The sequence below is a fragment of the Acinonyx jubatus genome, chromosome D1 (assembly GCF_027475565.1).
Source record: "Acinonyx jubatus isolate Ajub_Pintada_27869175 chromosome D1, VMU_Ajub_asm_v1.0, whole genome shotgun sequence".
In the NCBI taxonomy this organism is placed as follows: domain Eukaryota; kingdom Metazoa; phylum Chordata; class Mammalia; order Carnivora; family Felidae; genus Acinonyx; species Acinonyx jubatus.
The window spans coordinates 11,941,807-12,085,985 of record NC_069390.1 but is presented as its reverse complement, the minus strand read 5'-3'; the positions used below and the strand labels follow the sequence as shown (position 1 = coordinate 12,085,985).

The following is a 144,179-nucleotide window of genomic DNA, read 5'->3' as shown; positions in this document are numbered from 1 at the left end:
TTTGTTTGTATTCTCCACAGTGCCTTTCCACACGGCAGGGACTTATCACGAAAGACTGTCTGTAAATGATTTATACATGAAATAAGTCCTTTGTTGAAACTTACTAAAATATCAGGTCACTTGTTCTTTCTCAGAGAATTGGGCAGGGAAGGCAAGACTCATGTTCAAATCTTGGCTCCTCTTATGAACAGTAGGCAGGTAAGCTAACTTCTCAAAATTCTTGTGTCCTCAGCTGCAAAACTGAAGCACAAAAATCTACCTGGTGGTGAACAATGAAAGTCAAAGTGTAAAAATGTCTTCTGACACTTCAAAAACTTTATAGAATACAAAGGATGAATAAGTCTGGTAAGACTTGGTTCCCTATGAGTTGAAGCACGTTAAACTGTGGGAATCGGGGTTGTCAACTGTAAAATGAGAGGGTTGGTCTAGGTTATTTTTAAAGACTCTTTGAAGGCTAAAGAGTTATGACTTTGTAATATTAGCTTCAATGGTCAAAGACTCCTAATATTTTAATTTTCCTTTCCCCACACCTAAAACTAAACAAACCATCTAATATACAAAGGGAGCCTCATAGTTAGAATAATGCAATCATGAATCCTTTTCCAAAGGGGTAATGTATCCTGATATAAATAATCATCTTGATTGATGTGTTTTCACTTTCTGTTTTTGGCCACTTCGAGAAGGGAAGTCTTCCTGTGCCTTTACTCTCCTGAGCTACAAGCCTTACTCAGTGCTTCCGCATTCATCAGACCATCCCCGCAGGGAGAGGGTGGGTGTTGTTAATAACCAAATGGGCATTTAGTCTCCGTTTGACGGATTTCCCATGTGGAAGTGAAAAGCTCCCCACAGGAATGTGGATTCTGTAAATTAATGTCTTGCTGGCAACAAGCTGTCTCCTTCTGAGTACCTTCTGGAAATGAATACGCATGTGATATCAGCTTGAAATGTGTGTGATGTGGAATTGGGAGCTTGGAACAAAGGAAATTAGGCAATGGATGGAAATAAAAGCTTGGACTTGGATGGGGCAGAGAGGGAGGGAGCTCAGAAGCCAAAAGCCGAGACTGGGGTTGGGGGGGGTGGTGCACCTGGACGGCTCAGTGGGTTAAGTGTCCAACTTCAGCTCAGGTCATGATCTCACAGTTTGTGGATTTGAGCCCCGTCGGGCTCTGTGCTGAAAGCCTGGAGCCTGCTTCAGATTCTGTATCTCTCTTTCTCTCTGCCCCTCCCCTGCTTGTGCTCTCTCTCTCTCTCAAAAAGAAACATTAAAAAAAAATAAATAAAAGAAGCCAGAAGCGGGGAGCACAGGATAGCCGGGTGACAGCTTGCACAGGAATCTGCTGCATCAAATATGCATTCATCATGCTTGGCACATCCACAGACTTTATCTCATGTCATCTGAACAATTGATCCTGCATGTTGGGTTCAAAGAGATTAAATGACTTTCTTGAGGTCATACACCTGATAAGAAGAGTAAGGATTTTTATCTAGCTCTTGTCCCTAGAACTGGTGTTCCTTTATACCCATCTGCAGTCAACTGTAACTCTAGTTTGGGAAGGCTTCCACAGGCAAGAGAAATATATAGGCATTAGACCTCTCACTCATACTTTTCTGCCTAAATTGAGGTGTGGAAGGACAAAAAACACACCCAGAAATACATCTTACTGGGTACTGTAACAGCTATGATATACAAACCCTAGAATTTGATTTTTCATAGAAGCCTAATGGCCCCTATGGTGAGGAGAGTTCTTGGTTGGGTTGAGGATAGAAAGGGGTTGAGAAGAAAATAAAGGAGAAGAGAAAAAGAAGAAGGGGAAAAGGGAGGTAGAAGAGGAACAGAAAGAAGAGAGGGGCACCTGGGTGGCTCAGTCAGTTAAGTGTCTGACTCTTGGTTTCAGCTCAGTTCATGATCTCACAATTCACGAGTTCAAGCCCTGTGTTGGGCTCCTCGCTGATGGTGCAGAGCCTGCCTGGGATTCTGTCTCTCCTTTTCTCTCTGCCGCACCTCTGCTCTCTGTCTCTTTTAAAAATAAATAAACTTAAAAAAAAAAAGAAAGAAGAGGAAAAGAACCCAATTATATTGATCGAATAGGAAAAGAAGCTGAGCTCAGACCAAAAGGCACTCAGATAACTCCTCCCAGACTCACTTCCCAATCTGGGCACCCTTGAGCTCCGTGACTTCTGTAAGTCACCGAGAAGTGACCACTCCTATGTGAAGTGGATGTTGGCTTCTAAAGACTGTTCTCCTAGGTGTGTTGCTCAGTAGGCCACTCTTCTAGGGGTGGGGGGGGGGTGGGGGGGGTGGGTGGAGGATAGAGGAGGCAGGTCCAGGGAGTCAAGGTCTTGGATCCAGGAGAAGCTCCTGGTCTCTTCAGGTGGCGGTGGCCGTGTGCCAGGGGAAGTTTCTCCTAAAGGTCAACCTCATTTCCAAAACTCCCTCTTTGCTCTTCTCTCCACCAGACCCACGATCGCCTCTCCTCAGTTAGAGGTTGCCCTGCACAGAATGAGTTTGGTAATTTCAAAACGAATTTGGCTTTCTAAGCTCCCTGCTTTAGCCCACCAAGATTTCTGGTTTTCACATTTAAAACAGAAATTATTTTTTCATTGTTTTTGAGATGTTGATATCATGAAATATGTAGTGACTTAGACTAATTGTGGCTATAAACACCACGAAGCCGTTGATATGTGAGAAGTAAAATTAATCACCGCCTCCCACACACACATTTGCTGATACCATCCCGCACACAAAATAAGACCCAAAGGTGGACTTGGGCTGTCCGTCACTGTGCCATTCACATTTAGGAGGTAGGTAAATTTCTACAGGCTTCTTTATTCTTGTAGCAGCTAATTAAAGAACATCAGAATGCAACAGGGATCCAGAGGTGAACTGAATTATTGAAAAAACAGAAGTCAAGAGGGCACAGAAAGCTATTATGTGTATTCATCATAGATTCACCGAATTTAAAGGTGCTAAAAATGCAAGTGTTTAATCCAGAAGACAAATCTCCTCTTTCATAGCCCTTGGGGAAAAAAAATGCTTTTTCCTCCAAACCTTCCACAAGCTTTGGTAATTATGTTAGACAAAGGCCAAGAGCATAGAACAGAGTGCAAACTCTCTCAAGAAAGATATGTTTATTTGGGTTAAAGTTTAAACAGCTTATCTGAAACTGTTACATACAAAGGTGGCTCACTGGGGGTTTTTTGTTTTTTTGTTTTTTTACCAAAGCTGTCCCAACACATTAGCAGAAGGAGACTGAGAATACAATGTGCTCCACCAATGAGTGAACAGGAATGTGTGTGTGGAGTGGGGGGGGAGGGGGGGGGTTGGGTGCGGCTGGAAGGACTGACAGCTGGGGCATCTGACTCTGGGTCCAGTGCCCTGTCCTTTGAGCGAAAACTTTTTCCGAGGCATTATTAAAATTAATAAAAACATCCTTTGTCTGCAGTAGAAGCTTTAACTTTCAAACCCATGGACCAAAGATGAAAAGCATAATGCAGTGCATTTCAAATGATAAATATTCCACAATGAAGATGTGATCCTGACACCAAATTTTAATAGTGAATGGAAATTTCTAATTAAAAATAAGGAAGGGGAAATCCAGTGCATTGAGTTTAGGCTTTGATCTTCTGCTTTGAATCACATCAAGAAACTAGTGCAAGAAGGGTTTAAATGTCCCATGTTGTTATTCACTAAATAGATTATCTCCCCGAGTGAGACATTTTAAAGTGCTGCTTTTGTGGGGCGCTTGGGTGGCTCAGTCGGTTAAGCATCTGACTTCGGCTCAGGTCATCATTTCACGGTTGGTGGGTTCGAGCCCCGAATCGGGCTCTGTGCTGACAGCTCAGAGCCTGGAGCCTGCTTCAGATTCCATGTCTCCCTCTCTCTCTGTTCCTCCCCCACTCGTGCTCTGTCTCCCTCTGTTTCAAAAGTAAATAAACATTAAAAAAATTTTTTTTAAGTGCTGCTTTTGTGATTTCCCCAAGTGGCAGGAGTAACCACTGTTCTTGGAGAAAAAAGAGCTGAAATTTGCCAAACCTCAGAGTTCAATGGCATCTAGGTCTGAGGGAAGGTGTATCCCCCCCAGTTACCTGTCTACTTCCTACTCACACTTAACGACAGAGGATAAAGTTGGTTGCATATTTTCCAGAGAGCATTTTTTACCTCTTTGTTCCTAAGGCTGTAGATCAAGGGGTTCAGCATGGGAATCACCACCGAGTAAAACACAGAAGCAATTTTGTCCGTGTCCATTGACTCACTGGAGCTGGGCTGTAAGTACATGAAGATGATGGTTCCATAGAAGATGGTGACAGCAGTGAGGTGGGAGGCACAGGTAGAGAAGGCTTTCTTCCGTCCTTCCGCAGAACGCATCCTTTGAATGGCGATGTATATGAAGAAGTAAGAGATGAGGATGACCAGGAGGGTGAAGAAGACGTTGAAGCCCACGACACAGAAGACAGCCAAGCTGCTGATGCGAGTGTCAGAACACGAGAGAGTTAAGAGTGGCGGAATGTCGCAGAAGAAATGATTTACTTCGTGAGAGCCACAGAATGAGAGTCTAAAGGTGTTTGCCGTGTGAATGGAAGCATTGAGGAAGCCACAGACATAGGAGCCAGCAGTCAGGAGGGCACACACACCTGCCGTCATGGTGGTGGAGTAATGGAGTGGCCTACACACAGCTGCATGGCGGTCGTAGGCCATGGAGGCCAGGAGGTAGCACTCGACAGTGGCAAAACCCACAAAGAAGAAGAACTGAGCAGCACATCCATTGTGGGTGATGACTTTGCTCCCTGAATGCAGTGCGGCCACCATCTTAGGAACTACCGCTGACGAGTAGCCCAGGTCTACGAAGGAGAGGTTACTGAGGAAAAAATACATTGGAGTGTGGAGGTGGGGGTCTGCGCGGATGATTGCCATCATCCCCCCATTCCCAACCAGAGTGATGAGGTAGATGAATAAAAATACCAGAAGGAGGGGGACCTGAAGATGAGGGTCGTCTGTTAATCCCAAGAGGATGAACTCTGTTGCTTCTGTGCCATTCTCCATAAGGGCCAACTTGAATTTCATCTGGTGATTAAGGAAGAGGCGATGAAAATGAGAAGAAAGGATAGGAGAGAGGATGGGATGGTATAAAACTAGTAAACTGGGGCGCCTGGGTGGCTCAGTCGGTTGAGCGTCCGACTTCAGCTCAGGTCAGGATCTCACGGTCCGTGAGTTCGAGCCCCACGTCGGGCTCTGTGCTGACAGCTCAGAGCCTGGAGCCCGCTTCGGATTCTGTGTCTCCCTCTCTCTCTGCCCCTCCCCCGATCATGCTCTGTCTCTCCCTGTCTCAAAAATAAATAAAAACATTAAAAAAAATTTTTTAAAAATTAAAATAGTAAACTAATATGTGTTGAGAATGGATGAGGTGTCAGGCACATGCAGGACCCTTCCATCGTATGATAGCATTTAATCCTATGAGGTAGGTGCTACTATACCCATTTTACAGAAAGTTAAGGCTAGAAGAGTTTAATATCAACCCAAATAACCCAATTTCAGAATCAAAGGTCACACCTTTATATTTCTGAACCTGAAGTCCCATACACTCAGAGCTTGAATTGTTCTACCTGTTTATATCGTATAAAACAAATTCTGTAACACAGTAACACAGTTTTAAGGTCTTATTTAAAATCTCTTTTTAAAAATAAAAAAGAGTCGGGGCGCCTGGGTGGCTCAGTCGGTTAGGCGGCCGACTTGGGCTCAGGTCATGACTCGCGGTCCGTGAGTTCGAGCCCCGCGTCGGGCTCTGTGCTGACAGCTCGGAGCCTGGAGCCTGTTTCAGATTCTGTGTCTCCCTCTCTCTGACCCTCCCCTGTTCATGCTGTCTCTCCCTGTCTCAAAAATAAATAAAACGTTAAAAAATTTTTTTAAATTAAAAAGAGAACAGTATGAAGTAAAAAGTCTAAATCCCTCATATCTTGACTTCTTATTCCACTCCCAAGAATACAGACGCCATGGAGATTTCTTAACATTGTCTGTGCACATATGATGGAAGTATGGAAGTAATGGAAGTAATCGCAGAAATCAGAATAATGGCTTACTCTATGCCAGGCATTACTCATAGTTAACTCATTTAGTCCTCACACCAAGTCTTTGGGTTTGACCCTGTTATTTTCCTCCTTTTACACAAGGAGAAACTGCCCAATGACAACCCCAGTCCCTCATTTCCCATTTTTCACCTTTATGAACAATGCTCCACGATAGAGCATTTCGCCCTCTTTCTTAGATTAGCTCCAGCTGGCAGTATATCTCATGCTTGGTCTCCCTTTTCTGGCTACTATCTGCTCCTAAAATCCAGTAGCTTTTAGATGGGATTGGACAGCAATAATAATAATGATAGTAACTACCGTCCAAAGTCACAAAACTAGTGAGTGTTGGAAACAGAATGAAAAACCTGGCCTGTCTGATGTTAAGTCCAGAGGCCTTAACTACAACCCTTAGTGTCTTTATGAGTTTATTCTTCCACAGTAATTCAATTGACATTTACGCATTTCCATGGAAATGCAGATGTCTTCACCTCCCTTCAGAAACCTCTGTTATTGATCCGGGTTACAATCAAGTCCTCCAGGTCTCAGCTCTCAGGCTTGATTAGCACACAATTACTTGGGCAGCCACCCAGCTCCACAAGTAGCCGTAAGCCTCTTGAAACCCTTGTCCTCATCGCCTCTGGCCCACCCAGCCTACCAAGGCCCCTTGGCATACATAAATAAATATTTGATGAAAGGAAATCATCAGCAAAGTCTTCGAAGATTTTTCATGCTATCTAACTCCGCAACACACAGCTTGCTGTTCTGTCTAGCTGGACCCATGTTTCCTGCCAGAATATTAGCTCAGACCTGTGCTGTGAACAATGTGCAGAAATAACAGGCAAATGGAGCCGGCAGATCTGGCGAAGGGCTTGTGTCTTGATTCCGGTGCACGGTCTCTTTTTCCTGTTGTTCCCCCTCAGCCTGAACTGTTTCCGGGCTTTCCCTACCCCTGGAAGCCGAGCAGAGGAAGAGCTCAGACAAGGGAGAGAAAGCCAAGTGTGGAAGGAGAGGAAGCGTGAAACGAGGGATGAGGAGGGGAAAACGCCTCAGCTCTGCTTGACCTTGGCTTACCTTGGAAAGTGGCTGCAGTCTTCAGCTTGAGGAGGCTTTATTTTATTTTATTTATTTTAATTTATTTTTTAGTAGAGTTAATACACAATGTTACATTCGTTTCAGGTGTGCCACACAGTGATTCAACAATTCTATGCATTATGCTATGCTCACCACCAGGAGCCTTTTTTCCACCAACAAACAAGGAGACAGCCCAGCCTGTCCTGTTTGGGCGAGTGTTACACATGCCAGTGCTGTGCAGCAGGTGAAATGCTGTTGCACAGGATCCACTCCTTGCTCTGCCGTGTGTCCCCTTTATAAACAATGTTCCAGTGAATACCCCTGCACACGGCTCCTCATGACTTTCTTGTTCTTTAGGATAAATTCTAGAGTTGTATATTTTTCATCTGCTTTTGCTTATTGATGGATTCCCATCCAGTAATGTACCAGCTAACTTTCCAACCAGTAGCACTTTCCACTATATTCATCCAAAAAAATCTGTGATTGTTTTTTTCCTTTTGACTTTTGCCATGGGCTTCCTCTCTAGAATTCAGCGATCATAATATCCTATAATCTAGGATAGGCAATTTCTCGATCTTGTATGTTAAAAACTGAGGTATGTGGTGCCCCCTCGAGATCACACAGTAACTTAATTGCAATATCTATGCAATGCTCCAGAGCAGGATTTCTCAGCCTCAGCGCTATTGACATTATGGGCTGAACAGTTCTTTGGTTGCAGGTGGGAGGAGGGGGCAAGGAGCAGGCTGTCCTGTGAAGTGTAGGATGTTGAGCAGTATCTCTGGCCTCTACCCACTAGATGCCAGTAACACACCCCCTTCCCCGGTTGTGACAACCAACAATGCCTCCAGACACTCCCAAATGTCCCACATGTTCCCTGGGGGGTGGGGGGGCAACACTGTCCCCAGTTGAGAACCAGTCTTCTAGAGTTTATAAAACTCTATTTGTGTTCATGTCTTCATTTAATTACAATTCCTTCAGCCATGTGTATTATACATCTTATAATATATGTTATATAATAAATATATACTATATATAATATACCTATATAATGTTTAATATAACCATATTCATGTACAGGTATATACATGAAGAAACTAAGACTTAGAGACATGAAGTAACTAGTTCAAGGTTGGGAGATCCAGCCAAGTATTGCTCTCGTTGATGGGGGCATGGGGGAGAGCAGGAAGGGAAAACTGCTTACCAAGTACTGTGATCCTTTGACTAACAAGGTATTCCTCTCTCATAAACCAACTTCTGCCCCCAACCCACGAGAGGACAAACAACCTGGAAAAACTCCAAGAATGAAAGGCAGCTGACTCAGTGTGGATGCTGAATTCTGTTCCAAAGCACCTTCTGAAAACGTTTGCTTGATCAATGTCCTTGGTTAGAACCGACCACTCAATTATATCCACCCAAGCTATAGGTATAATTTCTACCAGTTATCACATGTTCCTTATACTGAACTGCCCCAGAATGCCATCTTCATATGTTAGCAATTAATATTCAAGGCATTTTCTATGTTCTCATGATGGACAACTCTTTCCATTCTGCATTGCAGTCACTGTTGACAAATGTGTCTGAATCCGCAGCAGCAAAGAGAAATCTGGAAGCGTCTTTTGCCCAGAGCACTCCCTGAAGGGTTGCAAAGCCTGAATCCAAAGCCCATCGCTGCTCCTGCCATTGTATTTCTCTTACCCAAGCCCTGAAAGGTCTAAAATAAATATCAGAAGGGTCCTTGCAAGAATAAAGACATTTTTAAATATTTGAAGGTAATATAGAATAGACCACTTCATTTAATAAATAATGAATAAGGAAGTGTGCTGAAAACTGAAAAACATTCAAACTTAAAGAATTTTAGGAGCTTAAACCACCAAGATAGATAGTCTGGAAATCAAAGTTTCATCACAATTGTTTCTAAAGGGGTTTGAAGACTCACCCCTGGCCATCACACCCCATTTGGGGAGTTTCAAAGAAGATTCTCAATGGAAAATTACTAGACTGGATTTCATAAAGAAAGAGATAAAGTCTGTCACGGTTTTCTGTATCATTATTCACCGCCTAGACAGGTGCCAGGCACATGGTACAATATTACTTATTTATATTTGTTGAATGAATGAGCAGACTAGAAGCACAACAATTGAGTTAGAATAATAGTTTTTAATGCTTACTAGCTGTGCAACTGGAGGCAAGTCAATTTCCCTCTATCAGTAGAGGATTAAGTAAGATAAGATATGGAAAAATCCAGCCACTCTGTGGTCTGTGGTGGGTGCTCAATACAACCTAATTTATTTCTTTTTCTATTAAGCTATTGGTCGATCATCTGAACATGGCTGCTGGGTTTTATTAACACCAGTTGGTATCAGTATCCTATCTGGCAATGACTATGTCAGTTTCTATTTAAGAAAGGTGAGCCAAAATTACCTATGGGAGGCTCACTGTGTTTCCATTTTTTATGAGATGTGGCAGAGGAGAATGAAGAAAATAGACTTCAGAGTCATGTTTTATACCATTTCTGAGCCCCTTTCTCCTAGACAGACCCATTATTTTTACCCACAGTGTGAAGAACGGTGTTTTGGAAAAGGTCAGGGAAAATATACCTGGTTCCTGGGGAATTATGAGATCTCAATTCAGAACTGCCTTCAACTACCAGACTTTTTGAGTCTGAAAAAGCAAAGCAAAGCTGTTTAGTCCAGGAGAACCTCAGACTTCAAATAGTAAAAGATTTCCTCAGGCTGTGTAGCAAAAGTGTAAAGCCAGTTCGGCTACTTTTATAGTTTGTTTCAGAGCCCAAGTGAGTCATACCAAAGTGGGAGGGGGCTGGGGCCAGCCAGGAAGTGGTAGTCATACAGATTTGGGATCCTCTGGAGGGACATACCCTAAGGTCTCAATCGCAACTCGGGGCTCAGTGTCAAGCAAACAGGCAATCAAAACACCACTTTTTCCCGAGGGAATGAAACATTGAGGGGATACTGAAGAGGTTTTAGGCCCAGGGGGAGCCCCAGTTCTACAAGCACAGGTTAAAATGATCTCAAGTTCCATCAAAAATGTCTTCAAAGGAGATGGAATGTCCAACTGTCCCTCCTCAGCCCACAGATTTCTTACGAGTACTGAGATTTGGCTCTTTCTCTACTAAATGGGGAGAACTTTTTAAATGCCAAATACAGATGATAAACATCAGAATCTCCATTTTCCCTAAACTCAGCTCAGACTGAAGAACCCCAAGTTCCAGGGAGTTTTGGGGATCAAAACACTTTCAGGAAAATTTTTCCCCCAATCGATCTGGTTTCAAATGAGCTTTAACATGGAGCTTATAGAAAGGAGAGAATTCTATTTCAGCCTCTACTGAATTGTCAGATAGTGGGTGCTTCCTATGGTTCAGGCCCTTGTTTAAGTACGTGTATGTTATTTCACTTAAAGTTCACACAACTCTACAAGAAATGTATTACCTTTCCAATGTTATAGATGTGAAAACTTCACTGTATACCTGGCACCTAGATCTTGGCTTCAATAGAAGGAACCAGGGCTCCTTGGAGAAATGATTGGTTTTAGAATGAGAACAGGGGATATAGCAGACAAACACTGAGCATCTTATAGTTCCAGCAAGTGGGGACATGCTTGTCCATCGGACTCAAAGTCCATGTACTTTTACACAACGCTGTACTGCTCCTTTGGGAGTCAATGTGGAAGAGTGAGGATGTTCTCAGAATCTAGAAAAGCGTCCTATTTCTCATAAGGTTTCACAAATGCGTGTTCCAGTAAAGTCGGCTACATGGGTGAAGGCTACTTACTTAATTTTTTTTTCATGCAAATGTTTTCATGGAAAAATTTCCAGTTAGAACAAATTTAGAAATTTTTGATAGAAAAAGAAGTAAGAAGGGGCCAAGTAGGTGGCAAGGTTAGGTCAAATGAGGCCAAGGAGTTTTTGCACCACTCTTGGAATTTCATAGCATCAAATCTCCTGACCCACACACTCAACTCTGAAGACTAGGCATCCTCCACATTATTTTATTTGATCAATACAGCAGCCAAGGGGAAAATGGAGAGAACAAGAGGGAGAGAATAAGAGAGAGAGATGAAAAAAGAAAGAGAAGAGAGAAGAGCAAGAAGAAGAAAGAGGAGAGGAAGAATAAGGAGGCAAATGAGGAGAAGGAGAAGCAGGAGGCAGAAGAGGTGAAGAAGGCAGAGAAGGAGAAGAAGGAGGAGGAGACAGAGAAGTAGGAGGAGGTGAAGGAGGAGGAGGAGGAGGAAGGGGGAAAAGAAGGGGAAGAAGAAAATGAAGAGAATAGGAAGAAGGCAGAGAAAACTTCACCTGTAGGATCAACACTAACTATTGAGACCATCTAGCCAAAACACCTGGCTCTATAAAATAATTTAGTAGTCTCCTTTACCAGTGCTTAATAGTCTAAAAAATTACACAGCTGAAAACAAAGACTATTTACATGGTAAAACGGAATGGTCCCAGGTTGTGATGAGCGAGAATGTGCTGCTTACTGAATGAATAACTCAGATAAATTATGAATATCTGAGTCTCATCAGTTTCTCACAGCACTGAATGTGTCTTCCTCCTTTTCCCCCAAGAAGGCTCTTAATTCCCCGGGGAACACTTCTGCTTTAACTTCTCTGGCTCCTTCAACAGTTGGTCTCCCCATAAGATTAAATAGTGGCTTCCCATTCAAATAGTTACCCCTGGGGGTTTCAGAAAAATGAGGGGCAAGACAGGGGCCAATTCTGACTTGGGGGCTAGTTCAAGCCCAGACAGGGGTGTCTCTATCCATCTTTGAGTTAATGCTGCCACCTTGAGGCCATTTCAAGCTTTTCGTATGATGAGCCATTCCCAGCGGTGCTGACTGGGAAGGAGAGCCAGTCTTCATTAAGTTCATGGAGGAAACATGCTTGGGACTTACAGGCAGAATCCAGAAGCTACTCATCTGTCTAAAAAGTTAATTTCACGGACACATTATATGTCAGCACCTTGTACGAACTAAGAGATCACTGAGTGTTATGGTACCACAAGACACCATAGCACAGAGCACGTGCATGGGTTCAAAGCCCAGCTCTCCTCACCAGTGCCTAGAAGACTCATAAAGCCAGCCTGTCCATTCCTCGCTTTCTCATTACAGGATTGGTGTAAGAATTAATTAAGTTAATGGGTGTAAAGTACTTAGAATACTAAGCACCGTATAAATGTGTGCCATTTTGTAAATATCTAATTTCCTCAAGGAATAAACAGACTCATACAGGTGAAGCGATCTGCCTAAATCCACGCCGCTGATTAGCAGCATAATTGAAACCCATGGCTCTGAGATTCCATGCTTGTTCCTATGCATTGATTTCCCCAGAATTTCCTGAGCTTCTGTTGACTCCTCAGCACCCCCACCCAGGTACTTGCATTCTCTGAGGATGACATCTTCCTCTCCTTTGCTAAGAGCGAGGCCATCTAATGTTAACTCTTCCTCAGCCCATCCAGTCTGCTTCCTCCTTCTTATCTCAGAACTTCCCTCCTCTTTTCTCAGCTTGCCCTTCAGTTCCATTACTGTGGATCCTATCTCGACTTTTGTGAGATCTTACTGTAGGAATTACTGCCCATCCCTTACACCCTCCCTTACTCACTCCTACCCCCATTTGTCCACAAACACACCTAAGTTACCCATCCCTTCTCCCAAAACTCTCAAAAGGTTTTCTCTCACAACCACCCCCCACCCCCTGCACCTGACTCTTGATTTCAGCTCAGGTCATGATCTCAGGGTGGTGAGTTCAAGCCCCTCCTGGGGATCTGCTCTGGCAGAGTGGAGCCTGCTTGGGATTCTCTCTCTGCCCCTCCCCCTGCTTGCACTCTCTCAAAATAAATAAATAAACTTTTTTTTTAAAGGCTTTATCCCACCCCAACACCCTTGTGCTATCCCAGTGCCTCTACCATCAAAATTATCAAGGGCGGTCTACCTCATCTTTCACCCTATCCTCATTCCACTGTGCTGGAGCCTCATCTCTTTCCATCCTACCCCCAACCCCCTTACACTGAAACAATATTCTTTTTTTTTCAAGTTTATTTATTTTGAAAGAGAGCGTGCACACACACCAGCAGGGGAGGGGCAGAGAGGGAGAGAGAATCCCAAGCAGGCTCTGCACGCTCAACACCAAGCTGGACTTGGGGCTCGAACTCATCAACCACCGTGGGAACATGACCTCAGCCCAAGAGATTTAACCGACTGAGCCACCCAGGTGCCTCTGAAACACTGTTCTTCTTCTGCTTCTATTTTTAATGTTTACTTATATTTGAGAGACAGAGAGAGAGACAGAGCATAAGGGAGGGGACGGGGCAGAGAGAGGGAAACACAGAATCCAAAGCAGGCCCCAGGCTCTGAGCTGTCAGCACAGAGCCCGATGTGGGCCTCCAACTCATGAACCGCAAGATCATGACCTGAGCCAAAGTTGGACACTTAACCAACTGAGCCACCCAGGTGCCCCTGAAACACTATTCTTAAAGGTTACTCAAGAGCCAACCTCACAGACACACATCCAGCATAGTCACAGGGGGCCCTCTACTAACAAGGGCCCCATTTGGGAGTTTAATGCTCTGCAGTTTGCATCTTCAGATTATTAATAATTTCCTCTTTGAATCTGTGCTTTGTAGGTAAAATCCAGTGGGACGATGGAGCATGCAGGGGAAGCTTGGAATCTCAGCCCACGCATGGTCATGCCTTCCCCACTGCCTCCCATTCTTCAATCCACCCTGTTCAAAACCCTGATGGCCACTTCCTGCCCACAGGATAATGTGCCTCCTGACGTTCAAAGCAAACTAGACCCAACCAACCTTTCCGGTTTTATTTCCCTTCATCACCACCATGCACTCCCCCTTTTATGCTCATGTACCACAGTGTGTGGCCTCACTAGAGGAGATCCTCGATAGACGAGCTCCTCCCTCCACCTATTTCCCATGCACGCTTTCCCATTTGCCTTACTTCATGCTTTACCCTCCAGCTGGAAGGTCTGGTTTTCTCTCTCTCACTTGTGGATTCCAAGTAAAGCCGTCTCCACCATGACATTTTTCTTGGAGGTTATGGAAAACGTGTGTGTCCTTCCATTGGTGACACTTTTCCAAAGTGCCTTCTCATGTTCAGTTCTGCACATTTTCTGGCTCCTTTTGTTTCTTTTCCCAGAAATTAGTGCAGACGGTCCCCAACTTATGACGGTTCAACTTAATGATTTTTTTACTTTATTATGGTGCCAAAGCAACGTGCGTTCAGTAGAAAGCTTTCCCCGAATTTTAAGTGTTGGTCTTCTCCCAGGCCAGTGACCTGCGGTACAAGCCTCTCTCGTGATGCTGGGAGGGGGCAGTGAGCCACAGCTCCCAGTCAGCCCCACGATCACGAACGCCAATCACTCACTCACCCGCAACCATTCTCTACCCACACAACCATCCGCCTTTCACTGTTAATGCAGAATCCAATAAATTACATAAGATAGGCACCACTTTATTATAAAGTTGGCTTTGTTTGAAAAGATGGGGCCAACTGGGAGCTAATGTCAGTGTCTGAGCACATTTAAGGTAGGTTAGGCTAAGCTGCGATCTTCTGTAGGTTAGGTATATTACATATAATTACTATATTTTCAATTTGGGGTTTATCCAGATGTAACCCCATTGTAAGTCAAGGAAGATCTCTACTTTTGCTTCTCCCACCAGATGTCCCTATGTCTTTCATTACCTTGTCCTCTGCTGCCAAGGAAGAAATCATCCTGTGTAGATAAGCTCATATTAGGATGGAATGTGTGACCCTTCCTAGACTATAAACTCCTTGAGGACAGTGCATGTGTCTTACTCCTCTTAGGCTGCCTCCCAGAAGCTAGAACAGTGCCTGTAGATGGCAAGGGCCTACTGAATTATGTAAATCCTATCTGATTCTCTATTTAGTAAATTGGACGAGGCACAGAGGTCTAAGCACAAAGATGTCACTTGAGGAGCTCACTTAAGGGAAACATCCTTAACTCAGCAGTTGTGGTAGTATTAAAAAAAAAAAAAGGACCATATGCTTCTAATTAGGAATAAATGGAAAATTATTGATTTGTAAGTTTATAAACCTTAGAGGCTTATTTTTTAATGAAAAATAAAAAGAAAGAGTTTAAGTTGAAATGTATCTCCCACCTCTGAAAAGAAAACCAACATCCATCTCCTGTATCACAGCATATTTGCATATATAAACACATAGAAGAGGGGCAATCCTCATTCCTAAGGGTAACATTCTCATCTGGGCTCTTGCCCCCACCTCATCTGTCTCTTACAGAACCTGGTTTATTTAATCAAGTTTTCATCTTAAATCTTCGTATTCCTCTTAATCTTCACCTTAAGCTCCAGCATCCGCATTGCTGTGGCCCTCTTGCTCTCAGCACACAAACATCTAGAAAATACTTCTCTACTCAGGTCACTCCTAGAGCTACCTTTCACGCACCTTTCCTTTCCACAAAACATCTCAGAAGATCTCTGTATTTAAAAATCTCTTATGTATTGCCTCTCTCTCTGTTTTTATCTTACTGTTCCTTCCCTTCCCCTATGTTCATCTGTTTTGTTTCTTAAATCCCACATATAAGCGAGATCATAAGATACTTGTCTTTCTCTGACCGACTTATTTTCCTTAGCATTAGACACCCTAGTTCCATCCACGTTGCTGCAAATGGCAAGATTTCATTCTTTTTGATCACGAAGTAATATTCCATATTCCGTATATGCCACGTCTTCTTTATCCATTTATCAGTTGATGGAAATTTGGGTTCTTTCCCAAATTTGGCTATTGTTGATAGTGCTGCTATAATCATTGGGGTGCATGTGCCCCCTTCAAATCAGCATTTTTGTATCCTTTGGATAAATACTGGAGGGGAGGGGAGTGGAGGGGATGGGCTAAATTGGTAATGGGCATTAAGGAGGGCACTTGTGGGGATGAGCACTGCGTGTTACATGTAAGTGATGAATTAATCACTGGGTTCCACTCCTGAAGTCAAGACTACACAGTACGTTAACAGACTCGAATTTAAATAAATAAATTATTTACTCTAAAAAAGAATCTCTGGGTGCCTGGGTGGCTCGGTCGGTTAAGCATCCGACTTCAGCTCAGGTCATGATCTGGCGGTCCGTGAGTTCGAGCCCCGCGTCGGGCTCTGTGCTGACAGCTCAGAGCCTGGATCCTGTTTCAGATTCTGTGTCTCCCTCTTTCTCTCTCCTCCCTCACTCATGCTCTGTCTCTCTCTTCTCAAAAATAAACGTTAAAAAAATTTTTTTAATAAATAAATAAATAAATAAGAATCTCAAAAGAGATGTTCATGTTGATGGAATGAATGAACAAATGATAAAAAATCAAGTGATGCTGCACGAGGTAACAGAACGAGTGAGCAGTTCTGGGATGGAAACCCACACCCAAAGTCAAGACCCACATCACAAAGCCTTCCCCCGCTCTTGCCTACAACTCAAATACATCAGTCCCAAGTGAAGCATGACTTAGTGTGTTAACTCAAAGAAAATGGGATTACCACACAACAAGCAGAAATCACTATATTCTATAAATGAGTTGGTCAAGACCTCGGAGGTCGACATGAATATCATTTCAAAGGTTGGTCACCAGGATGCAGCCAAGATCTCTCTCCAGAAAATAACATCTCTGATTGCTAATGTGGAAAAGTGAATGGTTGTTTTGGAGAAGAATGAATTTTCATCCCTCAGAGCAGAAAGTGAGAAAATAAAACTGGAATTGCATGTGTTAAAAGAACGATGGCTGAAGCGATCAGAATCTGAATAGGATAGCAAATTTGACGTCAGTCTAGAAAGAAGCAGAGTAAAAGAATTATATTCGTTGAATGAAAGGAAGCTTCTAGAGTGAGGACAGAAATGGTGGCATTTCACGCCAAGCTAGATCAGGCCCCTCATCCAGATAGACAGGATGATAGACCCTGAGGTCACTGGCCTCAAAACCATACTTGAATCACACAAACTTGATAGTATTAAAAATTTAGGTCTGTATTTACATGTGTACCCGTGGCTCTGGAATTTTATCACCTGGGGATGTAATCAAGTGCCTATTGAAAAAAAGAAAAAGAAAAGAAGACCAAAATTTGCCCATCGGTGAGTTTGCAATTAGCTAACAGAGTTTGGTCATCAGAAAGCATGTAGAATTGTATCTTTGCCACTGTGTTCTTTTAAGTAATGTTTTGGGCTGAGTTATGTCCGCATAAAATTCTTTTGTTAAAGCTCTAATCCCCACTGTGTCTGTGTTTGGAGATTCAGTCTTTAAAGAGGTAATTAAGGTTAAATAAGGTCAGAGGGTGGGGAATCCAATCCAGTAGGACTTATAAGAAGAAGAAGAGATAGTAGGGAGGCACGAAGAAAAAAGGCGATGTGAGGACACAGTGAGAAAGTGGCCATCTGATGGCCAAAGAGAGAGGAGGCCTCGGGAGAAACCAAACCTACTGACCCCTTGATCTTGGAGTTCTAGCCCCCAGAACTGTGAGAAAATACATTTCTATTGTTTAAGTCACCCGGTCTGGTGTTTTGTTATGGTAGCCCTAGCAGACCGATACAAGTAATAATGATGATAAGGATTTTCCTGGGAATTTCCCTTGACTGATGATTAGGCCATTGACAGGCAGTGAAAATCATAACATTGGAAGGTTCCTGAGCTTCCTCTCTGTGGCTCTGCTTCCTTAACCCAGGTTAGCTGTTTCCTATCTGTGGCAGGCAGCTAACTGGATGGATTTCCTGTGCCACACTCACTCACTTGTGAGCATTGCTTTGCCAATATGTTGCTGCAAAGGAAGATTATGGGCTCCAATTCAAGCTCTTCTAATCTCCCAGCGTTTTCAGTTCCATCGATTTCATCCTGAGCCTTAAAAAAGATTTCTAAAATCGTACAAAAACAACTAAGAGCCTGCTACAGTTTCACAGTCTCCATGGCAATGTTAGAGACGGAAGCCATGTTGACTTCTTCACATATCTCCCGGACTATTTTGTCAGTGCCTTTTATGTTCGGTTTTGGGAGCCTTACAAAGCCTTTCTCACTTATTATCTTGGTTAATACTCATGGCAAACTCATGTGGGAGGTATTATTACCTACATTAGGCCTATTATGAAACGGGTTTGGAGACGATAAGTGGCTTAACCAAGGTTTACACACTTTGTAAGTGGAAGAATCAACATTTGAACTTTGATTTGTCTGGTGCGAAGGCTGTTCTTGATCCTCTAATCACAAACAGCCTAGGCTACAGCAGTGGACAACTTTCCTGCCCCGGTGCCCTTACTTGTCACTTGAAAATTTACCACCTGGGCCACACTTCTGAGATAGGCTTTACATTGTTGGTGTCGAGCCTAAAAGACAGCGTCCCAGGCAGAGATGAGGCAAACTTTAGTCTGGTACTAGTGTTATCACTAAAATTGAGTGATCTTGGCCTATTCATGTAAATTGATCATTTTTCCCACAGGTAAAGTGGAAATAATAATCATCGTCCACTCTCTTCCTCAATCCCCTCAATCACCCAATAGGTGAAATGCATTAAGCTTCCCAGAGCAGGGAATATTTTAAAGCATTGCAAACAAATGTGTTGCTTCAATGTATTATGATTAGCAGTGACTGGAAGAACTTTCTAATGACTTTTTGCTTATATACTAACCCCTCCATAACTTTCCCCAAGAGATGTTGTGAGTTCCCCAGCCCTACTGTTGGCACTGGCTGCTAGGCACACGCTGATGCTTCCTGAAAGCTTTCAAGCACCTGTGACTTAGACGGAGGGCTTTCTTTGGCCACAGAAGCATGTCCTGCTTGCAAACAGGGCAGGCTAAAGGAGGCAGAGGTGGGGCCGGGGTATTTATTGACTGACATCCCATGTGTCCTCCCATAAATTCCAGACATCCTCAAGAACACTGAGCTCCATCTTCCAACAGAGTAACCTATTCGTCAATGCACACTGAACAGGCCTGCTTCCCTTTGCTATCCCCTTTTTTCCATTCTCCTACCTATACATCCAGAGGTCCCCTCCTAAATAGACTATTGCACACAAATCCTGGTCTCGGGGTCCACTTCTAGCAAAACCCAAGCTCAGAGACACTCCAAGATAAGCAATAGCTTCCCCTGGAGCTGAGTGGCAGACTCCCCACCCCAATCCCCACTGCCTTTCTTGTCCTCACAGAGAGTGTTGTATATCACCTTCTTCTCACCCATCTTTCTTCCTTTGCTGGAAGCTCTGGAAATTTCACCTTGCCTAACTCAAGAGTTCTCTCACATATCTTATCATTTTCTCCCCTCCCACTTTCCCTGCCTTTCAAATTTTTTCAGATTATTTTAGGAAAACCTCTCTCCTTCCAAGCTCCTCACTTCATTTTGAGCCTCTAATATTTCTTAACTCATGTCTGAAAAATGCAAGAGCACCTGGAGCGGGCAAGTCCTATTTTCCAAGTTTCATTGCACATAATGAAACTCATCACCCTCAACCTCCAAAGCACTGAAAGGCGTCCCTAAGATCTTCTCTCAGAATCACTATAAGTGTTTTCTTTCTCTTCCTCGGGCTCTTGTAAACCCAATTTTTTTTCAAGGACCAACTTTCACGATGCAGGTAAATCCAATTGTCTTAAAATTTTCTAAATGTTTTTCTTTGTTTGCAAGTAAAACAGCAAGATTTTTTCTGAAACTATGTTTCCTTACAAATACACAGCATTACAATAACATTAAAGATGTAATAGTTCTCTGTGGATGAGCATTAGATAAAGCAGCACATTTAACATGATTTCCAACACATTTTTGCATCTTAAAGAGTGACAGCACCCTCCTCTCTCTCCTCTCCCTTAGAGATATTGACACATACACCTCAACTTTATTAACAAATTGTTACAGGAACAAAAAGTTTGTATTTTAAGTATATGAGCTATCTACAGGATGCCTCAGACTTAAAATGCAAAGTGTTTCATGGTGCTCTAATGTAAAAAGCATTGGGAATACCAGATTTTTGTCTAGTAGTTTTACTGTGGTAAATAATGGGCCACTGTTGAGTTTATTTGTTCATTCATTTATTATTTCACAATACTTTAAGTCTATAAAGGAGAGAATATGCCTGTTCTTCTTACACAATTCTTCAGTGACAGAATTCCAACTCAAATCAGTTGAAGCAAAAAAAAGAGGTTTTATTTGCTCACATAACTTCTCAGTCTGGGGTGAAGGTGTTAATATTGTAGGATTGAGTGGCTCAAAAAAAGAAGACTCTATCTCTTCATGACTCAGCAATTCTTTCCTCTGTGTTGGCTTCTTTCTCTCAGGCAGGCTCCTCATAAGTGACCATAAAGATATTTCCCAGCAGCAGTGGGTTTTTATTATCCTCACAGCTAGACTCTCAACAAAAGGAGAATACCTTTTTCCCCCACAAAAAATCCAGCAAAGGTCCTGGGGAGAAATCTAATTGGCTTTGCTCGGGTCACATGACTATTCCTGATCCAATCACCTTGGTCCAGGAGAACAAAGCACATTTATTGGTCAGGCCTGAGATGTGTGTCCTCCCAGGGGCTAAAGGTAAAGTCAGCCCCACCTAACCACCTGGACCAAAGATGAGAACAGTGTGGTGCTCCCATTCTATTTCACATTCCCAATTATGTCTAGTCATAGGACATAACTTAGGCTTAATTAAGTTCATTTAAGTTGATATACTTTAAGTCAAGTTCAAAGGAAGTAAAGTCCTCTTTGATTTCTTGGTCTGCTCATGCTGAGCTATAGGAGTTTTTCCATCAACACTTGTGACCTGAGATATCTTCTCAGTGGAAGAAGGGTAGTTATCCCAGGCAAGAATGTTACTCCTAGAATACAGTATTTGTTGAGATTTGGTGATATCCAAAATAGGAGGGAAGAAGGATCTCTCAGCAGGGTGCCAGGAAGTGTGTGCCATTGTCCAGAATCCATGATCTGTGAACCTTAATGCAGTTAGGACATAGCTTCCCACAGGAAATGAATTTAGGTACCGTGGGTTTACCATATCCAGGAAGGAGAAACCTCTTATATACACTGTCTCATTTCTTACAGAATAAATTTGAGACATTGCCGCCTCCTGGCAGTTATAAATTTGCAATAAGGACAACTCAAGCCCCAGCTCTTCTCTGAGATGTCTTTCTTTCTCATCCAGTGGGGCCCAGTGGATTTCCATTTCTCCTTCGACCTCTGGGTTCTCAGCGCTCACCTGATGCCCTGATGGCAGGTTCCATCTAGCAACACTGTTCCCAAGTGTGTAGGGGGTAGGTGGTCACTTTTTCAGCCCCATGTGTTAGTGGCTGCCACTACCGCCCTTAGGAAGGACCAGTTCATGTCCAAGACACTTGCCCCTAAAGAAAACTGTCACTCCTTCTCATCTTTATTTCAGCTGGAAGAGCTCCCTTGATGTTGTTTTTTTAAAAATTCTTTTTTACATTTATTTATTTTTGAGAAACAGAGTGAGACAAAGCATGAGCAGGGGAGGGGCAGAGAGAGAAAGAGACACAGAATCCAAAGCAGGCTCCAGGCTCTGAGCAAGCGGTCAACACAGAGCCCGATGAGGGGCTTGAACCCACGAACTGTGAGATCATAACCTGAGCCAAAGCCGGACGCTCAACCGACTGAGCCACCCAGGCGCCCCTGGAAGAGCTCCCCTTTAAGATCACCAGACTGAGGCTGCTTTTGATGCTTCTTAATGCTGTGTCTGTAGGGGCCCAGTGAAAACCAATGCCTCTGCCCCCTGTTCCTCATGATCCCATCATTCCTGACTGTCCTCTCCTTTGGAATTCTGTTAAGTTCTCAGACATGTTGCTTTGGGCACTAGAAATACCTGCTTGCCTCCCTTCTGTATCACTTGAAAGTCAGAAATGCTTTAATATTTTTGTTTTTGAATGTATAGTCCTACAAATTTGAGATTCATCACCCCCTTCTTACTGGTACCCAGACTTTTAAAGTATTCACATCTCTTCCACACTGCCCTTGTGTTTTTAGTCCTGCCCTTAGCTCTAGGAATGGTCTGGTTTGGCTTAAGCCAAGCTGCATCATCTATTCTTCCAGTAAAAATTACTGAGTAATGACCGAAACTTCTCCAAGTTAGGATGAATCTCAGGACTTTCACTCGCAAAGTCGGAGAAAAGTGCTCTCACTCCCTCTACTGGTCATGACAAAGGGAGCATGTGGCTGGAGGCCATCCTACACAGATTGAAGTAACTGTCGGAACTTGTATGGAAAAATCATTGTTGTTCTCCACTTTGGAGGACTTTATTACTTATTCCAAAGAATAATTGGCCAAACAAATTGAGAAATTTCTCTTTGAGAATAGAGTTCCCAGTCACTCATTCATGTGTGTGTGTGTGTATGTTTGTGTGTGTGTGTGTATGTGTGTATATATATATATATATATACACACACACACATATATATACATATATATATATATACATATATATACATATATATGTATATATATACACATACATATACATGTATATATATACACACACATATATATGTATATATATGTGTGTGTGTGTGTATATATATATATATATATATATATATGGAGAGAGAGAGAGCTTACTGATGGAAAAGCTCTATTCCTCAGATTCTATTTTTTCAAAGCTAGCGGTTACTCACAACCAAGAGTAAACAGATAGGGAATCAGTTTGAGTAATAGTATTTCTCTTGTGTGTGTGTGTTTTTTTAAGGGAAATTTCTTGTGAATGGTTTCCTTGCTGCTAAAACACTGGCCCTGAAGGCAGCATTTCTTCTTGGAGCAAATATGACCACTTATATTCACGATAAGGAGGAAAAAAAAGTGTCCATTTCTCTTTTTTAAATATTTATTTATTTTTGAGAGAGAGAGACAGAGTGTGAGCAGGGGAGGGGCAGAAAGAGAGGCAGACAGAGAATCCAAAGCAGGCTCCAGGCTCTGAGCTGTGAGTGCAGAGCCCGACTTGGGGCTCGAACGCACAAACCACAAGACCATGACCTGAGCTGAAGTTGGACAGCCAACCAACTGAGCCACCCAGGAGCCCCAAAAATGTCCATTTCATAATTGCACCTGGCAAACACTGGATTTTCTCTGACGTTGTTAAATAGCAGATTCTACTGATATCTCAAAATAGCTAATCCTTAAAAAAAAAAAGTGTTAGCACCTGAACATTCTTTCTTAAAGGATAAAACCTCAAGTGCATTTTGTCAAATTGCCAAGGCAACCATGAGCACTGTCATATTGACACCTGCATGTGACATCATAGGGTGCAGACATTATAAAGAAGATGTTTAAAAGGAGAACGAATACTTTGTTTAGTCTGGTACTCAACCAAACAGGGCAGGAGGCCCGATGGCTCCCTGCATGACCTCCCACATAGCATGGATGTGTTGAAGTTCCTATTTTATTAACCGTTACCACTTCCTTTTAATTCTCAAAAAACCCCTGATGATCCATTTCCTCAAAGGAGACAGATCTGATCAAGTTTAACAAGAATCATTCTCTAAGAAGTCGTTTCCCATATTGGTCTAAAGACCCTTAAATTGGTCCTATTTTTTTTTTTAATTTCAATGTTTATTTATTTTTTGAGAGACAGAGACAGAGCATGAGCAGGGGAGGGGCAGAGAGAGAGGGAGACACAGAATCTGAAGCAGGCTCCAGGCTCTGAGCTGTCAGCACAGAGCCAGACATGGGGCTCGAACTCACAGACCGTGAGATCATGACCTGAGGCGAAGTCAGACACTTAACCGACTGAGCCACCCAGGGGCCCCATAAATTGGTCCTATTTTTAAAAATACCTCTGATAAAGGAATTTTCCTCAGTAACTTAAACTCCGGGTTGTTGTTGTTATTGTTGCTGTTTTTTCAAATAATTACACAATTATTTTAAGACCATGGTAAGAAAGACATAGTACAGATCTTATCAATATCTCCTTTGAGGAAGGACTCATTCTGAAGTTTACTTGAAATAGGGCATGAGAAAGTCAGATTTCTTTAAGAGCTGACAAGCTTTTTCACAAATTTACTTATGATAGTTTGCAGAGGAACAAATAACTAAATGGAGATTGTCTTTGGGGCTTGGATTTCCTAATCCAAACTGGAAAATATCTAAGATCCTTCATAGCAACTTCCTTGAGAGAGGAAACAGCTATCTTGTCTTTTTGAGAGAACTGTGAAGTTGAGGAAGATGTTTCATTTAAAAAAAAAAAAGCTTTATTGAGATATAATTGATATAAAAAATGGATGTATTTAATACATACAATTTTATGAGTTTGTAGCAATGCATACATAGGCAAATAAGAATTTTCAAGTGTCTAGTGGAGATCTGTTTTTTCACTTTAGGTAAACAAAGGGAGGGAGAAGCAGGCTCCAGGCTCTGAGCTGTGAGCACAGAGACCAGCTTGGGGCTCGAACCCACAAACCACAAGAACAAAGTGACAAAAACAATTTTAAGGAGCTTTGCCATCTTTTAAGATGATTCAATCACCTCAATGCAAAAACTAAGATGAAATGAATGTTAAGGGCCCAGATTAAGAGAAAACTTAGTGAACAGGAATCCCTCCTTTCAATTTCTTTTGATTAAAACAAAGTGCCTATTGTGTGGAAGTAAACAAGAGATATGATGTGAATTTAATTGCACATAGTACCTAGTATATAACCCAGGAAGCGGAAGTTTATCTCTAAACATGACAGCAAGACATTAAAACTAAAAGCCGTTTTATTTATCAGTGATGTTGGTACTCAAAGTAGTCCAGTTAAAACCGACATCCTCTTGAAAAAGAGAAGTATACTGAAGAGAGATGAAGGGAACTTGGGAGGGGCCTCAGGACTGCTGACAGCAAGGATAATGCAGCGGTCAAAGGAAAATGAGTCCCAGAGGGAAACCAGGGAGGTGTGAAAAGGCCCAGTTATGAGGGCCACAGGAGAGAAGACATGGGCAGGGTCGTCCCCGGGGTGAAAATGGGAGACAACCAGCGGTGAAATAAATGTGTGCATGTGGAAGACGCATCTGCAGAGGCACTAACAGCAGGACCTAGATATAGATCCAAGTACCCGATTTAAAAAAAAAGAAAAAGACTAGAAATCTAAAACCTAAGACTGCAAGCCTAGCCATGTAACATCTAGAAGGTTCTTTCTAGATCTATTTACTTTCTCTCTATGCCCACTGAGAAGAGCGGTAACAACAGAGCACTCTTTGCTCTCCTGGTTTAAACTTTACAGGGCATCTGCAGGGACCGTGGGGTCAGCTGAGATTACAGTGGGAAGAGTTTGTGGAAGCAGGGTTGACAGTAGGTCTTGTCATCCTGCTCCCTGAAGACGCCCTTTGACAACTGTGTCAGGCAGAAAGCACAGACAAAGTGCTCAGGATGGAACTTGTGGCCCATGGCACTGATGCAGCGGCCGGTGATGGGCTGCCCGCACCCGCGGCACAGTGTTCCTTGGCGCTGGTGGTAATGCAGCTCACAGTAGGGACGTCCGTCCAGTTCAAAGAAGGATCCAGCAGAAAAACTGCTGAAGCAGTCCTGGGGTGGGGATGGAGGGGATGAAGAGAAAGAAAAGGGATGCAGATGTCAAGAAACAGAACATCAGCAAAGTGAAACCGCAGCCTTAAAATTCCTGCCGGTTATCTATCTGGTGGATGGAGGCGAGGATATTACCCGCTTGCAAAGCACGCGAGCAAACACGCCCATGGGGGCGCTGTGTTTTGTGCCTCCTTTAGCTTCACATCAAACCCTCACCCCGAGCTGTGAACCCTCTTACCAGCTGGCGTCCTGGCCTCTCAGAGAGGAGGACTCCCGACTTTCCCTAAATCTGACAGGTGAGCGAGTATACAGACCCCACAAACAAAGCATTCCGGGTGCCAGACGGTGTCCATGGCTGAAAGGTAGTTTTCCAACACTGGGCGGTTGCAGCCACCACACTTGGGTGAGAACATGGCTAAGAAATCCTTCCGGCAGTACGGCTTCTTGTCCTTCTCGTGAAAGCCTGGAGGGGCAAAATCAAGGTGCAGGGTGATACCTTCCGCCAAGTGGGAGGCTGAGAAGAAGCCAATGATTTCGGCTTTCTTGAACCCAGTGTCCTCATATTCAAAGCGGGGCCAATAATAGATACTGACCTCAATGGCTCATTATAAGAATACAGGAGATAATGGGGGACGAGTGCGTTAGTGCTATGCCTGGCTTATCCCTAGTAGTTAGTATTAGAGTCTATTCCTCCTCCGTGCCTTTACTACCCAGGACTTGGCATGGCCCATCTCACCTTATGATTCAGCAATCAGCTCAGATACCACCTTATCACAGAGGCCTCTCATCAGCCCATATCCATCACTTCATTTTTTTTAATTTTTAAAATTTTTATTTTAAATGTTTATTCATTTTTTGAGAAAGAGACAGAGCATGAGTGGGGGAGGGGCAGAGAGACAGGGAGACATAGAATCTGAAGCAGGCTCCAGGCTCTGAGCTGTCAGCACAGCTCGAACGTGGGGCTCGAACCCACGAACTGCGAGATCATGACCTGAGCTGAAGTCAGAAGCTTAACTGACTGAGCCACCCAGGCACCCTCACTTCATCTCTTTTAAAAATCATCTTTCTAGTATTTAGCACGATCTGAAACTATCTTTGTGGTCTGTCCTCCATTGTTGGAGCATTAGCTCTGAAATGAGATATCCCTGGTCTTGTCCCATTAAGTCCCTCTAGTACCTAAAACAGGCCCTGAAGAAAAGTGCCTAATATTTAAAAAGAAGGTAATACGAAATAATAACTTCCAAATGGATGCAAGGTTATAGATGTAATAATATAAAGACTTAAGCAAAAATGAGTGGGTTCCTCTTTAAACCAGGAATGAGAAAACTGTGGTAAAAATGGCTCAAATATCAAAAGCAAGTTAAACATCAATAAATTTAGCTCCATTAAAAATACCATATCAATGACTTGTGCATGACCAAAAGTACCATAAGCAAAGCCAACACAGGATAAACTGAAGAAAATGTTTGCCAAATATATCTCAAAAGAATAGGGGGAGGGTGGACGAAAGCAAGTAAGTTAAACAACATTGTGAGGAAGCAGCCAGTCAAATCAAGAACATTTAATAAGACATAGGTTCCAGTTTCTTAAGAAACCAGTGGTATTTAAAAAAGGGAAGAGGGGCGCCTGGGTGGCGCAGTCGGTTAAGCGTCTGACTTCAGCCAGGTCACGATCTCGCGGTCCGTGAGTTCGAGCCCCGCGTCGGGCTCTGTGCTGACAGCTCAGAGCCTGGAGCCTGTTTCCAATTCTGTGTCTCCCTCTCTCTCTGCCCCTTCCCCGTTCATGCTCTGTCTCTCTCTGTCCCAAAAATAAATAAACGTTGAAAAAAAAAATTTAAAAAAAAATAAAATAAAAAAGGGAAGAGAAGATCATTACAGGATTTTTATTCTGAGAGATAAAACCATCAAGTGCAATGCATACACTTTCCTTGGACCCAACTGATTCAAATAAACAAAGTAAATGATGTGTTTTAGAAATCTAACATAAAAGATCTGTACGCTGAAAACTATAGAAACCTTATGAAAGAAATTGAATAAGGCACAAAGAAATGGAAAAACATTCCACGCTCATGTATTGGAAGAATAAATATTGATAAAATGTCTATACTACCCAAGGCAATCTACATGTTCAATGCAATCCCTATCAAAATAACACCAGCATTCTTCACAGAGCTAGAACAAACTATTCTAAAATGTGTAGGTAACCAAAAAAGACCCCAAATAGCCAAAGTAATGTTGAAAAAGAAAACCAAAGCTAGAGGCATCACAATTCTGGACTTTAAGCTGTATTACAAAGTTGTAATCTTCAAGACAGTAAGATACTGGTACTTTTAAAAAAGACTCATAGATTAATGGAACAGAAGTGGACCCACAAATGTATGGCCAACTCATCTTTACGAAGTAGGAAAGGGTATCCAACAGAAAAAAGACAGTCTCTTCAGCCAATGGTGCTGGGAAATCTAGAACAGCAACATGCAGAAGAATGAAACTGGACCACTTTCTTACACCATACACAAAAATAAACTCAGAATGGATGAAAGACCTAAATGTGAGAAAGGAAACCATCAAAATCCTAGGGGAGAAAATGGGCAGCAACCTCTTAGACCTCAGTCACAGCAACTTCTTATGAGACAAGTAACTAGAGGAAAGAGAAACAAAAGCAAAAATGAACTATTGGGATTTCAAGATAAAATCTTCTGCACAGCAAAGGAAACAATCAACAAAACTGAAAGGCAGTGGATGGAATGAGAGAAGATATTTGGAAATAACATGTTGGATAAAGGGTTAATATCCAGAATCTATAAAGAACTTACCAAACTCAACAGCTGAAAAACACATAATCCAGTGAAGAAATGGGCAGAAGACATGAATAGACACTTTTCCAAAGAAGACATCAGATGGCTAACAGACACGTGAAAAGATGCTCAACATTGCTCACCATCAGGGAAATACAAATCAAAATCATAATGGGCTATTACCTCACACCTGTCAGAATGGCTAAAATTAAAAACACAGGAACAACAGATGTTGGCACGGATGTGGAGAAAGGAGAACGCTCTTGCATTATTGGTGGAAATGCAAACTGGTACAGCCACTCTGGAAAATAGTGTGGAGATTCCTCAAAATATTAAAAACAGAACTATCCTACGACCCAGCACTACTGGATATTTATCCAAAGGACACAAAAATGCTGATTCAAGGGGGCACATGCACCCCCATGTTTATAGCAGCGCTATCAACAATAGCTGGATTATGGAAAGAGCCCAAATGCCCATCAACCGATGAATGGATAAAGAAGATGTGTTATATATATGTATGTGTGTGTGTGTGTGTGTGTGTGTGTGTGTGTGTGTGTGTGTGTATCTCCACAATGGAATACTACTCAGCGATCAGAAAGAATGAAATCTTGCCATCTGCAACAACATGGACAGAACTAGAGCGTATTATGCTAAGTGAAATCCGTCAGTCAGAGAAAGACAAATATATGATTTCTCTCATATCTGGAATTTAAGGAACAAAACAGATGATCATAGGGGAAGGGAAGGAAAAATAAGACAAAAACAGAGGGAGAGGCCAACCATAAGAAACTCTTAAATACAGAGAACAAACTGAGGGTTGCTGGAGGGGAGGTGGATGGCGGGGGAGGGGAATGGGCTGAATGGGTGATGGGCATTAAGGAGGGCACTTGTTAGGATGAGCACTGGGTGTTATATATAAGTGATGATTAATCACTAGGCTCTATTCCTGAAGCCAATTCTACACTGTATATTAACTAACTTGAATTTAAATAAATTAATTTAAAAAAAGAAACCTGAGAAATTTAGATATGGGTTTTAAATGATAATGAGGAATTAATAACTTCATCAAGTGTGAAAGTAGTTATGTTAAAAAAAAAAAAAGTCCTCTGTCCTTCTCAGATGCATGCTGAAGTATTTAATGGTGAGGTGACAAGATTTCTACAATTTGCTTTTAAATATTCCAGCAAGAAAATGGGGTAGATGGGTGGGTAGAGGGTAGAGGATTTTAGTTCAGTGAAACACGGACACTTGGTGAAGCCAGGCAGCAAGCAATTTCCATAACAAAAAAATTTAATCAATTTGTTGAAATGTAAGAGCTTTCTCTTTAATACTGGACATTTTCACTGTTGGGCTCATGCTAGAAAACCCTGGGCTTGAGTCTTATACATCCTATGTCTGGATAAAGAAGGATGAGAAACCCAAAGTGATTAATTTTTTTAAACCCCTTAAAATAAGTCCTCCTTGGGGCGTCTGGGTGGCTCAGTCGGTTAAGCGTCCGACTTCAGCTCAGGTCACGATCTCGCAATCTCGCGGTCCGTGAGTCTGAGCCCCGCGTCGGGCTCTGGGCTGATGGCTCAGAGCCTGGAGCCTGCTTCCGATTCTGTGTCTCCCTCTCTCTCTGCTCCTCCCCCGTTCATGCTCTGTCTCTCTCTCTGTCTCAAAAATAAATAAACGTTAAAAAAATTTTTTTTAAATAAATAAATAAAAAATAAAATAAGTCCTCCTCACAAAGAGACAAATAGCACAAGAAGAAACACTTTTAGTAGTAATATATTCAACATTAGTAAGCCATGAAATTCAGAAGAAAAAAGTAAAGTTCTAATTCTTTCTAATTAGTAGTTTAGTTTCTAATTTTAGCTAAGTAGTAAAAACAGTGTTAAGTAAGTCTACCCAATACTGGAAAATACATGGAGTGAGTCACATATTTATATATTCCTGGTGAGAAAGCTAAATGTTAGTATTCTTTTGGGAAAATATTTGGTAATGCGTATCAAGAATTAAAAAAAAAAAAGATATAGATATCTTTCTCCTGGGAATTAATCCATACAAATATTCAAAAGAAGAAAATGTTATGTTTAAAGAAATTCATAGCAGCCTTACTAATACACAAGAGGTAATCTACTATTATGAACATAGTTGTTTACAATATTTGGTACTACAAATAAAGCTTCAATAAACATCTTTAAGCACATAATCTTTTATAATTTGTTTACATAAAGCCTGAATGGAATAATTGATATTATTAAAATTTATTATTATAAAAGTATGAAACCATGTGAGGAAACGCTTAAGTGAAAAAGAAGGAATTTTAGGTACACTTAACTTATGTATGCATAAATATTAACAAATGAAGAAAAATATTAGTTTCTATGTTGCATGAGGTTAACAAGGTAATCGGTTATAAGTGAAGATTTCTGCACTGTCTTTTTACTGTCTTTACATTAAAAAAAGAAAAATATAACAAACTAATTCATCTTCAGGCACCTATTTAAGTAATATGTTCCCTCTGCTTGGAAAATCACCTCCCCAAGATTCCCAGAGGGCTTGGGCCTTCACTTAACTGAGGGGGGGGACCTGCTTAAAAGAGCAACTGACCCAAGTACCCTATCTCAAACAGCACCCTATCACTGTCTGTCCTAACGTGTAAAGTTATAAGTGACTTATAAGTAGAGTTAGTTAGTTAATTAGTTGGCTAGTTTGATTATTGTCTGTCTCTCTCGCTAGAGCACCTGCACCGTGAGGGCAGGAACCGTGTTTTTTGTCACTGTATCCCTAGGACCTAGAACAGTGCCTGACACACACAGGGCAGTGGCTTAATAAATGTTTATTGAATGAGCAGACATGTGAACGATATTACACTACTGACACCATCAGCTCCAGAATATGTGTCATTTAGAGCCTCTCCAGGACTAACTAGATTATGTACAAATAGGTGGACTTTTCTGAAAGGAGCTCTCCTTACCATTTATCAGGAGAGTCTGCCTAAAACGAAGGTGACTGTTGGCAACCCTGTTTATGCAGCACCTGCTTTGTCCTGGTTCCAACCGAAGGCTCTGCCTACGGTACTAATTGAAATTAAAGTCTTCGCAGCAACCCTCCCATCTTACAAGTGAGAAAAGGGAAGCTCAGAGAAATCACATATAACGAACTAGCCAGTAGAGGACCTAAGGTCCAAATCTAGGCCTAACTTCAAAGCCTAACTTCAGTGTCGCACCCCTAGCTGCACCCTAGTCTTGACCTCTGTGTGGGGACTGATAGTATCAGCTGAGCCCAAATATCATAACCCAATAGCTTTGTAAATATGAGGGCTCTACCTGTACTCCCGCCAAAAGAACAGGTAAGCAAAGTACGCAAGGGCATTGAAAAGCGGCCCACCCATGAAACACGGTTGCTAGGAACCCATTTGATTACTAGCAGCCAGATCCAAAAAGGCAGTAGGAGGAGCCAGGGGTTGGGACCCAAATCATGCAACTTCAGTCTTCCTATTATCTCTGGTCACTTTTTGATATCCCTTGCTTTGTTCAGCTATGCTATCTTTGAAGTACGGACAATTGAATGGACTTCTGAGGCCTACAGATCTAAAAATCTAAACTAATAATTTTATAAGCTGTTCTGTGTTCTTCTAAGGCCCTGAGACAGAGAAGAGCTTACTCCCCCCCACCCCCCACTTTGTCAAAGAATGTCTAGGTCTGATCAAGGACAATAGCATGCAGGAAGGCCTACCATTTAAGGAAAACAAACCAGCACCCGCAATCCTTGCTTTTGTGTGGCATGGTATTTGTCAAACTTCAGCATGCATCCAACACCTGGAGAGCTTGTCAATATGCAGATTTGCTTGGCCCTACCCCCCCCACCCCCCCCCCGCCAAAGTTTCTGGTTCAGCAGATCCGGGGTGGGGGCCCAAGAATTTGCAGTGATGCTCCATAAAGCAAGCGACATAAAACTGAACTTGCCTGTAAATGGGTGTTACTTGAGAAAATCGTTAAGACATGCCAACTGACCTAGGAATGACCCTCATCTAGGCATTTGCAGGGTAGCTGGTCTCCAGAATGACACAGCAGGGAAGGAACCGCCTCTGGTGAGTCTCAGGAGAGGAATCAAAAGCAATCAGCCAAAGTTGCTGTGATGCCCCTGCATTTAGTGATCCAATAAACTGAGAAAGTTTCAGCAGCCACTTTCCTGGAGGCTCTCTCTGGGGCCAATTACCTCTGGAGGACGGAGGAGAAACACTAACAATTAAAAGTGTCACAGAGAGAGAGAGAGGTGTCTATACTCTGGTGAGGCTCTTAACCACAGGGGAAATTAGGGAGCACCTGCATGGCCTGGATAATGAACAATTAAAAAAGAAAGACACAGGCACTGAGGACCTGGTCCCCACGGGAGGATGCTAAGGCCTGATAGCTTAGAAAGTTGAGCCTTAAAGAGGAACTTTCTGAACTGAAACAAAAATGCAGATGAATTTAATTTCCCGGAAGGCTCGGTGGTTAAGCTGTCATTATAGAAACTCTGTATGACTATGTGACTCGAGGTGAGGCGGATGCCACCTAATTAACGGACCAACCATATGGCAGGAGACCCATTTGCAGAAAGCAAAAGATAAAAACAAAAATATAAGCTAGGAGGAGCATCTGATTAATAAATGGCCTTCTTTTGTCAGGTGTATCAATAAATGTTTTAAGTGTGGTCTGGTGAGTATATAAGGTCATAAATGGCCCAATCCACCTCATCTGTTAAGAGGGGGCGGGAGTCAAAAACAGTGATTATTAGCTACCCTCATGGTGCTTTCTGGTCATCCTATGGGTAGGATAATTTTCTCTTGGATCTAACTTCTGTCTCTTCTTGAAATATGCCTGTGTTCTATTGTTCTGCTCTCAGGCGACCTCCATATCATAATCTTAAGTTTTTTTAGTATTTATTTTTGAGACAGAGGGAGATAGAGCATGAACAGGGGAGGGGCAGAGAGAGAGAGAGGGAGACACAGAATCCAAAGCAGGCTCCAGGCTCCGAGCTGTCAGCACGGAGCCCAATGTGGGGTTCAAATCCACAAACTGTGGGATCATGACCTGAGCCAAAGTCAGACGCTCAACCGACTGAGCCACCCAGGTGTCCCATCCATATCATAATCATCCATGGGCAGCACTCACTTGCTAACTGTTCTACTCAACTAACTCTAATACCTCTATGGCTACCAGTACAATACAAATTTACCACGACACACTTTCATATGATTCAGATTAAATCTCAATAAAAAAAAAAAAATCCTGCTTAACTAAAGTGCAATCTGGAAACGAAATACCTAATGATTTGTGAAGAGCATTGAACAAGCTTCAGTGAACAAGCAAATTACTACAAAGCACTTTGCTAGTGCATTATGTCAGTGCTACTGTATCTGGGTCTATTGTCAAACAAAGTGAACCTTGTGGGTGCCAAGAAAGTGAAGATATCCAACAGCAGAAGAAGAATCGAGTCTATGTCAAGCGGCAGTTGTGATGATGTAGAAAAAGCATGGAACCTGCAGAAATGGGACCTGAGTTTCAATTCCATCTCTTTGACTCTAGCTGTATAACTTTAAGAAAATTACTTTCCCTCCCGGGGCTCAGTGTTTCCATTTATAATTAGATTACGTGTAGGATAAAAATATTCTTACAAGACTGCAGTGGGGGTTAAATGATTCACAGTTAGGAATATACATAATAACATGCCTGACATTTACGTGAGTCTCTATGTCAGTGAAGGGCAGGATACATGGGACTGTTTTCATTCTCTCTTGAAATACCACCAACATGATAAAGAATGATTTACATTAGAAACACCCATAAGGAATAAGAGAAAAGGAGAGGAGATGCCACAGAGGAGATATCAATACAATTTTGCAAAACTTTAAGTAGGTATAAGAGTGGCAACTAGCTTGGCAGGAAACAAGAAAATGAAGCCTGCGTTTCTGCAAAGGGGAGGTACCAAGGCAATGCAAGCTGGGGTTCCACAGCATCAGAGGGGCTCAGAAAGCGAATGTACAAGATAGTTTTCAAGTCTGGAAACAAGATTGGCTGGAAGTCTGAAGAGCTGTTAGATCAGATCCCCCACCCTGCCACAAAATGTAGTGATTAATTCTGGAAATATCAAACCAGAGAGTGTCAAGCCCTAAAAGACCTAAAATAATAATATACAGGGGTTTCCCAGAAAAATGCCTACAGCATGCTACCTGAGTATCACACAGCTGAGTCCACCAGTCAACAAGTTCTGCTTGTACCACAGAGCTCCCAATTAACCTTTTAGTGTCTCATTCTTAAACAGGAAATGGACAACCAAAGATCAGCAGCATTTGACAAAGACCAGTGTAACAAGATGTAAGGCACAAGCGATGTAATAGATGTCAAATTTCTTTTTCTTTTTAACAGACAGAGCACAAGTGGGGGAGGGGCAGAGAGAGAGAGAGACAGACACACAGACAGACAGAATCTGAAGCAGGCTCCAGGCTCTGAGCCTTCAGTACAGAGCCCGACCCTGGCTCGAACCCACAAACTGTGAGATTACGACCTGAGCCAAAGTCGGATGCTTAACCGACTGAGCCACCCAGGCGCCCCAGTAAGAGATGTCAGATTTCAAAGTGACATTTAGGACATCCCTCAAAGTAGAGAGCCATGGGCTGTTTACACAGTTCTTGAACTCCTCACTCACACTGAGGATCTAAAACAGGTCAAAAGAAAGGAAAACTGAGAGAGGGACTTCTTTGGAAAAAAACTGCTATGGGTGCTTCACCACCACCACCACCAAGAGGGATGAGGTGTGCTTCCAGGTAACCTCAAGTCAAGAGAGAGACTTCGATAGGGCCACTCAGAGAGCCGGATATGTGTCCCCAGCCATCAATGCGATACAGTTGATAGTATTTAACTCACCCCTGGGAAATGTCCACGAGTGAATCTGGCTGAATACAGAGACACAGCTGATAACTAATTGCAAACCCACTGACTGTAAGAAAAACATGCCTGTCCCCCATGGTCTGTGTACAAAAGTGTGAGTGACAGAGACACGTGCAACCACTGTAATCACTTCTAAGAGATCACCAGGAGGGAACAATGAAAACCCTACAGAAATAATCTGTGCGGAATGAGTCCTTCAAGAAATGTACCAAGCAGAAAACAGCTAGCTAAGATACGCGAAGGGTAATCAAGAGTTTGAAATTGAACCTGTACTGAATCCACAAGAGCATCCAAGGGAAAAAAAAAAAAAAAAAAAAAGAAAGTTAGTTAAACATATGCCAGATCCAGAGAGCATGATGCAAATTTATGGCAGTACTAGGAAAATTAGTACTTTCCTCCAGGCTTATCTTCCTCCTCCACTGTTTAAACCGTGGAGGGGTCAGATATCAGCAACAGGGGTGAGGGGGTGGATGCTAAAGGTAGAAAGGACAGAGGAAGGGCTAGAACCCCCTTCCCTGGTCTCCCACAGCTTAAAGAGCCAACCAGGGGACAGTAGTCATCACTTAAAGTTGGATGCTTTAGCTATTACACAGATGGAATTACCCGAGGACTTAGTTGTATGTTTTATGGGGTTTTTTTTCTAATTTTTAAAAGTTTGTTTATTTTTGAGAAAGAGAGAGAGAGAGAGAGCATGGAAGTGGGGGAGGAACAGAGAGGGGAACAGAGGATCCCAAAGCAGGCTCTGTGCTAACAGCAGAGAGCCCGACATGGGGCTCAAACCTAAGAACCATGAAATTATGACCTGAGCCAAAGTCCCACACTTGACTGACCGAGCCACCCAGGCACCCCATGTGTTTTGTGTTTTAAACTGATTTTCTATTTATAACTGTTTATTAAGGGAGTGCCTGGGTGGCTTAGTAGGTTAAGCCTCCAATTCTTGATTTGAGCTCACAGTTCAGGAGTTTGAGCCCCACATTAGGCTCCACTCTGACAGTGCAGAGCCTGCTTAGGATTCTCTCCCTCCCCTGCTTATGCACACATGTGTTCTCTAAATAAATAAATAAATAAATAAATAAATAAATAAATAAATAAATAAATGTTATTTTTCTAATGTTTACCTATTTTTGAAAGAGAGAGAGAATGATTGGGGAAGGGGCAGAGAGAGAGGGAGACAGAGGATCCAAAGCAAGCTTTGCGCTGACAACAGAGAACCTGATGTGGGGCTCAAACTCACGAACTGTGAGACCATGACCTGAGCCGAAGTTGGATGCTTAACCGACTGAGCCACCAAGGTGCCCCAATAAATAAACTTAAAAAAAAAAATAACTGTTCATTAAGAGTCATTGGAAATGACATGGGACTGCCCAAATTTTTATTTAGGAGACAGCTGCATTGTTTTCCCACTGAGGTAATTCTAAAAAGACAGGAAAAAAAACACAAACAAAAGAAAGAAATCTTCTGATTCCATGTGTGAGTCATACTAGTTCAAAACAAACATAAAAAGAAGAAGTCAGGGAAAAAAAATCAAGATAATTCAGAAGAAAGGAGAAAAAGAAAACTTGCAAAGAGAGAAAAACAGATCACACAGTAAGTATCAGGAATAAGAACAGAAGCTTAATAAAGACATCTCAACCATGGAAGCTGGAAGACAGGGAAGCAGTGTGTTGAGAATTCGAGGGGGAAATCCTTTCACCTAGAATTCTATGTCCAGGCAACTCAAGGTAGACCACAGAATAACAGTATTTTCAGATATTCAAGGTCTCAAGAGTTTTACCTCTTACTCCTCCTTTCCTAGGAGCTGTTCCACCAACGTAAAGGCAGTAAAAGACCGGGGATCCAGGAAACAGAGGATCCAACAAAAAAGGTAGTAAAGGAGTAAAAGAAATTCCCAGGATAATGACCCAGAATAAGTGCTTCACAGCAGGCCTGAAGAGGAAGCATTTCAGGCTGCGGTGGGAGGGCAGACGTCCCCAAAGCAAAATGAGTGGAACTGACTGACTACCAGATGTGGCTGACCATTTTGAGAATGATTCCACGACTCTGTCAGATAAATTAGAGCTAGGTACAATGAAAATTGAGCCAGTGAAAAAGAACTCTAAATATTAACTTCAGGGAGAAAACTAATTTATATGAAAAGGATACCATGATAGTAAAACTAATTTTTACCGTGTCTCCAAGTGCTGGGCACTGTTCTAAACACAAAACTGCCACTGCATCTCAAAGTCCTCATAATTACCCTGTGAGGTAATTAGTACTGGGCCCATGATGAAGAAAACGAGATACAGAGTGTTAAATGACTTGAATGATATCATATAGCTAATAAATACCGCAGCCCAGATTCGAACTTGGGCAGTCTGACACTAAAATCTGTGCTCTGCTCCATGGCACCTGGGTGGCTCAGTGGGTTAAGCAGCTGACTTCAGCTCAGGTCATGATCTCAGTTTGTGAGTTCGAGCAGCACATCGAGCTCGCACCGACAGCTCAGAGGCTGGAGCCTTTTTCGGATTCTGTGTCTCCTCTCTCCGCCCCTCCCCCGCCTGCGCGCGCGCTCGCTCTCTCTCAAAAATAAACATTAAAATATAAAAACAGCAGTTTTAAAATCTGTGCTCTGCTCTGACCATAGTTTGCTACAAGGCTTAACAATGAACAATATTTCCATGGTTGTCAATATGTGCACACTGAATACTGGTCTGACCTGTAATTATGACCTGATTTTACATTGAGAGAATGGGGGAGGGGAAGTGTGTTGAGGGTAAGGTGGGATAGTAAATTCTCATCTTCCCCGGTAGAAACTTAATACGTAATGGTTAAAATTAAGGGGAAAAAAAATCAATGTATGGTAATAGAAGTATATTCCTTAAAATACACAAGTACAAAACAGAAGAAAAAAAGCTGAAAACATTTGGAGACGATAACTGGATCTGGGGGTGGAGGAAGGAAAAGCAAGGGATTGATCTTTTTCAGTATTATCCTTAATGTAATATTTGAGCCTTTTTTTTTTCGAGGGGGGTGTGGGGCGCAGGTGAGCAAGGGGCAGAGAAAATCCCAGGATGGGCAGAGGCAGGGGGTGGAGAGAGAGCTAGAGAGAAAGAGAGAGAGAGAAGCGGGGCTCACCCAAAGGGGCGCTTGAGCTCACCTGATGTGTGGGACTGGAACTCACCAACCATGAGATCATGACCTAAGCTGAAGTCAGATACGTAACTAAGCCACGCAGGCACTCCGATATTTGAGGTTTTGCATTAGTATTTCTTTGATTTAAAAACCAATTTAGTGGCGCCTGGGTGGCTCAGTCTGTTAAGCGCCCCACTTCAGCTCATGTCAGGATCTCGGGCTGAGTTCGAGCCCCGCCTGGGGCTCTGTGCTGACAGCTCGGAACCTGGAGCCTGCTTCCGATTCAGTGTCTCTCTCTCTCTGCCCCTCCCCCGCTCACACTCTGTGTCTCTCTCCAAAATAGACAAACATTAAAAAAAAATTTTTAAACCAATTCAAACAAAATTTATAAATGCTGGGGAAAGGCGGGGAAGGACGGCATAGAGGACTGAAACAGGCGCTTGCTGCCAGCGGCCGGAACCACGACGACCACAACCGACCAAGGAAGAGCAATACCTTCCGCCCCGAACACCTCTCCGCAGTGCGAGCAGAAGAAGTGCTCCGGATGCCAGGTCTGGTTCATTGCCGTCAGCACTTTCTGGAAAAGGAACACACACAGACGTCAGAGGGCTGCAACTCTATCACCCACGAGCCCCGGCAGGAGAAGGAGGATGACTCACGTCCAGGATGGGAGCAGCGCAGTAAGCACAGCGCGGGGAGAAAAGGTGGTGGTAGTCCTTGGGGCAGTAGGCCAAGCCACTGCGCTCGAAGAAGGGGCTGCAGCCAATCTCCTCTTTGCAGTGAGCGCAGACGAAGTGCTCCGGGTGCCACGCTTGCCCCAGAGCATGGATCGCCTGGGGAGGAAATGAAGTTGGGCCACCTTGAGACTGCAGCCAGGTGCCCTAGGGTGCCCTAGATTGCACAGCTCTGAACAGCACTTGGCGCACGGTATTTCCTGTAAACGGTGCCCCCCTGGGGTTATGCAACACAGAGGCCTACACCCAGGTCCCACCTACGGGGTCTGTTGCCCCTGCATTATGGAGAGCCAGAGGGTGCCCAGTTTCCTGACCAATCTTGCTGATAAAAGTCTATTAGCTGTTGGTTGCCGCTACACAGCTCCGGAGGGTGGGGGAACCAAAATCGAGCACAGCAGTGACAGACAGGGATGACTACCGTGGCCTGGAAGGGATCCCTGGAAGAGGAAAAGGCCAGATGAAGGTTTTTGTTCCTCTGGTCTGAACACCTCATCTCACGCCCCACACCAAAGCCCTTTGCTGTGGGTTTTGGTGAAGGATGACACAGCAGGAGGCTGCGGCCACGATTTGGAGCTGAGTCAGCGGAAATCATAATCAATCAACTTGAGCGGGAAGTTGGCACAGAGGGAGCAGGGGGAGACTCCCTCCCAGGACAGGCAGGACAGAAAAGTGGTTCAGAGTCACACGTGGCAGGGAGGCTCTCCTGGGCTTCAAATCTTACCTCCTCCTCTTTCTAGACCTTGGACATACATGCCAGTTAACATCCCAGAGCCCTTGTTTCCCTCATCTTTCCAAAGGAACAATAATAGAGTGTCCCTTGAAGGGCTGATGTGACCGGTAAATGAGGAAATACTTGCAAAGTGCTTAACTCAGTGCCCGGAGCACTGTAAGGGATGGGTAGTTATTAACTATTACTAAAATGTCGTAGAATAGAAGGCCATAGAGCAATCTTTGGTGAGGCAGACACAGACATACACACAGACAGATGGCTGTAGGACCAACTTCTTGGCCCATCCCACCTTGCCAGCAATCGGCTTCTGACAGGAAGCACAGTGGCCCTTGGGCACTGTGGCAATTCCAAGGTCCTGCAGGTCCTGCTCCAAACCCCCCAGCATTGAGTCCAGGGAGGCTTTCTGATCCTGCTTGTTTGCTAAGTGCTTCTTGCTGGCATCTGCTTTCGCTGCAACCTGGCACCCAGGAGAGAACCACGAAAAGAATCAGTGTCATGTACATTTCCCTTCCTTGGCATCTTCTGCATGACCTGTAAGCTCACCTCTGCTGACGGATCCTTTCTTCCGTACCTAACCTCCCTCCAAGGCACTGGAAGAGTCAATATTGTAACACCAATAAAAATGCTTTCATCTCCCTTTTATCCTAAACTCCTCAGGCCAGATGAAATAGGAGTAATCATCCTTCATTTGTAAATCTTTTCTGACCGTGGGAAATCGAGTGTACGAAGATGACACTTTTCCTCACTCCTACAATGACCATAGGTCAACAATTAATCATATCTTCTTTTTACCCATTTATTCTGCAATGTTTTTTGAGCACCTAGTTTGTGCTGGTCACAGCCCCAGGCTCTTGGCATAGAGCAATGCCCAAGGCGACCTAGACTCTGCCCACATGGAGTTTATATTCTCTAGGTGATAGACGATACACAATGAAATAAGTATATGATGTAACATCAGGTAGGGATAAGACCCAAGTTCTACACCCACACAGAAGTAACAGAGGGTGGGACAGTGAGAGAGAATTGATTTAGATGAAGGTGATCAGAGAAGACTGTCTAAGGAAGGTGACATTTGCACAGGTATTTCATGATGTACGGAAGGGCCCAGAAATATTGCTATTCATGGGAAAAGCATTCCAGAAGGAAGGAAGGCCCAGAGGAGGAGGAAAGTTAGGGGAAAAGTCAGAAGGTCAGGGGAGCTGGAGTAGAGGGAGTAAGAGTAAGTGTGGCAGCAGAAGACGATGGACAGAGAGGCGAAGATCACGTTGGGCCCTCATGGTAAACTCAGGTTTTATCCCAAGGGTGATGGAGCTTCTGGAGGAGTTCAAGCATGAGAGTGAAAGAATCTGATCTACAGGATCCCCATGGTAGCTGAGGGAGGGATTAAGTGTAGACAAGCAAGAGTGGAGAGGCACCAGCTAGGAAGGAGATTATCGTTAACAGTTCAAACCAGAAAGAATGACTTGGTCCCGTGTTAGGGGAGAAGGTGGTGAGAAGCTGTCATATGAGACTTGCTGATGGATTGGATTTATTTAAGCAAAACCCCAAGGTAGTTATTATAATCCATTCAAAGGAAAAGCCTCAAATTACAAAAAAGATGCCCAGCTCGTCCTTCATCACTCCGTGTCCTGATTCTGTCTCTCTCTACTCCTTTCCGACCGAGCTACTACTACCATCTACCTAATACTTCCTGATCAGGAAACAGGTGCTCTCCCTACGGCCTCCATGGCATCAGATTTGCATGCACTAGACAGACCTTCAAAGCCTCCCATCCGCTGCCCTCACTTTACCTTTCCAATCTCATCTTTCATTAGTCACTAAAAGCCTCCATTGTCTAAGGCCAGCCAGGCTCCCTGCAGTCTCCTGAATATATACGATCTGTTACTGTCTGCCTTTGTATCCTATTTTTACTGCCAGGAATAACTTCACATTATCTCACTAATCCAAAATGCTCATTTCCCTTCAAGAAACTTATCATCTGACAGATTTCCTCTCTCCTCTATTATAGAATGTTACTTAATGTTGAAGAGATTAGTATTCAAAAGGTTAATGTCTAGAAGGCCCAAAAGGGCCATCCCTATTAAGTAGGTAAAAAAACCACAATTGTATATGTATATACATATCCATGCATATATATCTATCCACACCCACGTCTACTTGCTTATATATTCCAGAACACTTCCGAATGAGGATGTAAGAAACGGGCAGAACTGGATGGCTGGGGACATGGCTGAGAGGGAAATAGCTCACTGCAAACTTTTCCATCTTTGACTTTTGTACAACGTGAATGTATGGCCCATTCAAGAAATGAGCAGATATCTTTTATTTTTTAATTTTTTTAATATTAAATTTATTGTCAAATTGGTTTCCATACAACACCCAGTTGAGCAGATATTTTTTAAATGTAAATAAACCATGACACATGCTAAATCAATTAGAAAACACAACATAATTAAAATTCCTAGTGTAGATTTTTTTTTTTTTTGTCCTAGTACTTACAGCGGTACAATGCACTGAGGAATGTACCCAGTTTTGAATGTACCCAGGCATGGCAGAAAATTTGTTTCTGATGTTTATTCATCTGTTCCTGTAATGTGTCAGGAACTGTGCGGGCATTGGGAGTCCAAAGGTGAGCCACAAAGATAAGGTTCCTGACCTCCCCAGTCACACACCTTTTTATATACTGCCTTGTCTTAGTCACTTCATGTGGGCATATCGAAGCTTCCAACCAATTTAGAGTGGCTGGATTCTCTACCTTAAGAATTCTAGATGAGGGGTGTCTGGATGGCTCAGTTGGTTAAGCGTCCAACTCCTTGATTTTGGCTCAGGTCATGATCTCTCGGTTCAGGAGTTCGAGCTCCACGTTGGGCTCTGTGCTGACAGCATGGAGCCTTCTTGGGATTGTCTCCTCTCTCTCTGCCCCTCCCTCCCGCTCATGCTCGCTCACTCTCTCTCTCTTTCAAAAATAAATAAGAATAAAAAGAAAGAAAGAATTCTAGATATTTCCTTTAATAAATTCTTAATTTTTTTTTTAATGTTCATTTACTTTTGAGAAAGAGAGACAGAGTATGAACAGGGGAGGGGCAGAGAGGGAGAGGGAGACAGAATCCGAAGCAGGCTCCGGGCTCTGAGCTGTGAGCACAGAGCCCGACTGCAGGCCTCAGAGTCACAAACTGCAAGATCATGACCTGAGCTGAAGTCTGACACTTAACCAAATGAGCCACCCGGGTGCCCCTTCCCTTAGTAAATTCTTAAAGTCCACTTCTCTGATTTCCATCCCCTGCCAGGCCACATGAGCTCACCACTCACTCTCTACAGGCCAGAAGGAGGTGGCAGATTTTATCAGAGTATGGGGCTCAGGACTCCTCCTCCTCCCTACTTTCAAAGCCACACTCTGATCTCCCTGGCTGTGCCGCAGCTTGCCCTCCGAGGTCCCACTCAGGCGGGTCTCTGAAGGTCCTGTCACATTCCATCCAGCCTCAGATGCCTGCGCCCTCATAGGCTCATGCCCAACTGGAAGGACCTCCTCTCTCATCTGTGTCCAAACTGTTTCCATTCTTCAGAGTCCATCCCACACCCCATCCCCACCTCTGATAAAATCTCCTTGACCTCTCTACCTTCCTAACGTTTGCTGTGTATATTCTGATAACCCATCTGTGTTTTATTCTATAAATGTTGCACAGGCTTATGCTTCCCTTTACCAAGCACATTCCACACCCCTTGAGATCAGAGCCCGTATCATATTATCTTCTGTGCCCAGATAATACATCCCACAAAGTTAAATTCACGGTTGAATTAAATTTAGTCTGGGAAAATGAATGACAACTGAGAGTTCCGAAGGGGGATGCGGAGCTGAGATCCACAGAGAAGCACCCAGGAACTATGCTCACCTGGGTGTGCATGTCACACAGATGGGCCATAAGCTCATCCAGCTGGGCAGCTGCTGAGGTTTTAGGAGGCAGCCGTGCTTTGTTTGGCTCTTGGACCTCACTGTAGGGAGAGGAAAAAAAAAAACAAATCCTAACACATCAACATTCAGATAAATGTTAAGCCACACATAAAATACCAGAAAATGCAATTTTAATTACTAACCCCTTCAGTGTGAGTAAAACTAGAGAGATTATTTAAAAAGTAGGTAGTGGGCTAAAAATCTCAACACGGTCTCCCTGCATTTTGTCTCCGTGTCCTCCTCTGGTCATCTCAAAAGCTGACCATTGTTCTCAAGTCCATGAAGAAATGCTCTGGACATGTAGCTGGCAGGACATTTTCCCCCAACAGTCAGGTGCAAAGCAGCTTCTAAAAACGGCTTGAAGATAATGGCCCAATATATATTTTTTATTATCATAGCATTCTTTTTTAAATTATAAATTATTACACCTTCTCTCACTTACTGTCAGGCGAAAGACAAACACTAAATAAGAATAAAGAGCAAGCATCAGCAAACTAAGGTCCAAGGGCCAAATTTGGCCATGACTGTTCATTTGCACACTGTTGACTGCTGCTTTCTTACACAGTTGGATAGTCCCAACAGAGACCTTGTGGTCCACAAAGCCTAAAATATTTACTGTCCGCCTTTTACAGAAAAAAGATCACTGATCGAGTTTAGACAATGTACATAATATATAATTGGTTTCACATCCATATAATTGGGAGTAAATTATTGATGAATACAATTTGGACCCAAGAAACTGAATACAGTCTATTCAAATACTTGCCAAGTTGTTAGTAAAATTAACTGTGTACAAGAACACAGAATAAGGCTCAATAAATTCTAAGAAGTAAGTAATACAGACCATATTCTTCTATTGCTTTAATAAAAGTACAGATTAATCATAAGAAATCTACCCACCTAAGAAAAAAATAAAACACCTCCAACAATTCTTGTGATGAAGAAAGAAAATAAACTGAATTTTCAACCTATCTAGAAATCGCAACGAAAGCACGTACACACACACACAAACACCCTTCAGAGTCAAAAGCAGTATGTTATCAAAAGGAAAAAATATAGGGACACCTGGGTGCCTCAGTTGGCTGAGCTTCCAACTTTTGATTTCCGTTCAGGTCACGATCCCAGGGTTGTGGGATTGCGCCCCATGTGTGCTCTGTGCTGAGTGTGAAGCCTGCTTGGGATTCTATCTCACTCTCTCTGACCCTCTCCCTCAATCGTGCACTCTCTCTCTCTCTCTCTCTCTCTAAAATAAAATTTAAAATAATTAAAAATAAAAGGAGGGGTGCCTGGGTGGCTCAGTCGGTTGGGCGTCTGACTTCAGCTCAGGGCATGATCTCACGGTTCGTGGGTTCGAGCCCGGTTGTCGGGCTCTGTGCTGACAGCTCGGAGCCTGAAGCCCGCTTCAGATTCTGTGTCTCTCTCTCTCTCTCTTTTGTGCTCTGTCTCTTTCTGTCTCTCAAAAATAAATAAATGTAAAAAAAAATTTTTTTAAGAAATAAAAAGATATAATGGACTGAAGTGCGATATTGAAAAATAAGAAAGACCAGAAACCAATAAACAGAACACCCAACTCAAGAATCTCAAAAAAAAAAAAAAAAAAGAAACCCACCAAAACTAAAATAACTAAACAGAAGGAGTAAAAGCATGAATTACTGAAAAAGAAAACAAACAAAAACTGGGTTTTTTGGAGCACTGTGTAAATTTCCAAGTTCACAGAAAAATATGGAAAATCACCAAATAAGGTCTATAAATATCACAGAAATGCAATACTAGAACCAGACAAAGAGAGAACAGTGTGTGTGTAATGTGTGTATGTGGGATGGGGTGGTGGGGGCAGCTTAATAAAGACAGCAGAAATATGTTTTAAAAACATCCTGGCTAGATAGTGTTATGCCAGTCTTTTAAGCATGGTTCAACATTAGAAAAAGGATTAATGTAATTCATTATACTAAAAAATAGAAAAAGCTTTATAAACATATTGATAGGTGCTGAACCACACAATCCACCACCATTCCTGTTGTTGAAGATGGAGGAAAAGAAGTTTTATAACCTGATAAAATACAAGAAATTTATAGTGAACCTCATATTTAATGGTCAAATACTAAACACATTTCTAATTAAGAGGAGAGGAGGACAAGGATCCTACTATCACTGCTGGTCTGCAATATTATTCCAGATTGCATTACCAAATGCATTCAAAAGTAAAAATAAGAGACTTATATATTGGAAAGAAAAAGGCAAAGCCTTCTCATTCCTATTTTATTTTTTATTAAAAATTTTTTTAATGTTTATTTTTGAGAGAGAAAGAGAGAGAAAGAACATGAGCAAGGGAGGGACAGAGAGAGAGAGACTCAGAATCCGAAGCAGGATCCAGGCTCTAAGCTGTCAGCACAGAGCCTTACATGGGGCTCAAACCCATGAATAGTGAGATCATGACCTGAGCTGAAGTTGGATGCTTAACCAACTGAGCCACCCAGGCACCCGTTTATTTTCTTTTTTAAATAGGTGATATAATCACTTACCTGGAAAATGTAAGATAAATGATTGGACAACTATTAGAATGTATCAAAAATATCAGGATGGTTACTGGGTACAGGAATACGGTGAAATAATTAGTCTCTTTCCTATAGACAGCAGTAGCCAATTTGAGAGTCCGTTGGGGAAAAAGCACATGTTCACAACACCACCAAAAAAACATATAAAATATTAAAGAATAACTCTAACAAGAACTGTGCAAGGCTTCTGTGAAGAAAAAACACTGACAGACATACAAGACATGCATAAGTAATGATGCATAATACGATGTCAGTTTCTCCCATTAAACTACAAATTCAATGTAATTCATAAAGAAATCTTAAGAGAATTATTCAAGTTCATTAATAAGCTGATGCTGAGATTCATGGGCCAGAACACTCAAGATAATTTTGTAAAAAGAGGTGAGGAGGGAAGATGTCTCAATAGATGTGCTGTCCGATAAAGTGACAATAAAATGTGTGTGATGTTGGAAAAGAAACAGATCAGCCAACAAATCAGAGGACTGGAGCAGACACAGCCCAGAAACAGACTCCTGAACCATGAGAACTTTGCATATGGTAATTGTGGCCTTTCAAATCCTCATAAACAAAGTAGTAGACACAAAATGCACGACAGCCTATTTGAAACAATAAATTTAGATCTTTAACAAACTTTGCACGTGAGTAAGTTTTAAATGAGTTAAAGACATAAATACATTTAAACATAAAAGGAGTAAAAGAAAATGGAAGATTTTTTTTATAATTTGGGGTAATGAAGGCTTTCCTAAGAAAGGCATGAAACTGTAAAGTGAAAGCAAAAAAGAAAACAAACATCAACAGAGCTAATTTCAAAAAAAAATTCAACATACATAAATACTTAAAACATAAATAATATTCAAATATTAAAGTCTGCAAATCAGTAAGACAAGCTAATAGAAAAATGAGCTAAAGATTTTTAAAAAAAGCAAGTTTCAGAAAAGGAAATTTGAATGTTTATTACTGTATAAAGATATGCTGATCTAGATCTTTACCATGCAAATTCAACAGTGAGACTCCAGTTTTTATCCCTTAGCCAAAAATTTGAAAGATTAATAATGTGATTGATAACATTCCTCTCTTAAGGAAAAAAGACTGTCTTTTGGGTACAACATGTCCCACTACTGACCTACTTCCGTTTGAGTATTTCACAATAAGAAAAATGGAGGAGGAAGTGGATGTCTCCCCCTCTGAAGAGAAAAGATTTTGTCTTTTAGGTACAACAGGGCCTCCTGCCAGGCATAATTTTTTGTTGTTGTTGTTTTGTTTTTTTCATTGAGGAACAAAAATGGTCAAGTAGACAAGTGCTTGATTCAATCCTTAGAGGCTTCCAAGGAAGCACAGAGAGGCTCAGCCTCAGGACACTTTGGGGTCATGACCCCTTCGTCATTGCTGCCACAGGCGTGTGTCTTGTGTGCAAAAGGCAGCCAGGCTGTCCGCAAATTCTCGGCCCTGTTTCCCAGTGTAGAAGAAATGTAGTTCCTTATGTGGGTCTGTATAATCCTAAAAACCTGTCCACCTCACAGTCGGCACACACTGGTGCTTATCCAAAACACTTCTTACTGGTTTTTAGCAAGACTTCTGGTGCCGTATGGAAAGAGAAACCCTTGTTGTGATACCTTAAGAGTAACTGGATCAACAACATAATGTTCTAAATAAGAGTGGAAAGGTCAAAAGAGTTGGTGATTCCATCACTACAGGAAGTGTGCCTAAAAAGAGAGGAAGCTCAAAATGAGAGCTCCTTTGATGGGTCCCCTCACTTCCTGAAGGTGGTAAAAGGGCTTTGCTGTGTCATGGGCAACAGTTTAATTCGTGAGTTAGAGGTTTTAATAATATACAAATACAAGAGGTGTGGTGTTTGTTTTAAAATGTTTGTTTGTTTGTTTGTTTGAAGAGAGAGAGAGAGCAGGGGAGGGGCAGAAAGAGAGAGGGGATCCCAAGCAGGCTCTGTGCTGTCAAAAGAATACAGATTCCTCACGTGAGGGGCTTCGTTTGCTGGAATCTTCCCCTATTCATTCCTCTGCGATGTTTTTATGATTGGTGTTTCTCCTTCTTCTTACCAAAATTATTTTTGTTCGTGTATACGTTTCTAAATTATCCTTCATATTGCTTTGATATATAACTACAGTAGATATATTACTACATGGCTACACATGCCACTAGTATTGAATACAGTCTCAAGGTTGAAAGCAGCGTTTGGTTCATTTAAGCAAGCCAGAGGAAATGGTGGAAGCAGAATGCAGGCATCTAGTTTCTGAGTCTCACGCTCTGTCCACACCTGCGAGCCTTATCAGCTCCGAGTTATACCAGCCTTAGGGATGTGTACCAGGCTATTGCTTATTTACTAGGCCACCTGGATTTCATATCAGTCTCCCATACCGATCGACACAGCAAGTGTCATTCGGTACTGGGGAAAATGTATCAGTCAAGGCCCACTCGGGAAAATATAAGCACTCTGGGAGTAAGCCAAAGGAATTTAATCCAGAAATTTGATTACACAGGTGATGGGATAACTAAAGAGGCAAACAGAAGATACTGAGGTAACGCAAAAGATTAGCCACAGCAGAAAGCCATTAAGCAAGGGGGTGGGGAGTTACTAAGAGCCAGAGGCCAAGGTACAAGCTGGAATGGAACCACAGTAGACCTGTCTTGCTCCAGCTGAAGCCAGAAAGGACATGTAACTGCTGACCCCAACACTGTGGAGAGAGATTAGGGGAGGAAATACCCTGAATTTCCCTGCCTTTCACCCTCCAGCGAAAGCCAACTGATCCTGGAGCCTGGAAAACCCAGCCTACAGGGGTCAGCGCCCCCAGAATACAGAGCGGAGCAAGAGAAGAGAAAGAAATAGGTCTGAGGGGAAAACGATGTGAGTCTTCTCCATTGGCATGCCATCAATTGATCAAAATGCCAGATACACAGGAAACTGGCTGTTGGTTGGGCTGGTTTTTCTGTTCTATGTTCCTGTTTTCATTAATATTTCTATCGAAGTCTTGGTTTCCTAGATTTTTAAAAAGCAAACATTTACTGAAAGCCTATGTGTGCCAGGCATGGTTTCATTGTTGTTTTGCTTCTTTGGATTTTTTTTTTTTTTTTACAAGAAGGAGGGATAGGGTGGTCTAGGGGGCAACCCACCAGGCAGTCTCCTGGAACTGGAACCAATTGGCAATTCAATTAATATAAATTGGCCTTGGCCTTACTCCCATCCAAGTAGAAAGTGTTCTCAGGTGGGAAGTTACAAAAAGACTTCATAGTAACACAGGTCCTTCCCTTATTTGGCATCATGGGTGTGCACTATTGACCGGCTGCGATTCTAGAACCAAATAAGGTATGGTGTGGTACTCTACCAAGCATGAGCCTTTGCTATCTCGTTTCCCTTTTAATTTGTGAAGTCCTTCAATTTGTTTCCCAGAAAGCTGTCTGATTTTTCAAACTGTGAAGCACTGCCTGAAGAGAGAATGAGAAAAACAGTCTTTTTCATTTTCTCAGACTGTTGATTCTGCTTTGGTCAGTCGACATGGTTTAGTAAGTGGATCTGTTTCAATATGTAATGTTTTTAAAAGGAAATCCACCCCCCCCTCCACCCCCCCCCCCCCCCCGCCCGCCAGCTAAATAAATCTTGAACAACTATAGAAAGAAGAAGTACAGATTCATTAGAAGTATATATTCGTCAGTCTGCTGCGGAGACCCTCTTGTCTCACGTCGACCCTGATCTTAGCTCTGGTTTTGTTGGCGTCTCGCTGAAATTTCTTTAGGTGTTTCCTCTTCCGTGAACTGGAGCGTGATATTTGGAGTAGCCCAGCCGAAACGTGTGGTGACTCGAACGATTTACACCTTTCCAGGTGGTGAAGGAAATAGTGGCTCCCCCCAGCCTGGACGGCCCGTCTAGAAGGCAGGCACCCTAAGAAACTGCCAAGTGAGCTTGGCAGAACTCCACCTCTGCTGAAACACTATGGAAAGGGGAGGAGGGAAGTCGCCGGAGTTCTAATAATGAACGCATGCAAAGCAACTTGTTGTCCAGACCCAGATTGATAAAAATCATCTAATATCTTTAATATTTTAAAGTACTGAATAAAAAACATACCTGTAGATATTGGGCTCCTGGATATGGGTCGTATACACGAGCTGTACCTAAGACATATAAGTGACAGAGAAGAAAGAGCAAACAATGAGTTTCTGCTGGGAGAATGTTGTCACTCATCTGTGCCCAGAATTAGAGGATGTTGTTAGCTTCTAAATAGGACTGATAACTAGCGTATCTCTGAGATTTTCTTTCCCAAGGCAGAGCAAAACCAGCCATCCCACAACAGAAGGCCAAATTCGAAGCAGCCAGCATGTGAACAAGTAACAGCGTCCCCCACCCTGCCCTAACAAGCACTGAAATAGAGAAGTTGATCGTACTCAGATAGGAACCATAAAACCGACGAAAAGAATCAGAGCAATTCCTTTACCTAGACAGGATGTTGTCTAGGGGAAGACTATATCATGGCTAACTCTGACATACAAAAAAATAAAATATGTGTGTCTCTAAAGGGTAGTTGACCAGCAATTCATTTATTTATTGAACAAATACTTATTGGGTGCCTGTCATGTGCCGGGGCCAGGGATGCAGCAATGAAAACAGAAAATGAAATGAACGAACAAAAAATGTCTCCTCTGCCTCTGACATTATGGTGGTGAGAGCAGATAATGAACAAATTAATAAGAAAATAGAATAAATTCAGTAACGTGTAAAACTAATTAGGGGGGAGGGCATGAGAAATGGGAGAAAGATGGCAATGGAAAATATATCTGTCGATCAGGGAAGGACTCACTGAGGAGGTGCCACTTGAGTGAGGACTCACAGAAGGTGAGAGAAGTAAGGAGATTGGGGGGAACCCTGGAGCATCCATGTAACAGAAAGGCGTCCAGGGCAGCACAGTGAACTGGCAAGACAGGGACAGGGAGTAAAAGGGGCCAGATCAAGCAAGTAGGGTGACCATATAATGGTTCAAACTGGGATGTTCTTAAAAGTGAAAGAGGGGTAGGTACCAAAAATAATTAATACTATATAACTTTAAAAATATGTACTTCTTGACTAAAAATTGGGTTTTATTATATTGATGGACCTACAAAATAATTCTTTTTTATTAATGTTTATTCTCGAGAGAGAGAGACAGAGATGGAGTGTGAGTGGGGGAGGGGCAGAGAGAGAGGGAGACGTAGAATCTGAAGCAAGCTCCGGGCTCCGAGCTGTCATCTCAGAGCCCAACGCGGGGCTTGAACTCACGAACTGTGAGGTCATGACCCGAGCCAAAGTCCGACGCTTAACCGACTGAGCCACCCAGGCGCCCCTACAAAATAATTCTCTTGAAAACTTATTTTTGAAATAAAATTGTCTAGGGGTGCCTGGGTGGCTCAGTCAGTTAAGTGTCCAACTTTTGATTTTGGCTCAGCTCCTGATCTCATGGTTCGTGAGTTCAAGCCCTGCGTCAGGCTCTGTGCTCACAGCAAGGAACCTGCTCGGTATTCTCTCTCTCCTTTTTCTCTGCCTCTCTCTCAAAATAAATAAACTTAAAAAAATAAAATTCTCTAGAATGTTTTTAGATGACATAGCTATAAACATTATTTTTTTTATGTTTATTTATTTTGAGAGAGAGCACAAATGGGGGAGGGGCAGAGAGAGAGGGAGAGAGAGAATCCCAAGCAGGCTCAGCCCTGTCAGCACAGAGCCTGATGTGGGGCTCAACCTCACACACCGTGAGATCATGACTTGAGCTGAAATCAAGAGTCAGTCACTCAACTGACTGAGCCACCCAGGCATCTCTAAACATTAAGTTAAAAAAAAAAAAAAAAAAAAAAAAAAAAAAAAGCTTGTATATTGATTATTTGAACATTTTTAAACAGCACAGTAAATAATTTTTCTTGATATAGATTCATATACCTTAATTGGTTACCTAGCCATTGTTGTCTCTAACACTGTGATGTGGAAATTTTTCTGAAAGATGTCTTTTTTTAAAATATGATCTTATTAGGGCACCCAGGTGACTCAATTAAGTGTCCAACTTTTGATTTTGGTTCAGGAGATCATGATCTCAAGGTTTGTGAGTTCAAGCCCTGCATTGGGCTCTGTGCTGACAGCATGGAGCCTGCTTCAGATTCTCTCTTCCTCTCTCTCTGCTCCTCCTCTGCTCTCTCTCTCTCAAAATAAACTAATAAATTTTTTTAAATAAAATATGATCTTATTATTTTCATATCTTTTAGTATTGCAAACTAGTTAAGGAGCTGCATTTTTTATATATGCATTTTATATATAATATACAAATATATTTTGAAGTTATTGATACTTTTAACTGATGCTTCTCTGTAGACCATAATATTGAGAATTAATTGAGAAAATATTCCCACTCTGGATGTTGATGAGCCTATAAGTTCAGGGCAAATTCTGCTAAATGGAGGATACTCTCAAATGTTTCTCATATTAAAATGTATAAATATTTCTGCCCCAGTATTTTCACAGGTGCTGTATTTCTACCTCCATCCAGAGCACCTTTCTTCAATAATATTTTTACAAGACAGAGCTCCTAAGTCGTCTCTGTGATTCTTTTCAACATTTTGCCAAATGTAGATACTGCAAAATCATAGGCCTTCACAATTTCATCCCATTCTGGTGGAGAATATAAATTTATCCAATTAAAATTAGAAACTCCATCAAAGACAAGATTTTTTCCAAAGCACAATTTTCAAATTAGGTAATTAAACCATTTGAGCTCTCATCTGTTAAGTTGTTCAATTCCTCCCCAGCTTTTGTAGAGAGAAATTTGAGCTCCTTCCTCTTTGCAAGCTTTGTTTTATATAATTGCAACTTGCCGAAAGCTTCAAAAGCTGAATTTTCATGCTACATTCACTGAATAATTCGATTAAATATTTCTGACTGATTTTCCACATAATGCAACCTATATTTAAGTTGCTTTACAAAATGTTATTTTCAGAGGCTCAGGCATTTCTAAAATCCGATTGATGACAGGCAATACAGAGAGAAAATGCATGCAGCCATGCTGAAATGTTGCTTCCGTATTCAACATCAGCTTCTGTCACAGAAGTTTTGTAGATGAGTTAGATACATATATACTCTGATGGTGGAAATATATATCTGTAAATTTTGACATTTGCAGTTTCTATTTTGATTGGTAGAATCCTGGAGCTTGGATGAAGTCAGGAATTTTGTGCACATCACAACCAATTCAAGCACATTTCTGCTGCATAGTTTTTTAATATGGAACTTTTTTTTTTTAACGGCAATTCTGTTCTCCATCAAAATTTGTATTCATATGATCACACACGCACAATAACCCACTTTGTCTTCAATGTTGAACTTCCCAACTAAATTTACAATGGCATTAACAATGTCAGATGTTCTGCTTTTGAGGGAAGAATGAATTTCCAAATACTGAATTTTGATCCTTTCAATTAGAGGGGAAAAAAATCAAAGCATTTTGGAATTAACAAATTTTCTGAGGTCTCTGGTGGCACGGATATAAAACTGACATTATTTGACGGTTTGCAAAGGGAGTCAACTCAATCGTCACATTTACTTCAGTTAGAAGCACAAGAAAACTTGAAGCCGATACCAAACAAAACCAGTTTAGAAGCGACACTTGATGCAGATGTAAAGGTGTGCTTCACTGTGACATGTTAGACACGCCTCCTGCAGCTGCACATGCTAAACCATCAGGCACGTTCTTTTTACATGAGCAACTTATGAAGTAGATGCTGATGTTTCTTCCCTATGGCTGTGTCTTCCTGTCTTCTAAGGGGCACTAACATCTCTACTTGCCACCGGGGGTGGACAGGAAATGTTGGCAAATATTTTGTGCAGATTACACATTCATCATCAATTCCTTGAGAAAATTAAACATGTAATTCTGGGTTTGGTTTTGTTGTGAGCCAAATGCTGCTAAAAGCATCTGCTGCAAAAATAAAAGCATTGCCAAATAATAAAACAAATAGCTATGGCTGTACATACACAATTAAGGACAAAGCTGCTTTAATGAGAACATTTAGAATACACTACACTCAGCGGTGAGAATGCTTGGCCTCTATTTCCTGCACGTAATTTGTATGATATTAAGCCACAGTTTCCCATATTTTTTCTGACCCTGAGGAGGGTCCATGCTTCTCATGAGCATGAGTGGTGCTATACAGGGTGACCGGCTGGGGAAAAAGCTTCCAAAGTTCCCCTGCCATCACCTGCAACCAGAGGTGTTAGCTGTCCCTGACGGTGCCTAAGCTTTTAGCTTTAAGAGCCCGCACCCTGCATGTTATCCCTGAAAAGGAGCTTGCCAGTTAGGATGTGTCTGAACAGGATCAGGGAAAGAGAGATGAGTTGTCATTAGCCATCTTTAGGATTCAGCCATAATACAGTTCGAATTCTGTTCACTGAATGTATTTCACATGCTACTAGATGAGGCGTTAGAAGAAGCCAGAAGAACCAAATGGAGGTCTATGAACCCACGCTGGTTTAGTGTAAATACTAATAAGAAAACACTAATAAGAAAACTTCCTAAAATATGTAAGACTTAGGGTAAATGCCAAAGCCAATAATAGGATGTCAAGAAAACAAGCATAAACTCAGGGCTCGTCCAAGTGAACCGAGTATATAGTTACCCCACTAAGGTCAGCGTAAAGATGGTGGCTTTTGCTTCAAATGGAGATAGAAATTCACTGTGGGGTTCCGAGTAAAGGAATGACATCATCTGATTTAAGTTTTACGGAATCACTCTGGCTGCTACTCTGAAAATAAAATGCTGGGGGCAAGGGTAGTAGACCAGTTAGGAGCCTATGGCTATGATTTTGCATTGAGGAAAAGAGACAGTAGCTCCCTAGGAGAGAAATAAATGTTCATCCTTAAAACTGTATGTATATAGCTGGAGGGAGGAACAATTAAAGGGGGAAGGAAATACAGGCTCAGATTTCATGTCTGTGCAACCTGTGATTTCATACCAAGTGTACAAGGACGAATCAGAATATCATAGTTCAAAACACCACATGTGAAAACTACTTAATTCCTCTTCTACACTAATTCTATTCTCATCAAGCAACCTCCTAAGTACAACATAGATTCATGTAGACTTACATATAGGAAGGAAATATATATATACATATATATGTATATAGCAAATACTAGTATCTATTATTCTATTTGATGGTTAGACTGTCTCTAACCAGACAATGATAAATTGGATTTCTGGATTTTTTTAAAAATATCATCTGAGTTTAATTTGTTTCTGTTGGTCCCCTAGAGTGTCATCATCTCTAGGTATACTAATAATTGAATTTCCTAATACATTTAACAGAAAATAAGACGTGGAAAGTTGCGGCCCTAGAAGGTCACCCTGAAAAGACTTGTCTGAGCTCCCACCTGGCCTTGCCCAGGTAATCCCTGGTCTTCTGGAGTGTTAATTCCAGACATACTGCAACATGCATCTCTGATGTCCAGACAGCAATATCAGAATTCTCCAAGTAAATTAGGGAAGACTCTGTTACCATGCCCTCACTAGAAAAAAATTTAATTCTCAAAGATTTATTCTTCCATGATGATTTTCTCAATTTTCCTCCTTTCCAAAAACAACCACCTTTAAGTTATCATTGAGGGATTTTTCTTGGATATATGATTCTCTCACATCACTCTACGTAAGATACAATTAATTTTCAGAAATGCACTCAAACACTTATATTCAAGGTACTCCAATAAATGAAAGTTACCAGCAAGGGACTTGTATCATTCTGAACAGAAGGGACACCTGAAGTCTCAGCAAGGTCAGTCTCCTTTCTGGAATGCTGATCCAGGGAAAGAGGAGCTGGGCTGGAGGATTCATCACTGTCCTGGAGAGTGGAGCGTTCCAGTTCCTCCAATAAGGCATCTATATTATAAGATACAAGAGAAGCATAATACAGAATATGGAAGTCTTCTGGGATAATTTTCCTCCTTAATTATCCCCACTGTGCCTCCATTCATCTTCTTCTTTTGGGTTAGGGCTATTTTCAAATATCTTCTCTTATTCCATATTTTACTTCAAGACTGTGGTCTATTCTACCAGAAGATGTTTAATGCCTCCACATACTGTGACCTATTTCCTATGGTTGCATTCAATTTCACAGCATCACTCAAGAATTTGACTTCCAAGGGGCGCCTGGGTGGCGCAGTCGGTTAAGTGTCCGACTTCAGCCAGGTCACGATCTCGCGGTCCGTGAGTTCGAGCCCTGCGTCAGGCTCTGGGCTGATGGCTCGGAGCCTGGAGCCTGTTTCCGATTCTGTGTCTCCCTCTCTCTCTGCCCCTCCCCCGTTCATGCTCTGTCTCTCTCTGTCCCAAAAATAAATAAAAACGTTGAAAAAAAAAAAAGAATTTGACTTCTTATAATGCAGCATATTAATACTTATCATTCATTTTGGGTGGATTGCCTACAAAGATCCCCAATAAGAAAAAAGTAAATCCCTATATATTTTTCCTATCAGAAAAACAGAAGTAATTATATTACATTTTTTCTAAATATACCAAGACAGTGGGCACCTGGGTGATGCAGTTGGTTAAGCGTCCAACTCTTAGTCTTGGCTCAGGTCATGATCTCACAGTTGGTGAGTTCGAGCCCCACATAGGGCTCTGTGCTGATGGCGTGGAGCCTGCTTGGAATTCTGTCTCTCCTTCTCTCTGCTCCTCCCCCATTTATGCTCTCTCTCTCTCAAAAAATAAACTTAAAAAAAATAAATATACCAAGACAGTAACACTTATTCTTAACTCTGATTATTTTTTTTTCTTACATACCAAGCACATGATAAAACTGTCAAAATCAAGTAGAAGTATTCTGTCTTTTAGACTATAGGGGGAAAAAAGGGATCATGGAGAAAACAGCTATTGCAAAATCAAGCAAGATGTTGCAATCCAAATACTTGAGACTTGTTTCCCTTGTAGTTTTCTTCAGAAAAACCAATGCACTTTACAAGTAGCACACTACCACTTTTCTGTTATGATGAAATTAATAATAATTAATAAAAATCAACACATTATAGGCACTATGCTCAGGAACTTATATATTTCATTTAGTCATCCTAATGCTTTAAGGCAGGTGATATTATCATCCTTACTTTGTAAATCAGCTACTACTGATGCAGCCTTGTCTGACTGATCCTGGACTATCTGATCCCAGACCCTGCACTAACTTCAAGTCAAAAATTCCAGTCCCCATCCTCACACGGATTCTCGGGGCCATCTTGGCATGACTTCTCCGAAGTCACTTCCTCATCCCCATAATGAAATCATTTATTACAAGTTTTCTCAAATTGTGGGTTGAGACCCATTAGTGGATCTGTGGTGGATTTCTTACCACAGGTCATGTTTTCTTTAAGTTAGCAAAACAGTGGATTATATTATTTCTAAGGATCTGCCTAGGTCTGAAGTCCTCAGATGAGGAAAATGAACTTTACACAGGTCATTAAAAAAACAGATTTTCATTTATTTTAGATATCAGGGGGGATGGGTATTTATTAACGGCATAAGAAAAGACTTAGTCATTTCTGCCCAAAAGTCCATCAACTGATGAACAGATAAAGAAGATGTGGTGTATGTATATACAATGCAATATTATTCAGCCATAAAGAAAGAATGAAATCTTGCCATTTTCAAAGATGTGGATGGAGCTAGAGAGTATCACGCTAAGTGAAGTAAGTCAGAGAAAGACAAATACCATATGATTTCACTCATATGTGGAATTTAAGAAACAAAATAGATGATCGTGGCGAGGGTGGGGGAGGGGAGGGAAAGAGAGAGGAAAACCAAGAACCAGACTCTTAACTATACAGAACAAACTGATGGTTATCAGAGAGGAGGTGGGTGGGGGTATGAGTGAAATAGGTGAAGAGGAGTAAGGAGCGCACTTGTTGTGATGAGCCCCAGGTGATATATGTAAGTGTCGAATCACTATATGGGACACCTGAAACTAGTATTACACTGCATATTAACTAGCTGGAATTTTTTTAAAAATCTAGTAATTTCTTGCAAGTGAAATTTTCTACAGATCTTTCTTAGTCACCCATCTCATAAAAATATTGAAGTTTATGCATCATTTTAGAGATGAGCAAGCTGAGCTAAACTCTTCAAGGCAAACTACCCTTCAAAAACTAACGGCAGTGGAAAAAAAGAGATGAAGGGGAAACTGAGATTAAAAGAGATTTAAGAAACACAACTAATTTCGATGTGTAAACTTCAATAAAAAGAAAACAAGGAGGAATATTGAACACTGAATATTCAATAGTTTAAATAAGCACTGTTAACTTATATTAGATGTAAAAAGACATTTGATAATATTAAGTAATGTCTGTTAACATTTTACGTGTTTCATGATATTAAAGAACGATTATGAATTTTGTTCGTGATAATGCTATTATGGTTATTTGTATATGTATATATTTATTTTAGAGATTAATACTGAATTATTTACTAATGACATGAATGTAATACCCGATTATCACTTTAACATAATCCAAGAGTGGGGCGCCTGGGTGGCTCAGTCGGACAAGTGTTGGACTTTGGCTCAGGTCATGATCTCACCGTTCACGTCGGGCACATGGGGCTTTGAGCTCACAGCTGCCAGCAAGGATCCTGCTTCAGATTCTCTGCCTCCCTTTCCCTCTGCCCCTCCCCACCACGTGCATGCTTTCTCTCTCTCTCTCTCTCTCAAAAATAAATAAACATTAGGGGCACCTGGGTAGCTCAGTTGGTTGGGCGTCTGACTTCAGCTCAGATCATGATCTCACAGCTTGTGAGTTCAAGCCCTGCATCGGGCTCTGTGCTGACAGCCCAGAGCCTGGAGCCTACTTCAGATTCTGTGTCTCCCTCTCTCTCTCTGCCCCTCCCCCACTCACACTCTGTCTCTCTCTCTCTCCTTCAAAAATAAACATTAAAAAAATAAAATAAAATAATCCAGGAGTGAAAGGAATGGATGGGTGTATTAATGAAATAAGATTGGCCAAGAGCTGATGATTATTTACGCTGGTTGATAGGTATACTAGATTTCATTAAACTATTTTCTTTACTTGCGTATATTTTAAAATTGCTGATAATAAAAGATTTTTTTTAATGAACAAAAAAGAAAAGGAAAACTAAAGTAGAAAGAGAAAGCAAAACTTTTTTCTAATAACCTTACTAGCCAGAATGAATGCCAAACTGAGTTCCAAAGTTTTATTCGGTGCCCCTCCATTAAGACGTAGCCCCCCCCCTTTTCTTTTCTATTTTCTAAGCTTCACTCCAACCAGAAGTCATACATCTCCTTGGATTCAAAATAAAAGAGCATTTACAATAAAGATTAGGGGAGAGAGGAGACTCTCCATGAGGCACACACAACATCTCTAGGAGTAGGTTACACACCAAAGTTAGTGAAACTCTCCCCGCTGGGTCATGAGTTAACAGGCCTCCCTCTTCCCGTTTCCTATGAATGCGCATACACGAACACCCGAGATTATCTTGCTTTCTGCCAGATTCCGTAATTTGAAGATGACTAACTTCAGTATGACAAATGCAGGGTTACAAGGGGTGGGGGGTGGTAGTACGCTGAAAACTCCACAGTCCTTCTCTGTGGTGCTTCATCTGTGGAAATCCAATCATGTCAACATTAACATGAAAGGAGTAAGGTGAGGTCTCTTGGGGGATCTCACTGGATTGTAAAGCTTTCATTCAGAGCCAGAGGCTGCTCCTGGTTCCCCATTAGCTGGTCTCCCTGAGTAATGAAGCTTCAGGTAAAAGCTGGTGGCTGCAAACTACCGACCTTGGAGGAGATACTGCAAAAAGAAAATATCTGCCTGCCTTTGCTGACCTGTCACCTGTTAGGAGGTTTGGTACTTTCCCCCTTTCTCCATTTCTGGACCAGGTTTCTCTACCATTTCATCCTGCTCAACTAGGGCAAAACTGTACAAATCTAATTTGTAATTTTTTAAGTATCTGGGTTGTTCTACTGGCTGGAACACACTTCTAAAACAGGAGAGGGATGCCTGGGTGGCTCAGTTGTTTGAGTGTCTGATTCTTGATTTTGGCTCAGGTCATGATCTCACAGTTGGTTGAGTTTGAGCCCTGCATCACGCTCTGTGCCGACAGCATGGAGTCTGCTTGGGATTCTCTCTCCCTCACTCTCTGCCCTTCCCTGGCTCGTTCTCTCTCTCTCTCTCTCCCCGTCTCAATAAATAAACAAATAAACATTAAAAAAAAAACAATAGGAGAACACCTTGTAGATTAATCAGTTTTGGTGTTAGGGGTTCCTGAGAGCGATACTGAACAAGTTTATTATTTTTCTTAGTTTCCTCATTGGAAATAAAAAGTGGATAATACCTATTTCAGAGAGTTGCTTCAGACACTAACATGATTAATATCTGTAAAAACGTTAGGTTTTAGCTTAATTCGCTGAATACTTATTAGTTCCCTTTTGAATTACCTGCGTGAAAGCCATTAGGTGTTGCTAAAATACAAAAGAAGGGCTAGATTCTAGTGAGCTGGACTTTGAACTTAGAAACGTGAACTTCCCCAATTCTCACACAGAATAAGAATGTGGATTCTAGTCCAAGTCCAAAACATGTTCTACCCCAAGCAGCAAAAGAGAGACTTCACCTTCAAAACAGTTTTGTGTCTATTAAATACCACCTTTCCCTCTTCATTAACATCTCTTTCCTCCTATAATTTGCCTTTCTTCCTTTCTCTGCTCCTCAGGCTCTCAAATTACACTCCCAATAACTAACACTCCCAATAATTAACAACAGCAACAAAAGACAATATGCGAGATACGTTTTGTTGTTGTTGTTGTTCACAATTTTGACATACCCCAGACATACAAAAACCCGTAACACTATGGAATTAATACAGCTTGGAAAGCGAGTAAAGGTTAGTGACTCAGTGTTAGGAAGGATGCCAGCAACAAAGGTCAGCCGAGGATAAAGAATGAATCCCAAGAATGACAAAGCTTCCATTACTCCAAAGATTTGAAGTCAGCGATCTCTCTGAGCCATGTGGCCAATTGTTTCACTGCTGGTTTTAATTGTTTGAAGTGGAAAGAGTATCATACTTGCAGTCCGTAGTAATCTGTTCCTTGAGAATTCCTCCAAATAAAGAGCTTAGCAACAGAATTGCTGGAGTTATTGTGCTAATTCTCCTTGGTTTAATACTAAACCAAGGAACAAATGAAACCACCCTGGCCTTTCTCCAACCTTTACAGATGTCTCATTCTTGCTCTTCCATTTCTTCTCCTCACCAACACCATCTATCCCTCCCCCTTTTTTTTTCTTCCTAAATCATATCTCTGCAGGTGCCAACTGTGTGACCACCCTGTGACCTCCAATAGTCGCCAAGGGGCAAATACTCATAATAAACAATTCAGTCCAAAAGTATTTGTGCATGGTTTACTCCACTAAGCACCAAACTCTGCCTGTTTGTGCCACTAAAAGAGTGCACCCGGAGTTCCCCAAAAACAATCCTAGTTCCTCACACTTCACTCTTGGTTGGGCTGAGGTCAAGAGAGAAGTGGAAACAAAATCTTCCAGCAGCACCCTCCCCCTGGCTAGAAGTACATCCCACCACACAGAGATGGTAGCCAAGTCTTCATTCCTTCAGTTTACCCTCCAGGAAGGTCCTCACTCACCTAACTCTTCCATTGTCACGCACCCCAAGATGCGCTGGTCCCACAGGTTGTGAGGAACTGTTTTAGCATGTGCTGAAGAGGACTGCAAAGGAACTAAACGAAACAGCATGAAGCAGCCTCTATAACCCTTTTTGGTTCCTGTATTTGCGTAGCACTTCCTCTCTTTTGATTTGGTGAGGTTTTTTTTTTTCTTTTCTTTTTGAAAAGTTAGGGTTCTAAAAATGGGACATAGAAAGATGGGTAGTAGGATTTGAGTTCTGTTAGTGCATTGGACAGGGTGATAAAGATTCAAAATTAACTTTGAAAAAATTGAACTCCTACTATGTGCCAGGATTCATCTTGAATTCATGGGAGTGGCAGATTTGCACTTGTTTCCTCCAGTGTGGCTGGAGCATCAGAAAACCCGCCGTGTGTGAGTGTATGTGAGTATGTGTATGCGTGTGTGTGCACATAAAGCTGGGGACCACAAAAGCAGTTTCCTTCATAAAATTTCCATCAGTTAACCAGCACCCAATTCGTTTTGCTGTCTTCATTCACTTAATTATCCTGAAACTATGCTTCCCTGCTTTCCTGAATAGACTGTAAATCCATTAACAGCAGGGCAGAGTAGTAGTCACATTTAGATTTTCAGGGCCTGGCTACGTCTGTGGTCCAAAACACAACCAACTATAGCAGTCATGAAGAATGAAATGGGAAGACAAGACACAAGGCGTTAAGCTGCAGATGTCTCAGTGAAGCACAATTTCTGCTTAGCTATGTTGCTTTCTAGCAATTTCTCTGAAAAAGGACACTGAGATTAACTTTCATCTTTTACCACTCTGATTTTACTCACCTTGAATGAAATAAAACATTTACAAAAGGCCTCCTATGAGAAGGCAGTGTGTGAAGAACTATAATTATGGCCCTGTGAAACAGATATTATTATCTCCATCTCTACCAGTAGTGAAATAAATTCAAGGAGTGGTAACTTGAGGAAATTAACAGAATTATAGGTAGCTTTACTATTTACTATAATCCAGAGAGAGAGAATCTAAAGCAGGCTTCTCACTGTCAGTGCAAAACCCGAGGTAGGGCTCAAACCCACCAACCCACGAACTGTGAGACTGCAACCCATGAATTGTGAGATCGTGACCTGAGCTGAAGTCAGATGCTCAACCAACCGAGTCACCCAGGCGCCCCAATCCAGATTTAGTTTCAATGCCTGTGATCTTTCCTCTGCAATCCAGTGGTCTTTTTTTTTTTTTTTTTTTTGGTTGATCTAAAGGAATTATTGATTCTTTCATTCCCTCCTGACACAAAGATTTTTTTTTTTTAATCAAAAGATTCCCACTCTGCATTACTTTGAGCAGCCATTGGATGTCAGTGCTGTTCCAAAAGTCCAGATGGGTTTGAAAAAATTCCCATCCACACTAATCTGTAGTTTTTACAACTGAAATGTCACTAGTCCTATGAAAGTGCAGAACACTCGACAGCAAATATGCCATTTGCCTCATCTGAACTGGTAACTAAGCCAAGACACCGAGGAAAAATGCACTTCAGCACTTGGCTTGCAAATATTAGACTCCATCTGCAGTTTAACTTAATGATTTATGTGAAATTTAGAATTGGATCCCCAGATCTTGTTTCCAACTGCTTTCTCTGGGGGGTTTTAACCCTGGATGTTTTATTTTCTAGGGGTAAGAACCATTCTCTCACATCGCTTCCTGGGTATAGTTCATGAAAAGCAGTAAGGAAGGAATGCAGGAGTCACTGACTGCAACTTGGAAAACAAATGGAAACTCCCATTTGACGCATTAGGATAATATAGTTGCATATGCTAGTGAACAGACAGGTAATTTCTGACAAAGCTGCTATTCTGACCGTGCTTCCTGTGCAGCAGAAACATTCAAAACCACAGAAGCCAAGTGGCTTTGAGGGAGGGAGCATGAAAGAGGCCTTGGGTTTCTCTGAGTAGGTCACAGAATCACGATAACAACCCTTCACCCTACCCCCTTCCCTGCAGCCCAGGGACCACAGCCAAGTTAGGCAGCTGACGCCAGCTCCTTGGCACCAACATCTGGTAAAACAGCAACTCTAGAATCCTTTCCGCAAACTTTTATTTTAAAAAAAAATTTTTTTTTTTACCGTTTATTTTTAATAGACACAGAGAGACAGAGTGCGAGTGGGGTAGAGACAGAGAGAGGAAGACACAGAATCCAAAGCAGGGTCCAGGTTCTGAGCTGTCAGCACAGAGCCCCACGTGGGGCTGGAACCCACCAGCTGTGAGATCATGACCCGAGCTGAAGTCCCAGGCTTAATGGACTGAGCCACCCAGGCGCCCCTCCACAGACTTTCATTAAGAACCAAATGAGTGGTGGGTTTGTGCTATGCGCCAAGCACCCGACGGATCCAGATTCAGTGCCTGACCTCTAGGAGCTCACGGGTCACACGTAAGATGACGAGGCGTATACTGCAAACATGAACGCTAGGAGGTGCAAAGTAACCAACCCAGGCCACTGTGAACGTGGCCACCCAAGAAATGTGTCGCCAACACCGATTCCAAAGTCGGGAAAACAGTCCTAAGCTATCCCAACCAGCAACTGCCCCGACAACACAGCTGGGATCTGTGCAAGTTTCGTGGCCTAACCCGGAAATACTACCTCCTTGAAAGAACAAACGCCCACTGCAGAACGAGTAAACTACCTTTCCCATCGTGCATCACTCAAAACCTCCCAGCATCCTCTACGCCTCCGGTTGCCTGTCGTCTTTTCCTAAAGCTCAGGATATTCAGGACTTCATCTCCCAGGATGCCTTTTGACAAGTTGACCCTGCGCATGCGCCAAGAGGCGGGCCCTCCTTGCCCTCACGACCCCGCCTCTGTTCTACCGCCGCCATTTTTTCAGAGACTTTCATCCGGCAGCCGACGGCGTTTTTTTTCTTAAAGGAGAAGCGACAACTCAAAAAATTTTCCCCTTCTTTCCGCAAGACCTGGCGGCGCTGGGGACAGAAAGGCCACAGACAGGAAAGTGGGGTCGGGGTGGAGGCAGAAGAACGCCAAGGCTACTTCCACGGCTTAAGGAAGAAGGATAGAAAGAGCCCTGTGGCATTAGCGGCTCCTTAGGGAGGCAGGTGCGCGCGCAGCCAGTCCAGGGTGCGCGCGAGGCGGGGAAAAAGGTGCGTTTTCCTCCCACCAATCTCCTCGCGGGACCTGCTCCTCCCACTGCCCCTAGCGCGCGTCGAGCTCGTGGGGCGGGGGAGGGGGGGAGGAAGGTCACTTTAGGATTGTCGCGAGACGCAGCCGTTTAACGGTGAGAACGGGTGCGCGGGGAAGGAAACCTCGCGCGCTCCCTTAGAGCCGTTTCCTGATTGGTTGAAGGAAGGGGTGGGGGAGGGAACCTGGTAAGTCGCTGCGTGAGAGGCCGCGAGGGGCAGGGCGAAGAAGCCGTCCCTCCTCTCCGATTGGTCCGCTGCACGTCTGTGGCGGGCGCGCGCGCCGCCAGCGGTAGCGGGCCTTGAGTGGCAGGGGGTGGGGGGGGGCGCCCTCGGAGCCGGGCTGAGGGGAGGGGGGAAAGAGGAGCGCTGAGTGAGATTGAGCCGGACGCTCCGGGAGGCGAAGGGGGCGGGGGGAGCAGCGCCGCGGCCGCCGCCGCCTCCGCCTCCGCCGCCTGGGACGAGGGGGTGGGGGACGGACGAGCCCCGATGCCGGGGGAGACGGAAGAGCCGAGACCCCCGGAGCAGCAGGACCAGGAAGGGGGAGAGGCGGCGGCGGCCAAGCCGGCTCCGGAGGAGCCCCAACAACAGCCCCCTGAGGCGGCGGCGGCGGCGGCGCCTGCAGGGACCACTAGCAGCCGCGTGCTGAGGGGAGGTCGGGACCGGGGCCGGGCCGCTGCGGCCGCCGCCGCCGCCGCTGTGTCTCGCCGGAGGAAGGCCGAGTATCCCCGCCGGCGGAGGAGCAGCCCCAGCGCCAGGCCTCCCGACGCCCCAGGGCAGCAGTCCCAGGCCGCGAAGCCCCCGTCTCCAGCTCAGGGCAAGAAGAGTCCGCGACTCCTGTGAGTAACGCAGTCTTTCAGGCGGTGGGAAAGACCCCCCTCTGTCCGCACGCAACCTTCTCGGCTCCCGTAGCGCCCACTCCACGTGACATCCTGCCTGCTCTGCCCCCTGCCGGCTCGCGCGCCAGATGTCACGCCGCCTCCCTGCTAGCTGTCCCGTCGCTCCTCTCTGGCCCTCCCCCGTGCCCTCCGTCCGCGGGGCCACTTCCCCTCTCCCCGAGGTAGTCCTTTGTGGGATACACCTTTCCTGCGCCTTTAGCGGCCCTCCTCTTCCCCGCCGCCGCAGGCTTCGCCCGCACTCTGGCATCTGCACTCCCTTTGTCAGCCTGTCCCTTCCCCTCGTAAGGCGGCCCTCCAGTATTACATCACATCCCCATTAGGAAATCAACAGCACGGTCTTGGCTTCTAAAGTGTGTGGCCCCCACCCCACCCCCCTTTCCCATTAATTAGCTCGAGAGCCAGTTGTATGAGCAGCTTTATGTAGTTTGTTCCACTCTGCTGAATTTTCACATCACGTTTCACTTGTTTGAGGAATCTGGTGCTTAGGAGGGTGAAACGTGGCTCTGCCAATTTTAAGTGTAGTCTTTCACACAGCAGAATCAGATGGGTATCTTTTAGTGGTTTTCCTTTTATTTTATTTTATTTTATTTTATTTTATTTTATTTATTTATTTTTAGTTTTCGCTTCTCTGCCTGTGCTTATGCTCCAACGTAGGAACTTCATCCTTAAAAGACCATTCTTCAAGGAATTCTGTTATCACCTAGGGATAATGGGACCAGGAACATAAATATTTAAAGATGTTTCTGTGTCGGAAATACTGAGTACGTGTGTTTGTAAATTGTAGAAATTAATCATATTAGCCATTGAATTCGTCGCTGAAAACATTTTTATCTTCCGACTTTCAAGTGAAAAAAATGGGTAAAAGGGAAAATTGGAGTGGGGGAATTACAGTTTTAAGTGCCCCCTCCCAAAGATAGTGTGGCAAGATTTGGCTTATCCCAAATTTAAAACTTGAAAACACCTCTTCCAAAATTAAGACTTAAGTCTGTGACCTGCATGCTTGTCTTAGAAGCCCCTCAGAAAGAGATAAAATTCAGAGGTGTTAGATGTACTTCAAATTTTTGAATGTTATTTAAGTTAACATAATCCAGAGAATTTACTGTGTAAACTGCAATTCTGTGAACAAAGATCTGTACATACAAATCATTTGGCTGCGATTGGGATTCTAATTCCTGTAGATTAATTCCAGTCACAAAAACTTTTAAGATTGTGTATTTAATCTCACCAGTTTGAAAAGAGCTATCATTACCCTTACTTGGATTAAGTTCCTTGGACAAATTTCTTCAACTGTGTGTGCTTTAGTTTCATTGTTTATAGGAGCTAATGTTAATCCTTATGAGATGAATTAGAATTAAGTACAGCACGTGAAGCACTTAACACAAAGCCTAGTACGTACTACATGCAGTCTTTGCTAAAAGTTAGTTTTGAGTGGTGGTAGCATACCAGAGACGTAAGCGGTGCGTGGTGGTTTTATGTGAGCTCTGCAAAGTTGGGATTTTTTTTTCCGTTTCCTTCTTTTGCCACACCTGGGAAAGTTAATAACCTCATAATACATTTTTAAATGCCCTTCCATTCTCACCTACCCATCTCAGTAAAATATACCTAAGCTTCCTTGCTCATTTCCCTCCCACTTTCCTACCAGTTTTACTTACAGAAATGATGTCTCAACCTGATGACACCTAGTGCAATAGTTTTTTTTCCATTTCTTTGGTTTTTTTCCCCTAACTCTTGGCAATAAAAGTACTTACGAGTCTTTTTACTTTAAAACAGTTGAACTTGGATGAAGATGACTTAATTAAATCCCTTCAGTTTTTTTCCTCCATATTATTCCCTGGGGGGAGAAAGATAGAGCCTTAATTCTTAGTGTCCTTCCCTCTTATCCAGAATTGTAAAAGATAGTAGTGTTCTTTTACCTTCTCTTAGCCTCAGAACTGTCTCTTAATTTAAAGTTACGCAATTTTGATCAGATTGTTAAAATAAATTTTCCTAGTAATAATTTACTGCATGCCCTAGAAATCAAAGGAGTTCTAAAGCATTTCAGTTAACTAAACCATGATTGAGCAGTAACTGGGCCCGGTACCCTGTTGGGCGAGGCTTTATAAAGGTAAATGAGACATTGTCCTGGTCTTGAAGGACTTTGCAGTCTGAAGGGAAGATGCAGTGATTAGTGCAGGTTTGTGAAACATGTATGCATGGTTTACGGATTTTCAGAGTGATAAAGTAAACTTTAAAACTAATCAGTTAAAATTATTTAACCGTTCAAGATATTTCAAAAGGTTTTTTTCTTTCTTTTTTTTTTTTCATGTTTGTTTATTTTGAGAGAGAGGAGGGGTCAGGAGGGAGGGACAGAGAGAGAGGGAGAGAGATAATCTTGTGCAGGCTCAATGGTGTCAGTGCAGAGCCTGACTTGGGGCTCAGTCTCGCAAAGCATGGGATCATGACCTGAGCTTAAATCAAGAGTTGGATGCTTAACCACATTACCCACTGAGCCACCCAGGCACCTCTTGTGAGGTTTTGAGTATCAGTTTACTGAACCCTGGTCAAGTATTCTCTGACCTTCTTCTCTATTTTCCTAACAACATATGGCAATTTTTTAAAAAGAAGGAAGAGATTTAATCTCTGTCTTAATTACTTGTTCTTTTCAGGTTCTTTTACATATTCCAACATTTCCTCCTATAAATTCTCAGTAATAGCTGTTTCACCTACATTTGTTTCTCTTGATTGAAGAGACAGCAAAGTGTACAGTAGTTTAAAAGGTTAATAACTACAGGGATTTGGATTGTTTGAAACCTCTTTTTTTGTTAGAAGGCAAAGTAATGAAGTAGAAAAAGATTGGACTAGATAGTTTCTGCTCCCAGCTTTCTACTACTCACTAAGTGACCTTGGGCAAGTTACTTAAGCTCTTTAAATTAGTGTCTTCATCAATAACTGACAATTTATGATTTGTGAAGTTAGCTTTATAATTAAGTGATAACTAGGTTACAGTTTTTAATATACATTTATGCTTGTAACAATGTTTTCGTTTACATTGAAACATTCAAAAGTTAATGAACAGGAAATCCTTATGGAAGGAACTGATTTTTCAGTGAATTTGCTCAAAAGAAAGGCATAAAGTTAAATGCTAGAAACATTTTAAAATAAAACTTTAAGGCTAATTATAAGAAAAGATAAACCAAATATGAAGAAAGGTTTTTATATCAGTACTATTGAAAAATTTGGTTCATCATTTGCTGTATTTTGGCCAATAAGCTTAAGAGTTCAGATTCTTATATTTTAATTGCAGATGTTTATATACATGTCTAATTTTTATTTTATTAATAACATTTTTTAAATGTTTATTTTTGAGAGAGATAGACACAGTGTGAGCAAGGGATGGGGCAGAGAGAGAGAGAGGGAGACACAGAATCTGAAGCAGGCTCCAGACTCTGAGCTGTCAGCACAGAGCCTGATGTGGGGCTCAGACCCACAAACCGTGAGATCATGACCTGAGCCAAAGTTGGACGCTTAATCAACCGAGTCACCCAGGCACTCCTAATCCACGTCTCATTTTAAAGTATATGTACATTTCTCGGGGCGCCTGGGTGGTTCAGTTGGTTAAGTGTCTGACTTCTGCTCAGGTCATGATCTCATGGTTTGTGAGTTCTAGCCATGCATGGGGCTCACTGCTGTCAGTGCAGATCCCACTTCAGATCCTCTGTTCCCTTCTCTCTCTGCCTCTCCCCGCCACTCTCCCATGCTCTCGCTCTCTCTCTCTCTCTCTCTTTCTCAAAAATATTTTTTAAAAAAACTATATGTACATTTCTACCATTTTTTTTCTGAATTCATCAAGTTAAAACATCTGCTTTTTACTAATACGGAAACTAATTCTTAAACTAAAAGTAGGTTAGATTGCAAAAAAGGCTTCTTTTTGTTCTACCATGATCATAAGGCCTGTGTTTAGCCAATGCACTTCGTGTAAAACTTCAATAAATACTTTTTTAAACTTATAGCTATTGAGTAACCCTATTGGCTAAAATGGAGTATTCTTAGAGGGACTACTACAGGTTTCAGGGGAGGTTATAAATGAAGGAAACAAGTATTGCTCTATTTTCTGGTACATGGCATTCCATTTTTGGTGTATTGTCTTGCTTAAAGTAAAATGGTAGTAAACCTTTGGGTGACACTTTCTTGCTATTTCCTTTTGTAAGGTGTCATGATAATGGGAATGAAAAGGCAGTAATATTCTGAATTGAAACAGCTTTTGAGACTCTTTGGAGAAAGCTCCAGTTGTAGAAGTTTAAAATTCTGAGCCTTCCTCTTATGGTGATCAATATGGTAATAGAAACATGTTAGCATTCCAAACGGTTTTGGGAAAGTTTATTGCTTAGTTTCAAAATTTAGCAATTAAATCTGTACTTCTCCTTTAGAGTTAGGATGATTAGCAGTTATCTTATGTTAATTATTAACTGGGATGTTGATAATATAATTTAAAATAAAGTTATAATACCAAGCTTTAAAAAAAAATGGGATGAGAAAATGATAGCTGTTCTTTCTAAGGAGAACAGATTTTGTATTATGCTGTGGCTTCTGTATTTGGACATTCTTTTATTACATAAGATTTTCATTTATATCAGGGTTACTTTCAAAAAATAAAAACCAAACCAACTTTGTACTGCTTCAGAAATACTGTGTGACATCTTTACAATACAGATCCAAGACCTGAGGACTTTTGAATTTGGGTAATGACTCCAGGGGCAGGGGTTCATTTTACCACACTCAACAGTTATGAATGATAGAAATGTTAACAAATTTAAGACAGTAACATTTTTAAAAATCCATTTATAACACATAAAACTCTTTGCTGTTGCTATCTAATTTGTAAAGTACAAATTATATTTATTTCTAAGGTCCAGTCTTTTGCTTTGTAGAAATAGATTTTGACTTGGGCATAACAAATGAATAATTTGGGGTTTTCTGTTAGGTTCATTAAATTTTTCTTATGGAAATTGTCAAGTATACACAAAATAGAGAAAACAGTACAGTGAAATCTCCATAGTTGTCAAGATTTTGCTCGTTACCTCTATCTCCCTTCTCCTCCTCGCTTTTTTTGACAGACATACCTTAGAGAAAATCTCAAACGTTTTATTTCACCCCTAGTTACTGCATTTAGTAAAAGAAGGACATTTTCTTACATAACCACTTAATATAATAAAATCAGTAATATTTCCTTTGTATTAATCTTTTTATAGTTAGAAACTGTCTTGAAGAATACTGTAGCTGTGTGCTGTCAGATATGATAGCTATTTAAATTTACATTAATCAAAATTAAAAATTCACTTCCTCAATTACATAAGCTATTCCAAGCACTCAGTAGCCACATGTGACTATCATATTGGAAAGTGCAGATATATAGTATTTTCATCATTGCAGAAAGTTCTATTGACCACACTACTCTAGGTGCTTTCTGCATCACTCTGGAGATGAACCTGAAAGAGATAAATATCTGTGTTTTAAGAAAGTGTGCAAGATTGTTCTTTTAATAGTTGATTCTCATTTCTTTCAGATGCGTGGACAAAGTAACAACTGACAAAGGTAAGACTTGATCATTCTTATCTGTCATGTACATTACACTGGTTGTTTTATAATCTGATAGAAAATAGAATAAACTGCAGCCTAATGATTCAGGTTGTTCTCATTTAAAAGTGACTTTTATTTAGTAAAAAATTATTGGTGTGATTAGAACCTATTTAGATACTAGGTTTGGGCAAGTGGAACATTTTGGCATTATTTGGAAACCTAATCAGTGTGAAATCAGATTATCTCATTTCAGTTTATTGCAATTTGTTTTTAGCTATATGGTTTTTTAGTAAAGTAACAGAAATGATACACGATATACAGAGTATAGACAAAATCTTGGTGCCTGTAGAGACTCAAATTATAAATGCAGTTTAAAGAATGTGAGAAGAAAAGTGTTCTAAGATTTCATTCAGCCTGATGAATCATTAAATGGGATCATTAGACTGTTTCTCTTTAAAAGAGTTTTACCAAACCAAATATAGGTATTAAATGTAGCCTTTGCTTATCTGGATTATGAAAGAAAGCTAATGTCCACCTTTTTAAAAACAAAAAACAACTTTTTTTTTAAAAGACTTTATTCTGGCTTTGCAGATTGGATTATTAAAATGGCCCCTAACATGCTGGGCCAGTTGCTCAGTCATTATATGTGTATATTTTTTCTAGTTATTGCCTGCATTTTTTGATGCTAAATCAAATATGCAGCATCCGTTTTAAGACTGGAACAAGTATACTTTTAAGTGCATTTCATTTATTGTGTCTGACAAATCTACTAACTGAGGCTTGGCCAATTATGTATGTACATGTGTTTATATATGTATGTGTTTATATACGTACATATGTTCGTATGTATTAAGATTTTTCTCTTCATAAAGAATGCTTTGAGAAAATGTAACATGTATAAGGCAAGTTGAAAACCTGGATTTTAATGCCATGTAGAAGAATGACAGTGTGATTAGGAACCAGTGACTTAAATTGGTGGCTGCTTTGTAAATAATTAGATACCAGTTACCAGGTTTTTTTTTTCCTCTGAATTTTAGAACTTGAGGCTAGTATTTCATATCAGGCAGAAATATTTATTCTAGGCAAATTTTTTTGTGTAGAAAACTTTGCATGACCAGTTTGCTGCTCTTACTTGGAAAATAGAGTCTGCCAAGAATGGAAGGTCTAACGTTCCTTATTCAGAGATCATTTTGAAATGTTATATTGTGAAGAAAACATAGACAGGTGGCAATCAAGTACCAGAGCAGTTTTTATTAAAACAAAAGACAAAATCCTCAGTTTGCCTTTATTAGAGCTAAAGTTGTTTGATGTGTCTAAAGAGTGTGTATAAAGAAATTATTTTGGGTTGCCTTGAGGAGAACTTGGAGGATGTGGTGGTAATTTTGAATCTCTGTTGGAGATAAATTAATTGCTCTTTGCATAGATGTCTTGAACCAGAAATTGGCTTGTTACATAGCCGTGCAGCTGTGGAGAGATTAAACTGCATTCTGGGTAGCTCAGTCTCCATCAGTTCACTCAATTCATTAGTTAAATGCTCCGAATCTCTAGTTAGAGCTCAGCACTTGAATTCAAGTTCTGCCTTTTATTGCAAATAATATCAATACCTGAAAATCCAGTGAACATTCAGTAAAAGGTAACTGTAAAATTTTGAAGAAATAGATACTCTCCAGCCCTCATTTTCATCTCTTCATTGTGGCTGTTCAACTCTGAACAGTATATAGGAACATAAGAAAACTGTATCTTACGTACATTTAAACAATAGACCAGGGAATACAGAAGTGGAGGCTATGGTGGTCACTTTTCCCTATGCTTTTAAATTCACCTCGATTCTTACCCTTTTTCTTGTCATTTAACTTCTCAGAAAGTTGTTCTGTTACTCTGGAGTAGTTTTCATGTTCAGTTGGCTGCATTTTAACTGAAGTAACTCAACTCATTCCAAAGTTATTCAAAATTTTGAGCAGGTTTTTGATATTTTCTAGAGGTACTACTAATTCTGTTTCCTTAATATTGACAAGATGTTTTCAGGATTGTTTTTAACTCTTATTTACTCCAAACAGCGTGAAACTATATCCTTTCCTTCAGTCAAAGATAAGAACCTTGGACGTGTTTGAACAAATAATGTTGCATACACACAAAAAACAACTTGTTTTAAAATTATGAAGTTGCAAAGTGCCATGTTGATTGTTTTACACTTGAAATAGTAAAGAGACATATTTGTATTGGTTCCTGTTCTTGTATTTATTTAACCCAGATAGGTATATGTAAAACAAATGGAAAATGAAAATATATAAAAACAAATGGAGATTTGCAAAGATAGTGTTTATTAATTCATTGAACAAGTAGTTGTTGAGCATCGCATTATGTGTCCAGCAGCATTCTAGGTACTAGGTTGTGCTGGTAATCAAATCAGTGCAATGAAACATTTGATTAAAATAATGTGGTTCAGAGTTTGATGAAGTTACGATGTCATGGGAAGACCCCTTTTGAGGTGACTTTGTAACTGAGACCTGAGTGTGCATGTAGATAGCTGAAGAGCGTTCCACACAGAAGAAGCAAAAAGGGAAAAACTTGAAACATGAAAGTTAGTTTACCATTGCCAGCTTCCAAGAGTGTTAGCAGAAATTTTGAGGGATGGAGCCTAGCAGGTTCCTTTTTAACTTTGCTCTCTGTTTTCATTCTGTTCTCTGTTTTCAACTAATGTTATTCTTATGGTAATAAGTATAGTGATAGTTTGCTGCAATGCAATGTAGTTTATTAGTAATTCCAGTGTTACTTTATCCACTAATTTTAATTTCTTTACTTTCAAACCTCCAACTAAACCTGCCCAAGATGAAACCTTATAAAAAAAAGGAGACTATAATAGCTTAATGTTTACTAAAGTGAGTTTCAAGTGTTTCGTGGAATAATAAGTATTTACAGAGTCAAATGTGCTAGGTGTTTGAGTCATCAGTGTGTTAGTTTTTTTTTTTATTGCAGGGCCTCTCAGATTTTGTTTGCTGAGTAGTGAGCAATAAAAATACCAAAATGTGCAGTAACTCCCTAACTTAATTGACTATAATACCGCCCCCCTCCGCTTTTTTTAAGGGGTAGCTCATAAAATTAGAATTTGTGGAAAACACTTCGGAGCACTGAGTGCTTAAAAATTTGATTGTATTAAACTCTGGGTCTCACCTTTTATTCAGAATTCTTTTACTGTTTTCAGTTACTCTTCTTGTTACAGGGTAGTAACGTTTAGAAAACATTACCTAGACAGAGTCATCAAATAAGTTCATTATAGATCTGGGAATTTACTTAAATTGTTAAGAGCTTTGATTATTTGCCTTATCTAATTTATAATCAACATAATATCTGGAATTACTACTAAAATATTAGCTTGTTTTGCTATTTCTTTCCTGGATCACATCCTCCATTTTTGTGTTCATTGATCTAATTTATATGTTATAGCTCTGTATTCCTTTCTTTTAAAAATTGGAATTCATTTTTAGCAATTTTTATAGTTTTAATTTCATCAGACTATTTCATTTTTCCTATGTTGGAATACCTTGGATTATTTCTTATCCTGTCATTTCCAGTACCCTTAAACAATGTTTGTGTTATTCTTAACTATATAGAACAGGCTTCCCACCTGTTTTACCTACTCCCATTGAGAAAAATCTAACTTTAATTTTTCCATTTGAGTTTTTGTACAAAGGATGATGTGAGAAGTTACTTAGGACATTGTCTTCACAATTCTTTGAAATATTTTGAGTCTCCTGGCTGATAACCTGGTGTCCCTAGTTAAAATCTTACTGGTTTTGAATAGGAAAGAGCTCTGAAAGGAGAATCACTAGGCAAAAAAAAAAAAGGGGGGGGGCATATACTTAGTTTCAGTCTTAACTCTCAAATATATGATCACTTTTAACGGAAGCATTCTTCACAAATTCAATAATACTCTTCTAAAGTTGGCTTAAATATAAGTTTAAAAAAGAGCCTTGCTTTCCTTGATTTCTCTTAATACTGCTGACGCTGGAATATTTCAAAATGGACTTTACTAATTATTTATGAGAAACAAAGAGCTAATTATAGAAATATACAGAGTAGTCTGATCAGGTTTCAGAAACTCAAGTTTCTGACTGTTACGATAATGTTCATGTCTCAAATGGCTGACAATACATAGCATTTTATCTGTCCTATTTTGTTCCTGGCTCTTTATCTTAAGGTAACAGGAGCTATATTATTTCTCTCAGTAGGAGAATGATCTACTCAGACATCCAGTTCCTCATTGGGAATGCCCCATATCCTTTAAACTATTTTTCTTGTTCAGATACCTAGACCTCCTGTGGTTCTTGCTCTCTGTTCTAGTTTTCTAGAAGTGCAGACATACCTCGTGTGGGGATTGTGACATGGGCTCAGAAAGCCCAGGGGCTTATCAACTCATTTCAGTTGTGGGATGTTTTATCAGATAAACGAGTCTTTCCCTTACATACAAAGAAATAACTTTGTAACAGTTTGCCCATTATGATTCAACTTACATAGAAACCATCTCTGACAACACTTATAAGTTAATTTTGTAACGTAGAGTAGTTATTTTGTGTTGAGATCCAATTCCTGCCACAACCACTTGAGAGATGCAGCAGAATGCCCTGGTGGAAGCAAACTGAAGCATGAGTGGACAAGAACCTCTGACAAAAAGGAGTTAGCTATGATTTCATCCCCCCTGACCTTTTAAGTCCAAGAAGGATCAAGCTCCTCTGAATTAAAACTAGCCAGATTGATCTAACTACATCAAGGCAAAGCCCCTTTAGCTTCAATGCAAGTAATTCTTAGAGGTAACTGTGGTTCTGTCCTCTGCCTGCCTACCTCATTGCTGTTTTGATCCCAGTTAATCTCCCAACTTGTATCCTAGCTTCTTTGTAATTTTGCCTCTTTTGAGAATTTCTAAACCCTATTTTCTTTACTGTGACTCTCCCTAAACTCTTGTATCACTTATCTATTGCCATGTAACCTTCCAAAAGTTCAATAGTTTAAAATACAGAAACTTGTTGTTTCTCAGTTGGGCTGTTCCCTCTTTGGTCTTTCAGTCTAGACATTTTCAGGTCATGGTGGCCTCAGAGCAGTTTGCAAAAAGATTGAAGGCAAAATCTGCAAGGCATCTTGATGCTGCCTCACATAATACAAGATCAACATACAAAAATCAGTTGTATTCCTGTATGTTAGTAACAAAAATGTTGAAATTATAAAATTATACCATTTACAGGAGCATCAAAAAATAGGTGTTAGGGATAAATCTTACAAGACATGAAAGACTTAAACATTGGAAAGTGCAAAACACTTGAATGAAATTAATGACTTAAATAAATGGAATGAATGATGTACCTTGTTCATGGGTTTGAAGGCTCAATATTGTTAAGATGTCATTTCTCTCCATACTGATCTACAAATGAAATGTAATCCAAATTCCAATACAGGTTGTTTTGGAGAGTTTCAACCTTGTAAACCTCTTGAGAAGGTCTTGGTAACCTTTAGGAATTCACAGACTATACTTTGAAAGCCTTTAGCTTACACTGATCAGGAATCCCACCATGTGTCTAAGAGTGGGATCGAGTCTTTCAGGAAAGAGGAGGCAAATAGATGCTTGGTGGGCATCCAGCCATGGCTACTACACATGTATATTCTGTAATTTATTTAACCCTTACCTGATTGAAGGACACTTGATATTTCTGTTCTTTTTTCCTAGGATTACAGGTGATCTTTTTGAAAGTCGGTTAAGATATGCCATACATATGCACAAGCTCACTTACCATAAATGTATGGCTTTGTGAATATTCACAAGGCAAGCCCAGTCATGTAGTCATTACCCAGGTCAAGTAATAGAACCTGATCCCTACCCCCAAGTGTAACCACCATTCTGACTTTGAACAGCGCAAATTTGTTTTGCCATTTTTTGGATTCTGTATGAGTGGAGTAATACAGCATGTACTCTTGTGTAGGGCTTCTTTGCTTTCCATTATGTAAGGTTTCTCTAGGTTGTGTGTGTTATATAGATTGTTCATTTTCATTGTCATACAGTGTTCCCCTGTGAGATTGTATCATGGTTTATTCATTTTACTGTTGATTGGCATTTGGGTAGCTTTTAGTTATTGGCCTTTATGTCTAGTGCTGTGATGCATATTGTTAATAAGATTTTACTGAGACACAACTTATATATCATAAAATACACCTATTTCAAGTGTATAATTCTGTCTACATAGGTTTTCCTTTTCTGGGCACTTTATAAACAGACTTGTGTATAGAATATGTGTTTTTGCGTTTGGTTTCTTTCACTTTGCATAATTTTGAGGTTAATCCATATTATAGCATGTATCGATATTTTCATTCCTTTGTGTAGTACTTCTTTGTATGGAAATATTCTATTTGATTTATCCATTTGTCAGTTGATCCACTTTTTTGCTACCATGAGTAATGATACTCTGAATATTGATGGGCAAGTTTTTGAATGGATGAATGTTTTTATTTTAGGTCGATATCTAGGAGTAGAATTTTTACATTGTAACTGATAAATGTATGTTTAAGTGCCTGGCAAAGAGTTTTCCATAGTGGCTATGACATTTATGTTCTCTAGTGATAGATGAGGATTTCTTTTGCTCCACAACCTCACCGGTGTTTGTTACTTTCATTCCACTCTTCTGTTAAGTCAGCTGCTTTAGGATTGTGGGGCACATGGTAAGGGCAGTGAATTCCATGAGCCATAGGTCCATTGCTGCATTTCATTTTCTGAGAAGTGAGTTCCTTGTTCAGAAGAAATGCTGTGTGGAAAACCATGACTGGGATAAGACATTATGTAAGTCCACAAATGGTATTTTTCACAGAAGCACTATATGCAGGGAAGGCAAATCCTTAACCAGATGTCGATTCCACAAAGAACAAAACATTGCCACTTCCATGGTGTGGGTGGTCCATTATAATGAACCTGCCATTAAGTAGCTGGATGATAACCCTAGGGAATGGTGCCATATCAGGGACTCAGTGTTGGTCTCTGCTGCTAGCAGTGGTACTCAGAAGTATCTATACCCATTTGGCCTTGGTGAGACTCTGGGTTTGGTTTCCAGCAATCTCAGCTCTGTAGCTGTAGGAGATCGGGATTTCTTTCAGCGCAGGCATAGAAACTTTCAGGTCATTTATATGGTACTTGAGCTAGGAATTTAAATCCCTAAGCACATGCCTATCTTTCCCAACTTCGTCTAGTGTCATTAGAAACAACTAGCCAATTTTCTGCTCATTTAACTTGAAATATTCTAAGGTATTGACTACATAATGGCCAGAACTTTGTCTGTTATTAAAGAAATATTTGATCAGGAGTATCCATTGGTGATTTTTTGCCATAGACTTTCAGTGTTCTCTTTACTACCAAAAATAGAGTCATTAGGGCCTTTAAATCAATTAAAGAAACGATTCCAGAAACCACAGAACTAATTCAGAAAGCTCATCCTTAAGATTCTGTTCTTCTAGGAAGTTTATAGCAATATAGGCCTTCCTCAAGAAGCAAGAAAAATCTCAAACAACCTAACGTTACACCTAAAGGAGATAGAAAAATAAGAACAAACAAAACCCAAACCCAGTAGTAGGAAGGAAATAATAAAGATTAGAGCAGAAATAAGCAAAATAGAAACTTAAAAAAAAAAAAAGATCAATAAAACCAGGAGCTATTTCTTTGAGAAATCAACAAAATTGATAAACCTTTAGCCAGACTCATTAAAGAGAGAGAACTCAAGCAAAATCAGAAATGAAAGAGGAGAAATAAAAACCAACACCACAAAATACAAAGGATTATAAGAGAATATTAGGATAAGTTAAAAAATATTAGGATATGTCAAAAAATTGGACAACCTATAAGAAATAGATAAATTCCTAGAAACATATAACCTCCTAAAACTGAATCAGAAGAAATAGAAAATGTTTACGGACTGATGATGAGTAATGAAATTGAATCAGTAATCAAAAAACTCCCAACAAACAGAAGTCTAGGACCAAATGGCCTCACAAGTGAATTCTACCAAACATTTAAAGAAGAGTTAATACCTATTCTTAAACTATTCCAAAAACTAAAAAAGGAGGGAAAGCTTCCAAATTCATTCTGTGAAGCCAGTATTACCTTGATACCAACACCAGATAAAGACATCACAAAAAAAGAACTACAGGCTCGTTTATCTGGTGAACATGGATGCAAAAATCCTCAACAAAATGTTAGCAAACTAAATCCAGCAATACATTTGAAAAATCGTTCGTGATCAAGTGGAATTTTTTTCCTGGGACAGAAGGGTGGTTCAGGATTCACAAATCAATCAGCATGATAGGTCATATCAGTAAGAGAAAGGATAAAAACCATATGATCATTTCAATAGATGCAGGAAAAGCATGTGACTAAGTACAGCATCTATTCATGAGGAAAACCCTCAACAAAGTAAGTTTAGAGGGAACACACTTCAACAGAATAAAGGCCATACATGAAAAACGCACAGCTAACATCATACTCAATTGTGAAAAACCAAGCACTTTTCCTCCCTAAGATCAGGAAAAAGATAAGGGTGCCTACTCTCACCACTTTTATTCAACATAGTCCTGGAAATCCTAGCCACAGCACTCAGACATGGAAAAGAAAAGGCATCTAAACTGGTAAGGAAGAATTGAAACTTTGACTGTTTGCCAGTGACGTAATACTATGTGCAGAAAACCCTAGGGGCACCTGGGTGGCTCAGTCAGTTAAGTGGCCGGCTTTGGCTCAGGTCATGATCTCCTGGTTCATGAGTTCGAGCCCTGCATTCAAGTTCAGGCTCCATGCTGACATCCTGGAGCCTGCTTCAGATTCTGTGCCTCCCTCCTTCTCTCTGCCCCTTCCCCATTTGCACACTGTATCTCTCTCTCAAAAATAAAAAAATAAAAAAAATAATTAAATAATAAAATGAATCTTTAAAAAATACATAAGAAAGAAAAACCTGATGGTTAACAGAGGGGAGGTGGGTGCAGGGATGAGTAAAATAGGTGAAAAGATTAAGAGTATACTTACTGTGGTGAGCACTGAATAATGTATAGAATTGTTGAATCACTATATTAAAAAAACATTCTCTTCCTCTAGAACCCCTTTCCGTACCAGAGTCTGTATTATGGCTCCTCAAGTGAAGCAGAACCAATAGAATATATATATAGAGAGAGAGAGATTTATTTTAAGGAATTAGCTTAAATTCCTTAAGCTTAAGTGATTGTGGCTATCAAGTTCAAAATCCACAGGGCAAACCAGCAGACTAGAAATTCAAATAAGAGGTGCTGTTGTAATCTTGAAGCCAAACTCCATGAAATCAGTCTTTGCTCTGAGGCCTTCAACTGATTGGATGAGGCCCACCCACATTATGGAGGGTAGTTTACTCAGAATCTACTGATTTACATGTTAATCATATCTCAGAAGGACCTTCACAGTGACATTTAGGCTGTTTGACCAAACAACTAGGCACTATAGTGGGGGTGGGGAGAAGAGGGTTTCCCACACAGCAACCAAGCATTTCTCAGATACCAGCAGGATATTCCAAGGATTCAACTCAATTCTGTTACTGTCTATAAGGAAATAGCATCAAATTTGGTAGGTTAAGGGCTCAGTCCTACAAGACTATCCCCTCACACTTCCATTCACATGCCAGTAGTAGGTCCAGGTTGTTACCTGTTCTGAACTATAAATCACAAGTTCCCATGACCCCCTCCTTGTATTCAGCTAATTTGTTAGAGCAGCTCACAGAACTCAGAAACATTTTACTTACTAGATCACTGGTGTATTATAACTCAGAAACAGCTAGGTGAAAGTGATCTGTAGGGCAAGATGTGAAGGAAGGGGTGAGAAGCTTCTGCAACCGAATCAACATGAGTTTATTCCTTGGTGAGTCACAGATAGAAACTACACCACATAAGTTGTTGCGCAAAGGAAACTTTATTTGCAACAAATAAGGTGATCACAGGGAATAACTTCCAAAGCCGTGACTCTCCAAAATGCGTTCCTTTTATTTAGGGTTAGGATGAATATTTAGATAGAGAAGCCTTGTCATATGTAGAGACGGGTATAAGGTCACATATATGCCTTAAGGGAACATGTCTGTACATACATTGTACGTTATGTAAATGAGGCTTGGCTTCTCCCTGGGTGGAGATTTTAGTTTTATAATTAGGTAACAATAGTTGTTGGTCATTCTTGAGGTTACTCCATGGTCCATGTGCACAGGTGCTAGTCTGTTACAAGAGGGAGTTACGCTCAAATGGCTTGGGTGGTCTGGGCTGGCTGGAGGTCTATCAGGGCACTTACTATTGCTTGAGGGGTGGTTTCAGTTTCCATTTGAGTTAGGAGATAAGCTAGAAAGGAGAGCTTAAGGAAAAAATGCTAGACAGAGGTCAAAGAGTAGGAGCCAGTGGGCAGGTCTTAGGGTCTATCTGGTGACACTTCCCTTCCCTCCCCTCTCAGAGCATGCCATTCTCCCCAGATCCCCACGTGTTCACCAACCCAGAAGCTCTTTGGACCCTGCCTTGGGTTTTTATAGAGCCTTCATAATTCCTGCGATTGATTAAATCATTGTCCATTGGTGTTCCATTCGGCTTCCAGAAGTGGGGAGGGAGACTAAAAGTTCAACCTCTGGCAGCCAGCCCCCTTCCTTAGGTAGGATCCAAAAGTCACGTTATTAACATAACCAGAAACACTTTTAACACTTAGGATTTTTGAAGGGTTTGGGCAACTCTGAGTTAGGAGCTTGTGGATGAAGACCATACATACTTTTCTTATAGATCACAGCATCACACTAGCCTAGTTGATAAATGAAATTAACACATAAATGATGTTAAATTAAGTTACAATGCATGTCTTCAATTTATAGCAGATTTTATGTTCCTATTTCTTTAACTGTTGCTTTTGCTTTCTCTGTTTAATTTGTTCTTTTTTCCCTCTTCTTAACCCTTTCTACTTTTATTTTCTCAGCTTAATACCTTTTCTTAAAGGTTTTAATTCTTGCTATCATAGTTTTAATTTTCCAAGAGCTTTTTTCTTCATGTATTACTATTTAATGACATACTTACTTCCTCTCAATATACAAGTATGTTTCTGTGTATATGTATTTTTTTCTGTTCCCTGAATTGCCATTTCTTTCAAGTTGTTTTTCCCATTTGTTTATTTAGCCTCTCAAGAGATTTTTGTCAAGTTTTTGGTGTTCCCTAACTTTCTTTTGATTTTTAGAGTAAAGTCTGTGATTGGGAAGTCTGTGCACGGATTAGACTTCCTGTCCCCTGTAAAGAGATGATGTGGGCATAGTCTTTCTATGGGCCATTTCATTTTCATCAGAGAGAAGTTCTGTATCTCTGGTTGTAGTGTTGGGTGGGAGGTCAGTGAGGAGGGTCCTCAACATTTATTATTTTTGGTTCCATTTAATTACCACTGTTCTCTAATAATACTTCAACTCTGCCCTTACCTGAAACTGTTGATGCCAGGGCCTGTCTAGTTCACCTTTTCCTAAATAGTAAACCTCTGCTCAGAGGGGTGGTTGATGGCAGCAAAGGATAAAAGGGACCGCGTGTTGAAACTAACTTTTAAAACCTTCCAACTGCTCTCTTTTCAGTCTTAGCATCCCCTCTTTCAGAGGCACCCTGTGACTCTGATTCCTATTTCTTTCTGAAGTGGCTAAGTGTGTGTGTGTTAACTTATGATTTGTTTCCCAGCCTCCTAGTGTAAGTTTAAACTCTATTTGATGTGAAAGTCTTTATCACTATCCTGGTTCAGGTCTTCTAAAATTTTGTTGAAATGAAATCATAGGGCTGTTGTCTCCTTTTGTGTTCCTTTAACTTTGTGATTCTTAGTCATTTTTAGTTCTTCTCTGTCATTTTAGTGACATTTTAGAAGGAAGCAGACCAAAAAAATATATTCAATCTGCTGTTTAACTAGAAGTCCCCTGCACACTATTTAAAACTTAAAACTGTAGTTAATTCTAATATTCCTTTTATTCCCTCTCTATGTTAATTACATTCATCCCACTAAATCTGTTTCTGTTGTTTTGTTTCTTGCATCCTCGAATGTGAAGAGTGAAAGAGTGAACTCTTACGTTTATGTTGGAGACGATCTTAGGGATTATCTCTAATCCTTCATTTTATAGATGAGCAAATGGAGACTCATAGTTATGTCTTTTGCTTTAGAACACATTGCCCCGAATTGGTGTCTTAAAGAATAGTTTATTATCCCATGTTGTTTTCCAGTTGGCTGGATGCTTCTGCTGTTCTCCTGGGCTAGTCGGGCAGCTGCGGTCAGAGAACAGCTGAAAGGGCCTGGCGAGGCAAGATGGCCACACTGGCGTGTGAAGCAGTCGGTGCTGGCTGTGGGCCAGCAGCATGGTTTTCCTCCTCATGGTCTCTCATCCTCCACTGGGCAAGTTCTTAATAATATGGCAGCCTCTGGGCAGCTTTACAGAAGGGCAGACCTCACTTGCAAAAGTGCCTGTCAGACCTCTGCTTGTGTCAAATTTGCATCTTCTGTATCATCACCAAAACTCTCTTTATGTTCAGTTGTTTTGGACCTTTCTGTGTCACTAAAAATCTTGCACTGTGCCATAAGACCAAGTGATTACAGAGTTGCTTGGTGGACATAGTATTAAAAAAGAGATTCCGTGAGAAGGAGAATTATATGATGCCAGCATTTCCTAGCATCAGGTTACTTGATAGCTCATGCATCCTTTCCTATAGGTGTAGGCAGAACCATGGTGTTTGACCACTGTATTTGTTTTCAAACACATTATGACAAGTTGAGAGCAACACCCATTTATCATCTCTTAGTTTCCCTCCGTCAGGAGTCTGGACACAGCTTAGCTATGTCCTCTACTGAGGGTCTCACAAGTCTTGAAATTAAAGAGGAGGTGACCAATAGGTAGTTGGTTATAAAAGTCTTAACTTTTAGATACTAATTGAACTTTGGGAATGGATGAGATTGTGTAGGTGTTTTCAGTGAGAAGAGAAGCAGGCCAGTAAACACCACTATTTCAAGTAAGGTATGGAGAGCCCAGATGAGACTGAGAAGGATGAAAAGTCCAAGAAGGAAAAAAAGTGGTGGAAGTGAAGGAAAGGCAAAGAGTTTTAACTTTTAGAAGGGGGTAGGGGCGCCTGGGTAGTTCAGGCAGTTAAGGGTCTGACTCTTTGACTTCGATCTCAGGGTCTTGAGATCGAGCCCTTCTTTCGGCTCTGCACTAAGCATGGAGCCTACTTGAGATTCTCTCGCTCTCCCTCTCTCTCTGCCCCTCCCTGACTTGTGTGGTCTCTCTCTCTCTCTCAAAATAAAAAGCATTAAAAAACTCATTTAGAAGAAGGTAGCTGGAAGGGTAGTGGCAAGTGCTACTGAAAGGTTGCCCATGATTAAAAACAAAGTATCCATTAGCTTTAGCTCGAGGGGTCTGTGGATTAGCTATATTCCATTACAGTTTTCTTTGTAAGCCGTCTTTTAAAATCCCATTTTATTTTATACACTTAAAACCAATAATCCTGAGGCATATATGTTTTACCACATCCCCAGAGGAGTCCATGGCACACAAAGGTAAGAGCCCCTCTCAGCATTGTTGGCCTTGGCAAAAGCAATTTTAAAGGAACGGTAACATCACAACCAAAGTGATATTATATAGAGGTGTATATTACTTATTATACAAAGACGATGATGCATAGTGCGATGATAAAGTGTGTGCAAAGGACAGAAGTGAGTTCAGGGTTTCTTTAGTGTAAGAGCATCATGGCTGAAGAGCACAGTCTTCAAAATCAGACAACCTGAACTTGAACTCTGCTTTGTTGGGAATTTACCATGTGACTTTGGGGAGTTTTCTTAACTTTTCCATGTCTCCGTTTCCTTGTCTGTAAAATTAAGAAAGTATGTAAGAAGTACTTAATGGAGTATTTTGAGAATTCATTGTGAGATGATATACATGGACTACTTAGAACAGTGGCAGCCACATGATAATATTCCTTATTATTGGTCATTAAGTAGATTGGCCCAAGTGCTAGATCCATTTTTAGGTGACTTTGTGTAGTGCTGCATTTTCATTGTGTATTGATTTGTAGTTTAATTATTAAAAGGCAACCCTTTTATTGTGCGTGGACAGTGCCTCCCTGTTAAAGCACCACCATCGGCTCTCATTCACTATACTGAGTACATATTAAAACCCCGAGGAGGGTGCCTGGGTGGCTCAGTCCATTGAGTGCCTGACTTTGGCTCAGGTCATGATCTCGCGGTCTGTGAGTTCGCACTCCATATCGGGCTCGGTGCTGACAGCTCGGAGCCTGGAGCCTGCTTCTGATTCTGTCTTCCTCTCTCTCTGCCCCACCCCTACTCATGCTCTGTCTCTCTCTCTCTCACTCTCAAAAATGAATAAATGTTAAAAAAAAATTTTTTTTTTAAACCCAAGGAAGGTGACTACTTATGATGGATACAGGCAAGAGTAGATTACAGAGAATGAATGTAGAATAAGGTGAGATGCTAGGATTAAGCTGTGGCATTTAAATCTAAAGGACAGTTGGAGGAGGAGGAGAAGCTACCAGGAAAGACTGGGGACAGGAAACTAGGAAAGTAGGAAAAAGACCAAGAAAGTGTGATACCGTGAAAACCAACTGTCAGAAGATAAGATGGGAACTGAAAAATGTCAATTAGACTTAACTACATGGAAGACATTGGAAACCTTAACAATAGCAGTTTCAGTAGAATAACAGGGGCAGATGCCAAGTAATCCATGATGCCTTTCTTCCTTACCTCTACATCTTACCCTGCTCAAGGTCTGCTCATTTTGTGCCTCCCCCTACCCCATTCCCACTTCAACCTATCAACCTTTTTCCATTAGCATTTTTAATTAAAGTCCTTATTAAAATTAAATATACAATTGCATCCCAGCCGATCTCCTTAAATTGCAACTCTCAAACCATGTCTCTTTATGAATCCATTGTGTGCCAGATTGGTCTCCATTCAGGTCATGTAGCTCTTAACTCTGTAACCTTCAGAGATTCTCTATTACCTGTCTAACTACAGATTTCTTAGGCTTGGATCCAGAGCCTCTACAATGTAGATGAATTATACTTTCTCAGCTTTATTGCTCACAGTGTTCCTTAGGTGGACCAAATTTCTCCCTGTAATATTTCTGTGCCCCCATAACTCTGAGCTTTTCTGTTTCTGCAGCACTGTTGTGCTTTTTTCCTTTTCTTATCCTCAGTGTCAGTGTTACACCCATACTTTAGTATAACTTTCTTTACATGCCCAGATACTCTGCTGCACTACATTTTACCATCAAAATATGAAAGAGTACTTAGGAGAGAATGGATTGAAAGACTGAACAAAGCAAAATCGTTCTATGGTTAATTTTTTTAAATAGATTTTACCATATGAAACTACTTCTGGAACAGAGAAACCAGTGAATAAGCCAAATGTTGGGAATAGCTAAAAATAACATTTTCTAAAAGTTGAAAATGATCATTTTATGTGGACCTTGCTAAATCTGGATCATAGCACTGTAATCAACCATGGTAATGGCAATTCCCAGTTGTAGGTAAGTAGCCCAGACTCCTTCCTCTGAACTTTGGGCTCATTGATTTTTTTCACTCTGCGGACATTTCAAATTTAATTTATCCAAAATGGAACATATATTCTCCTTACTGTTTCCTCAAAAGAGTAAAAGACACCTGATCTTTTTCTGTGAATACTTTGACCATCTATTCAGTTGTCCAGGTCATAAATCTAGAAACTAAATCCATGATACTTCTCTCTATCCCCGTCTATCCTTAGAGGCCTGTCTCCTCTAAGTGTTTTTGCAGATCTCCAATTCTTTCCATCTCCAGTGCTATTACTCTTTTTCAAGCTATTATTTGTTGCCTAGTGTATTGCAGTAGACTTTTAGCTAGGTCTCCTGGAATTCACTCTTAGCCCAACAAAAGTCGTTCTCTAGCTTGCAAACAGAATGAACACAAAAACTACAAATCTCATCATGCCACATTCCAACTTAAAATCTTCCACTGCCTTTCTGTGGCTATTAGGATAAAATCCAAAATCCTCCAAGGACCTTTTTTTTATTACTATTATTTTTTATTTTACAGAGAGAGCATGTGAGTAGGGGAGAGGGGCAGAGGGAGAGAGAGAGAATCCCAAGCAGCCTCCACACTGAGCATGGACATCTCATGACATATCACTGAGCATCTCATGACATTTGCACGTGCTCCTCCTTCCCACTTCCCCTCTATCACGTAGCTAGCACTTACTCATCCTTTAGAGTCCAGGCAGATCTATTCAGACTTAAATGTTAAATTTTGAGCTATGGAGACTGTCCAGTTAATGAACACTAGTTTTCAGAGCTACAGTTTCAAGGAGAATGTATCCTTTCACTTTCTCAAACCTCTGTCTAAGCAAAGCTTCTTAATATTTTTAAGAGACAGAACTAACTCACCTGATGACTGTACTTTGAAAATTAATAGCTTAGTTTGGGATTCTAGCATTTTTGACCTAATTTTTGTTTGTTTGTTTGTTTTTTTAAGAGATAGCACAAGCTAGGGAGAGGGCCAGGGGAAGAGAGAGGAGAATCTTAAGCAGGTTCCACTCTCAGCACAAAGCCTGACATGGGGCTCCATCCCACGACCTGGGGATCATGACCTAAGCAGAAATAAAGAGTCGGGTGCTCAAGTGACTGCGCCATCCAGGCGCCCCCTAAAATTTTAATATCTGTATAAATTTTATGAATGCTCATTAGTATTTTTTATCCTTTATTTTCTTTCTCTCAGTGCTCCATGGGCTGATACTGCCCTGAAATAGGTAAAAAAATAAAACCATAGATGTAATAAGCAGTGAAGAACATGACTAGAACAAGAAAGGAAAATCTAATTCAAGGGGCACCTGGGTGGCTCAGTTGGTTGAGCATCCAACTCTTGATTTCAGCTCAGGTCATGATCTCATGGTTTGTGGGATCGAGCCCTGCATGGGGCTATGCGCTGACAGCACAGAGCCTGCTTGGGATTTTCTCTTTTTCTCTCTGCCCTTCCCCCACTCAAAATAAATAAATGTTTGCGTTTTTTGTTTGGTTGGTTGGTTGGTTGTTTTAAAGAAAAATCTAACTATTAACACATATACACACACAAACATTTGCATTGATTTAAATGAGCGAACCAGGGGTGCCTGGGTGACTCAGTCGGTTAAGTGTCTGACTTCAGCTCAGGTCATGATCTCATAGTTCATGAATTCAAGCCCCACATTAGGCTTTGTGCTGACAGCTCAGAACCTGGTAGCCTGCTTCGGATTCTGAGTCTCCCTCTCTCTCTGTCCCTCCCCCATTTGCGCTCGCTCACTCTCTCAAAAATAAGTAAACGTTAAAAGAAGAAATATACTAATCATTTAATTTCTTAATTGAAGCTTGAAAATCTTTCAGCTTTGTTCTGGTATTTAATCAAACAATTCCCTCTATTCCTCTATTTTGAAACAAATGCCATGTGCAGTTTTAGATTAAAAATTCACTTTCATGGAATAATTCAGTAGAAAGAGTATAGACTTTGGACTTAGATGTACCTGAGTTCAAATTCCAGCTCCACAGCTTAATTTTTGAGTCTGGGAAAGTTAGTTACTTGCTTTCCCCATCTATAAAAACAAGAATAAAAATTACTTGGCAGAGTATAAGGTTAAATTTGAAAAAATTATACTGTCAGGTACTTAATGCTTGTCAAATATTTAACTTTGTTAGTTTTCCAGAAAACAAAAAAAGTAAATATTTAAAAAGAAATGAGAAGACCTTGACTGTGCTTTTTCTTCCCAGCTTACCAACCAACCATTCCCTGTTTCACTCCCCAATCAATATTAGCTTTGTAATCTTGAACAAGTCAAGATTTAATTCTCTAAGCTTCAGTTCGAAAAATAGGGCAACCTGAAGGAGAACCAGATCATATTGGGATAGCCCTTCTGACTAGAAGTGTTTTATCATGATGAAGTGGCTATCATCTTTTGGAATTTGATGAGTTAGTTTACTTGAAAGAATTATCTGTTGCTATAGGACTGAGATAAATCACTGTTACATTTCATCTTCTGCTACCTAGAAGAATTAGAAGAAACATTCCTGCCAGTAGTATGATTTCGTCTCAGTTCATAGTATCAACCATTTTTCTTTTGTCCTTTCTTTCTTTTCTTCCTCTTTCAAGAATGTCGTTGTGTCTTAGGCTACTGTGGGTTTTTTTTCCTTCTTTCTTATTATATGTCAAGAAGCCTCTTCAAAGTCAACTGCTATTATAAGAAACAGCTAGAAATTATCTTTGAAGTACTACACAAAAGAAACCTGGTTCTTTTCTATCTGGTCATGATTGTTCATCCATATGTGTGGGTTATCCTTTGGTTGTCAGTTTCTACTCTGGAAACCTGACAGTGCCTTTTGTTTAGGGGTTTTTTGAGGTTAAATTCACCCAACAAAATTAACCATTTTAAAGCACACAGTTTAGTGACATTTAGTACATTATAATGTTGTGCAACGTCATCTCTATCAAATTCCAGGTATTTTCATCCCTACCAAACAAGACCCCGTACCCATTAAAAATAGTCATTCCCCAGGGAGCCTGGGCGGCTCAGTGGGTTAAGCATCGACTTCAGCTCAGGTCATGATTTCAGAGTTAGTGAGTTTGAGCCCCACGTTGGGCTCTGTGCTGACAGCTCAGAGTCTGGAGCCTGCTTCGGATTCTTTGTTTCCCTCTCTCTCTGCCCCTCCTATGCTCACACTGTGTCTCTCCCTTTCTCTCAAAAATAAATAAACGTTAAAAAATTTTTAAAAATAATAGTCATTCCCCAACACCCCTCTCCCTAGCCTCTTACAAAGATTAATCTGCTTTTACCTCACTACCTTAAAACATTAATCTGAATTTACCTATTCTGAATATTTCGTGTAAGTGGAATCATACAATATTCGACTTTCATGTCTCCTGTTGTACAGCATAATATTTTCATTGTTCATCCGTGTTGTAGCAGGTGTTAGTATGTATTAGTATTTCAAGAGTAATATGCTGTTGTATGGATATACTTCCTTTTCTTTATCCATTCAGTCAGTGTTTGATGGTCATTTCAATTACTTCCGCATTTTGGCTGTTTTGAATTGTACGGCAATGAACATTCATATACAAGTATTTGTTTGGTTTTCAATTTGGGGGGACTGTACCTAGGAGTGGCATTGCTGGGTCATATGGTAGTTTTGTTTGTTTTTGAGGAACTGCCACCTGCTTTCCACAGTGGCTGCACCATTTTGCATTCCCCCCAACAATGTACAAGAGTTGCAGTCTCTCCACATCCCTCCAACATCTGTTTTTTCTGGGAGCTTTTTGTTGTTGTTTTGTTTTTAATTTTTTTTAATGTTTGTGTTTTGAGAGGGAGAGAGTGCGAGCAGGGGAAGGGCAGAGAGAGAGGGAGACACAGAATCCAAAGCAGGCTTCAGGCTCTGAGCTGTCAGTACAGAGCCCAGCTTGGGGCTTGGACCCACAAACCGTGAGATCATGACTTGAGCTGAAGTCGGACGCTTAACTGAGCCACCCAGGTGCCCCTGGGTTGTTTTCTTTTTAAGTTATTATTAAAGCTATCCTAGTGGTATGTGAAGTGGTAATATAATATCACTGTGGTTTTTATTTGCATCTCATAAATGACTTATATTGAACATCTGTGTGTGTGTGTGTGTGTGTGTGTGTGTGTGTGTGTGTGTTGCCATTTGTATATTTTCTTTGGAGAAATGTCTATTAAAGTCCTTTGCCCATTTTTTTAGTTGGTGGTTTGTCTTTTTGTTCAAGTGAGAGATCTTTCTATATTCTGAATACTAGGCTCTTATCAGAATTAATACCTGTACATACTTTTCTCCCATTCTATAGGTTTTCTTCTAAGATTTTTTAGTGTTAGCTCTTATATTTAGGTCTTTGATCCATTTGGAGTTAATTTTTATATATGGTATAAGGTAAGGGTTCAACTTCATTCTTTGCATGTGGATATCTAGTTGTCTCAGCTCTCTTTGTTGATGAGACTGCTCTTTCCCCATTACTGGTCTCAGCAAACTTGAAAATCAGTTGACTATAGATGTATGGGTTCATATTGAGACTCTCAAGTTAGTTTCATTGGTCATTCCGTCTGTCCTTTTGCCAGTGCCACACAGTGGCACTGATGGATTACTGCAGCTTTGTAATAAGTTATAAGACTGGGAAGAACAAAGTGAGTCCTGTGACTGTGTTCTTTTTCAAGATTGTTTTGGATAATCTAGATCCCCTACATTTTCATAACGAATTTTAGGATCAAGTTGTCAATTTCTACAAAAAAGGAAGCTGGGATTTTGATAGGGATTATATTTAATCCATAGATCAATTTGGGGACTATTAACATCTTAGCTATATTTATGTTCGAGTATTTTATTGTTTTTAATTGGATTGTAAGTGGAATTGTTTCCTTATTCCCCTTTTTGGATTACTCATTGCTGGTATATTTAAAACAACTAATTGTTGTGTGTTGATGTGTATTCTACAACTTGGCTAAATTTGTTACCTGTAGTAGTTGTTTTGCAGAATCTATAGAATTTTCTTCAGAAATAAGGTCATTTCATCCACAAATAGAGATAGTTTTACTTCTTTCTTTGCAGTTTGGTGCCTTTTTCCCCCACCTTGGCTAACCTCTGGCTAGAACTGTCCATACAACTTTGAAAATAAATGGAGAAAGAGGGCATCCTTATCTTGTTGTGATCTTAGGGAGAGTTTTTAGTCTTTTGCATTGAGTATGTTAGCTCTGGGGTTTTGATAAATGCCCTCTATCAGGTTGAAGTTTCATTCTGTTTCTAGTTTTCTGTGTGTTCTTACCATGAAAGTGCTGAATTTTGTCAAATGCTTTTCTACATCATTTGAGATGATTGTGTGGGGTTTTTTTCCCCTTCATTCTCTTTAATGTGGTATAGTATACTAATTGATTTTCATATATTGAACCACCCTCATAATCCTGGGATACGTACCATTTGATCTTAGTGTTAACATGCTTCATAGTCTTAATGTGCTGCTGCTGCTGACTTTGGTTTGCAAGGGATATTGGTCTATAATTTTCCTATGGTGTCTTTGTCTTTGGTGTCAGAGTAATGATGGCCTTACAGAATGAATTGAGAAGCGTTCCCTCCTCTTTTACTTTTTTGGAATAGTTTGAGAAGGATAGTGTTAATTCTTTAAATGATTAGTAGAATCCATCAGTGAAACCATCTGCTCCTGGCCTTTTTTTTTTTTTTTTCCATTGGGAAGTTTTTGATTACCAACTTTTTGTCTTCACTTGTGTGTTAAGATTTTCTGTTTCTTCTTGAGTTAGTTTTAGTATATGTGTATCTAGATGTTTGTTTATTTCATGTAGTTTATCTAATTTGTTTATATGTAGTTGTTAATTGTGTTCTCATAATCCTTTTTATTTCTGTAAGGTCAGAAATAATGTCCACTTTAATTTCCAATTTTAGTAATATGAGTCTTTTTTTCTTAGTCTAACTAAAGGTTGTCAATTTCTTTGATCTTTTCAAAGAGCCAACTTCTAATTCCATTGGTTCCATTCTCTATCGGTTTCTATTTTCTTATTTATCTCTGCTCTAATCTTTATTTCCTTCCTTCTGCTAGCTTTGGCTTCTTTTTTCCCCTTTTCCTTTAAGGTGTTGTTAGATTATTGATTAGACATGTGGGTTTTTTTTTTTTTCTATTTTAATGTAGACATTTATATCTAAATTTCCCTCCATGCACTGCTTTTGCTACAGCCCATAAGTTACACTATGTTGTGTTTTCATTTTCACTCATCTTTAAGTATTTTCTAATTTCCTTTGTGGTTTCTTCTTTAACCTTTTTGTTGTTTGAAGAGTGTGTTGTTTCCACATATGTCTGAGTTTTCTAGTTTTTTTTTTCTGATACTGATTTCTAGTTTCATTCCATTGTGATCAGAAAACATTCTTTCTATGATGTCAGTCTTTTAAAATTTCTTGAGGCTTGTTTTTGGACTAACATATGGTCTACCCTGGAGAATCTTCTGTGTGTACTTGAGAAGACTGTATATTCTGTTTTTGTGTGAAGGATTTTTTATATATGTGTTAGGTCTAATTATTTTTTTTATAATGTTGCTTAAGTCCTCTGTTTCCTAATTGAACTTCTGGCTACTCTATCCGTTACTGAAAGTAAGGTATTGAAGTCTCTATCTTATTTTAGTACTGGCTAGTTCTCCCTTTAATTCTGTCATTTTTTACTTCATATATTGGGTGTGTATAGGTTTATAATCATATCTTCTTGATTGATCCTTTTATTAATACACAGTGGGTATTCTTTGTCTCGTAATGGTTTTTGACTTGAAGTCTACTTTGTCTCCTATTAGTGGAGCCACTTGCTATGGGTTGAATTGTTTCCTCCCAAAAGATGTTGAGTACCTGTGAATGTAATGTATTTGGAAATAGGATCTTTGCAGATAAATAGGTCTTTTGTGGTAATTTGTTATGGAAGCCCTAGAAAACAAATAACAGAGTTTGATACTGGAAGTGTGGGGTGTTGCTGTAGCAAAATATCTTAAAATGTACACGTGGTTTTGGTTAATGGGTAGTAGCTGGGGAAATTCTGAGGCAGTTAATCAAAAAAGCAGCCTGTATTGCCTTAAAGAAGTTGGGAGAAATAGAGAAGTTAAAGGCAATCTGAGGAAGCCTTAGAAAAAAATGATGAACATATTAATGGGCAGTGGGAGAGAAGTGATCCTTGTTATAAAGTGGCAGATAATTTAGCTGAATTATGTTCTGTTGGGTAGAATGTAGAACTTCTAAGTGAGGAACTTGTATATTTAGCTGAGAAGATTTCCAAGCAAAGCGTGGAAAGTGCAGTCTGGTTTCTTCTTACTGCTCCATACTAAAAAGTGAGAGAAAAGAGATAGATTAAGGAATGAACTATTAAGCAAAAAGAAACCAGTACTTGGAATCTTTCTATATTGTGTGCCTATTAACACAGGTTTTTAATTATTGTTTTATACACTTTTAAGTAGGGGGAAAATGAGGAGTTATAAACCAAAAATATAATAATACTGTTTTATATTTATTTATGTAATTACGGTGTTTTTATTTCCTCATATGGCTGTGAATTATTTCCTGGTGTCCTTTTGTTTCAGCCTGGAAGACACCCTATGTAGCATTTCTTGCAGGGCACGTCTATTAGCTACAAACTTCGCTTTTGTTTATATGAGAACATCTCCATTTTGAAAGGATAGTTTGCCACATATAGAATTCTTGCTTGACATTATCACTTTAAATATGGTATCTCTGCCTTCTGGTCTCCATGGTTTCTGGTGAGAAATAGGCTATTAATGTTATTGAGCATTTCTTATACCTGATGAGTCACTCCTCTTAACACTGTTTTGTTTTCGGGAGTCTCTCTTTGTCTTTTGGCTTTTGACAGTTTGATTGTAATGTGTCTTGGCTTGGATCTCTTGAGTTGTTGACCTTAAAAGTAAAACAGCCAAGGGGTGCCTGGGTGGCCCAGTTAGTTAAGCGTCTGACTCTTGGTGTTTGGCTCAGGTCATGATCTCACAGTTCATGAGTTCAAGCCCCGCATCAGGCTCCATGCTGATAGTGCAGAGCCTGTCAGAGAGATTCTCTCTCTCTCCCCCTCTAAATAAATAAATAAATAAACTGAAAAAAAAAAAACCAAAACTATAACACCCAACTGTTTTACCAGGAAAATGGGTTTACTCAGGAATAGCAGAGGATTTACGATTCTGGACAAGCAAGCAATAACAAGTGATAGGCAAGTCCTTCAAACAAAGGAGAGGAACTTCTGGGAAGGGGTGGAGGTGGGGGCTGGGGGGCCAGAGTCCAATGGAGTAAACCGGGAGTTTGAAATATAATAGCTTTTCATTGGCTGAGTTGTGACTCTGTCTCATTGGCTGGGCTGTTGCCAGGCAAGGAAAAATCTTCCTCCTGCTAGGTAGTAGACTAGGATTCTTTCTGTTGGGAATGCTTGGTACATCTCTTTCTCTTGGGTCTGCAAAGGGTTGCAACAGAGTGGTATGGCTTGGGTCATCCAGCTCCCCTGTAAATGTTTCCTTTATTCAGTTCCACAGAATTTGTCCTACTTTGAGTTCATGGAATGTCTGTTTGTGTACATTCATGTTTTACTAATTTTGAGAAACTGATGGCTTTTATTTTCCTCAAATATTCTTTCTGCTCCACTCTCTCCTCTCTTTCTAGGACTCTCATGTGTATGCTTAAGTCAGTATGCTTAATGGTCCCATGGGTATCTTAGGAGGCTCTGTTTACTTTTCTTTCTGTTCTTTGAATTGGATACTCTTATTTGACCTTACAGTTTGCTGATTCATCTTTCCTCAGATCCGTTTAATGAAATCCCCTAGTGAGTTTTTCATTTCAGTTGTTACACTTTCAGCTACAGAATTTGATTTTTTAGAATTACTACTTCTTTATCGGCATTCTTTATTTGTTGACATATTATTCTCCTGATTGTTGTTAGTTATTTGTCAATGGTTTAAACCCTTTAGCTTTTTGACCATATTTTTAAACACTGTATTCTTTGTCTTGTCATCTTTAAAGGCTGTTTCCTTTAGCTTATGTTCAATAAGTAATTTGATCAAGATTTCCTTAAATGTCTTGTATAACTCATCTGTTTCTGTTTTTTGTTTTTTTTTTTTTTAATTTAGTGTTCACGTGTTTGCTGTAACATGTTTGAGTATTTTCCAGAGTTTGTACAAAGTTGATTCTGGCAGTGTGTGTGTGTGTGTGTGTGTGTGTGTGTGTTTCTGATGAGGTACATTTTTGCTAACAGTACTCTGATAATGTTTCTTTTCTTTCTTATAGAGTTTAGGGGAAATGGGGTGGTTTTCCACAAACCAGGCTATTATGCTTTATTTATAAGAATAAGCAATTCTCTGGTGGACAAGAGGAATAGCATGAGAAGATGTGGCCATACAATCCTTCATACTGAAGGAAAAAAGCTTTACAGGAAGTGGAATGGGTTTAAAGTCCAAGTTAGTGTCATTGGGTTGAGTAAATACATATATATTTATTTACTTTTTTTTTTTTTTTTTTTTTTTTTGAGGAAGAACGGGTGCATGAGCAAGTAGGGGAGGGTCAGAGAGAAAGGGAAAGAGAGAATCCCAAGCAGGCTTTACACTCAGCACAGAGCCCAACACAGCACTCAAACTGTGAGATCATGACCTGAGCCAACATCGAGAGTCAGACATTTAACCAAATGAGCCACCCAGGCACCCCTCCATTATTCTTATAATACTTTATGGAGGATGTTGAATTGCTTTCTTTGAAGAAATTGATGTATCTTAAAAGCACTCATGACCTAGATGGAGAAGTCTCAAGACATGATTTTTATATCTGGGTCTGCTTATCTAGCTTTGTGATTTTAAACAAGTTGTCTTTGACCTTCCAGTTACTTATGGATAAAACTCATTGGATTGTAGATAGTTGAAGATATTTTAAAATCTAACCCTTTTTTATTATTATTTCATATTTTGATACTTAAAATAGTTCAGATATGAGAAGAGTGAGAAAGGCAATAATGAGTGGGAAAGAAAACTGAAAGGAAATGCATTTCTGATATAAAAATTATGTCAGGTTTTTAGGAGTTCCCACTGCTATTCTCTACAATTCAAACTAATTTTACTCCATTTCCTCAATATATTCTCATAAAATTTTCAGAGTATGTTAAAGCTGAAATAGACTCCAGTCACCACCTTGTTCCACAGTAGAGGAAATTATATTTTTCATATCTTAAAAAACATGTTAGATATAGTTTTGTGTCTTACATTTTGCTTAATTTCTATTTAACAGTATTTTTACCAATAATTCCATGTCATTCTTTACATATACCTCTATATAATATCCCATCTTAGTAATAAACCATAGTTTATTTGAATATTCTCTTACTCAGTATGGGTCATCATCTTGAAGGGATGGGTCGTTTCCATTCTTTAGCTGTTATAAATATGCTACAGTGAATGTCCGCTGCCAGTTTATTTTCCCAGGTAGATACTTAGAATTACTGGACATATTTTTGTACCTTCTCTGGAAGTGACCAGTATTTATCAATTTCTTGTATGCCCTTCCAGAAGTGTTATTATTATATATAAGATACATATCTTGCATGTATATTTATTTCTATATAAAAAACAAATGTATACCTATATAATACTTGGATATTACATGGATGTGGGGTTTTTTTGCATAATGAAGTGTCATGGAAGTATTTCCATGCAGTTGCCTACTGACTAGATGTATCATAATTCATATAACCAAGCCCCTCCTGCTGTTTTCTACTCTTTTACTACTAAAAACAGTGCTTTGATGACTATACACAAGTCATTTCATAAATGTGATTGCAATTCTGTAGGATAAATTCCTAGTTGAAGTTAATGTGAAAGGATGTGCATTTATAATTTCAGTAGATCCTGCCAAAGTGTCCTTCATAGAGATTTGCCAGTGCACATGCTGTCATCTGTGTTACTGTCTCCTGCAGCCTTGCCAATACTCTGTTGTCAAACATTTGGATCGTTGCCAGTATGACGGAAACAATGGTACCACACTAATTGTTTTCATTTGAGTTTCTCCTGAGAGGATTGACCTGTTTGTGTGAAAGCCACATGTTTTTGCTGGCTTTTTTCTGTTGGGCTGTTAGACTTTGCTTTTAGTGGAATTTGCCATGCAGAAAATTTTTATGTTTACATAGTCCTAGATACAACTGTTACTAAAATTTTGTGTTGTTCTTAGAAAGGCCTTTTCTATTATAAAGCATAGTCAAAATGTGCTCACTTTTAATATGCTAACATAGTAATAAGCTACTCTAGGGATGAAAGCCAGTTTCTAACACTAAGCTTTTTATTTGTTTTTTTTTATTGCTCAGGAGGGAATGGTCCTACATCACCTCATTCACCTTTAAAGCATGAAGAAAATCTAGGGTAACAGTAACATTGTGTGTATACCTGTACACAGCATCTCAGGAAAACTGAAGCAGAGCAACACTGGAGCTGGACTTTGTCATGATAGGCCCTGTAGATTTTTTTTTTTTTAATATTTGTTTATTTTTGTGAGAGAGAGCGAGTGCACATGGAGGACAGGGGCAGAGAGAGAGGGAGACAGCGAATCCCAAGCAGGCTCTGCACTGTCAATGCAGATCCCGATGGAGGGCTCGAACTCATGAACTAAGAGATCATGACCTGAGCTGAAATCAAGAGTCAGACACTTAACCGACTGAGCCACCCAGGTGCCCCATTGATGCTATAGATTAATTGAAATTCATGGTTTGGTTCTAAGAACTATTGAAAAGAGTCAAGGGATGGCATTTTTCTTATGGAATTTCTCTTCAGCAATTTCTTCCAGCGTTGTTTGGTTGTTAACACATCTAGACCTGTGATTCTTTCTTGTGCTTCTGTAAGAAGTTCCAGCCATCTTTCTGGGACCACTCACTTAATTTAGTTTCTTTTATCTTGGATGTAAAGGCTAGAATTCTAGTTGAATTACTTTGGTATATTTTGCATACTTGTCTTAGTGTTCCATTTTTTTCTAGATATGATATAAGACTACTACTTTATGACATGAATTTTTTTTTCTTTTTAGAGTGATGACAATAAGGAGAAGTTTCATCTAATTTTCCTCTCCTGTTTCTCTTATTTCAGCAAAAATCTGAGGGGCTTTTCTCCTGAAAAAAAAATTTACTTTCTTTTTTATTAACTGTATTTACAATAGTAGATATACTGAGATGGTTATTAGTTAACCATAAGTAATGGTATATATTCTCATCTAGATCCTAAGGAAGAGAAAGAGGAAGAAGGAGATTCTGCTCTCCCTCAAGAAGTTTCCGTTGCTGCAACTAGGCCTAGCCGGGGCTGGCGCAGTAGTAGCAGGACATCAGTTTCTCGGCATCATGACACAGAGAACACCCGAAGCTCTAGGTCGAAGACTGGTTCATTGCAGCTCATCTGCAAGTCAGAACCAAATACAGATCAACTTGACTATGGTACAGTACAAGTAGAGTGTGCTGATCTAATAACCAGTTGCCTATTGATTTTAAATGTAATGTTGAACAACTGTCAAGGGTAGGTCTGATGATATAGGGCTCCTTTTAGACAATTTGCAGATACTCTTCTTTTGTATAGTTCTTCCAGGCAGTAATTTGGTTTGAGTCTCTTGGCTGCAGAGACAAAATATCAATATCCATAAAGTTCTGTTTTGCTTGCTTTCTCCAGATGGTGCAGAAGAACACCAGTCTCCAGGTGGCATTAGGTAAGAAATTTCATATGTCATATTTAAACCCTTGGGGACATATAGCACATGCAGAAGTTGTTTTCTACTTGAAAGAATGTGGAACTGTTACAAAAAATTAACTTCAGTTTTGGTATTTAGATGCCACTTTGTTCTTAATTAAAGCTTTAACCATGTAATCTTTACTTACCCAGTTTGGAAAGCATGTCTTGAGTACCTTCTGTATTCTGGCTTATTTTATGCTAGCCACTAATGGGAAATGTAGATGTTTTGACTAACTAGGGTTTTTGAAATTTATATTCCATGATAAAGTCATGTGAGTTATTATTTTTTTTGGTTGATCTCCTTTGATAGAGCAGATCGTCAGATGACTACACACAGTATGATAAAGTCAGTTGTTCTTTAACTCTTAGTGCCATTGAGCAGTCATCACTTTACCTTGATTTAATGAAGTAATGTATTTTTAGTTCTAATTATTATTGTGAGGATAGAATAGCTAGATTGCATCCAGTTAGACCGTAAGGATGAAAATTCTAAATAACTTACTGTGACTTTCTGGTACCTCTAAATAAATTAGCAAATAAAATCCAGTCAGATATAATCCTTACAACTAGAATTTCTAATCTCTTTTTGCTTCTTTTTAGTAGTGATGAGGAAGAGGAGGAAGAAGAAGAGATGCTAATCAGTGAAGAGGAAATACCATTCAAAGACGACCCAAGAGACGAGACCTACAAACCCCACTTAGAAAGGCACGTCTCAGATTTTACTCCAGACATGTCGATGAAAAATAAGTTAGGAAAGCACTATTGTGTGCTTTTATTTTGCCTTGTTACTAAACTAATGGGTATGGACTTCATTTTAAATGAGCAATTATGTACTTGTTTTGCAAATTGAACATGATCTTCTAACTCCTTCACACAGCCCTCTCTTCTATTTATATAGAACTTTATATTGATCATATCCAAATTATTGGATGTCTGCATGTTTATCTTAACAAGATACCATAATTGTCTGAATACTTAAAATTTTTTACTTTTGTCTTTCTGTTTATAACTATAGTGAATTTTGATTCTAGGGTATTGTTAGCCTAAGCAACTTTAAGTATGTATCATTACCATGCATGTGAGGAACAATTGACTGCAAATCAGATTTCATGAGCTGAGGATCATAATTTTATAGTAAACCAATGATAATCACAGATTCTACCCCGTTGTCACAGGTCCCCTTGAAAAGATCATTTGCTGGATACCAGTGTTGAAATGCATTTGTGTTTTCAGGGAAACCCCAAAACCACGGAGAAAATCGGGGAAGGTGAAAGAAGAAAAAGAGAAGAAAGAAATTAAAGTGGAAGTGGAGGTAGAGGTGAAAGAAGAAGAGAATGAAATTAGAGAGGATGAGGAACCTCCTAGGAAGTGAGTAGGCAATTACTACTAAAAATGGAAACCTAACAGATTTTGAAGCCACTAGTGGGAAAAAAAGGGTGGGAGTGTGAGGAGGGTTATTGACAGGTACATATTGCTGCCTCAAGCAGCTGACAGTTTCATTCGAGAGACTCAAAAGCTTGAAAAGTTTAAATTTAAATCAAATCAATACTTAAAGAGATCTAAATGAGTGGGTAAGATGGGAGCCATTGGGAGGCAGGGTAAGAGCAAAAAAAGTATGGCAAATGTGGAGCCTCAAAAGAAGGGCAGATTAAGTAAGGCAAGTGATTTAAGAATCTTGACTTCCTGTCCAGCCATCATTGCCTGTTGCAGAAATAAGATTTTGTTTTTTTAAGTGTTTAGGCTTTTGGTTCTGTATAAGGAGAGTAGAGTTTATATTCTCAGGGGTTTTAGATAATGGACTCTCTCGATTCTACTTTTTAAATTGATTAAATTTAGGTGATAGACTTTTTACTGAAACAACTCTTCAAGTAGTAACCTTGAGGTTTATCCAAATCTTCCATGGTAATGTATAGTTTATGAAAAGTATGTATTTGTGCAGATTTATTTAAGTGAAATTATTTTAGAATGACCTATTTGTTTGGCTTGTCAGATATGTCTTTGGTTCTGTCTATTATGGGGTATCCTTTGTTTCTGCCACCTTCTCTGTGGTCTTGAGTACATGTCTTCAGCCATCCTTCACTCCAAGCTTCAATCTGGAATATGTGGGTAGTTACTCTGTTCTTTAATTACAGGAGAGGAAGAAGGCGAAAAGATGACAAAAGTCCACGATTACCCAAACGGAGGTAAGTAATTTATACCCTTACTGTGTTCCTTATTCCTGATGGTAAGCACTTTACTCACATAATTACTCTCAATTACCTTGCAGGAATGCCTATTTAAAAATTTCTCAAATGCAACTTTATTAATGTCCTTGATGCAAAGTTACTGTGTTTTTATTTCCATTGCAGGGTCTTAAAAAATCTTAATGCTTCTTTACCTTTTGGGGAGTTCTAATTTATTTTGTCCAATTTTTTTTAAACTCTTTATCAAACATTTGGCCGTTTCTGGTTGTTTCTAACATAAATTCTGTGCAAGCTGTATACTGGTAAAGAGATTTTAATTCTTTGTGCTGTAAAATTGCTGTCCCCTATAATGCACTGAATTAAGTCACTGTGCAGAGTGCCTCTTTTTTGTTTGCTAACATATCTCCTACATACTGATCATAGAAAAAAGCCTCCAATCCAGTATGTCCGTTGTGAGATGGAAGGATGTGGAACCGTTCTTGCTCACCCTCGCTATTTGCAGGTCAGTAAGTTGTTACATAAGGCAGCCTTTCAGGTTAGGTTCCATTACTAGTTCTCATATTTCATGAGATATTATAATTTGTGAACTTGTGCAGGCTTTATCATTGACGTACAATGTCAAGAAAAGTGTCTAGGGGCACCTGGGTGACTCAGTTGGTTAAACGTCTGGCTTTAAGGTCGTGATCTCCCGGTTCGTGGGCTCAGGCCCCATTGAGCCCTCTGCTGTCAGCACAGAGTGCACTTCGGGTCCTCCGTCCCCCCTCTCTTTGCCCCTCCCCCACTCATGCATGCTCTCGTTCTCTCAAAAATAAACATTAAAAAAAAAAAGAAAAATGTCTAAAAACATAGCAGAAAAAAAGGATTTCCTTGAAATAGTCCAGTGTTTCCTATTGTGGTGTAAATACTTCTGATAGATGATTTTACCAACACACCAGAGACACAGATGAACAGACTTTATTTTAATGTGTATTTTTAAAAATAAAATCAGGGGGGCGCCTGGGTGGCGCAGTCGGTTAAGCGTCCGACTTCAGCCAGGTCACAATCTCTCAGTCCGTGAGTTCGAGCCCCGTGTCGGGCTCTGGGCTGATGGCTCAGAGCCTGGAGCCTGTTTCTGATTCTGTGTCTCCCTCTCTCTCTGCCCCTCCCCCGTTCATGGTCTGTCTCTCTCTGTCCCAAAAATAAATAAACGTTGAAAAAAATAAATAAATAAAATAAAAATAAAAATAAAATTAGCAACTCAGATCAGTGATTTCTTAAAATAAAATCTATTAATTAAAATAAATTTTTAGGGTTTTGTTCTTTTTTAGTAGAGTTTTAAAAATGAATTAAAGATTCAGCTTATATTTAGGTCTAGCAGAGGACATGAAAGTGAAATGTTTATTACTAAACCTTAAGAAATGCCTCTTTGGGGGCACCTGGGTAGTTCAGTCGGTTGAGTGTTCATCTCTTGATTTCGGCTCAGGTCATGATCTCACGGTTTGTGGGATCCAGTCCCATGTCGGGCTCTGCGCTGACAGTGCCAGCACGGAACCTGCTTGAGATTTCTCTCTCCTGCTGTCTCTGCCCCCTCCTGCTTGTGCACTTGTGCTCACACTCACTCTCACTCTGTCTCTCAAATAAATAAACATTGTAAAAAAAGGACAAATGGCCTGTTTGATTTTTAGTTTAGCAGCAAATATAATGCAAGAGAGACTAAGCCCTCACTTTCTGATTCTGGTTCTGTTATAGTAACGTTTGGTACTATTCTTTTGCTATAGGCCATTTACTGCATTCAGCGTTATATAATACATGATCTTTATATTCTCACGATAATGCAGTTGGTATTGTTAGGGCAGTAACTGTCTCCATTTTGCCAGTGAGAACTGTAGCTTACAGTATTTAAGTACACTTCCTAAGGTCACACTGCTCATGAATGATGGACCCAGATTGGAATCCAGATCTGTTTCCATAGCCTGTGTTCTTAACTATTTTATTATACTGCTCCCTCCCCCCATCCATATGCAGAGTATTTGGTTTTTCTTTAGCACTTTTGACTTAGCAAAGGAACAAGGTTTCAAGAAGCCTTAATTTTTATCCCTCTTTCTATTCTCTTACTGTTTTAGCACCACATTAAGTATCAGCATTTGCTGAAGAAGAAATATGTATGTCCTCATCCCTCCTGTGGGCGACTCTTCAGGCTCCAGAAGCAACTTCTACGACATGCCAAACATCATACAGGTACTTTTTTAAATAAAATGTTTTATCAAGTGTTAAGTGCATTCTACTTTTAAGTATGTAGATTGGTAATGATACTTTTTTCCAATGTAAATCTTAAAAAGTCTACAGTCAAGTGTGAGAGAAAGGTATGAAAATAAAATGTAATAAAACATAAATTTTATGGGGCGCCTGGGTGGCGCAGTCGGTTAAGCGTCCGACTTCAGCCAGGTCACGATCTCGCGGTCCGTGAGTTCAAGCCCCGCGCCAGGCTCTGAGCTGATGGCTCAGAGCCTGGAGCCTGTTTCCGATTCTGTGTCTCCCTCTCTCTCTGCCCCTCCCCCGTTCATGCTCTGTCTCTCTCTGTCCCAAAAATAAATTAAAAAAAAAAAAAAAACATAAATTTTATAAGAGATGAACAAACTAGGGCTTTTTCGCTTTTATCCTTTGACTTTTTTAAGAACTTTTATGACCAGGACAGTTTTTTTATTGAGCACATATTCTATATCACCTGTGGACTAGAAACTTTACATATGTTATCATCATCATTCAACATCACCAAGTTTGCTTATATTATGCTTGTTTTACAGCTGAGAAACCAGAGGCTTTGCACATTAACTTGGCCTTGGTGACATCACTAGTTTTTAACAGAACCAAGATTTTCTAACTCCCTTTCTGGTAGATACTTTGTAGTAGCTCTTATGGACTAGAAATGAGGAGTATGAAGAGAAAGCCTGGATGGTAAAGAGGCTTGCCTCTGGTTTATGCTAACTACTCACTAGCTCCTGGCAATTCTGGTGCTGTTGAAATTGTGAAGACTAGCTATTACACTCCCAGGAAATCTCCTGTAGGAGCTTTTCTTTTAAAAAGAGAAACCAAATGCCTTCGTAATACATAATACAGAATGGATTCAAATTCCACTCATTTTTAGCCACTGACAATCTCAAAGCCATTCAGTTAATAGGAACAAATTAGGCTGGGTATTAGAGTTAATTGAGCAGGTGCCAGGCACTGGATTATTACCTACTATCTTTTCAGTAGTTGTGGAGGGTACAACTAGGAATTCTAGTTGTCTCCTACCCAGGGTTATACTGATATATGTACCCTTTCCATCTTTTACTGTATGTGTGACTTAGACAAGTTGCTTAACTTCTCGCCTTTCCTCATCTGAAAAATAGTGATAATAGTGTCACAGATATCATGGAATTATTATAAGGATGAAATAAGATCACGTCCATAGTGCTGTTTACTGCACAGGGCCTGGCACACAGACTTCTCAGAGCCCCAGGGTTTGAGCTCAGGTCTGACTCACTGCAAAGTCTGCAGTCTTCCCATGATACCATGCTGCTTCAGGGAGAATGTTGTCTCCACTCTATTCCTTGCTAGATGCTGCCATATCTCTGCTCCTTCTCCCTGTTAATATGGTTTTATTCTCTACAAAAGTAGTTTCTGACAACCAGTTTAGGGTATTAGCTGTAAGTATCAAGTAACTACTATGACGAACTGACTCCTTTAGAAATTCACTCCATTTCAATTATTTGTATTTGGTTAATACAATTTTATGATGTCATTGCAGTTTTTCTTTTTCCAAATTTGTATGTACAGACTCCCTTTGAAAATGTAATTTATTTGGGGCACCTGGATGGCTCAGTCGGTTAAGTGTTTGACTCTTGATTTTGGCTCAGGTCATGATCTTATGGTTTGTAGGATTGAGCTGTATGTGGGGCTTGTGCTGATGGTGTGGAGCCTGCTTGGAACTCTCTTACCATCTCTCTCTGCCCCTCCCCGACTCGTACATTTTCTCAATCTCCCTCTCTCTCTCTCTCTCTCTCTCCCCCTCCCTCTCTCTCTCTCTCTCTCTCTCTCTCTCTCTCTCTCAAAATAAACATTGTTTCAAAATGTAATTTATTTAAGCAAGTGGATGCCCCACCCAGGTTTGCATGTTACAATGAAACTAGAAAGGTAGGCAAGACCTGGGAGACAAACTGAAGAGTTGTCTCTGGGTTAAAAGTGCATTTTTAGACCTTGCCTATTCATCATGTAGAAAATAGCCCAACAGGAATCGATGTCACTTGAGCGAGTTACTTACAGAATCTCAGACCCGCTCAACTAGCATCTGCATTTACTAACATCCCTAGATGATTCCCAAATATATTCAAGCTTGAGAAAAACCTGGCTCTTCTCCCACACTTGGCTTTAGAACTGTTTGGGATGGGGCATAGAATTAAATTGGATATTGTTTGCCTTTTAACTTATCCTCGTGTTTTCACTGTGACTATGTGTAGCAATTTTAAGAGAAAGGCCCAGAAAACATAGTGGTCATTTATTCAAGAGATATAGAGCATCTCCTTGTCCACTTCTCTCCAAAACCAAGTGATAAAGAAATAATTAAGTGCAGTGCTCCTTTGACCCATAGATTTTACACCATGTTACCAAGTTCATCAAAAATCCTGTGAAATTTGGGGGGATTGTGCAATGACAGAGGCGGGGGTTGAATGGTGCAGAAGATGTGGGGTAGGAGAATAAGGTAAAGAATACAGGTACTGTTTGCACATAAATGATGACAGCAACTTGAACCTTTTTGAGAGAAATTTAAATTGTTTACCTTGGGTAACATTTTTTAAACCTGAAACAGAAGACATGATTACCACTTTAATTGTGGATCACTTTTCTTCTAGGAGATGCCAAATTCTGTTGTTATTGTTGATTTTGGTGTTTGAGTGCCAAATTCTTCATATGTAAGCATTCAGCTTCCACAGTCTGGAAAAACTGTTTTAAAGAATAAAATCCAGGGAAAATGTAGTTGTTTACTTACTAAGCAATTTATCCAAGATCTGGATTATTGGTAAGATTGAGATTAGGGTTCCAATTCTCCTATTTCCATTAGGTTGTTTTGTTTTGCTTTGTTTAGTTTTCTAAAACAAGTCCTGGGTGCCTGGGTGGCTGAGTCGGTTAAGCCTCTGACTTGCTCAGGTCATGATCTCATGGTCCGTGAGTTCGAGCCCCATGTCCAGCCTGCAGCCTGCTTTGGATTCTGTGTCTCCCTCTCTCTCTGCCCCTCCCATGCTCACAGTCTTGTCTGTCTGTCTCTCTGTCTCTCTCTCTTCCTCTCAAAAACAAACATGAAAAAAGAAAATGGTATATGTCTTTTTAAAATTTTGTTTATCCAAAGTGTATTTTATACATTGAAAACAATATTGCTCTTACTAACTGATCATTGCTTACTTACTGTAAACTGGGAAAAAATACTTAAGAGGGATTCGAAATGGAACACTAACCACATTATTTTTCTTCTTAGATCAAAGGGATTATATCTGTGAATATTGTGCCAGGGCCTTCAAGAGCTCTCACAATCTGGCAGTGCACCGGATGATTCACACTGGCGAGAAGCCGTTACAGTGAGTGTTTATTTACTGGTGAACATCCGGGGGAGAAGCGCACACAAGCCCTGCTCGCGGGTTCGCCCCGTACAGACATTTCAGTTGCCACTGCTGTTTACTTTTACCAAATCAGAGGATTGATTGGGGATGCAAGTTCCTTAGTGAACTTTTCCTTGTTTCCTCTGGTTTTTAAACAAAAGAAAAAAACAGATTAGTTTTCCATCTAGTTAACTTTTCCTAATTTTTCACAAGTATATGTTAGTGTCTATTGCTTGTATATGTGACCTCTCAGTTCTTGCCCTGACCCTGAGTAAGAGCCCTTTTCATTTCTCTGTTTGATCAGCCATTTCCTCTTCCGCTCTCTTAGATGCGAGATCTGTGGATTTACTTGTCGGCAAAAGGCATCCCTTAATTGGCACATGAAGAAGCATGATGCAGATTCCTTCTACCAGTTCTCTTGCAATATCTGTGGCAAAAAATTTGAGAAGAAGGACAGCGTAGTGGCACACAAAGCAAAAAGCCACCCCGAGGTGCTGATTGCCGAAGCTCTGGCTGCCAATGCAGGCGCCCTCATCACCAGCACAGATATCTTGGGCACTAACCCAGAGTCCCTGACACAACCTGCAGATGGGCAGGGTCTTCCTCTTCTTCCTGAGCCATTGGGAAACTCCACCTCTGGAGAGTGCCTCCTGCTAGAAGCCGAAGGGATGTCAAAGTCATACTGTAGTGGGACAGAGCGGGTGAGCCTGATGGCTGATGGGAAGATCTTTGTGGGAAGTGGCAGCAGTGGGGGCACTGAAGGGCTGGTCATGAACTCGGATATACTCGGTGCTACCACAGAGGTTCTGATTGAAGATTCAGACTCTACTGGACCTTAGTGGAAGGGAAGACTTTGGGCACTGGGACAGCTCAGACTTTGTATTTAAAAGATAAAAAGGACAAAAAAAAAAATTTAAAGCATTTAAAATCTAGTAAAATAACTGAAGGGCCTGCTCTTTCCATTGTGGATCACGGCACACACATCTACACCCACCTTCTTCTCCCTCTATTGTCCCCTTTATAAAATTGATGTTGCCTTTACCAAAAAGGTAGGCAAAAAAGAAGAAGCTCTTAAAGTGAGGGTTATCCTCCTACTCCGTTCCAGCCAGGCAGACTTCGTGCTCACCGGCAGATCCCTTCTTAAACCTGTAACTCTGATGTGCTCTGGATCAGCTTTTAACTCTTGATAGTATATTACTGTCTCTAAGCCCCTTCTCCTTCACTGCTGCCCTATGGTTCTGGCTTCTACCCACCGCGGCACACTTACCCCCAAAGCATCATACAGTTCTAATCTCTGGAGGCTGGCAGCTTGACTTGGCACTTTAGGCCCCCTGGCAGGGTGAGCTGTTAAAACAGCCCACCTCTCTCACTCACCCCCTTCTCCTCCATTCCCTGCTGGGTTTAGGAAAGGAAGGATTCATGGGGACCACCTCCCTCCTCTGTGACCCCAGCACTTCAGTCCCCTCCCAACACCTCCATCTGGTTCTCAGTGGTGCTCATTAGCTTGGAAGCAGGCTCCCGACAGGGAGGGGGGCTGCCCTCTACATGGTTTCTCTGACCATAAGACAGGGCTCTGTATCAGTGAGAAAAGTCCCAGACTAATGGCAGAAATTTGCACTTTGAACATGTGTGTTTTTGTGTTGTGGAACCTGAGATTCCTTATTTATTAATGGAAAGTCTGATTTTCTTTTTTTTTTTTTTTTTGGATCTTTGTTGCTGTATTTTGTGGGGCTGGGAGAGATTAGATTGTTCTGACATGGGGTCCTTTCCATAAGAAGTACTTTTGAAGGCAAGATATAGGGTTGAAGAAGCACAGCCAGCCTCTAAATCATAGCTCTCCAGTGGCCTTTAAAGAAAGCTGGTCCTCAGCACTAACAAAATCACTACAGTAGCATACAGTAGCCTAATGCTTTTTCAGAAGCCTATTTAGGGAAGGTTGTTAGGTTTTCAGTATTTAGTGCTCTTTGAGTTTTTAGAGCATTGAAATTTAGGAATTTTGAGAGGATGAGAAGGATTGTTCAGGGTCTGAATTACAGATACAAGATTTTCTCTTATGCATTTATTTTCTTTTTTTGTCCCCTTCATCTCTTCCTGCACACCTTCCTGTTGGCCCAACTGTGGCCCCTTGCTTTGTTTTGGTTTTTGCTTTATCATTGGTTCATTCCAGCTCCCAATTAGTGAAGGACACTGCAATCAGTGAAGAGGTCTATGACTCGTACAGTTTTAAGTCAAGGAAAATTGCTCTGTTTTGTTTTCCTTCTAAGAACACTTCAGAAGAGGAAAGACTTCCATAGATGAAGTTAATAATCTGTATAATAATCACCTTGGCTTTCACCTAAAATTCTGGGAATTACCACTTCCATTGAGATAGAATGGGGTAGACTGCTTATTACTGTCCATGGGAGAGGCAGGTGGTGTTTTTTTTACAAGTTTATAACTCCCAGAAGACTAAAAACCTGTTAGGGGATTTTTAGAGAATTAGAAGGGCAGTTTCTATCCTTCTGTGTACCTCACAAGCCGGAGTTAAAGGCTTGTCCTATTCATTGTTTGTCAGAAATGTGTGATGGCTATTGGAAAGAATGAAGTTTTGCTGGGAGCAAAATAAGGAACGGCTTGTTTTTCACAAACGCTAAAACGACAAAGTTTATTAATTTTCTCTTTGATTTATTTTTTTCCACAAAGAGGGGTAACAAAATGTCATCTCTGAAAGAGGCTTACTTTACACCCACTAGTGTCAGTGGTTGGGATGCCAGGGATAGGGAGTCAGACACCTACAGTGAACAGACTTAAATGCACCATTGTTTCTTTTCAGAGTGTTGCAGATTTGCCGTCCCTCCAGTGTGGGGGTAGAAAATGGAATAAGGATAGAAGGGATGTAGAATATGCTTTCCTGCCCACAGTAAGGATTTGGAATGGACTCTGGTATGTTGAGTACATTTGAAAATATTATCAGATTGATTGGGTGCGTTTACAACAAAGTCATTCCACTTCCCTTATAAGTCCTTTTTATATTGTTTCACTGGCTCGCATCTGGACTCCACACTTAACTTCTGTCGTCGTCACATTTATCTTCTTTGTCCCTGTAAGTTGTGCTTGCAGTGGTTTGTCATCAGATATTTTAACCACCTACACAAAAGCAAACTGCATAAAAAACTTGATGAGAGAAAGGGAAAATATGTTTTTCTCTATATCACACTCCTCCCCATCAAAAGCAACAAGTCAGTTCTAATAATTAGGAACTTTCTGTTTCTCCTTTTGTTTCTTGACCTCTTTATAGGTACCATTTGCCAACAGTTTGCTTCAATAAGTTATTATTATCAGTATGCAATCAATTTTAAAATATTCTCCAGGGACTTTATCCTTTTTCCTTTTGAGAAAGGGATGCTAGCACAATAAAAAGTGGTGCAAGTAAGCTGGCTTCTACTAGGCCCTCTTCCCTTTCCCTGTCTGCTTATCACGCTGTTTACTTCTATGTCCTTCCAAGGAGCTCTCCTAACCTTAAAATTCCACGTTGCCTACTCATAGTCAAATTGTGTTACCTTTTTAATAACTCTTCCCATTGCATATTCTCCATCTTGAATTGGCGATTCTAAATTCTGAAAATGTAACTCAGATACAAGTATTCTTTCTGGGAGATGCACTTCCCCCTAATCTCTGGTTGCCTGTGGTTATTCTGCATAATTGAGACTTACCGTGCTTCAGAGAGTTTGGATACACACTGGCCAGGATTACTGGGAGTTAAAAAAAAAAAAAGAAATCAGGTATGGAAAAGCATCTACATAGAGCACTTGAACCTCCTTTGTACCTGTTGGAAAAAAATCTAAAAAGTGTACTAAAGCCAGCTAAGGTTATCACGGTCTGGTTGTTTGAAGTACCATTTTTCCCTCCTTCTTTTTCCCACTTTCCAATGTACTCAAGAAATTTGAAAAATTGTAATGGATCAATTTAAAATATTTTATTTCCTGAAAGCCTTTTTTGCCTGTTGTAATGTGCAGGACCCTTCTCCTTTGATGGGAGAGACAGGTAGTTACCTGAATCTAGGTTGAAAAGGTTATGTAAAAAGAAATTATAATAAAAGGGATACTCTGCTTTTCAAATCCTTGTTTTCTCTTAATCTAGTTAAGGCATATCCAAAATAAATATGTAAAGAAGAACAATAAAAGTTGTCTTCTTGGAAGCAACTTGTCTTCCTTGGTTGTAATGATTACAGTTCTCCAAAGGATGAAGACCATTGATGCCGTTCAGTGAGAAACAAGTGCCCTCAGAGCAGGTTTTATGTGGCAGATGCTGTTTGCTCTCATTGAGAATCAGACAGTTAGCATCTGACTCATTTTAGTTCTTGATTTCTAATGCTGAGTTGCCATAGGATTCTGTGATCATCTGGCAAACTTGGAAATCCCTCCCATGTTTTGGCAGACTTGTAGAAAAGGTGGCCTTATTAGTCTAGTAGAGAGAACGTTAAGGATGCTGTGAAGTTTATGTTAGTCTGATAAGTGACAAAACCTTGGTGGCATTCAGTATCGGTGCTTTTTCAGAAAACTCCGTGTCCACGCAAGTACTGACTTAAAGAACTAGAATCCTCCTACATTCTTAAAAGGCCTACTATGACAGCACCCACTTCTCACTTTTCTCCCTTCTTACTCTCGCTTATTGTTTACTTATGGAAGTTTGCACCTGAGGTGTGGGTTTCAGTGTAGAGGCAACGTCTATGCTATGAAACAGTGGGAGCTAATTGATTGATTCAGGGATGACACTTGCAGCTCTTGGGTCAGTAAGTATCATCCTCTAACCTACGGAATTAAATGCAATAGAAGAACAACTCTGCACATGCTGTTAAACTCTTTTGCCCTCATTTCAAAGCCCAGCTCATTCTCTTATCTTGTTGAGAAGCAGTGTGGTGTGACTGGGCTAAGGAAGAAAAAGAAAAGCATGTTGTCACTTGAGACTGCCTTAGAAATGTTACCCGGTCAGGGTTGGGTGTTTCCTGTCCTTTGGAAGAAAACAGGCCTAAACAGTACCTTCCTCATCCTGTAGCTATGAGGAAGGCACCATGATCGAGGTTAGAGATGCTTACTTTGCTGATTTTTTAGTGTAAATTAAACTAACTTTAGATACATAATGAAGTAATACAAATGAAAAGATGCTGTATTTTTAAGGGACCTGTTTCACATAAACTTTGTTTCTTAACAAATGTGAAAAACCTAAAGAATGAAATTGGAAAGTCAATGAGAGAAACAGCTGTAATATCAGAGACCTATATTGAAATTTTGTGCCTGCTTTCTGGGTTTTGTGTACATTATTTACTTTCTTTAAGCCTCAATTTCGTATGTAAAATGGGGAAATTAATATTTATCTCCTAGAATTATTCCATAGGTCGAATAAAGGCTTTAAAGCCTTTAGCACAGTGTCTGGTCCAGAGTAGCTGCTTAATCAGTGGCGGTTGTATTTATAGTAATAACTTAATATTCTTGAACACTTTACCAGGCCAAAAAAAGGAAAGAAAGAGGAGGACATGGGGAATACAAAGGAGGATAATAATAAAATTAAATGATTATATGTATATAATACAGATCACATTAAGCAGGGGTGTCATGAGGATTAGTGTGATAGTGACCTTGTTGCTAAGTGCAAAAGCAAAACAATGACATAAAAACAAGTAGGCTAGGCACTGAGTGGAGGAGAGAGATGGAGGCAGACACTGCAGGGAAAAAAAGCTGATTAAAAAGGGGCCTTTGATTCCACAGGCACAAAAATCCACAGCCAGGAATTTGCTGCCACCTCTGAGTCAGGCAGGGGGTGGGGGTGGGGTGCACAATCCCATTAGTACAGAATGCCCAGTGGATTTAGTCTGAGAGTCACATTTCTTATTTGGACCAGTGTAGACAGAAGCAAACCCAGCTCACTTGTTTCCTGGGACATTTGAGTTAGGGGATGGCTTTCGCAGAGCACTCATCGCTGACCCCTCACCGCCGGGACCTCTGTAGCCGCTCTATCTGGCTAGCAAGGAAGATTCGTTCAGATCTGACTGCTCTTATGGAATCTTATGTAAGTTGCCTATTTTGCTGTTGTCTGTTTTCACTTCATCTCGTCTGATGGAGCCCGTTACCACCATGTCTGTCCCAGCCCCCATTGCCAATCGTGAAGGCCCTCCACATATAGTCATTCATAGATTGGGCCCGTCATTTGACATGGTTCTTCATGGTTCCTTCCCTCAAGGAAACTCCTGTGACCTTATTTTCTTCTCTAGGCTATTTAGGAGACATGCTCTTTGAATAAGAAAATATACATGGGGTTCTGGGTAGGATTGGCTGTATGTCTTGGAGGCTGTTCCTAATTTGATCGCCTACAGTCTGAATTCTACCAGAATATATTAGCCGTGGGCCCTCTAAGTATGGGTTCTTCGTATACATCGTTCTGAATTTTTGCACCGTGTAAAGAGTGAGGTGTATAGGATTGAGAGAAGAGCAGCACAGATCCAAAGAATTTCTCCAAGCCACCCACTTTTTCATAATTTATACCAAGTCTCCCTGTGTCTAAATAGAATAGTCACCTACACTGTCAAAAGGATCCCCTAGAAAATTCACTGGGAGTTCCAGACTGGTTTTCTGATAGAAGGAGATCCCCATCGGTGTCCATCTAAGGCCTGTAGGAACACTGAAGGCCCTGTGAGAGTTCTGAATATAGATTCGTACAGCCTCACCAGTTAGAAATCAGACTCTTTGAGATACCAAAGAGTCTGATTTTTTTTTTTTTTTTTAAACGACTTCCCACTGAATTCTCTTAAAGGATTGTCCTCACCATTGAGAGTGGACAATGGAAGAGACGGGGTTAGAAGAATTCTGCAGTGGGTTAATTCTAGGGCTTCTTAGATGTACCCAGTGTTTTTAAGTATGTTTAAATTACTTAAATCTCCAATATGATTTAAAATACTCCAGTTTCCAGGAGGCAGTTTGAAGTGGGAAGGAAGCATTCTAGACCAGTGGTTTTCAACCTTTAGAACCCAATGAAAACTGCAGATTCTCCCACAAAAACTGAACAGGTAGTCAAAACAGTATGTATAATTTCAGAGACAATAAGGTCTTCCTAAAGTCCCATCATTGGATCTCAAATAAAGAGTTCCTTTTGTAGATTTGTTATTTTCTTTACAATCTGGATCCTTTTTGACCAGGAAGATGAAAAAGATTTTACATGAGATTTAGGGATGAAATAAAAATGTTGGGATAATTACAGAAGATATGATGTTTTTATGTATCCTTGGCCAGATGAAGCATCAGGGCCTGAACGAGAACATAAACCTGGACTCTGTGGATGGTGTGCCAGTGGCAAGCACTGATCGATGGAGTGAGCTGACTGAGGCAGAACGACTCCAAGACAACCTCCAAGCTTATCGTGCCTTCCATGTTATGTTGGCCAGGCTTTTAGAAGACCAACAGGTACATTTTACTCCAGCTGAAGGGGACTTCCATCAAGCAATACATACCCTTCTACTCCAAGTTGCTGCCTTTGCTTACCAACTGGAGGAATTAATGATGCTCCTGGAACACAAGATCCCCCCCAATGAGGCTGATGGGATGCCTACCGTCGTTGGAGATGGTGGTCTCTTTGAGAAGAAGCTGTGGGGCCTGAAGGTGTTGCGAGAGCTTTCACAGTGGACAGTTAGATCCATTCGTGACCTTCGAGTCATTTCTTCTCATCAGACTGGGATTCCAGCACACGGGAGCCATTATATTGCTAATGACAAGAAAATATAGCAGTTTTCCCTCTTCTCTCCCCCTTCCTTTTCTAGTGGAATATACACAGTTCCCTGAGGCCTCACTTTCCCATTCTTAAGTTTTGAAAGTTTTCTAACCTTTTAAGACCACAGGCATTTTCATCAAGTATGGTTGGAGACATGGACAAATGGGCATAAGGTTTATTGTGGAGAGAGAGAGAGAGAGAGAGTGTGTGTGTGTTTTGGACCATAAGGGAGTGGGGCCAAGGGCAACATCCTTCCACTTTAGTGCTCTAACCTTTTCTACCCACTAAGTTAACCTTACAAGTATTTAACAGTTTCACAGGATAAGTGTATGTTTAACTTTAGTCCTAGATGACTTTTCTGAGAAGACTGAAACAGTGAATGAAAAATCATGGACTCTACTAGCCAATTCAAACTCACAGATAATAAAAATAGTAACTAACGTTTATGGAGTATGTACTGTATTGTAGCAGTACGCCAGGGGCTCTGTGTGTAATTTCCACAACTCTGTTGAGGGAGGTAGTGCTCTCCCCTCTTGGCAGATGAGAAAACAGGGTCACAGAAATTACAACTTGTTCAAGGTTACCCACCTAGCAAATGGCACTCTTCAGTTTGAACTCAGATCTTTCTCACTCTAAAGCCTATGTGCCCTTCACTGTAGAGGCCTAATTATGAACTTCTTTCACTGCACCTCTGTGTCACAGAGGGTTGGAAAATTGACCCATGTAGTCTATCCCTAGCACTGGAAAAACAATCCCCATTATGTGTCCTGATATGTTACTAGAACAAAATTTGCATGAAGGGCAGTATTTGTTGCCCATGCCTAGCTAAGAAGAGAGCACTGGAGATGTTAAGATTCGGTTTGGGGAAAAGATTAGGCCCACCAGACTTGTGAAATTAGGAAGCTCCAGGCTGCTTTAGAGTGCCCACAAATGTTTTTGAGTTTTGGATTGGGCACAACTCGTACTAGGTTACCTCACATTTATTGTAATCAGCAATGTGGCGACATAGGCGCTGTAAGCCAAGCATTCATGCACAATGGTTGGAATACTACTCAGGTTAAAATGTCACAAAACTCCTTTTACCACACATTCTCTGGACTTAGTCATGAGGAGAGGGTGAGGCCCACTCTGTTCCAAGTGGGAATGCCAGCGATACTGAAGCAATATACAGCAAAGCCTCCATGCTTCACAAGAAAGGGGCAGGGCATTGTGTTCAATGTTCTTGAGAGAAACACTGTATGAAAGACCCCAACTAGTAATTGTGGGCATTAATGGAAAAGGTCATTTGCGGTCAGGCGTACGAACCAGTGCTGCAGTGTAAACCCAGAAGTTCTCAGGTGTGACGTTATTTTATGCTACCAGTTAAAGTCACCATCGTGGATAGGGGACCCAAATCAATTTAGTTTACTTACTGTGCTCTTAAGTGAACCATGAGTCAGAGAGGGCTAACCGCATAAGTTGCATGAGATTGGGATGGGGTGACTTAGCTTTCAACTTTTTCCCACAAGGGTTTGTGTCCACAACTCCACGAGGTCAGTGTTATGAGGACTCTGGGAGAGGCACTGTGGCAATACAGGGCAAGGAAGGCCCTGCTCTGCAATATACATCTGTGGAAATGGCCTTGTATGTGTAGAAGACATCAGTTCTGGTTGGAATTGTGAGGCATGAGATTAGGGTTAGGGAGTTCTAGGGAGGAGCTCGACGAGGGCCAGAAATCATTTTCTGGAGGAGTTCGGAGTTCGGTTGTATCTCAGAGGGTGGCTGGGTACCAAATAAAGAGAAATCATGAGAAAAGGAAGAGTTGGCTGGTTAGAAGAAAGTGAGGCAGTAATAAACATTTGGGTCCAGCTGCCACTCGAGGTTAATGTTTGGTTTTATTTCATTTGTAATTTTGGTGTATAGGTAGATACTGTCTCAGTAAAAGCATAGAGGCTTACTTCATTTAAGCTTTCTCTGATTTGAACTTTTTCTTCTGCTTAAGAGCAGTATTTCTAATGGATAAAGTACCTGTTTATTAATGTGAAGCTCCTAGATTTACCTATGAAGTATTTTAGGCTCTTTCTGTTTAATGGATAAAGATGGGAATACAGTTTCTTACTGGGGAGTAACTGAACACAAACCTGAATCTGAAAGAAGTGGCTCCCAAGTGTTTTGTTTTTATATTCAGCAGATGAGGCAGAGCAGACGTTGGCAGAAGTTTTGGAAATCAAGGGAGCATGACTTAAGCTTTGTTGAGTTACATGTGTAGAAATATTTATCTGTAAGAGGCACATTCGAAGTGGCAGAGGGTCCAGGAAAGGTACAAGTACTAACTACTGAATAGGAGAAAAATAGGAAGCCGTGTGAGTCTTGATTAGTAAGCAGCCAAGTCCCCCTGAGTGTACGCCCAGCATTGTGATAAGAGTTCTGTATCAGTTTCTTCAAAAAAAACTTGCAGCATGCCTCAAAAGAATTATGGGGAGGGGCGCCTGGGTGGCTCAGTTGGTTGAGCGATCGACTTCGGCTCAGGTCATGATCTCACAGTTTGTAAGTTCGAGCCTTGCGTCGGGCTCTGTGCTGACAGCTCAGAGCCTGGAGCCGGCTTCGGATTCTCTGTCTCCCCTCTCTCTGCCCCTTCCCTGCTCATGCTCTGTCTCCTCTCTCTCTCTCTCTCTCTCTCTCTCTCTCTCTCTCTCTCAATAATAAATAAATGTTAAAAAAAAAATTTTGTTTTTTAAAAAGAAAGAAGTATGGGGAAAATCCCTAGAAAAATGTAGACAGAATAAGGGAGAAATGAGCACTCAGCTCTAATAACAAAGTCGCAAAAGTGTGGATCTGAACGTGTCAACTGTGCATCTTGCTTCTCTGAAATGGACGCAACATTGAAGAAGGGACTGACAACAGGCCCATGTTCTAGGGGTGTGTCTCAAAATACAGATAGGAATGATGGCAACACTGTAGAAGTATGGTTTTTTTTAAGAGTCCAGAACCCAAAAGAGATTTTTGGCCTTTAGGTTTTAGTTCCCTTGTTTCTTAGATCTATATATGGACAGGATCTCTAGGGAATCATATTTTTATAGACATATAAACTATAGTTATATAATATGCAACTATAAGATTTATATAAAATGTATAATGTAATTATATATATATGTAAAGGCATTTGTGTGTGTGTGTGTGTATATATATATGTGTGTGTGTGTGTGTGTGTGTGTGTATATATATATATATATTTTTTTTTTTTTAAGCATGAGTTTAGTTCCTAACCCCTAACTCATATTTTGTAAAGAGGAGTCCTTCTATCCCACAGCCTCTAGAAAAGTCCTTTGTTAGGAGAGAGATTCTGTTTTTCTGAATCGGTAAGGAATTACATGTATGAGAACTGGTAAACTTTGCATTGGTTTAAGAAGGTGATTTGGAAAACACTTGCAAATTGGCACAAACTCACAGGCCAACCATCAAATAAAATTAGCTTTGAAATGATCAGGTTTGAGGGAAGTGAAGGTTTTAATAAAGTCATCGCCTTGGTATTGCTGTTATTTCAGGCTCATGTGGATTAAAGCCCAGTGGATGACTCATTCTTGTGACCACTGGTCAAACAGGCAGAGGACAAGTAATTATTTCAGGGAGACCTACATAGTTCCAAAGTGGTTTAGAATGACTATGAATCCTCAGCTCTTCATAAAGTGGCTGAACACCTACTCTCTTAATACTAAGGAGTAACACAGAAATGCTGGAAGCAAAGGGGCTTCCACCAGGGCGATAAAGTGATTGGTGAAGAGGAAAAATAAGTCCAATTTGGGTATCAACTTCGGTCGATTTATGGTATGTGCACGAGTGTTAGTTACTAGGCAGTGTTTAGGCCAGGGCATTTAAGAAGAATGGTGTGGCCTCCTGCCTCAGCCCACCCAAGAACAAACCTCCCGGATGTCGGGGACACTGAAAAAGTGAAAGGGGTAAAACTGTCCTCTTTCCACTCAGAAGCTTCTGTAGAGCCCTGAAGTCTACAGATAAACACAGTAAAAAATACAATTTGATCTTTTGATGAAATGTGCGGGGTGTGCGGTAACATCCATGTGCATGTGATTCTCCTGTTACTTGGATCCATCTATTTTTGGCAAATAGAAAGTAAAAGATGCAAGAGCGGCTAACAATAAAGATCTCGCCTCAGCAGGACCACGAGTCGCTTCTTTTATTTCTGTATCTTTGGATGAGCAAGAGGAATTTCAAGTGGTTTCAACATTGGATGAAATTTAATCCTCCCAGCAAGGGCCAGGCTCCGTCGAGCGTGCCGGGTAAATCTCCGTGATGCCAGGCCACCGGGAAAAACTCCCGAGGCCAGTCAGCCTAGAAAAGGCAGATTGCCCCACACCTATCAGCTAGCCTGCAGACGGGGAAGATTTCCTTTCGAATGGTTTAATTTCAACTCTGAACCCCAGTCAAAACCTTTGAAGGACAGAGAAGAACCCTGATTGGCCCGTTTCTAGTCCAGTTTGAAGGTAGACACTTTTTTAAGCTGGGAAAAATCGCATAGGGCAGAATATGAGACTTAACTAAGAGATGCTGCATTTTTATCTACATGTTCAAGGCAGTGTGAATACTGCCTCATTTACTCGTGCCAGGCAGTTAATCCTCTGAGATAACATCTCACAAATGAAGGAAATGAGAATGAGCATTAACTTGCCCAGGTCCCTCCCCTAGTACCTGACCGGTGTGGAGTTTTAGTTCTGGCTCCAAGACTCACTCCTCTATCACTGCCGTGGCCACCTAAAAATCGAGGCCATTTTATGTTGAAATCCTCCTCCATCTCTGGATTTCAGATAAAGCCAGCACAAACCTGTGCCAAACCCTGGTAAGTTTCCAAACTTTGAGACAAGTCACTTTTTCTGAGTTTTCTCATTTAAGAAATGGAAGTGGCCACTAATTTCACAGCTTGGTAAATGGTTTAGACAAATGAGTGTCTGAAAGTACTTGTGAATGACATACACACATCAAGTATATTTCATGTCTCACATAGCTTGGGTTCGTGTGAGACCTTCAGCTGAGGAGAGAGGTCTGTTAAGCATCTCAGAGAGACACCAGGTGCTCCCCAGGATCCCATCTGGTCACAGCCTACATGTCCCCCTGTTGTGCCTGTGAGCCTTTGGCCAGTAGAGGCTGACCCGGCAGCCAGGAATCCCGCACCTACCTCCCTGAGAGCCCAGACTGGCTGTTCTCCACACCCAGAAGGTGGCTTTCAGAGGAGACGGGGTCAGGCAAGCTCCGGAGCAGCCTGGCAGACACTGCCCAGGATGCGTTAAAGCATGCATTTAGACAGTCACCTGCTACATGCCAGCACCTCCTCTTAACACGAAAGGAACTCAAAACTTCTCCACCGGACAGCACCACAGGGCCAGAGGTTCAGTAACGTGCCCCGGTGTCGCAGGAGGAAAGCAGAAGAATTAGAGCTATGGCCGAGGGAGGAATTTCCCACCGCCCCGTCATGCTTCTGCACCAGACCAACCTCATCTTGGGAGGCATCTGGTGCCTCTGCGTCCTTCTCTTGCATCCAGCACTCTGGCAACCCTTCCTCTCACAAGCCTTCGGAAACTCTGGGAACAGCAACTCCTAGCCCGGACTTCTCTTGTGACCCTATATGCCATCCCTCCCCTGACAAGGAAAGTGGGACCCAGTCTGAGGTAGTGGTTAAATATGTTATTCCTTCCAGGATGAGCGTCGTCTGAACAAGGGACCCAGGGAGGCTTTTTCAAAATAAATTCCCAGGGCACCTGGGTGGCTCCGTCAGTTAAGCATCTGACTCTTGGTTTCGTCTCATGTTGTGATCTCACGGTTTGTGAGTCTGAGCCCTGCATCAGGCTCTATGCTGACAGTTTGGAGTCTGGAGCCTGCTTCGGACCGGCCCCTCCCCTGCTTGCTCTCTTTCTCTCTCTCAAAATAAATAAAAATAAACTTTTTTTAAGAGTGTTTTTTAAATAAATACATTTCTGAGGCAGATGTCTTTAGGTCAGACCAACCTGATGCCACACCACTAGGTAAAAGGTTTAAGATGACTTCCTCTTCTCTTGCTTAATTATCCCTGGCTCCTTATCCCCAAAGCTTGGGCTGGGGAGAGAGTTGGAAGTTACACAGACAACTCAGTAGGTCGCTAAAAAAATTACCAACCTGGTTCTAAGCTCCAAAGCTCAGTCTTCCAGCAGTTTCCTGTCCCACTCCCACGAAATGCTTATTGATGCCTACTTTGGACCAGTAATAAGGATACAGAAAGAAATGTTAGTGGTAGTAGCAGACATTTATTCAGTATTTATTTACTCTGCCAGTCATCATTCTAACTGCTTTACGTGCATTAACTCATTTATCCCTCACAAAAAGTCTTTGAGCCGGCCACCCCAAAATGTGCCGCTTTGGCATACTGGTTATTTTAAAGTCACTTAAACAGCCTGTGCAAGGACATTCTGACCCTCTTTTGTCTCCAGAAAGCAGAAAATAAATCTGGGAAAGGAAGGACTCTCCCTGTACCAGGAGAGAGATATATGCTCATCACCAGAGAGAAGGAATTGAGGGCTGAGAAGTCTGTACACAAACCATGTTACTTCTTCACTAATTTACTATCCCAAGCCCAAACCCCTTGATCTTGTCAATTCTTCACAAGTTTGTCTAAAAGGTATAAAAGCTGCCTGCTCTGGTCACTTCTTTGAGTCTCATAATTTTATATGCGTATGTACGAAATTAAGTTTGTCTTTCTCCCGTGAATCTGTCTTTTATCAATTATTAGACCAGCCAACGAATCTAGAGGGAAGAAGTTTTCTTCCCCTACAGTACAAAGATTTTTAGTTTACAACCACAGGAACAGGCACAGACAGCAGATGGTTCCCTGCCTTGCAGACACTCATGATGTCCTAAGAAAGCAGGCAGACAGCCAATGGGCACAGAAGTCAAGGTGTGGTTAGTAGCACCCTGAGTAGAAAAGAAGAGCTGTAGGAGCCCCAAGGAAGGAAGGAATGTAGAGAACTGCTCCAAAAATGGTGTTTGGGGAGGTAGGCTTTGAAAAATGACTAGGATTTTGGCCTCAGGAAAAAGTAAGGAGAAGTAGGTAAGAACATTCTGGAGAGAAGGGAGAAGCACTAGTCAAGGCTTGGCTGCTGGAAGGTATGTAGCATGCTTGGAAATGTTTACCAGGACTGAGCTCAGGGTTCTCCAAGAACCACAGTAGGAGATGAGACCGGATGAATGAGGTGCTGGCACCTTCAGGAGAGATTCTCTGGAAGGTTCTTCAAGAGGGATGGTGCTAGCATCTACCCTTTGTTTTAGAAAAACAATTCAGAGGGCTCTGTGAGAGCTGTCGTGGGTGTGGAAGTGGCCTGGGGCAGAGGGATCCATTAAGAAGACGCTGTTGTTCTCAAGGTAAGATATGTTTTTGGTTATTCGTGGAAATGTTAAAGGCACCAGGGTACAGAGGTGAACACAACACAACCCCTGATCTTTTAAAATTTGCACTCTGGTTGAGGAAGAGAGGCAACGGCTAATATAATTTAGAGAGAGATGAGAATTATATAGGAAATCAAAAAGTGGTATAAAATTAGAGAGGAGGCCATGACAGAACTTCCCAAGGAGTTATTTCCCTGGAAATCTGAATGATGACAGCCAACCACCAAGCGACCTGAGAGGAAGTACCAGGGTCACAGGGAACTACTGAGTGCAAAGCCCCTAGGCAGGAATGAGCTTCCCATTTTCTTGGAACTGAAAGGAGGCCAATGTGGCTGAAACCAGGAGGGCAAGGGAGCAATGCCAGTGTGCAGGCCCTCAGCCAAAGACCAGGAGAAACAAACCTGTGGTTACACGGGTGGCTTTATTACCTGTAACAGCGAGGAAGAATGGACACCATGGGAAGCTATGGGGTATCTTGGTAAGCCGGTGTTAGCTCTTATGGTAGGATTTAGGCTTTGGTTGTGTGATTGAAAGAAGGGCCTGAGAAAGCAGAGAGGTTGGCTCTAGCTTGGATGCTATCAGAAAGTGAGGGCAATTCTATGATTGGATATTTTGTGGGTGGCAGCTTGATTTTGTCTGTGATTAGACAAAAGTATGAAGTGGCTTTGTTTCCCTTATCACGGTCTCCGGGAGCTTTGTGCGAAGTTATTCTTCTATGAGTTTGTTTCAATCAGTTAGGCTCACTGGCTGTGAGCCTCAGACCAGCCTGTGATACACTGAGATCCAGCTGTGAATGTCAGATCAATGCTGTGCATCAGGGGCTACGAGTTTTCTCTGTCACTAGCAGTGAGAGTAAGTGTGGAAAGGGATTTGGAACACAGCAGGTGTATAACCAACTCTGACAGAAGTCAGTGTGTGGTTAGTATTTCCACATAGACAACAGACAGCATCTCCTCCTAGATAAAAATGACCCCAATCATAGAATTACCCTTGCTTTCTGACAGCATCCAATTCAGAGCAAAACTACATTTTACCCTTTCCCAAACTAACTAACCTGAGTCTGAAGCCTATCACAAATCCTTGCTAACATTCCCTTATTAAGGTGTCCCAAAGTCCCCCATGATGTGTTGTCTCCCTCATTGCAACAAGCCAATAAACCCAACTTTGACTACAGGTGTTGTCCTAGGGGTCTTTGGCTAAAGGGTATTGACACTACAGAGAGAAACCATTGGAAATTTTCAAGCAGAAAAGTGACGTGATAGGATTTACATTTTTTAAATGAGTACTCAAGAGTCCCTGTGAGCAGGTGAGTTTATAGGGGCAAGAGTGCAAGCAAAAAATAATAAATAAATAAATAAATAAATAAATAAATAAATAAATAAATAAATAAATCCACAAATGATGGAGAACCTGAATTAAAAGTGACAGTTGATGGACACCAGAGTGGCTAAAATTAACAACTCAGGCAAACACAGATGTTCATGAGGATGTGGAAAAAGAGGATCTTCTTTGCACAGCTGGTGGGAATGCAAACTGGTGCAGCCACTCTGGAAAACAGTATGGAAGTGCCTCAAAAAATTAAAAATAGAGCTACCCTATGACCCAGCAATTGCCCTACGAGATATTTACTGAAAGGATACAGATGTGCTATATCAAAGGGGCACATGCACCCCAATGTTTATAGCAGCACTATTGACAATAGCCAAAGTATGGGAAAAGCCCAAATGTCCATTGATGGATGAATGGATAAAGATTATGTGTGTGTATGTGTATATATATATATATATATATATATATATATATATGTGTGTGTGTGTGTGTGTGTATGTATATACACATATATATATACACACACATACACACACATATATATACACATACAATGGAGTATTACTCAGCAATCAAAAAGAATGACATCTTGCCATTTGCAACTACGTGGATGGAACTAGAGGGTATTATGCTAAGGGAAATTAGTCGGAGAAAGACAAATACATGACTTCACTCATATGAAGAATTTAAGATACTAAACAGATGAACATAAGGGAAGGGAAGCAAAATAATATAAAAACAAGGAGAGGGACAAAACATAAGAGACCCTTAAATACAGAGAATAAACTGAGGGTTGCTGGAGACGTTAGGGGTCAGGGGAGGGGCTAAATGGGTAAGGGGCATTAAGGAAGACACTTATTGGGATAAGCACTGGGTGTTATATATAGGGGATGAATCACTGGAATCTACTCTTGGAATCATTATTGCATTATATGCTAACTAACTTGGATATAAATTTAAGATAAATAAATGTAAAAAAAAAGTGACAGTGGATGGAGAAAAGGGGACAACTCTGATGATCATGGCAGAGAAGTTAGCATGGGAAACTGGAGAGAAGGACTCTGAGCTTTAGGAAGAGGAAAGAAGCAAAGAATACCCCCTGCAACCAAGAGGAGAGTGAATAGGCAAGAAACATGGACGGGGGACAGGTATTGGAGGTAGCATAGGAGAACACAGTCTGGTTTTTAAATATGTTGAGTTGAATGTGGAGCATAGCAATCATGGAAGAAGGAGTGGGGAGGTGAGCACCTGGGAATGAAGTGGATAGGAAGGCTAGGGCTCAACCATAAGGCCCTTGAACATCATGCTAAGGTATTTAGATTTATCCCATAGGCAATGAGGAACCATTCAAGGTTTTATATCAGTGATCCTCAAAGTCAGCATAACAGAAGACCCAAGACCCGAAGGAAGGAAAGATAAGGAAAACCCACCAGGAGATAGGTCAGTTCTTCTGCCTTAGTTCTATAGGGAACTGACAGGGTCCCCTTGTCCAAATCCAAATGCAGAGCAAGCCCCCCCACAACCCTCCTATGATTCTGACAGTCCCCAGAGCTTTTGTCGTTCTAAGACATATAAAGAAATCGCTCTGCTCTCCACCTCCCAACTTGGGCAAATTCGCATCTCCCAAGAAGGTTTTCATTATAGCCAGGTTGGTACTAAGATTGAGTTTAGCAAAAAAAAATGTATAGAAAAGGCCAAAATTTGGTTTTAAGCTATCTAAAAGTCAAAATAAGGACAGAGACCTCTTTGTTTTACATGACCTGAAGTGTCCTTAAGATGGCAACAACCCAGGGGTGCCTGGGTGGCTCAGTCAGGTGGGCGTCCGACTTCGGCTCAGGCCATGATCTCACAGTTCGTGGGTTCAAGCGCCGCATCGGGCTCTGTGCTGACAGCTCAGAGCCTGGAGCCTGCTTCAGAGTCTGTGTCTCCCTCTCTCTCTGCCCTGCCCCCTCTGGCTCTGGCTCTGTCTATCAAAAATGAATAAACGTTAAAAAAAAAAAAAAAAAAAAAAGGTAGCAACAGCCCAGTTGTCCAAGAGGAGCCTGCTCCAGGAGAAAACATTGTACAGTGTCCAAGGAACAACTTCCTAACAGTTGCCTAGCCGTCTCCATTCTGTCATGGGCTGGGATGGGACTGTGGCAGCCTCTCCACTGTTACCCAGAGTCCCAAAAGGGCCTCGGATGCCAAATGGTTGCACCAGGTTGCCACCTCCCCTGCACCCATTCCTTTTAGTTTTATTTTTTGCCTACATGCCTAGGATATTTTGAGACAGTGAAATGTGAGCTTTATTCATGTTTGATCCCATGCCCATTGTCATTCAAACACTTATAATGGTCAAAAAGGGGCTTAAAACTGCTTTGTTAATGAAATAATACATTTAAGAATCTAAGAGGGGCAGGCAACTTAAAAGGATTTGATGGGTGGCTCTTATCACTCAGGGCCTCACAGGACCACTTCTTGTTTTCTTTCATTCAGCAAATTTGTAGAGTACCTACCTGGGTGTCCTGGCTGATGCTGAGCTCTGGAAGTAACTACAGTGAGCACACTCTCCCTCCCCCCATCCAAAGAGCTCATAGTCAGTTTGGATAAAGAACTCGTGCAAAGTGACAAACTCACAGTAACATGCTGCTAAAGAGGTTAAGCAGAGTAAGAGATGATTCCTCCTGGGAGATTGAAGGAGTGTATGAGGTACGGGAGGAAGGGACAAACAGAAGTGTATTGTCAGGGGAGGTGACATTTGAACGCAGTCTTGATGGATGAGTATGAATTCATCAGGCAAAGGCACAGCCAGGAATTAACATGAGGTGGGGATCAATGTGTGTAGCAATGGGTGTATAACATGGGGAAAGGCTAGCTGGACATCAGGGTGACAAGATAGGTCAGGGTCCAATGGCAAACCGTCACCTGTAAAAGTGGAATGACATATGTTTAGGTAAACATGTCCCGTGTAATTACTTAATAGCACCTCCTCTGAGCCTCAACAAGAATCCAGATTTGGATGATGAATTCTATGGTCACCCTACACACAGGGTGGTCTATTCTGCCCCCCTTCTTTTTTCTCTCAGGCCCAAAACTTCCATTATGCCCTGATCCCCAGCTCATACCTCATCGTGGAGAGGCTCACTTTGGGAACTCAGTGGGGGGTGGGGAGGCCTATTCGAGGAAATGGATTGAGAACATCAGAAAGGAGCGTTCAGTTGCTGTTGAATCCTCCCAGGCCCACGGAACTGAACACATGTGAAAATGTGCCTGGCTGAGACCAAGAGTCCTGTCTCATCCCAGGAGCCTTGCCAGCCCCCTCCCACTTAGAATTTGTGTCCCTCTTTCACTTTCCCATGATGTTTTGTTGGAAGCTCTATGACATTTCCACAATGAGTAATTTTGGTTGTGTGGGTGTCTGTTCCACTCAGCTGTGAGCCCTGGTGATAGTGTGTGTCCAGCTCACCCCTGCTCACCTCCGCACATCACCATCAGAATTATCTGCATGTTGTGTGACAGCTCAGGGTGACATGCCAGGGTGACTGTACTAAGGGATTTCCTTGCATTATCTTGTTTAATCCATATAACAATTTATGATATCAGTTTCAGAATGATCCCCATTTTATAGATAGGATTAGTTCTCAGAGAGGTGAGACAATTTGGCCATGGTCATAAGCAGGAGCAGTGGGACTTGAACTCATGTCTGTCTGATTTGCTTCTGGGGCTCCACTTTTAAAGCGGTGGCAAATCAGACCCCATAGTGTTCGTGCCATAGATTGATTGATTGATTGATTTGTTTATTTTGAGAGAGCATGTGCATGTGCATGAGTGGGGGAGGGGCAGAGAGAGAGAGAGAGAGAGAGAGAGAGAGAGAGAGAGAATCCCAAGCAGGTTCCTTGCTGTCAGCACAGAGCCCAATGGAGGGCTCCAACTCACGAACTGTGGGACCATGACCTGGGCCAAAATCAAGAGTCAGACACTTAACTGAGCCACCCAGGTGCCCCAGTGTCATAGATTTAAATTTAGAAAGCCTGGGCTATTCCATAATGCTTTGTATTCACTAGCTCATTTAGACTTTTCAAGTAACATGGGAATTTAATGTGCTAACTCCATTTTATGGAGGACCAAACTGAGGCACAGAGGAATTACTAGGAGCTGATATTTGAACCAGACCAAACCCGTAGCTTTACTGCTATACTCAGCTGCAGTTTCCTATAAAATCTACTTAACTTCTCTGAGCCTGTTTCCTCTCCGGTAAAATAGGGATATTCCCAGTGCTTACCTAAAGTCATTTTTCAAGGAATTAAATGAAATAACCGTTACAAAGGGTAAAGTCTAAATACTCAGTAGGTACAGGGCATTAGCATTTGAGGTATTGGAGTCACAGGACTTTGGGCAAGTCACTTAACTTCTCTGAGTCCCAGTCTCCTCATATGAGAATTACTTACCAACCTTAGGGTTTGTGAAGATAAAGTGAAATGCTATTAGAAAGGTACTTTTCACATAGAGAAAATCTCTAAAAATGGTAGTGATCACAAGTCCAGAGAAGGCACAGGAGAGGCAACAGTAAGTCAGTCCTTAGCTGTCACCTCCAATGTGCACACACCAGGCCAACAGGAGAGATGATCTTAAAATCCCCAGTGTTATTTGGATTTCAGTTGCTTCTTCCTCTTGGGATTTGGGGTCTACACCAATACTATCTCATCAGTATCCAGATATCTTTCCATTTGTAGCTTGAGCAGTTGAAATACCAAGAAGTAAAATGACTCTCTTAGGGTTACCCAAGTCAGGGAAGTGGGGTCTTGCCAACCGGGTGAGGCCATACTTCCCGACTACCAGCACCGGGAGTCTCTCCATGTGCCTTCAGAATTGGCTCTAAAAATTCACATCCCAAGGAGCCATTTGAACTAGATTTCTGCATGCCCTGTGGTTCTAAGGTTGTGGGTTTAATGGGACATCCTCAGTTTGTTCTTGTGACAACCAGAGACAACGATTGTGATAAGGCCTGTGGTCCAAGAACATTATAAAATTGAACTGCATCCCTAAGAGATTGCTGTCTTGGGTTACAGAACGGCAATTTTCTCTGGCATACCTGAGCTAAACAGGAACTCCGAAGGGAAGGCTTTCCAATAGGGATGATTGGGAGTGAGATAGATTTGGGGGATACATGTAAGTTTTCCAAAGCTAAGCTCCACGGAACAAACATTAAAAACAGTGGCTTTCAACTGTTTTGACTGTGCTCACAGTTTGAAATGTCTTTTACATTGTGACACTGTATACTGATACGCATATTTTGGTTTATTTTTTATTTTTGTAATTTTTTTTTTTACCGTTTACTCATTTTTGAGAGGGAGAGAGAGAGACAGAGTGTGAGTGGGGGGCAGCAGGGAGAGGAGCGGAGAGGGAGATACAGAATCCAAAACAGGCTTCAGGCTCTGAACTGTCAGCACAGAGCTCAATGTGGGGCTCAAACTCACGAACTGTGAGATCATGACCTGAGCCAAAGTCAGACATTTAACTGACTGAGCCACCTGGGCGCCCCCACATATTTTAGTTTAAATCCTAAAAAACTGCCATTTTTTTGTGAGTCAAAAAAGATTGGATATGGGCAATTTTCAACTTCATAACTAAAACAAAATTTCCCAAAAGCAACTCCTGTATTTATTTCATGGAATGCACTGTATTTTTTTATTCTATTTCATTTTTTAAAATGCTGATCATAACCTAATTTATTTCATGATCCACAAGTAGGTCAGGCCCTATTTGGAAAAAAACAAACGAAACAACCTTTTAGATGATGAGAGAGAACTTTTGGGTCCTTGGGTACAAGACAATGATTCTGGGAAAACAGATTGAATTTTATAACAATTAGGGAAAAAATTCCAACCTCAGTTATATTGTATGTCCTAGGGTCAAGGCCAATTCTACCTTCCCTGTTGATTCCTTCCTACCAAAGTCCATCAGGAACACACCTGTATTTGAACAAAGTTGGGCTTATTGGCTCCTTGCAAAAGACAGGCTGGGCAACATGTGAACCTGCCCCACAGAACGGTGGGGCTTCTCAGCAGGAGGGTATCAGGGCAAGGGATTGACATGTCTTGAGTCTATGTTGGGTGATTTGGAGGAGGGTCTGAGGAAGCATGGTTTACTTCTACACTGGTACCTTCTGAAAGTGCAGCCAATTCTATGTTTGGGTAACTTTTTATCTAGGTGGTAGAAGGAAGAGAGGGGGCTAAAGCCTTGATTAGTAATGAGTCAGCAGTCCTGTTTGGTTATCTTTAAGTTTGGACAGAATTCTTGTCATCATCTATGTATTCAGACTGAGCTGGGCTCTGCAGTCGCTTGGGTGACCCCATAGGCCCTCTGTTCCTCTGTCAGGATGCCTCCCCACAGTCTCCTGTAGCCCCCTTTCTCGAAGCAACTGAAGCCATAGCTTCTGCCCAGAGCAAGAGCCACCATAGCCACAATGGTGCCCACCCAGGAGCCTGGCCAGCTCAAGAGCTTGACCGGCAGGGATGGGTCACTGATGCTGGCCTGTTACTGGTTTTGCAGCCTCACCCTGATTGCTGACCACTGGACTCAACCAGGACAGAGAGCTTGTGGGTGTTGCTGCTGTCATGCAAGGGGGGCCTGGGAAGAAATGGGGGGATCCGGACAGCTGTCCGCTGCTGGCCCAAGAGGGGCCCAGTCCTGAGGCAGTAGAGGATTTGGCAGTCATGGCTGAGGCAACCCCCAAGTTGGCCGTACCCTGTGAGGCACTTCACGGGGTGGTCTGTGGGCTGTCCTGGTAGAGCATCTCCCTCAGGGGCCCAGGGTTCTGGTCCCTCACAAGGCCCACCAAGGGGTGTCCCGCATAGCAGCTAAAGACACCCCCAAAGGAGACAGCTCTGAGCCGCTGCTGACCACCTTGAGGTCACCAAAGAGCGCTCGTGGGTGGAAGTAGCAGGTGTAGGCCTGGGCCCTGGTGAGCCGGTTTGGGTTTAGGAGTGTAGAGGTCTCTGGAGAGGATGTCCAAAGTGGCGGGCAGGGAGGCCTGCGAGGCGCAACGGGGACGAAGGGGGTATGGCCAGGCACCCCAGGCTGTGCTGCTGGCGGCGGGGCGCAGGCCCGGCAGCCCGGGGAAGAGCCGGCACTCGGGGAGGGGGGGGTGGGGACAGGCCCGTCTTCAGCTCGCTGGGCCGGGTTGGCCGGGGCAAGAGGTGTCGCGGGGGAGCGGGCTCAGGGTGCGCCCCCGCCCCCCCACTCCCCCCTGGAAGTCGCCTCCAGGCGTCAGTTGGCTCGGCTGCCGCCCCGCGCCTCAAGCAGCCAGGGAGCGCGTGGCCCGCGGAGTGGCGCAGGGCGGGGGGGGGGGGGGGGGGGGGCGGAGAAGCGCGTGCAGGTGCAGGCCCGACCGGCCTAGGCCGCGCCTACCGGAGGCCGCGGTGCTCGCGCAGGTGCCGGCTCTGCGCCTGCCCCGACCGCGTGGGCAAACGCGGCGGAGGCGGCGCATGTGACGTCGCTCTACCCGCGGGCCGTGCGGCTCCAGCCTCTCGGCGTCCTCGGGGGTGAGTACGCGCGCGCGCGCGCGGGCCTCGGCACGGCGTCCCTGTTAGAGGCTTGGCCTCTCGGCCTCGTTGGTCACCTACGCGCGCAGGGTCAGCAGGTGCTGCGGGATGGCGGGCTGGAAGAAGGGGGACGGGCTCGGAGCCCTCCCCGAATAGGTGCGCCACACGCCCCTGGGCCCAGGCTGTACCAGTCGACGTCCCGGCAGCGGACGGAGAACGCGCCGTGGAGGCCGGGGAGGAAGGAGCGTGGGATATTGACGGTGTCCTCCCAGATGTCAGGTGTCGGTGCAGCCGAGCCTGTGGGCAGTGAGCTCGGACACGGGTCTCCCGCCGCCCTCCCGCCACGCCCCACGTGCACGTGGTCTGGGGTGAGGTTCTCGCTGCTTCTTCCGTGGTGCAGAGGCCCCAGGCTCCAGGTTGCGCAAGTTGTTCCCACCCCCCCCCACCCCCCCCCCCCCCCCCCCCACAGCGCTCGAGGCAAGCCCAAGGCCAGAGCCTGCTTGCGGCCCTGTGCTCCGGGCCGCCATTCCCCACCCCCTCCCGCCCCAAAAGCAGGGCCTGAGGCAGGGGCAGAAGCTGGAGAGCTTTACCTTGGCAGCCTGCAGCCCTTCAGCAACTACATGGCCCCGGGAGCCGAAGTATGTCCAATCACGGGACAGTGACTCAGCAAGACTTAGGCCCCTCCCCAGAGTAGTCCCTTCTCAGGCTGCCCCCCTTGACATGTTCAGAGGAAAGCATGTTCCTGATCAGAAGCACCAAGGGGAGTGAAACTCGGCATAGGCCCAGGGACAGGTGGACCAGGATGGTGGAGAGCAGGCTGCCCCAGGGCCCTCCCAATTGACCTCTGTGAAGCAAATCAAATCTAATTGAGCACCCACTATTAGTCTCTCACTGGCTTCTGGCCACGGGGTGCAGGTAGGGTCCTGCTACTGCTACTGCACTGAATGAGGAAGTGGGTTAGGGGCAAAGCCTGGAAAATTGGGTGTTTTGCCCATTGACCAGGCAGCTCGTATGTGAGGCACTGTGGCTGGGAGGTCACATTTACTGCAGGCTGATTTCCTTGTGGGCCTTTAGCAGATATTCCAGAAAGGAGCTCCTTTCTGGCTGGGGCAGGCTCTCAGTAGCTCTAAGAAGTGAGGGGGGGGCGGTGGTGCGGGGCACTGCATCATTGCTTCAGAGCCCTGGTGTATGGGCAGGACTGAACTTCTAAAGGCTGCTTCTGAATAGTCCAGGGTCCAAGAACTTTCATCCTTCTTTTCCAATTTGGAGGTCTCCATCTCCTCTCCCTAAGATCAGCAGCTCTTCTAAATGTGACTCTGGCTGAGATGTTGTATAATCCTAGTTTAACCTGTCACCAGTTGCCTTTTACATTTGAAGAATCTGAGGCCCAGAGAAGTCAGGTAAAGTACCAGGGTTACAGTTCAGTACGCAGTGGAGCCAACATAGAAATCTAGGTGCATCGAATGCCAAAGCACAGTTTCCATCCACTGATCTGTGCCTGCCTTCCTATTCAAAGTCAGGGTCTGGATTTGGGGAGCGCTTAACCCAGTGGTAGCACTCCTGGTTAGACTTGGTTTCCACAGTGTGCTTGGAGCAAATTTACCCCCCCCCCCCGCCCCACCTCCTGCATCATGTGTGGGAGAGGGGGCACCAGCCAGAGGAATGGCTGCTGGCCTTGACTTCCCGATATGAGTTGGAATCTGGGCCCTAGCAATTTCATCAGCTGAGCCCTCCCACATTGTGGCTTTCTTCCCAGAGTCCCATTTCTCTCATTTGTTACACGTTGAGAACAATACAAACCTCTTCAGGCTTGAGCTGTTAGTGTAAAATGCCCAGCAGAGTGCCTGGCACAAAATAAGGTGTCCATTTAGTAAAGTGGGTTAAGTGACTTGTTCAGGGTTTGGATTTGCACCCAGGTTGGTCTGAGTCCAAAGCCTAGTGCTCTTTCTACCTACATGTGGTTCCTTCCACTCTCTATTTTGGCATTCTGTTATTAAAAAGTGTAACTGATTTCTCATAAGGTAATTTGGGGTGGATTATTTGTTAGAGAGAAGACTGTTATCTTGGGGAGACAGTATGCCTTGTTCCCCTGTTGGTGTGTCTTCCTATGACAAGGACAAGTAATCATGCTGCTTTCCCACATCCCACTCAGTCCTTTGGGCGTGTGACTTAAGAACAAACACCTGTGTCATTGTAAATCCAAGAGTTTGGAAATTCATCATGTTTGGTGATAGCTCTTTCCCAGGACCTGGGGAAGGTTTGGGCATTTTATAGCAGTGGACACTAGAGAAGATAAACGCTGGGCGGTGGGTAAGCATTTGCTATGGGGGTCAGATGCAAGCAGGAGAAGGGCAAGGAAAACTTTGCAGATGTTTTGTTACCAGCCCTGGGCAGCATTTGCTGAGGCCCAGGGATTAGGGGGTCAGATAGTGCCCAGAACTCACATCCCCTAATTGTTTAGAGGCAGCATACAGAACATATAGGCAGGACAGCCTTGGGTTAGATGCCAAGGCCCTGTGACCTCGGATAAGAAGTGTGATTTCCTGCAAAACAGGAACAAATAGGACTTTCTTTGCTATTAACTTCAAAAATTACAACAAATGGCTGTGCCTGGGTGGCTCAGTTGGTTAAGTGGGTTAAACGTCTGACTTCAGCTCAGGTCATGATCTCACAGTTCACAAGCTCTGTGTCAGGCTCAGTGCTGACAGCTTGGAGCTTGCCTCAGATGTCTCCCTCCCTCCGTCTTTCTCTCTCTTTCTCTCTCTGTCTGTCTCTCTCTCTTTCTCTGCCCCTCCCCTGCTCACACTCTGTCTCTCTTTCAAAAATAAATAAGCATTTAAAAAAATTACCACAAATGCTTGTTATGAAAAATTAAAAGAGTAAAAAGATTAGATAAAGTTAAAAAGACCTCCTTCAGCCAGTTCTCCTCCCCAGAGAGACCCACTGTGAACTGGTGGGTGTATCTCCTTTCACACATGTTTCTGTGTGTGCACCAGGCACATTTACACACAGTGTTTTCTTTTACAAAAATGGTACAGGCCTTACACACTTTCACTTTACCCACAGAGAAACTGATTCCCAGAGAAAGTGGTGTGCACAAGGTCACACAAAAGGTAGATTGTAGCAGGGCTGCATCTAAGTCCCTGCCTTTTGACTCCAGGTCCCAGGCTCAGGCCACGCCCAGCCCTGCCTCACAGCCTCAGGGCCCAGCATAGTCCAGTAGAGCACTCTAGGGGACACCCATACAGTTACCCTTGTGGATAAGCAGAGGAAATAGTCCAAATATTTAACACCCTGCATGATGCACTCCCAGCCCATCAGAACCCACACTGGTTGCAAATGGCCTTCCTGAGTTTACTGGCTGGATATTGGCCCTGCATGTAGGGGTCTAATTTCACACTGTACCTGTGTCTCAATGCATAGTTGGGAAGGGGATACAGGAATGGAGGGAGGGAGAGAAGGAGAGAGGAAGGTGGGGAGAAAGGAAGAAAGATGCAAAATGGTCTTAAATAACACCACAGAGGAAGAAAGAAAATGCTAGGAATTTGTCCATTTCTTCCAGGTTGTCCAGTTTGTTGGCATATAATTTTTCATAGTATTCTCTGATAATTGTATTTCTGAGGGATCTGTTGTGATAAGTCATTTTCATTTGTGATTTTATCTATTTGGGTTCTCTCTCTTTTCTTTTTGAGAAGTCTGGCTAGGGGGTTACCAATTTTGTTTATTTTTTTCAAAAAGCAGCTCTTAGTTTCATTGATCTATTTTACTGTTTTTTTTTTATTCTATATTATTTATTTCTGCTCTGATCTTTATTATTTCTCTTCTGCTGGCCTTGGGGTTTCTTTGCTGTTCTGCTTCTAGTTTCTTCAGGTGTGCTGTTAGATTTTGTATTTATGATTTTTCTTGTTTCTTGAGATAGGCCTGGGTTGCAGTGTATTTTCCTCTTAGGACTGCCTTTGCTGCATCCCAAGGGGTTTGGACTGCCGTGTTTTCATTTTCATTTGTTTCCATGTATTTTTTAATTTCTTCTTTAATTTCCTGATTAACTCATTCATTCTTTATTAGGCTGTTTTTTAACCTCCATGCATTTGGAGGTTTTCCAGACTTTTTCCTGTGGTTGATTTCAAGTTTCATAGCATTGTGATCTGAAAATGTGCATGGTATGATCTCAATTCTTTTCTATTTATCGAGGGCTGTTTTGTGACCCAGTATGTGATCTATCTTGGAGAATGTTCCATGTGCGCTCGAGAAGAATGTGTATTCTGCTGCTTTAGGATGAAAAGTTCTGAATATATCGGTCAAGTCCATCTGGTCCAGTGTATCATTCAAGGCTATTGTTTCTTTATGATTTTCTGCCTAGATGACCTGTCCCTTGCTGTAAGTAAAGTATTAAAGTCCCCTGCAATTACAACATTCTTATCAATAAGATTGCTTATGTTTGTGATTGTTTTATATATTTGGGTGTTCGAGTTGGGTGCATAAACATTTATAATTGTTAGCTCTTCCTGATGGATAGACCCTGTAATTATTATAGAATGCCCTTCTTTATATCTTGTTACAGCCTTTAGTTTAAAGTCTAGTTTGTCTGCTATAAGTATGGCTACTCCAGCTTTCCTTTGACTTCCAGTAGCATGATAGATAGTTCTCCATCCCCTCACTTTCAATCTGAAGGTGTCCTCAGGTCTAAAATGAGTCTCTTGTAGACGGCAAATAGATGGGTCTTGTTTTTTTTATCCATTCTGATACCCTATGTCTTTTGGTTGGAGCATTTAGTCCATTTACATTCAGTGTTATTATTGAAAGATATGGATTTAGAGTCATTGTGTTATCTGTAGGTTTCATGCTTGTAGTGATGTCTCTGGTCCTTTGTAGCCTTTGCAACATTCCACTCACAGAGTCCCCCCTTAGGATCTCTTTTAGGGCTGGTTTAGTGGTGATGAACTCCTTCAGTTTTTGTTTGTCTAAGAAAACCTTTATCTCTCCTTCTATTCTGAATGATAGACTTGCTGGATAAAGGATTCTTGGCTGCATATTTTTCCTATTCAGCACATTGAAGATTTCCTGCCACTCCCTTCTGGCCTGCCAAGTTTCAATAGATAGATCTGCTACTACCGTTATGTGTCTACCCTTGTAGGTTAAGACCTATTTGTCCCTAGTTGCTTTCAGAATTCCCTCTTTATCTTTGTATTTTGCCAGTTGTACTATGATATATCATGCAGAAGATCGATTCCTGTTTCATCTGAACGGAGTTCTCTGTGCCTCCTGGATTTCAATGTCTGTTTCCTTCCCCAGATTGAGGAAGTTCTCAGCTATGATTTTTTTCAGGTACACCTTTTACCCCTTTCTCTCTCTTCTTCTTCTGGAACTCCTATGATACAGATATTATTACATTTCATTGAATCACTTAGTTCTTTAATTCTCCCTTCGTGGTCTAGAATTTTTTTCTCTCTTTTTCTTAGCTTCGTTTTTTCCCATAATTTTATCTTCTATTTCACTTATTCTCCCCTCTGCCTCTTCAGTCCTCACTGTCACTGCCTCTAGTTTATTTTGCATCTCATTTACAACGTTTTTTAATTCATAATGACTATTTTTTAGTTCCTTGATCTCTGCAGCAGTAGATTCTCTGCTGTCTTCTATGCTTTTTTTGAGCCCAGCGATTAATCTTATGACTATTATTCTAAATTCTTGATCAGTTTTATTGTTTATATCTGTATTTATCAATTCTTTAGCTGTCATTTCTTCCTGGAATTTCTTTTGAGGAGAATTCTTCTGTTTCATCATTTTGACTAGTTTTCTGTGCCTTATGTGTTTTAAAAGCTTGTTATGTGTCCTGCACCTGTGAGCACTACTATGTTAAAGAGGGGTCATACGCTATCCACGGCCTGTCCCTTCAGGAGCTGTTTTTTGAAGTGTGTTACTTGCTCTCTGTTGTTGTAACTCTGTGCTTTGTCAGATGTGCTTTGATTTGTTCGTTGAAGTAGTCCTGGAAAAGAAAACAAACAAAAACCCCACAAAAAACAAACAACCCTCCCCCTCCCCCCCCCCCCCCCCCGCCCCCAACACCAACAACAAAACACCAGCAACAAAAAAACAATGAGATGGGGATGGTGTTAATGGAAGAGGCCTTATCCCATACAAAGAGAGAAATGACAGGGGTGGGGAAAAAGAAAAGAAAAGAAAATTGACCAGGCAGAGAAACTATATGGCTTGGTCCAGAGAGAGAGAGAGGAAAATAACGAAGGAGATATAGAACCAGGTATAGAGAGAATAGATTAAATATGTCTGCTTAAACAAACCAACAACCAGAATAACCAGACTAGAGGAGGGAAGAAATAAGGAGAAAAGGAAGAAAAAGAAATATATACATATAATAAGAATTATTCAAGAATTAAATCAGGAAATGCAAAACTGGTAGGAAGCCGTGGCAGCGCTGGGCTGGAGGAGGGGCTGTCTGGTTGGTCAGCGTCAGTCCCTCTCTGGCTCTGGCGGATCCGCAGTTACCGGGTGCGGAGGGGCGTGGCTTGGTGTGGGCGGGGCCCGCCTCCACTGTGGGCCCGCTGACCTTTCCCTGAGGCCCCACCTTGTTGGTGATGGGGAGAAGAATGGCGACACCCTAGTCTCTCCTCCACCGACCGGGTGTCCCAAAGCAGTCTGTACCGCAAGTGCGAAGGAAGCGGTCTGTCCCGCTCCGCCGAATCCCGCTCCTCCCTGGCGCTCGGCTGGGATTTAAACCCCAATGTCTTAAAGGGTCCCACTCCGTGCGCCCACGTTTCCGGGAAGCGCTGCTGTGTGCAGCCGTTGTATGACCTCTGGATGGTGGGTGCAGACGGTCTTTGTCCTTTGAATGGTTATATACCTTCTTCCCACAGCACTTCAGGGAGTGGATCGCTTTCTCCCATTGCGGACTGTGCTTCTGAGCTAGTTACTGAGCCATGGGCTGGCTCCCCTCCTCCCCAGGTATGAGAACTGGGAAGTCAGCCCCAGTCCAGAGAAAGCTCCGCAGTTAGAGATTGGATCTTTCTCCATCCTGGTCCGTGGTTTTTCTCTTGTCCAGATTCAGTCCTACATTTTTACAGCTTCTCTTTCTCTTCCCTTTGTCTCTCTGCAGAAGGGGATCCCTCCCCTCTGTGCCTACTCGACTTGGTTTATCTCTCCCAGTTCGCCATCACGCACCTAAGACCCACCAGGTTGTCCCGGTGGGTCCCTGGAGACGTCTCTGTCACTCTGCAGCCCGGACTCTTGGAATTCAAAGTCCTTTGGCTTCAACACGGCTGTGTTTGAGGGGCAAGGGAACTTTGGGCCCCCCTACTTCTCTGCCATGTTGGATCTCCTTGCTGTCTGTTTTTAAAATTAAGAACAAGGGAGATCATGTTGCTTGAGAAAAGCATGCTTCTCGTGAGAGAGGAAGAGGCAATAATGAAAAAGGAAATAAATAGGAAGAGTTTGCCAGAACTGCATTTGGGATATAGGTTTGCACTCAGTGGCTCTGTGACCTTGGGCAAGTGACTTAATCTCCTTGAACTTCCTTTCTGTAAACATCTATGAATGTGACAGGGAGGAAAGGAACAAAGTAATTTAACCAAGATTACATCAGCTAAGTGTCAGATAGGCTGAGAGGTCTGGGGGACTTTCAGTCTGGGGGGCTCATATGTAGTTCAGTCAGGGGTGGTCCAGGGGGCCCGAATTCCAGATGGGGGTCTTAAGGCTCTTCTCACCCTGAATTAAAGCTGATGGTGATTCTCGGTTGAACCCCTAAATAAGTTTCATTCCTTATAACATTTCTTAAAAGTTTATTTATTTTGTTTTTTATTTAAAAAAATTTTTTTAATGTTTTATTTATTTTTGAGACAGAGACAGAGCATGAATGGGGGAGGGGCAGAGAGAGAGGGAGACACAGAATCAGAAGCAGGCTCCAGGCTCTGAGCCATCAGCCCAGAGCCCAACGCGGGCCTCGAACCCACAGACCGCGAGATCGTGATCCGAGCTGAAGTCGGACGCTTAACCGACTGAGCCACCCAGGCGCCCCAAAAGTTTATTTATTTTGAAAGAGAGAGAGAGAGAGCCAGCATGAGCAGGGAAAGGCTGGGAGGTGGGGGGAGAGAGAGAGAGAGAGAATATGAGAGAGGGAATCCCAAGCAGGCGCCTCACTGTCAGTGCAGACCCAGATGCAGGGCTCAAACTCACAAACTGAGCCAAAATGCAAAGTTGGGCACCTAACCAACTGAGCCACCGAGGCGCCCCAGTAAGTTTCATTTTTAAAGTCCTATGGTTTGTGTGGTAGAGGCTGGGATGACTGTTGAGGGATATGGAGGTATAATCACAGGGGCAAGTATAAGAGGAAAAAGTGAAGAGTGGGGTGGCTTTCAACCTTTTCAGTTTATGGGGCAAGCTTTTGACTGAGTTTTTACACCATGAGCATACTTTTTGCCTGCTCTAAAAGCCACGAGTGACGATAAAATAAAAGACTTGTGGAGCGGTGAGGGTTCAATTTTGTTATAGAAGCCCGGGATTTTCCTCACTGCATCAGCTTCACTGACCAGCAGAGGGCAGTACAGACAGTGACATCACTGCAGGTGGTTTGGTGTGATGGAGAGACTTTTTAAAATTTGTTATCCGAATTGTGGTAAAAACGCATAACATAAAATTTACCATTGTAACCACTTCTAATTGTATAGTTCCTTTGTTCCTTAGCGTTAAGTATCTTCACATTGTTGTGCAAACAGTCTCCAGAACTTTTTTATCTTACAAAACTGAAGGCCATAGATCGGGACCAGGACAACTCCCCATTTTCTCCTCTGTGTACCCCCTGGCAAGCCACCATTCTACTTTCTGTTTCTGGCAATTTGAATGCTCTAGAAAGCTCAGATAAGTGAAATCATCCAGAGCTTGTCTGTGTTTGGCTGGCTTCTCTTAACATAATGTCTTTCAAGGTGCATCCATGCTGTGGTATGCGTTGGACTTTAACTTCCCTCTTGAAATGATTAGTTTTGCCTTTTGCACAATATGCAGATGGCGCAAATCTCCTCTTCTTCGATTTGCACACTTCTTGGTACGTCATGTATTTGGAAGTGGGGGCATTAGTGTCTTCCTTCAACTTCTGCCTGTGTGAGCCACATCCATGCATTCACTGGACCTGTGGGGTTAACTGAAGGATGGGAAAGGAGCAGGAAATCAGCACACCCATTCAGCGGGCAGCCCCTGCGAAGGGCGTCTTGGCTGTATGCATAAGACAGGATGTTGTTCATATGCCCCTTGTAACTCGGTGTTTCCACATCTGGGGATCCGATTAAAAGAAATGACTCAAGGAAGAAAAAAGAATTCACATTCGAAACATTGAGAGTGGCATCAGTGGTGAGGTGCAGCTCACATCTCCCTGCAAGAGGGAATGTGCTGTGAGGCTGGTGGTGAGCTCACAGCCTCCAGCTGCTGCCCATTTGGGATCTGACCCACATTTGGGCCAAGTCTATATTCTTGTAGGCAATTGGAAGAGATGTCCCTTAGCAGGTGGGCTTTAAGCTAAACCCTGAAGGATGAACAGAATTTACTCAAACAGCAGATAGAAGGGTGTTCTAGCAGAAAAGTTAATTCATTAGTCAGCCTAGTAGCAGAATTTCACCCCTCCACCTTGGTTGCCACGGTTTGTGCTCCCACTGGACCAATCTTGTTCTCACAATGGCCCTGAACATGCCCTCACCTTGAATCTGCAAATGCTGCTTCCAGTGAATGATTCCTGGCCAGCCAGGGATCTCTTGTAAAACCCCTGGATCTTTAAAATAGACTTGCTAAGTGTTGGTGTAGTGATCAAGGTAATATGTCATCTCCTAGGTGAGTTAGAAACAGAAAAGGAAGTAGAATGGACTTTGGAACACTGGGAGAATCTATGCAAACACAAAATGTGTTCATTTCATCTCTGGTGTAAATATCATAGAGGAATAAGCTCAGATTCCAATAAGAGAACAGCCACTCCTGCAATCCCTATCAAAATAACACCAGCATTCTTCACAGAGCTAGAACAAACAATCCTAAAATTTGTATGGAACCAGAAAAGATCCTGAATAGCCAAAGCAATCCTGAAAAAGAAAACCAAAGCTGGAGACATCACAATTCTGGACTTCAAGCTATATTACAAAGCTGTAATCATCAAGACAGTATGGTACTGGCACAAAAACAGACACTCAGATCAATGGAACAGAATAGAGAACCCAGAAATGGACCCACAAACATATGGCCAACTAATCTTTGACAAAGCAGGAAAGAATAACCAATGGAAAAAAGTCTGTTCAGAAAGTGGTGCTGGGAAAACTGGACTGTGACATGCAGAAAAATGAAGCTGGACCACTTTCTTACACCATACACAAAAATAAACTCAAAATGGATGAAAGACCTAAACGTAAGACAGGAAGCCATCAAAATCCTAGAGGAGAAAATAGGCAACAACCTCTTTGACCTTGGCTGCAGCAACTTCTTACTGACATGTCTCCAGAGGCAAGGGAAACAAAAGCAAAAATGAACTATTGGGATCTTATCAAAATAAAAATCTGCACAGCAAAGGAAATCAGCAAAATAGCAATAGACAGAATCAGCAAAAGACAATAGACAGAATGGGAGAAGATATTTGCAAATGACATATCAGATAAAGGGTAAGTATCCAAAATCTATAAAGAACTTATCAAACTCAATGCCCAAAAAACAAAGAATCCAGTGAAGAAATGGGCAAAAGACATGAATAGACACTTCTCCAAAGAAGACATCCAGATGACTAACAAACACATGAAAAAATGCTCAGCATCACTCATCATCAAGGAAATACATATCAAAACCACAATGAGGTGCCACCTCACACCAGTCAGAATGGCTAAAATTAACATAACATTAACAAATCAGGCAACAACAGATGTTGGCAAGGATGAGGAGAAAGGGGAAGGCTTTTGCACTGCTGGTGGGAATGCAAACTGATGCAGCCACTCTGGAAAACAGTATGGAGGTGCCTCAGAAAATTAAAAAAAAAAAAACCTACCCCACAACCAGCAATTACACTATTAGGAATTTACCCAAAGGATATAGAAATGCTGATCCAAAAGGCACATGCACCCCAATGTTTATAGCAGCACTATAAACAATAGCCAAAGTATGGAAAGAGCCCAAATGTCCATCAACTGATGAATGGATAAAGAAGAGTGGTATGTATACTCAATGGAATATTACTCAGGGATCAAAAAGAATGAAATCTTACCATTTGCAACAAGGTGGATGGAACTATGCTAAACTAAGCAAAATAAGTCAGAGAAAGACAAATATCATATGATTTCATTCATATGTGGAATTTAAGATACAAAGCAGATGAACGTAAGGGAAAGGAAGGAAAAAGAAGATAAAAACAGAGAGGGAGACAAACCATAAGAGACTCTTAAATACAGAGAAAAAACCGAGGGCTGCTGGAGGGGAGGTTGGTGGGGGGATGGCCTAAATGGGTGATGGACATTAAGGAGGACACCTGTGAGGATGAGCACTGGGTGTTATATGTAAGTGATGAACCACTAAATTCTATTCTTAAAAATATATATATATTTTTTATTAATAAATTAATAAAATGTCAGAAGTAAAAAAAACAAAAAAAACCCCAGCCATTCCTGCCTGCTCTTGTGGGCAGAGGATGACTGTGTTAACTTAGGCCACCCATCTGCCAGCACCTGAAGCTCCAGTGACCCCCTCTGGTTTACATGGAAGATTGCAGCATAAACCTGTAGCAGCCCAAATAAGAGGGAGACTCCAGACATGGGAGCATGTGAATAAATCTTGAAATAAATTCATACCAGGGCTGCCAAGGTTGGGCTGTGTGGACAGCATCTTCACCACTGCAACCTTTTCCACTTGGCAAGGCTGGCACACTGCCTCCGGGGTCCAGCTTCTGGTGTGTCCTTCTGGAGGAGTACGATGGGAAGGCAGGAAGGCAAGTGTGGATACAAAGTTAACATAGGAGCTTGGCTTGTCCCCCATGTGATGTGTCTTTCTCTCTCAGGCCTAAATTGCCTGGTACAGGAGCTGAAGTCTTGGAAAACTGCAAACAAGGTGTTGCACCCAAACATTCCTGCATTTTCAAAGAGACTCCAGGAGTGAGGGTGGCTCAGCAGTGCCACACCTTCGAGCATCCACCTTTGCCTCTGTCAGTGTGGGGAAACTTGCCAGGACATGTTGGAAATGGAGTGGGATAAATAAAAGAAGAGCCACATGCCTGGCCCCAGTACATGCTCCGGGACAGACATGCTCCAGGCCTGTCTCTAGGAAGCCTGATTCCATGTGGTTCCCTATCACAGGCGGGCTGGGAGCTTGTAGCTCTGCTCCAAGGCACCCCTCCTGGTCAGTGACATTG

The 144,179-nt window shown here is 41.6% G+C and overlaps 4 protein-coding genes across 7 annotated transcripts; 2 read left to right on the top strand and 2 right to left on the bottom strand.

Annotated features, from left to right (window-relative positions):
* Positions 1 to 4,090: 4,090 nt before the first annotated feature.
* Positions 4,091 to 5,306, bottom strand: LOC106989452 (olfactory receptor 1444). The gene has a single exon (XM_015087936.3). It carries the CDS (start codon positions 5,060 to 5,062, stop codon positions 4,091 to 4,093), a length of 972 nt encoding a protein of 323 aa, XP_014943422.2. The 5' UTR covers positions 5,063 to 5,306.
* Positions 5,307 to 24,303: 18,997 nt separating this feature from the next.
* Positions 24,304 to 65,597, bottom strand: LPXN (leupaxin). 3 transcript variants are annotated; one of them, XM_015087944.3, is made up of 9 exons: positions 62,072 to 65,597; positions 56,162 to 56,319; positions 50,502 to 50,548; positions 43,813 to 43,912; positions 40,212 to 40,379; positions 39,118 to 39,291; positions 38,954 to 39,035; positions 25,945 to 26,093; positions 24,304 to 25,630 (listed from the first exon to the last, which is right to left on the bottom strand). In XM_015087944.3, the coding sequence occupies exons 1-9, from the start codon at positions 62,178 to 62,180 to the stop codon at positions 25,361 to 25,363; spliced, it is 1,257 nt and encodes a 418-aa protein (XP_014943430.3). In that variant the 5' UTR covers positions 62,181 to 65,597; the 3' UTR covers positions 24,304 to 25,360. The 3 variants fall into 3 exon arrangements, with proteins under 3 accessions (XP_014943430.3, XP_026901368.2, XP_053059117.1); XM_027045567.2 differs by having other exon boundaries at positions 64,754 to 65,597; XM_053203142.1 differs by having other exon boundaries at positions 25,452 to 25,630; positions 38,938 to 39,035.
* A 21-nt stretch (positions 65,598 to 65,618) lies between these two features.
* Positions 65,619 to 111,913, top strand: ZFP91 (ZFP91 zinc finger protein, atypical E3 ubiquitin ligase). Of its 2 annotated transcripts, none has more exons than XM_027045566.2 (11): positions 65,619 to 66,099; positions 71,702 to 71,730; positions 99,520 to 99,732; positions 99,962 to 99,998; positions 100,625 to 100,726; positions 101,255 to 101,389; positions 102,154 to 102,204; positions 102,628 to 102,706; positions 104,307 to 104,421; positions 107,696 to 107,795; positions 108,145 to 111,913. In XM_027045566.2, exons 1-11 carry the CDS (start codon positions 65,750 to 65,752, stop codon positions 108,653 to 108,655), a joined length of 1,722 nt encoding a protein of 573 aa, XP_026901367.2. In that variant the 5' UTR covers positions 65,619 to 65,749; the 3' UTR covers positions 108,656 to 111,913. The 2 variants fall into 2 exon arrangements, with proteins under 2 accessions (XP_026901367.2, XP_026901366.2); XM_027045565.2 differs by having other exon boundaries at positions 100,622 to 100,726.
* A 231-nt stretch (positions 111,914 to 112,144) lies between these two features.
* CNTF (ciliary neurotrophic factor) lies at positions 112,145 to 117,986 on the top strand. Its single transcript, XM_015087942.3, has 2 exons — positions 112,145 to 113,861; positions 115,079 to 117,986. Exons 1-2 carry the CDS (start codon positions 113,748 to 113,750, stop codon positions 115,565 to 115,567), a joined length of 603 nt encoding a protein of 200 aa, XP_014943428.1. The 5' UTR covers positions 112,145 to 113,747; the 3' UTR covers positions 115,568 to 117,986.
* The last annotated feature ends 26,193 nt before the right edge of the window (positions 117,987 to 144,179 follow it).

Bases quoted from the DNA above. Each gene is read 5' to 3' on its own strand.
- ZFP91 (XM_027045565.2), top strand. From the start codon at position 65,750: ATGCCGGGGGAGACGGAAGAGCCGAGACCCCCGGAGCAGCAGGACCAG. The intron at 99,733-99,961 runs GTACAGTACAAG...TGCTTTCTCCAG, and splicing joins TACAGATCAACTTGACTATG to ATGGTGCAGAAGAACACCAG. The intron at 101,390-102,153 runs GTGAGTAGGCAA...CTTTAATTACAG, and splicing joins GATGAGGAACCTCCTAGGAA to GAGAGGAAGAAGGCGAAAAG.
- LPXN (XM_015087944.3), bottom strand. From the start codon at position 62,180: ATGCTGTTTCGTTTAGTTCCTTTGCAGTCCTCTTCAGCACATGCTAAA. The intron at 39,292-40,211 runs GTGGGATGGGCC...TTTCCTCCCCAG, and splicing joins AGAAGCCGATTGCTGGCAAG to GCGATCCATGCTCTGGGGCA. The intron at 39,036-39,117 runs GTGAGTCATCCT...TTCCTTTTCCAG, and splicing joins GCGCTGCTCCCATCCTGGAC to AAAGTGCTGACGGCAATGAA.
- CNTF (XM_015087942.3), top strand. From the start codon at position 113,748: ATGGCTTTCGCAGAGCACTCATCGCTGACCCCTCACCGCCGGGACCTC. The intron at 113,862-115,078 runs GTAAGTTGCCTA...ATCCTTGGCCAG, and splicing joins CTGCTCTTATGGAATCTTAT to ATGAAGCATCAGGGCCTGAA.
- LOC106989452 (XM_015087936.3), bottom strand. From the start codon at position 5,062: ATGAAATTCAAGTTGGCCCTTATGGAGAATGGCACAGAAGCAACAGAG.